The 140,225-nt window shown below is 52.3% G+C and overlaps 4 protein-coding genes across 8 annotated transcripts; 2 read left to right on the top strand and 2 right to left on the bottom strand.

Annotated features, from left to right (window-relative positions):
- Positions 1-3,757: 3,757 nt before the first annotated feature.
- SKIC8 (SKI8 subunit of superkiller complex) lies at positions 3,758-22,510 on the top strand. 3 transcript variants are annotated; one of them, XM_075535300.1, is made up of 11 exons: positions 3,758-3,862; positions 7,795-7,845; positions 8,811-8,838; positions 11,863-11,968; positions 12,467-12,639; positions 14,425-14,573; positions 14,748-14,841; positions 17,453-17,546; positions 18,965-19,057; positions 20,013-20,091; positions 21,986-22,510. In XM_075535300.1, the coding sequence occupies exons 2-11, from the start codon at positions 7,834-7,836 to the stop codon at positions 22,073-22,075; spliced, it is 918 nt and encodes a 305-aa protein (XP_075391415.1). In that variant the 5' UTR covers positions 3,758-3,862; positions 7,795-7,833; the 3' UTR covers positions 22,076-22,510. The 3 variants fall into 3 exon arrangements, with proteins under 3 accessions (XP_075391415.1, XP_075391416.1, XP_075391417.1); XM_075535301.1 differs by lacking the exon at positions 3,758-3,862 and adding an exon at positions 3,942-4,212; XM_075535302.1 differs by lacking the exon at positions 3,758-3,862 and adding an exon at positions 7,338-7,436.
- Positions 22,511-22,954: 444 nt separating this feature from the next.
- On the bottom strand, positions 22,955-36,122 carry DNAJA4 (DnaJ heat shock protein family (Hsp40) member A4). The gene is made up of 8 exons (XM_075535281.1): positions 35,846-36,122; positions 35,405-35,543; positions 29,137-29,317; positions 27,291-27,395; positions 26,288-26,515; positions 25,533-25,763; positions 24,779-24,879; positions 22,955-24,689 (listed from the first exon to the last, which is right to left on the bottom strand). The coding sequence occupies exons 1-8, from the start codon at positions 35,923-35,925 to the stop codon at positions 24,474-24,476; spliced, it is 1,281 nt and encodes a 426-aa protein (XP_075391396.1). The 5' UTR covers positions 35,926-36,122; the 3' UTR covers positions 22,955-24,473.
- Positions 36,123-60,445: 24,323 nt separating this feature from the next.
- ACSBG1 (acyl-CoA synthetase bubblegum family member 1) lies at positions 60,446-115,420 on the top strand. 2 transcript variants are annotated; one of them, XM_075535277.1, is made up of 15 exons: positions 79,800-79,849; positions 82,968-83,066; positions 83,566-83,666; positions 96,479-96,699; positions 97,088-97,176; positions 97,503-97,623; positions 100,721-100,801; positions 100,891-101,040; positions 101,320-101,496; positions 102,430-102,611; positions 103,506-103,736; positions 105,137-105,354; positions 112,551-112,690; positions 113,199-113,445; positions 114,865-115,420. In XM_075535277.1, exons 1-15 carry the CDS (start codon positions 79,800-79,802, stop codon positions 114,948-114,950), a joined length of 2,193 nt encoding a protein of 730 aa, XP_075391392.1. In that variant the 3' UTR covers positions 114,951-115,420. The 2 variants fall into 2 exon arrangements, with proteins under 2 accessions (XP_075391391.1, XP_075391392.1); XM_075535276.1 differs by lacking the exons at positions 79,800-79,849; positions 82,968-83,066 and adding an exon at positions 60,446-60,622.
- Positions 115,421-115,654: 234 nt separating this feature from the next.
- Positions 115,655-134,152, bottom strand: IDH3A (isocitrate dehydrogenase (NAD(+)) 3 catalytic subunit alpha). Of its 2 annotated transcripts, none has more exons than XM_075535279.1 (11): positions 134,070-134,152; positions 128,843-128,905; positions 126,613-126,696; positions 124,724-124,838; positions 123,629-123,816; positions 123,083-123,216; positions 122,103-122,205; positions 121,919-121,983; positions 120,129-120,213; positions 118,227-118,379; positions 115,655-117,003 (listed from the first exon to the last, which is right to left on the bottom strand). In XM_075535279.1, the coding sequence occupies exons 1-11, from the start codon at positions 134,094-134,096 to the stop codon at positions 116,920-116,922; spliced, it is 1,101 nt and encodes a 366-aa protein (XP_075391394.1). In that variant the 5' UTR covers positions 134,097-134,152; the 3' UTR covers positions 115,655-116,919. The 2 variants fall into 2 exon arrangements, with proteins under 2 accessions (XP_075391394.1, XP_075391395.1); XM_075535280.1 differs by having other exon boundaries at positions 128,867-128,905; positions 134,070-134,124.
- Positions 134,153-140,225: the final 6,073 nt, after the last annotated feature.

The following is a 140,225-nucleotide window of genomic DNA, read 5'->3' as shown; positions in this document are numbered from 1 at the left end:
CGGGTAGTCAAGATGCAGGATCTTAAAGCCCCCCCAGTCCCCACCCCCCACCCAGGGCAAGTGCAGACCATGGCATCCCTCCTTCCTCTGCAGACAAGAGGACTCTTCCTGCATGACACCCTGTGCCCATGCTTCACATGTTTTCTAGGAAGTCAACCAAGGCAGGCTCTCTTCTCAAGGAGGTAGTGAGCTCCCTGTCCCCGGAGGTATATAAGTAGGGGGGCCTCATGACTCCATGTTGCTACTGTGTAGAGCAGCAGTTCTCAACCTGTGGGTTGAGACCCCTTTGGGGGGGTCAAACGACCCTTTCACAGGGGCTGCCTAATACATCCTGCTTATCAGATATTTACATTATGATTCACAACAGTAGCAAAATTAGATATGCAGTAGCAAGAAAAATAACCTTATGGTTGAGGGTCACCACAGCATGAGGAACTGTATTAAAGGGTTTGGGGGAAGGCCGAGGACCCTGGTGTAGAGGGAGGAGACAGGTGTCATATAGGACTGTACGGCTCCTTGTCCTTCTGAACTGTTCCGAGTGGAGAGGCAGGGTCTAGGGGTGAGGCTGGGAATGCTATGCCCTTGCATTGCTCTGCCTGCCTAGCCTCTCTGAATCCAAACGGCCCTGGACTGTTGGAAAGAGCACGCACGAGAAAGGGCTCTCTCCCTGGGGGATGCTGCCTTCCAGGGGAACCTTCTCAGACTTGCCTCATTGGCAAGACTTTGTAGGGCAGGCTGTACACCAGTGCTGATGCATCAGCAGCTTAGATTTTACTTGATTCTATTCTGAATTCTTTTCACCCGTTCCTGGCCTGCAAGGCCATGACTCTGAGAGATATTGAAACACGATGATATTACATTCGGCGAGTCTTTGCAGATTTGCTTGACAACAGAGACTGGGTATTGACGAGAAGAATCACATCTTCATTTTCCCTAACCTCTAACTGAAATGTCATACTTTATTTAATGGTGAATGTAGGCAACAAACCCAGATTATTAGCAGTTCCTGTGTTGGAGGGCGGGAGATGGTAGTGCCATGGTTACAAAGGATCAAGTGCTACCTGAAACGTGGGCAGTTGAAATCCAAAGGAGAAAGCCGTGCAGTCTCCTTCTGTAAAGATTATAGCTTTGGAAATCCCAGGGGGCAGTTCTGTCAGGCTGCTATGAATCAGCATTAACATGACGGCAACAGGTTTCGGTGACTGTCACCAGCTGCTAACATTGTTGTTAGGTATCACCAAGACAGTCCCAACTCATAGCAGCTCTCTGTACCAACCTGGTGAAACACTGCCCGGCCCCGTGCCATCCTCACAAGCCTTGCTATGCTTGAACGGAAGTTATTAGACCTGCTATAAGAGAATAAAGCAGCACATGTATTATTATAACATATGTCTTTTGATAACTGTATTTTGTTACGGTCATTTTAAAAAACTTAATCTTATGGGTTTTGTTTTCATGAACTCAGAAACCTTACAAGATCATTTCATAGACTTCATCAGCTGCACAGAAAAGGCCAAATAGCTTATTTAAGGTCCCAGTGTTCAGGCCATGCCAATGGCCCACTGGTTTGGTGCTCTGGGCACAGGGGGGGAAGCAAGTACAGCCGTTTGAATGTGTGATGCAGAGTGCCCAAATGGTAGAATTACAGAATGGGAAAGTCTGTGTTGTCGCTAGCTATGACATTTACTCACTGAGTTATCTAGAAAACCTTATAATCCATCGTGTTTTCCTAGTCTGGCTTTTCAGAAACAGATGGCCAGACCTTTCTTCCTAGTCTGTCTTAGTCTAGAAATGCCACTGACCCTGCTGGTCATCAGCGCAACACACAGGCAGCGCCCCATGAGAAGGCACCTGTTGCTCACCAAAAGGTCAGCATCTGAATCCACCCAGGGGCATGAGGAAGAAAGGCCTGGCGAGTGAGAAGCAGATGACGTCCTAATCTACTGTGAAACATGTGGGGTCTCCATGAGTTGGAATCAACTCAGCTGTCACAGAGTTTAAAAGCAACATTTCAATCACCAATGTCAAATGGTTATTATACAAGAAACCCTCAAAAATACTTAAACAATTTTAATATTCAAAAGCTAAAAGGTAAGCTTAAGATGGCCAATAGCCCTGGCTTGGGAGAGTTCACATCATAACCAGTTTATTTCCCAAATGCCAAGAAGCTGAGAAACGTCAACAAAAACTCATTGCTAAGAGCCATTGTTTGGGGGAACTAATAATGAGGGGTCCCTTCTGCACTTTAGAGGCCTGGGCATGGCAGGTGAGAGTTTGCTTCCTTGGCTGTGTGGAACACACCTGAATATCAACATCCACTCAGCACTTTGGCCGCTGCAGGGGAAAACTGACTCCAGTGTGAAGATGAGCTCTCTGGCTTGGGATCAAACTTGTACACTCAGTGGCAAAAGCATTTGCGTCAAATACACCCAGAAGGTGGTCACGGGGCACCTTGACTTTAGGAGGCTCCCCTCCCCAGGAGAATTTTGACAATTCAGTGTCAGTTTTGAAAATTCAGAGTAAAGTTTGAAACGGTTGACTTCGACCCAAACTTTGTATACCAAGGCATACAGGGGATCTACTAGGCCCATGAATGGTTTCTGTAGAAGGAGGTGTTGCTGAAGAAAATCCAGAGACAGAGATCTGGGAGTCTATACAGCATATTCTGAAGCATGACGCATCCTAAGATGCTCCCCTCCACCCTCGAGTTATGTATGTTCTGAGTCCTTAGGTGGTCCAAACAGTTAATGAACTCCTTGATAGAGAGGTTGCAGGTTCAAATCTTCCCCGGGGTGCCTTCGGAGAAAGTCCGGGTGATTTTCTTCCCGCATTTCGGGAAACACTGGTCTAAGTTTTCTGAGGTCATCAAAGAACTGGAGATGGTGCTGCCCAACTAGCCCCTGGCCAACTAGCCCCTGTAAAGCCCAATTAGCCCCTGGAGAAAAGCCCCTTCGAGGACACGGAGGGAGGCCCTTCTTTACCATCACCTCCTTCCACGGCAGGGTTTTGAACTTCAAATCGGTTTTAGACGGCAGAGTCTCATCTTTGCTGAACGGACTGGGTTACCCTCAGCTGCCCCTGAGACATTCTGCTTCCCCTAACTTCTCCCTCGTGCCCTGTGAGAGGCTGGGCCAGTGACCCAGAGACCCGAGTCGACTCCCTTCAACCTCACTGTTTTAAAACGCTGCTAAAATCCTCAAACCCACTGCCATCGAGTCGATGCCCAGTCAATACTGGTCACGACGTACTAACTTGATAACCCCACCCCAGCCCCGCACTAATGAATGGCTCGTGATCTACAGCTTGCACGAAAGCTGCATGGGCCCGATTTTCTCATTCTGCTTCCTTGGCGGCAGTATAATCCTAGAAGTTACGTCGTTTAGTCCACTCGCAGAGTACAGAAGGAGAAGCGGAAGCACGTGGGCCGAAACCTGTGGTTGCTGGAAAGGAGCCCCGGAGGCGGCGCGGGCTGGGCGTGGGTGCGAAGCGGCCCTGCGGGAGAAAGCGCCCAGGAAGTCGAGGAAGTACAGGGTCGCCACGGGTTGGAATGATCTGGCCGCGAGCAGGCGGATGGCTGCTAGAACCCAGAACTCGGAGCTCCCCGAGTCGGGTTACAACTCAGGTTCCCGGCGACCGCCCCGCCTCCGAGGGGTTGGACGGGAAAGGGGCGTGGCCTCCCACTGTCCCCGCCCCCGCCTCCGGGGGTTGGACGGGAACGGGGCGTGGCCTCCAGTTGTCCCCGCCCCGCCTCCGCCGCGTCGGCAGGGGGCGCTGCGGCGTACGCCCCGCCCCGTCGTTAGCTCATCGCCACGCGTCGGGTCGCGCGGAGCCGGGCTGCGGCGTGTGGAGGGGCGGTTCCGCGGTGAGTGGTCCCGACGGCCGTTGGCGACGGCCCCCGGTGGGGTCGCCGAAAGCGGCATCTGGAGGGAGGGGGAGCCTGAGGCTGCCTCTAAGCAGGTTCGGCCAGCAGTGCCCCAGGCCGCGGCGCCCGAACGTAGCTTCCGGGACCCCCGTCACACTGGCCGCCCCTCGCTGGGCGGAGCCCGATGGGGGCGGGGAGGCCTGGCGTTGGCCCCCGCCGGCATCCCGGGCGTGTTTTGTGCGGACCCGACCTGAAGGCCGGCTCTTCGTGGGACAGGTCGCGCTTCCGTAAATGCAGTCCTGTCTTAACTTTTCCGCAATGGGTCGTGCTCCCTCCCCGTCACTGAACAGGTACAAACAGAGCCTAGGTGCCCTTGACTGCAGGTGCCCTGTGTACTGGGGGTACTTGAGTAAAGGCATGTCTTGGAAGCGCTCGGAACGTAGGGGTAAAGAGGGCCGGCCGGCCGGCCGCCTCTTCATGAGAATTGGGTCTCTAACTCCGCCTCAGACCGCCTTCCATAGCAGACCATGCAAAATAGAGCCCTTAGTAATGTTTGTTATCAGTTTAAGCTATAGACACTATGTGATGGAGGTACACATTGCTTCAATACAGTATTTCTTACATTGTATCAATACTGGTATGTGATGGAGCTACACATTGCTTCAATACAGTATTTCTTACATTGTATCAATACTGGCCGCAAATGGTTTTGTAAAACCTTTTCCGCGTTGAAGTGCACCATCGCTACACTAATTACATGTTACCACATCCATCATCCCCGAGTGGAAGCCATTTGTGATTCTTCTTTTCCCATATTCACGACTTTATTCTTTTAAGAAGTTACTGGTACAGGTTCACCAGTACTAATGGCCACACGATCGTACTTAAAACCCTTGATATTTTAACAAAATCAGTGGCTATAAAAAAAACACTCGAAGGCACAAAAGCAGTAGCGCCTGCATGTGCTTGTAGAATGGGCGGATGAATCCGAGTGCCCGACGTGTCACCATAACTGGATAAGGACAGGTCTGCGCAGAGCGCATTAGCAAGTTCAGAAAGTCGAAGTGTAGGGTTTTACCTCTGTAGGTATATTGATAGTGTAAGTGGAACTGATGAAACGTGTGTTCCTTGTTATAACTAATCACAGGAAGATTAAGAATAATCAAATCTGAAACGTTGCACAAAAAAATGATAAGCCGTCATTTTGGTGTCATTTGGCTGATAGTGCCACCTAGCCACCATCCCACACCACTTACTCTAAAACTTGTGTCCACCTTCGAGTATCAGACTAACCTAAGTGGCAGTGTTGTGTTTATTTTTTCTTTTTTTTCCCACCCACCACCCTCCCTCCTCACTTCCCTTTCCCTTCCCTCTCCTGCACACCCTCAGCCCTGGCCTAATCTTTTTCTCTGTTGTGAAAGACATTTTAATTTATTTTTTCTTTAATCATAATGGTGCCATAAAATATCTTATCTATATGAGATTGACTAACTGGCGGGCATGATCTCTTCCAATTTTGCCCATGTCATGAAGTGTTTGACAGACACCTCATTTTTTTTTAAGGGATGTGTAACTCATACCAGAGTTTCTTTATCCATTCCTCTGCAGACTGGGTGCTTGCTCTTCTAGAACTAGCTGTGGTAAACATGGGTGTGCCTGTCTGTGTTCTAACTTTATGTCTTCAGTGATGTCCCCAGTAGAGAGGGAGGAAGGGATTCGAATGTGTTGGCATTTGCATTTGTTTAAAGCAGGGGTCCTCAAACTGGCCGCCGAGGACATTTATCCGGCCTGCTGGGTGTTTTTGCCCCGTTTGGTTTTTCACTTCAAAATAAGATGTGCAGTGTGCATAGGAATTTGTTCATAGTTTTTTTTTTTAAACTATAGTCCGGCCCTCCAATGGGTCTGAGGGACAGTGAACTGGCCCCCTGTTTAAAGAGTTTGAGGAGCCCTGCTTTAAAGAAACACCTTACTGCCTTCAGTGGACGTTTTCTTAAGCTCTCAGCCACACTTTCCTTGCCCAGAAGTATCGGTGATCAGAATGCCCACAGGATGATGGTAGGGTCCGTGAGTGCCTAACGCAGGACCTGACACATAGTCCATGATCAGATATGAATTCGTTATTGATAGATTCACCCCGTGGTTTGGGGGAGACGGAATTTTTGGGAAGCTTTTTCTCTGCTGCTAAGTAAGGACGAAGTACAGCCAGGATGCCCTTAGAAACGAGGGTGACAAGACTTCATCTCACATGCTTTGCTCATGTTACCAGGAAGAACCAGTCCCTAGGGACAGACATCATGCTTCAGAAAGGAGAGGGTCAGAGAACCATTGGAAGTCCCTCCGTGAGAGGGATTGACGGGGCGGCAACGATGGGCTCAAACATGGCAAAGATTGTAAGAGTGGTGCCGGACTGGGCAGTGTTTGTTTGTCCTGTTGCACAAAGGGGTGCTGTGGAAAGGGTTGCTATGAGTTGGAACTGACGCAAGGCCCAGAGTAGCAGGGCCATGCCCTGGTGGTGCTGTGGGGTAAGCATCAGACTGCCAATCTCCAGGTCAGTTGTTCAAACTCACCAGCCATCCTGAGGGAGAAAGATGAGGCTTTTTGCTCCCATAATGATTGACACTCTCGGAACCCCAATATAGTTACTATGAGTCAGAATCCATTCCACGGCAGTGGGTTTGTTGATCTGTTGGTTTGTTTTGGGTGCTTCACAGGACAGAGAGTTGGTGTTCCGCAGACAGATTGCATCCTTTGCTTCAGCAGAACTGACTTGAGCTCCTTACTGTCCTCCCTACACTGGGTCGGACACAGTTCTTGGTTCACAAATGAATCAAACGTTAACAACCTATTGAGATCTTCATAGAAGCCCAGAAGTAGTTATTTCCCCCATCCATTATTCTTGGAAGAACTTTATAAGAACCTTCTTGGGTTTGCAAATTTAAAGCAAGTATCTTGAACCTGGGAGGGGGCTTCAAAAGTTTGTGGGAAAATGCCATGATCTTTCAATTCCATTGATTAGCATTGTGACCTCACCAGTGGAAATTCACTTATATTTTCTTTTTTTTCACTTACATTTTCATATCTGGAGCTACTGTGTCTACTCTTTGTAAATTACAGTAGCTGGATGAGATTGGCTAGAGCTTTTTATCTAATGAGTTAATAAAGAAGCTCATGGGCTCCTCGGCACAGATGGGGTGAAATTGCTTTTCACTGTTCTTGACTTCCTTTGTAATCCTATGTATTCCGTGTCTTTAAAAACATTCTGATAAAGATGTATGGGCTTAACAAGGCTTCTAAAGGGGTCCCTAGCACACACACAAAATATTAGGGACCCTGTAGCTTGAGAAAGTAAACCGATTCTTAAAGTAAGTTGGGTCTTTGGGAACTGATGCCTTTTGTGAGAGATGATGTTCCCCTGGTGTTGTTGTGAGTCATGCATCCACTGGGCTTTCTTCCTGCTCCAGCGGAGAAAGGTGAGGCTTTCTACTCCCCTGAAGATTGACAGCCTCAGAGAGTCAAAGAGGCGTTTCTACCCTGTCCTAGAGGGTCACTCTGAGATAGACTCGACTCCTTGACAGTAAGTCTTTGGATGTGTACTTGTTGGGTTTTGAATAATAATATTTAAAATTAACAGGACCTGTGGATTTATCTCTGAAGAGCTGCAAAGGATAGAGAGTGGCCCTACATAGTCTGACTTGGGGAGAAGAAACATGGGCGGGGGAGGTGTGGTTGAGTTCCCGGGGTTCATGGGAACAAAAAGAACATGCCACCCTGGTAGGGGTTGTGAAGGGGGGCGCTCTGACTGAAACATAGGAATGTGTTGGAGCAACTCTATAACCAAGAGTTACCATGTTTTCTTGGTCAAGGGGACCCTCCTGTAGAGCCCTTTGTCCTGATGATACCCCCATATTGAAACGCTGGTGTTGTTTCCACAGAACTGTCTGGCCTTTAGCTCTTCAGCCTTGGTTAAGGAAATGACCAATCAGGTAAGGGAGCAGGCTCCCCGCGAGCTCCCCTCGAGCTGGGATTGATGGCACGCAGCAGCAGCAGCAGCAGTAGGGTTCTTTGATCTGTGACTCGACTGCAGTTTGGAGCTCTGGGGGCGGAGTGGTTACACGTTGGGTTGCTGACCACAAGGTCAGCAGTGTGAACTCAGCAGCTGCTCCTTGGGAGAAGGATGAGGCTCTCCACTCCCATAGAGTTGGAGCCTTGGAAACCCACAGGTGCAGTTCTACTCTGTGCTACAGGGTCGCTCGGAGTCGGACTTGGCTCCACGGCATGAGTTTGTTTTTGTGTACCACAATTTATAGAGGAATTGAGATAATTTGTTTACGAAATAGTAATAAATTATTACGGGTTCGTGAGGGAGTGGTAGGGGAGGGGAAAATGAGCTGATACCAAGGGCTCAAGTAGAAATAAAATGTTTTGAGAATGATATCAATAAATATACAAATGTGCTTGACACAATGGATGTGTGTATGGGTTGTGGTAAGAGTTGTATAAGCCCCCAATAAAATGATTTAAAATAAATTAAAAATAAAAATAATAATTTGTTTAAAAACGAACAGATGAGAAAAGAAAATAGTACAGGAGAAATAGAACAGGTTTGGGCTTCATGGCCTTATACAGCTGTGAAAATTACCCTGTAAACGACTTTGAGCTTCCTGGTGGTCAGAGCAGAAAAAGAAAGCAGAATGAACATGGGGGGCGGGGGGGGGGGCGGTCAGACAGCGGCATAGCAGGGACCAGGGAGGAAGTACTTCAGCTTCTTCAAGCAATGGCTGGTTTCTGATATCAGTCTCTTACTCTTGGTTGAGCAGGAGTCTCGGAGCTCCCGGGAGGAGCTGGGGAAGTAGTTTATACTGTAGTGACTAAATCTCTGGGGTGGCGGTGGGGTGGGAATACTTGAACTCTAACCATGGTTTAATGTGGCTTCTCTTCTTTATTTCAGTACAGCATTCTCTTCAAACAGGAACAAGGTAAGCAGCCTGCTTACTGTAGTGATTCCACCAGGGAAAACTGGGTTGCTCGTGGTTCCTTAAAAGCTATCTTGCTGCCTGCCACAGGCCCACAGCTCCTCAGTAAGTATTAAGTGTACATAATTGACAAAGGGACTGAGCGAAGCATCCACCAAGGGACCCACTCAAAGAGAGGACCGAAAATTGAACAACTAACTGAAAAGTCAGGTGACAGGCCGGGAGCAGTCCACGGCTGAGGAAAGCTGCCCGGCGGAGGAAAAACTCTCACTCTGATCTTCCCTGGGGCAAAGAGGAGTTGCCTCGAGCCTCAGAGCTCATGTGAGGAGGGGCCCTGGGCGTGAACCTGAACTCTCCCTGCCTGGGGACCTAGGGGATGATGGGGTCTTTTCCTCACAACAATTGCAAGGTCTCCGGCCTATGTGGGGGAGGGCACGGGCGCTGTGTGACAGCAGTAGTGACAAGTGGAGCAGGAAGCAGCCCAGAGTTCAGCCTGGGAACCCTATCGCCCATGACGCTTCCGATCTGAAAAGGAACAGGTTAGTGCGTAGACTATACATGCCTGGCTTGTTTCTTCACCTGGATGAGTTAGGTAAAGCTTAGAGGCGTCTGGAATACCTCAGAGATCTCTCTCCATAACCATGTTGGTAGACTAAAAGCTAAGCCAAACACGTTCTTCCAAGTGAGCTAGTGTAAGTAGCTAATAGGCATAGCAGTCAACTAGCATGTGTAGCTAAAACCGTCCAGATAGCCACCTCAGGTCACCATCGTGACCAGGTGGGCTGGTCATGGAAGCCATGGATGTGTGTGTAACTCGGGGCTGTGGAAGTTCTGTTTCCATGCCATCGAGTTGACCTGACTCCCGGCCACCCTATAGGACAGTGTAGAATGGCCCCCCTGTGGTCTCGTAGGCTATAATCTATGGGAGCTGATTGCTATGTCATTGCTTCTGAGGAGTGGCCAGTGGGTTTGAACGCCAACCTTTAGGTTAGTGGTGGAGTGTTTAACTATTGCATCACCTGGGCTCCATGTTGCTGATGTGGATGCTTTGGGTGCCTTTCTAGTCAGATTTGGAAAAGTGGCCCTGGGGCATTGCTTCCCCACCTGAAGAAAGCCACCCCGTGCACTGGCCACCTGTGTGTGCCCATGCCAGGTCTGCAGGCCCACCAGAGATGGAGCGTGCAGAATCAGGTAATAGAGGGATTGGGTGTGAGTCCTAGCACTTCCCTGTTCTAGCTTTATGGCTTTGGGTGAACTGTCTAAGCATTGAGTTCCTTGTCTGTAAAAAGGACTGATATTAATGGTACCCACTCTACAGGGTGGTTGTGATTGAGATAAAGGTTTATAAAAAGACTGATATACTACTGACTATGAAGGAGGTAACCCCCCAAAACAGAATTGCGCTGAGTGGAGCAGAACTATCATAGTATGCGTTTTTCACTCGGGCGAGCATCAAGCAACTCGCTCTAAGTGAGCGCACCCAGTGACATCGCCTAGGAAGGTTCTCTCTGGTCACAGTGAATTTTTTCCTAAAAACAGCATTGCTCAAACTTTTTTGTGATGGCCGATTTAAGAAAACAGCGTGTAGCTGTGAGATTTTGTTTCCTGCTTGGGGGGGGGGGGGGGGAATGCCGCAGAAACTGTTAAGAATTTAAACACAGCTGACAGGAACAGTGCTATGGGGAAAACTCAAATATATGAGGGGTTTTTCTCATTTCAAAAGTGAAATGTTCATTGATGGGAAGCCTTGTTCTGGACATCTGTCAACTTTCCCAGCGGACAAAAAGGTCCACTTGTAGTGCATTTGGAGTTCGTTCCACTAGATCAGACTGTTAAGCTTTCTATTTAAAGGTTTTAAAAAGTTTGTGTAACATTGTGTGACAGAAAAGGCCAGACTTGTGGCAGATGGACTGATTTTACCATTATGACAGTGCACCTGCTCGCACAGCCATCTCAGTGCTCCAGTTTTGGGCAAAATACAGCATGCCTCTCTTGCCCATGCACCTAACTCACTTGACCTTGCTCCGTTTGACTTCTTTTTGTTTCTTCAAGTAAAGAGGGACATGAAAGGACAGCAATTTCACGATGTAGAAGAGGTAAAGAAAATGAGCCGTCCAAACAGATGAGTTTGAAAAATGTTCCCAAGAACGGATTCACAGATTTGACAAATGTATTAAGTGTAATGGAGAGTACTTTGAAAGGTGATAGGTTGTTTTGTAAAAAACGTTCAATACATAGCATTTAAAAAATGCCATGTTTTTGGGTGCTCCCCCTGGTACTCATTAAACAGAATAGGTTTGTGGTAGAAAGCACCTCGTGCCATATTGGCCGCATATTGTTGGGTCTGCAGCTGACCAGTCGGAGTCCTAGTGGTGTAGTGGGTTTGCAAGTTAGCTGCTCTGTGGGAGAAAGATGACACAGCCTCAGAAAGGCACGGGGACTTTTATGTGGTCTTTTGGGTCCCTGTTAGGCAGGATTGACGTAGTGGCAGCAAGTTTGAGTTGACCTACCTACTGGTTCCAAAGGTCTTGAAGAGAAATCTTGTATCAAGTGTAAGTCTTTTTGCAGCGGGCCAGGGGTGTCTTGTGGGTGGCGCTTATTTCTGTCAAGGGAAAGCAGTGGTGCGTTCTAAGCTGCTGTGCCTTGGGGAGGCCTGCAAACAGGAAAAACATGGAACACAAAGGCGGAAGGTTTGAATTCCAGTACCGCTCTCGTGGGTGGCGCTTATTTCTGTCGAGGGAAAGCAGTGGTGCGTTCTAAGCTGCTGTGCATTGGGGAGGCCTGCAAACAGGAAAAACATGGAACACGAAGGCGGAAGGTTTGAATTCCAGTACCGCCTCCCCGCTTGGTACACATGGTTTGGGCTTGGGGCTGTCTTCAGAACCTCCCGTTTTCATGTGTACCCTGACAAATCCACTGCAAACTATGGGGAAATGTTTTGTCAAATGGATACAAGTGGGTGTTAACCTTAGACTTGTTGGAACCGGCTTCATGCAGACTTTTAACATGAAACCCTTCCCATTCTAGCCCATGATGATGCCATCTGGTCAGTTGCCTGGGGGACCAACAGGAAAGAAAATTCAGAGACGGTGGTCACAGGCTCCCTGGATGACCTGGTGAAGGTCTGGAAATGGTGAGTGACCTCTCCCCCAAACGAACTCCAAACCCACTGCTACTGAGTCGTTTCCAACTCAGAGCAACCCTCTAAGCAAAGTGGAACTGCCCCTGTGGGTGTCTGAGCCTGTAAATCGTCATGGGAGTGACAAACCTCATCTTCTCTCTGGCGGAGCACCTGATAGGTTCATGGAACCCTTCACCCCACCAGAGCTCTGCCGCAAAATGCAGACACTCCAAATCCCCTTGTGCCTCTGGGCCCCCAAGTTGCAATCAGAAAGGCATCACCTTTTTTCCAGGCAGGACAGCAGTGATGGTGTGGCAGTGCATAACTGCAGCCTATCCATATGAAAGTCCCAAAGGTCAACCCTGCCTCTGCGCACGGTGCTCTCTGGCGCTCCCCCTCCTCTGATGCTGCATGTCACAGAGTGGTGGCCATTGGGCTCAGGGGGCAGATGCTAGGCCCGTACAGTGTTTTGGGTGTGAAGCCATCCCTTTGTTCTGTTCCCCATTGAAGGCATGAGGAGAAGCTGGACCTGCAATGGAGTCTGGAGGGACATCAGCTGGGGGTGGTGTCCGTGGACATCAGCAACACCCTGCCCATTGCCGCATCCAGTTCTCTAGACGCGCACATTCGACTCTGGGACTTGGAAAATGGCAAACAGATAAAGTCTATAGACGCGGGACCTGGTAAGAGTGCTACTCATCGGGGAGATCGTTTGTTATCCCTTGGGGGAGTCACGTAGACTTTTTCTTCTTTTACCTCTGTGAGGGGCCATAGAGGCCCGGGCCTCACACAGGACCTTTAGAGGCATTGGGTAGCATGCTGATCAAACACTACAACCAACTGCGTGCCAGCTGACGTCCACAAAGCCCGAGGACGGCCTTCCCCCAGTGTTGCTGCCAAGTGAATCTTGATAGTGCACTGGCGAGCCAAGTTTCCTGAGCCTTTGGGGTTTCAGAATTGCCGGTTTGGGATTGTAGGCCTGTATGTGCATGGGCCGGAACTGCTCGCCTGTGCTCCAAATTGATGGTGGCCACTTTTGTGATAGGTGTCTAGTGAGCACCGCTCGGGTGTCCACAGGTCTCTGTCGTGGGAACCTCGGGGATTAGCGGGCCTGTTTTAAGGTGACTGATATCAAACTGTTTAAACAAAATAAATCATTGATACCTGAGTTGTTTTCTTTTAAAGTACCACAAAGGTGGCCTGCTCTTACTCACCAGCCATGTAACCATCCCCTGAAGTGATGAAAATAGATTCTATCAGTGGACTGGGTTAATGTGGGACAAACCGTGTGACACTGGAGGATTTCTGTAACCTATCAGGTCACTGACAAGGTCACTGGCAATGAGTTTGGGTCTAAACAGACAGCCACGGTCCATCAGCAGTACTAAACTGTAGTGCTGTACTGGGCTATTACACAACAGACAGTAACTTAGGCACAGACCACAAGCTGACATTGCTAATGGCAACGGCAGAGCAGCTGCGTGTGCTTGTGGAGACCCTTCCATGAGGGTCTGCAGTGCATAGTAACACTTGGATATAACTCTTGGCATTGACTGAGTTATGTAGTATAAATTAAAAACTAATTACTTCGCCTTTTCAAAAACAAGGTCCCTTACTAATCCTCATTCCCTATTTGTGATAGTTTATCTAATTGTTTTCTAGTATAGCCTCATTTTATTGAGATAAAATTTCACCTCTGATTTCACTATAAAATTCACCCATTTCAAGTAAGTCAGTGAATCTTTGTAGAGCTATACATTGGTGCCTCTCACTGCAACTCAGATTTTAACCTCCCAAAACCCTAAAAGCTCCTTCATACCCTTTAATCAAGCCTTCCCTCCACTGGCAGCCTCAGGCAGCAGCCAGTGCTGCCCTGTAGTTTTCCATATAAATGAAACCCTGCATTGTGTCTACATTCTTTCTTTAGCCTGTTTTGGAGGTTGGTCCTCAAACGATCAGTGCCAGTAGCATTGCTGTGCATTGTATTACAAGAACCTCCTGTCCTCTGCTTTATTCATTCGCCATTGAGGGACATGTGAGGGGAGAACATGGCCTGCCTGTAAGCTTTCACACACAGGGCTTTGCATGGACGTGCGGTGTCGTTTCTCTGGGGAGACCCGAGGAGTGGAGTTGCTGGGCCATGTGGGGTTGGTGTGTGTGTGTGTGTGTGTGTGTGTGTGTGTACACGTACGTGTACTGAAAGAAACTACCAAGTGTGTGTGTATGTGTACTGAAAGAAACCGCCAGGCGGTTTCCATTCCCATCAGCAACGGCTAGACGCTCCAGCCTCTCGGCTTCCTCCCTGATACTTGATCTTGTGCACCGATTTCTGTCAGAATATAAGATGCCCTTCGGCTGAATTGGTAAAGTTGTCTTTAAAATTGCTATTTTTAAATTGTCAAATCTTTTTTTTTTTATTGTCAAATCTTTTCTCACTGTATTTTTTTTCCTTCTTTTTTCCTGCTCAGTGGATGCCTGGACTCTGGCCTTTTCTCCCGATTCCCAGTACCTGGCCACAGGAACTCACGTAGGGAAAGTGAACATCTTTGGCATGGAAAGTGGGAAAAAGGAATATTCTTTGGACACAAGAGGAAAATTCATCCTTAGTATTGCCTATGTAAGGAGATCCTGGTCTTGCTCTCTGATCTTTGGTTGCCTCTCCCAAGCGGTTTTGGGTTGGAAGCCAGCCGTATACAGCCGGGGCCAGCAGATGTGCCTGTTTGGTGGGCACAGGCACCTGGCTTGGCATCACGGCGTCTCAGAGGGGCCCCTTCTCCATGTTCTCTGCTAGAGTCCTGATGGGAAGTACCTGGCCAGTGGAGCCATAGACGGCATCATCAACATTTTCGACATAGCCACCGGGAAACTTCTGCATACACTGGAAGGTACCGCTCACCCTTGGTTGTCTGTACACTGATCACCTGGTCCCAGAGGCAGAATGGCAGTTTCATGAGAAGTGCCGTTAAATGGCAAACGAGCATCAGATGTGTAAGATGGCGTCCCTCTCAGTGGGACAGGCCTTGACTCCTGACTCTTGTCACTCACTGTAGCTGTAACCCGGACGCTTGCTTGTTGTTCCAGGGTAATTGGAAAACAAACGGTGCCCACCCCCAGCCCCCATCCACGGGCCTGCTGATCCGAGCACCACACGAATGTCTTCACCTCCTTCCAGTATCTTTTGTGCTCATCCTCTGTTGTCCCAGGTGGGACTGTGTTCATGCTGCATAACCTAGGCTTTGACTGGCCTCTCTCAATTTGGCGAGTCTCGGCGCATTCACCTGAAGCTGGGGGAGGCAAATATTTTTGTACAGACCAAGCTAAGAATGACTTTGGCATATTTTAGGATTTAAGCACACACACAAGACAACAATATGAAGTGAAGACTGTATGTGGCCTGCAAAGCCTAAGATCGCTACTTTCTGGCCTTTTACAGAAGAGGCTTCCTAACCCCCATTCTAAGGTACTTCTTGTTAGGTGCTGCCAAGTTGGTGCCTACTCATGGCAGCCCCAAACAAAACACTGCTAAGTCCTGTGCTGCCGCTGCCGCATTCCTAATTATGGTTACCTAATAACCATCTAAATGTACATTGCTTGGCCGGCTCTGCCATATTGGACTCCTGCTTTCTGCTTCATTTTTGCCAATTGATATAGGCATCCCACCATTGTATCCACCCGACTCTTTTCCTCAGATTAAAAAACAGCAGCAGCACCTTACAGGACAGAGTAGAACTCCCCTGTGGGTTGTTTCTCAGGCTGTAACTAAGAGTAGAAAGCCTCCTCTTTCTCCTGCGAGCGGCTGGTGGCTTTGAGCTGCTGGCCTTGCTGATAGGAGCCCAGTGCAGACCCACTCCTCCTACTCCACCAAGGCATCTCTTCCTAGGGTCAGCTCATAGAAATGCAGTCATTGGACTTGGTAGCGTGAAGCACTGCCCAGGGTAGTAATGATTGTCATCAGACCCCTTAGCATCCTGGGGCACAGGCCATGTGGCTGTGGAAGCCAGACGCAGGTTCCTTGTAAATCGGGCCCTGTCATTAGGAACAACTTCCTCTGTGACTTTGTCCTCAGATTCTGAGGTTGGACGTCTCTGGTTTTCTTTCCCATGAGGGTCCTTGTGTTTGGGTGTGTCTTTTGCCCAGATGTCGCCCAGGCCTCTGTCTACCTGTCTCTGAAATGTGGGGCCCACACAAATGAAGTAAAACAATTTTTATCCACTTGATAACCTGTATCTTAAGTCGTTGTACCCTGAGCAGCACGGGCGGTTGGGGACTAGAACATGTTGATCTAACACGTCTAAATGTCCACAGGGGAAACTAGCCCCCACATGTGATGCTGTGCCTGTCATTATCAAAGACTGAAGAGATGCAGTACACACTGTGTTGGCGAGGGGCTGAGGACAGTACTGGCATGCTGGTGGGCGGTTGAGAACTTGGTACAGCAGCTTCAGAACAATCTGGCTCAGCCTAATCCGGTGAAAAGTGAAGCTCCGCTTTGGCCCCCGCATTCTGCTGCTAAGAAAATATCCTATCAGTAGTCACACGTTCGTGAAGTTGGTCATTGTTGGCGTCGCAATAGCAATGGGTTAGCAGTGACTGCCAGGTACACCCATACCATAAAAAGCGGGGGCCTGCTAACACTGACGTGGAGAGGGAGGAGTGTCACAGGAGGCGTAGATTGGGTAGAGGAGAAACTTTGTATCAGAACCTAAGACAAATCCCAGAAGGCCCCGCACGAATCCAGACAACATACGAGCTTGTATAAGTGAACGTCCATAGATGGAACTCTGCCGACCATCTCAGTCGCCCCCACCCTGCTCCCCATGCTCCCGCCATCACTGAACTCCCTTACGCTTTTAATAGTTTCCTCTCAAGCCCACCACACTGGCCACTAGTTTAGTCTTACCCTCTTGTGGGTTTCTTTAAGATAAATTTCTTTTAATCTTTCCAGTTTCTCCTTGCAAGTATAGTTTTTATTTATATAGGAAAAACTATGTAGGGATTTGTATGTATGCAAAGCCCGTGGCTGGGAGGATCCATAGGAGCCGGGAGCCCCCGGCGGCCCGGGTAGAGCACGCCGGAGTGAGCAGGCTGTGGCCACCTCCAGCGGCCTTGGGTGATTTGTGTTCTCTCCACTGGCTGCATGGCCTCCTCATTGTAGCCTCTACTCGACACTAGGTGATTTGGGAGGGAAAACAGCGTCCTGAAGCAATGTGTGTTTCCATGTTTGGTCTCGATTCGTAGCTGAGGAGTTGGTGAATTTCAGCAAAGTGAGCTAAGGCCCCGCTGGTCAGAAAGGAGAACTCAGGAGACATGGCTCCCCGGGCAAGGGCCACAGGCAGCCTCTGGGTATTTCCAGAACAGTGGCAGGAGGGGCCCAGTGAGGATCTGCCCCTTTCTGGCGGAAGCACCTTGTGACTCAGGATGTTCAGGGGCTCCAGGCTGATGGGAGGCCGAGAGGCAATGGCGATCCGCCAGCTGATGGGCCTTTGTGCATTGCAGGCCACGCCATGCCCATTCGCTCGTTGACCTTCTCCCCGGATTCTCAGCTCCTTGTCACCGCCTCAGACGATGGCTACATCAAGATCTATGATGTGTAAGTGGCCTTGTCCTGATGAGCACGGATGCCCACTGGGTCCCTGACTGTTAGGGAGCTGGTCATCATAGCAGGCACCCTCCTCTCACTCTTGTGCCTCCCACCCAGCGCCCTGGCGCTGAGTCTAGACTCTAGACCACCTAGACTGGGCCGCCCTGGAGGAGGCTTGCACAGCTTGCCTGGCGATTCCAGGGCCTTGCTCCTCTGTCTCCGGCATCCTGCCTCTTGAGAGGCTGGCTGCTGTTTGCTTCTTGTGGGGAAGTGTCGCACGGGTGAGGACACGAGCCTTGGGGTGTGGCTGGCCTAGGGTACCAGGAGAAGGGGGGGCAGGACCACTCCAGGCGGCCCTCCTGCACTCCAGATGTAACCACAGTCTCACGGCAGGCCTCACTCACTGTGTCGGCTTGTTACTTCACGGCAGGGGCAGCAGTGAGCTGACCATTCACTGTCCCTGTGCCCTCTCATTAGACACTGCGAGGGTCCTCTTCTTGTGGTTTGTCCTTGTCATCCTGGTCCCCATGCGCTCTACTGTGCTGGGCAAGTGTCCGGAACCCTGCTGGGTGCCGCTGCTCCTGTCCGTTCCCAAAGAAGGACGCGCACATCGCCCTTCCACCGTGGGCCTCATTGTGGCCGTGCCCTTTGCGGAGGCAGGGGGTGGTTTCCTGGGGACAGGCCCGGGAGTAGTAACACCGCTCCTTTAGCCTGCTGCCGACAGCTTTGGAGTGACAGTTTCCAGACAGACCTGGCAGTGGAGCTGCGGTGTTTGGAGGAGCATGTAGTAGCAGAATAGCAGTTCCCGAAGCAGCCTGCGCTCACACGTTGATTCTCACACCTTGAAGGAGGGTGAACATGGAGCAGTGCCCCTTTTACTGCTGCGAACCCCAGCTGAGGTGGATGTGCTTTGTACCTCTCCCTCATGTCCCACCGTATTCCGCTGCCCTGAGGGAGGGCCCCTTTCCTGGTGTCTCTGCTATTCCCAGGGTACAGCTGCTGAGTTCAACATGACACTCACCAGACAGGTCCCTCATCACAGGCAACTTGATTTTTTAAGCTAGTTGAGGACTGTAGTGATTGGGCCAGTCCTATACTTGGTTAGCTTAAAATGGGCTATGAAAGAAACTGGGGTTTGAAGTGAGGGCCTGTGGACACTTTCTGTGGACCTGAGGCCGGCAGACACCGGAGGTGGTGGTGTAGGCCGGGACCAGAGCCTGCCACTGCCCCTCGGTGGTCTCTCCCCCTGCTGACTCTCAGTTCCCTCGCCTTAAGCCACCAGTACTGATTTTGAGCTTTTAAGCTCTGCTGCTGCTTGTGGGTCCTTACTCCCATTGAATGGGTAGAGTTAGCAATGGGCCTTCTGCTTTTGTGACTGCATCCCCCCCAAATTAACCTTTGTCTTGTGTGGACTATTCCCATTGCAGACAACATGCCAATTTAGCTGGCACGCTGAGTGGGCACGCATCCTGGGTGCTGAACGTGGCGTTCTGTCCTGATGACACGCACTTTGTTTCCAGGTACTTGTGATTCCTTGTCGCTCCTCAAATGCCAGCCAGCTGGGGTGGGTCGTCGGTACCGATTGCCTTGACATTTGAAGACTAGGTGACCCTTTTCCTCGCAGGTCTCCTTGGTTTTCTGTAGTGTTTTAGTTTGCTTGAAATTGTGAAATCAAGTAGAGTCCAGGTCTTTGTCTTCAGCTTGGACAAAGGTGGATTCTATTGAACGATGAACCTCCTAGCTTTGCCTTATCAAGCTAGGGCTTCTGCCTGTGGTTTACTTTGAGGCAGTGGTTCTCAGCCTTCCTGATGCCACGCTGACCCTTTCATACAGTTCCTCATGTTAGTGACCCCAACCATAAAAATATTTTTGTTGCTACTTAACTGTAAGCTTACTACTGTTGTGAACCATAATGTAAATATCTGATATGCAGGATGAACTAGGCAACCTGTGAAAGGGTCATTCAGCTCCCCAAAGGGGTCTCGGCCCACAGGTTGAGAACCGCTGCTTTAAGGAGCCCCTGTGTTACCTCAGTCTGTTTCTAAATGTGCTTTTAAATTCCAGTATTAGATGGGTGGGGCTTCAAAGCATGTGCCGGTCAGATAGCGAGCCTTGCCATGTGACTTCCAGAAGCCTCCTCAAAGCTTCTGTTGGGAACCATAGAAGGCCCACCTCATGTAGAAAGAGGCAGATGTGCCTGGGTCTCAACAATGGCCGCTTCATAGATAAGCCCAGCCCATCACTCTCCCCTGAGAAGGCAAAGCCACCTAGTGGTGGCAGCACCCTGGTCACCTCCGGGGAGCCTGGGTGGCGACTTAAGCATGTTGCATGTTGACCTGGAGTGAAGAGGGAGGGTGGGGCTCTCCGCCGATAGGCGGGGCCAAGTTGAGTGAGACAGTATGCAATTTTGGTCAGATTCCTTCCCGTGTACATCAAAAATGGCCTTCTAATCCTCATGTTCCCTCTTCTAAACAGTTCCTCTGACAAAAGTGTGAAAGTTTGGGATGTTGGCACGAGGACTTGCATCCACACCTTCTTTGATCACCAGGATCAGGTATGGCTTAGCATTTGAATCCCTCTGGCTTTGGATCGCTGGGATCACCCACCATAAGGGCCCGGAGCTCTTTCCTCAGCCTTGCTGCTCACTTGTCAAGGCTGGCACACTCCTGGGGCTTGCGAGTGCCCGGTTTTCTGGGCTGCTGTCTGCACGCAGAGCGGCAGATGCTGCCGGCCTAAGGTCCCTGTGCCCAGAGCCTGCTGATCCATGTCTGCCTTGGGAAATTTGGCCGCCGGTGCCTGTAGCTGGAGCTGTTAAGGCCCTCCCTGCTGGCAGCTGCATTGTCCACTGTCATCCATTCGATTCCAACTCAGTGACCCTATAGGACAGAGTCGAATTGTTCTGTGGTTTCCAGACTATATGTATTTTGGGGGGCGGATGGGAAACACTGAATCTTTATGGGAACCAAGAGCTTCATCTTTCTCCCTGTGGTTGCACAGCTCCTTTTCATAGCCTGGAAGTGTGACAGTCCTTAAAGTGTTGGGCTTTCTGCTGTTGAAGACTTGCTAAAAGTTTTTAGATCAGGAAAAGAGAAGCTTTTCTGACAGGAGTCTTTGCCAACGCCAACGTGACTGACTTACGAAATGGTTGGGTGTCTTAGTGCTTCTGTCTGTGACGTGCAAGTGAATCCCCCCTGGAGTGAAGTCGGAGTCCTCCTGAGAGGCTGCATTTTTAGTAAGCTGCAGGTGAGGCCAGTGCTGGTCCCAGCACTGAGATTTGAGTTTTGTGGTGAGCTGGAATATTAAACACTGCCCATGGTGGGATCAAGTGGGTGGTCCATAGATCGTTTCTTAGGATGAGCCTCTCTGGAAAGCATCTCAAAGTTAAGGTATTAATGCATTTTTACACGTGACCCTCAACTGTGGATGAGCATGAAACAGCTAGAATAGAAATCACAATGCTGACACAGTGTGAAGAATGTGACATGATTAACAATGTCACTGATCATTAGGTTTGGAAACTGGGATGGGCTGTGTATATTTATACACACACGCAGTATCTCCCTGGTGAAATTTCAACGAGGAAGCAGGTTTGGCTCTGATGATGCACCATGCAGCGGATAAAATCAGCACTCCATGTCAGGCTGCCCAGCTTCCTAGTGCTGTCGGGCCCCACTGGGTTCCAATAACCAAGTGAGAATTACAGACAGCGAGCGGGAATGCGAGGAGGTCACTGAGGATCAGTTAGCAACTGTCCCTGTCCTCAGTGACCTCAGGGCAGCTGAGTGGGGCCTTCTCTTCCTGGAAATAAAAAGGCAAGCACACACTGGTCCCTTGTGTGTTCCACCTGCATGCTGTTAGCCCACCCCATGGATTAGTGAAAGTGACATTTGCTTAGGGGTTGTAGATTGAGTTGATTCCACTCCACAGCAACCCTACCACTGCAGATCTCCACGGACTGCTTCATTTTTCTCCCCAGGAGCAGATGGTGGGTTTGAACAGCCAGCCTTGCGATTGGCAGTCAGACAACTAACCTACAGTGTCTCCAGAGTTCCTGAAGGGAAGGGACTCAAATGCACTGGTACTGCCATCGAGTCATTCCAGGCTCATAGCCACCCCGTACCGGTTTCCGAGGCAGGCTGTGCATCTGCCCAGGAGCTGACAGACTCCCTTTCTCTCCGAGCTGTGGGTGGGTTTGAACTACCGCCCCTGTGGTCTACGGTTCAGTTCATAGCCCACTGCACCCCCAGGGCTCCTAGGGGAAGGGAGGGGAAGGGGGTGATAAACAGCAATAATGGACAACTCCTGACTGAAGACAGAGCCCTCTCTTCCTGATTCTGCAAGGGCTGGGACACCCTCCTCTTAGACAGGATTTCTAGATTCAGCAGCATGCACATGTGAGCATCCTTTCTCAGTCACTCAGTCACACGTTTTGTTCCTCTTATTTACAGGTCTGGGGAGTAAAGTACAATGGAAATGGTTCAAAAATTGTGTCAGTTGGGGATGACCAGGAAATTCACATCTATGATTGTCCAGTTTAGACGGCAGTCTTCCGGCCACTGCTGCACCGAGAACGCAGATCGACCACGTGACATTCCTTACCGTTTCGGGCTTGTGTACAAGGAGTACCTGTTGTAGCAAATGCTTAAATTTTGTAGATAAAATACAGACCTTTCCGTGTTCACACCTCAGCGTACTTTCTTAATGCAAACCCCTGGGTGTGGAACATGCTTTTCATGAACCTGCGCTGGGGAAACCGAGACTCGGCATCAACGTCAGAGTGAACTGTCTTCCTTGGAGGAGGAGGAGAGCCAACCACTGACAGGCTACCTGGGAATGCAGCAGCCAGCTCCCGGGAGCTGAGACCCAGAAATTCTAGCCCCTCTCAGTATTTGAGCCTGAGCATTTGGGAGGGAATGTTCTGTGGTCCTCTACCTTTCTCTTACAGCCTGTATTAAAACACCCCCTGGCACATCCTTCGATTTGCCCTGTTCATCTCCACGTTGTCTTGCTCACTGGGTGATGCTGGAGGGTGGCGGGCTGCCCTGTAGGCTCTGGACTGTGCCTGGTAGCCACTGAGCCCCGCCCTGTTATCTCAGAGTCTGCACTGCCGTTTTCCCCGAGTCCTCTGCCACAGGCTGGCTCCTCGCTGAATGCAAAGTCTAGGGAGCTAACATTCCCCCACAAACAACGCTGCCTTTCCTCTGTGTGGAAAGGCCCTCCGCCCTTGGGCATGCAGTCAGGTGCTTTCCGTAGTGGACTTGCTCTACTTTTTCCTCATGGCCTGAGACGTGCACTCACTTACATCCCCAACCATGACGTCCCTGGAGGTGGGAACGCCGCCATTGCTTCCGTAGGAGTGGAGGCAAGCTGACTCTGCAACTCTGAGTTCTCCAAAAAGAAAGGCACAGCCATTCGTGTCTCATACCAGCTGTTTTATTTCTGAAGTGACAAATGACAGGTGGATGAAATTCTGAGCAACACCCTCCCCATTCGTGTACAGAAGGAAGGAAGGAGCTGTGTCCTTTTGCTCAGGTACCAAACGGTAGTGCTGTAGCAAGGATTCATTTGAGGGTCACCGCACAGAATGACACCTGGAGTTGTGGTCCTTTGGTACTTAGGTGTGTCTACATCCAAAGAATGGGGTTTGATGTTCATCCTGACCAGTGGTCAGAGCAGGAGGTGTTTCCATCCTTTGTCAGCAGCTGGAGCTACTAGCTGGCAATGTTCCGTTGGAACCGGGTCCATCCAGCTGGCTCCCTCTACCTGCCATCAGTCTGGTCTGGCCTTTGACCTTCCTGGCTCAGGTCCCTGCTCTAAGTCAAACGCTTTAGCCAAATTAGGGTCGACCTGACAGGTGGTCTCTGCTTTCACTCAGCAGGCTAGACGGTAGCAGGTGACCTTCATGGGGAGGTGGGAAAGGAGAATAATGACTTGTGGTTGAGGGAAAACCTAGACTCAAGCGGGAGTCCACCTGCCACGACAAATCGCCAACGAGGTGGCAGACAGTGCGTGCGTCCGAGACGCTCGTTCCAGTGGCATTCTGTCACTTCTCTACAACTCATGGCAGGAAGCCCTTTGAAGTATGGCTGTGCAACAGGGAGAGGAACACCGCAACACGCTGCCCTTCAGCCCTCAGATCACGCAGGCTCACTGGCCAGGCGGGGCTGAGCCACCAGTACGGCCCATGGCTTCTCACACTTAAGCTACAGGGGGCATGGGTCTAGTTTTGCTTTACAAGCAAGCACTTTGGTGGGAGAGCACTGCAAAACTTAACAACAGAAAGTGACAATGGACAGTATGGGGCGGGGGGCTGTCACAGGCAAAACCGTTTCCTCTGCACGTCCTGTGAAACACTGGTCCTCACCACAAGGGAAATGATCAGAAACCCCGCCTGTTCCAGCCACTTAGGGACTAGGACAGTGGGGACTGAGGTGGCCCTGCTGCCCCGGGAACAGGTGAGCCACAGGTGTGCTTTTGTCCTTCAGGATGCGCCAGGCATCTAGATTCAGACATGTAGCAAGCCCTGAGAGTATCCTCTGTAACACTGCCCGGCAGGGGGACCTACGCCCAGGGGGTGGCGGGGTGCCTCTCCAGGGAGGGGAGTGGGGCACTTGGGCTGGGCTTTCCTGGCAGACGGGAATTCTGCAAAGCTACTAGGAGCACTAAGTGTCGGTTCGGCCCCAGACACCTGGGAAGAACATCCTGAAAGTGGAAATGAACAGATTGCATATGCAGACTAGAGATGATTGACACTTAAACATTTAAATATAAATTAAGCTATAACTTAAGTCACAACCAGAAGGGAAACCAGAAAGACACTCAGCAGGTGAGAGTGCTGAACACATACACAGGACACCCCACACACGAGGCCATGTTCATTGTGCCAACTTTACATTCATCATGTGCACGGCCGGCGGGCTGCCAGCGCCGCGCCCATCAGGCCGTCTGGCACTGCACTCCGGCCCGGGGCCCGTCATCGTCCTCCTCGTAGGCCTCCCTGTGCTGGCGCCAGCTCTGCTCGCTGGGACTGAACTCCTTGAGCTCCACCTGATCCATGTCGTCGGTGACCCTCACTTTCTGCCGCGGAGGGAGCAAGGCCTCCAGCTGCGGGAGCTTGTCTGCAGGGAGCCACTGTTTCTCGGGGAAGAGCACCTGCAGAGGCGGCCGCAAGAAGGAGCGTGGTTGGACCCCCAGGAAGGCCTTGCGCGGGCGGTCCCGGGGGAGGAGCGCAGCACACTTACTAAGAACTGTATGATCAGGGTCCCCCTTTCCAGGGGAGCTTTGTAGATGGGCATCCCTTCGTTGCGCACACATTTCAGGTCCCCGTGCTTGATCACCTCACCTGGTGAAGGAAAAGGCTTGGTTCTGCATCAGGTACAAAACAGGAAGACGGTGACCTGGAGCTGGGGGAGTCAGTCCCCCCCTTGGGAAGATCCCCCATGAGAACTGGGCAAAGGGCAGTATAACTCAGCACCTGAATGGAGAGCGGGTGAGGGTCACCTGTCAGGTGAGGGGCTCGGGGGGAGGGCTAGAGGCGAAGCTCCAGCAGTGGAGGCGGCGGCCTGCTGAGCACGTAGGCCCTGCGAGGGGCTGCAGACCAGGGCAGGTCCTGTGGGAGCCTCCAGGGATACACTGACGGGCAATGTCTCCCCCCACCTCCTGGAAAATTCTGTGCTAAAAAATTTCTCATATATGATTGGCAACTCAAAGACTGGATGAACATATGAATGAACTGGTACAGAGCACCACCCACATCATGGGAAACATGAACGGTTAAAAACTCAAGTTAGCAGACCCAGTTGAAGTTTTAGATGTCCCAGGAATCTCGAGCTTCTTCATGCCTCAAAGGTAAAGTATCAAGAAACCTAACAAACATTGGCGAGGATTAAATTGAGAATAAAAACACCTAGCCGCAATAGGTTAGGCCGTGGACAGCTAACTTGCCAGTGCAGTCCAGCCAAACAGGCACCGTGGGAGCGCGCCCCGCAACCTCACCTGACTTGGAGGTGATAACCAGGGTGCGATCGTCCAGGGTGTTAATGGTCTTCTTGAAGCCGCACAGGGCCTCCGAGAGCTGGATCTTCATTTTCATGATCAAATCGTGGCCTTGTCTCTGAAAGACACCGTGATCCTTCTGATCAAGCACGATGATGACATCGCCAGGCTCCAGCTCGGGCTCCTGATCGCCTTCTCCATGGAACAGTATCTTCTGCCCGTCCTTCATACCTGCGGAACGTCATCCTTTCTGATTAGCCGGGTCTCCTAAAAGCCAGGCTTGCCGTAAAGCTTTTGAAGAAGAAACACTGAGTCCTGTGGGGTCTTGCGTCAGCAAGCCTCCGACCCTGATGGGGGGAGGTGGGGAAGGGAGCGGTGGCTGGGGATATGGCTGACTGGCAGGGCAAGCGCTGACCATGTGGAGAAGGGAACTCAGCTACGGCGATGTCCGGCGGGCACTGCAATGGGCAGTGGGCAATGAAAGCCACATTAGGAAGGTCCCAAAAGGCACTGCAGGAATGGCTGCCCGGGAAGGGCAGCAGACGGCAGTTCTGGAGGCTGAGGGTCAGGTTACGGAGCACTAGAGGCCTGAACAAGGGGCGGCTTTTAGCCTCTACGAGGGGACATGGGCAGGAACCTGAGGCCAGGCAGGTCAACGGCAGGTGACTGGGGCGTGGGGACTCGATGGCCCACTTTACTGCCGTGTCGTGTCGATGAGGGTTTTCACGCAGAGCGAGCCCTGCGCAGAGCCTCACCTTTTTCCACGTGCACCTCGATTAGCTTCTTCTCTCGGACCACCTTGGCCCCACTGCAGCCCTCGCAGCGGTCCCTGGGGTTGATGCGCTCGCCCTGGCCCTTGCACTCGATGCACACGGTCTGGATCTGCTGCACCAGGCCCGGCCCGATCTGCTGGATGTGGATCTGCATGCCTCGCCCCTTGCACAGCGGGCACTTCTCCGCCGAGCCCTTCTTCCCCCCGACACCTGCGGGGGCAACAGGCAGAACACACTCACCCCTGGAAGTGGCCCTGCTGGGCAGCACAGCAGGCGGGCCCTGGCGTGAGCTCCGACTGTGCAGCAGAAAGCAGTCAGGACGCGCCTAGGTTCTAGGCGCCTCTGGGCAGATGTTCACATGGACACTGGGCATTCTCGCCTGTGGCTGCGCCAAGCCAAATTCATGATCCTCTCATTCATGATCCTCTCTTCCCTTGTTCCCACTGCAAGCGTGACAAAGACCCAGGAGCAGAGGTGGCTGAGACGGGCAGGCAGGGGGGACACAGCTCTAGCGACAGAGCCGGCTGCACAGTCCAAGCAACTCTGTGAGGCAATGTGGACATTTTGTTTCTTGAAAAAAAAAATCCCATTTTAAAAACTAGCAATTGATTTCCATCGGAGGTCAGCAAGCTGGCGTTGTGGATAAGTCTGAGTGGACACAGCAAACTGGCCCAGGCTGCTTGTGTGCAAATTTGGGTTCATGACCAGTTACCGTATGGCCTGTAAAGCCTAAATAGTTTACAGAATACAAATTGGCACCCACTGACTTAGGGGCATTCTCTTGGTTTTTAAACGATTAAGGTAATTGTGCAACATCTATGTTTAAATGTATAACCCAACACAAACATCCCTTCAGGCAGATCTGACTCAAGCCTTCCGCTTGGTCTTCATACATGAAAAGAGATAATTTTTCCCTTAATTAGAACCAGCCTTGTTTGGAGAGCTAAAGGATCAGAATTGTGAGATTCTTTTAAAATTCATTTACCTTCACATTTCTCACAAATTACATTTTTCTGGAGGGCCAATTTCTTTGTGACTCCATTATATAAATCTTCAAGAGTTACAGACAACTGATGTACAACATTCTTGCCTTATCAAGAAAAAAAACACACACAGTTAGTCATAGAGCATCAACAATACCCGGGCCCTCCGTACCACCCTCCTCCCGATGATGCTCGGCCCCACAAGTCTCTGCCGACTGGAAGCTACGCCGTCCGTTTATTCCCCACTCTCAGTCTAAGGGAAGCGGTGCTTCTATTCTGCCTGCCAGGACAAGAACGAATATTCTCTCTAAGCGGGGAGGCAGTGATTCAATCATTTATAGCTGTCAACAGCCTGTATTTTCAGAGACTGAGTCGGGACAGGGAGCCCGCCAGTTGAGAAACCCTACGGCAACACACGGTTCCCCAGATGGGCTCCGTCAGTCCATCCGTCCCGTGAGCGGGGCCTTGCCTCAGAAACCCAGTGCTCTCAGCCTTGTCTTCGGCCGCTTCCTTGGGCACATTGCTCTTTACCTTCTGGGAAAACATGGGCCTTTTGGCATTTGTGACTGAGTGAGAATCCTTTCATCTGCCGCCTGACTCTGTGTACCTGAAGCAAGGACAGTGGGGGCATTTTGCCCTGGGCTGTGCCTGCTGGGTCAGGACTGAGGCACCAGGCCCCTCACTGTGGCCACAGGACTTTCAATCAGCAAGGCAAGCTGACCTTGTGTGCTGGCTGGCTGCTGAGACAATTTCATTAAGGGTGTGAAGCTGCTCGTCTCCAGGGAGGGAGCAGGGCAGGCGATGCACGAGAGCTTCCTCCCCTCCCCACGGTCAAGTAGACCACGAGGCCGCAGACCCAGGCCATGGGCTTGTTCCTAATAAACACTTGGACACTGTGTTCAGAGTTGAGGCGTACAGTTTCTAAAGCCCAAGGTCAATGATAATGTGGCAACGAGTGTGGTCTCATTGATTCCGGATCACACGTCTGGACTCCAAGGCAGAGCCCATTTGTTCTGATGTCATCCAGAGCGGTAAGCAGCTTGATCACCTCATGATCAGGTCCAAGGGGAGTCTCAACTGCACGGGGTGTGGGCTGATGGAAACCAGCCAGGGGTGACTGCTCACATGTGGCAGGAGGGAAGAGGGAAAATATCTGCTCAGACAGCCACCCCAGAACTCAACATCGGAGTGGCTGGGGAATAAGCTTCTTCCCTGGGAAGCTCCTGTCCCCATAGAGCTCTCAAGAGGCAGGTAGTGGGTCACTCTACAAAGATTCACAACATGAGGAAGTTTGTGACCTAAAAACCTGAGCAGGCTGGGAAAATAAGACCGAGTGACTATGGCAGGGGGCCTAGTGGCGCTTGGGGGTGCCTGAAGGCCCCGCTCAGGTGGAGGGAAAGGAGCCCAGCGGGGGGTGGTGGGGGTCGGAAAAGGCCAGGGCTTTCTTGGCTGCTGTCTTTACAGACACAGACTGCCAGGCCTTCTCCAGCAGTCGACCTTTCAGTTAGTCGCTGGGCACAAACCGTGTGGGCCACCCAGAGGCCTGATACCATTCCAATCCCTTAGGTGCCTGGCCACAACAGTAGCGAAAAAGAGGACAAATTGAACTTGACCTTCGTCTTCCCTACCCACCACTCCATCCACACCTGCATGGGTGGGAGGGTGTCAGGCACTGGCTGAATATGCAGCGAGCCAAGGTAGCCAGGAGACCAGAGAACAAAGGACAACTGGACAAGAGTGATCCTAACATGTGGCAGGGGTGCCCTTCAAAGCCTGGCCCGCCCCGTCCCAGCAACACCCACGGGCTTTGGAAACACGGAAGGAACCTGCTTACGGTTGAGCATTTACCTCTTCTCTCTCTAGCCATTCGCCCTCCACCGCCAAAGAACATGTCGAAGATGTCCATGGGTGACGAGAAGTTGGGGCTGCCAGAGCCACCTTCCTTAATCGCCTGCTCCCCGCCCTGGTCATAAATGTCCCTTTTCTTTGGGTCTGACAGCACTTCGTATGCCTGGGAGATGAGTTTAAACTTGAAGAGGAGAGAAGAGAGAGGCGGTTTGAGTTGGTGGAGCAAAAGCAAGCCCACGGCACGGCTGGGGCACAGTCACAGGGAACCTGGTCTTGAGTCTTGACCGGGCCCTTCTGATCCCAGGCACACTGGGAGTGGAGTGGAACTACCCCTGAGGGACTGGTGACGGGCACGTGGCAGCGACGACGGAGCAGCGGGACAAGGAAGAGTCTCTAGAGACTGGCTGCGGTGGGAAGAAGGATGCACCAACAGGTGCAGGCCTTCATCGATAGCCTCAGAAGGCCCAGGCAGGGCCCTGGGGGCTACCCCTGGTGATCCCACATGGGGCCTAGCTTCTTCCAACAGCAATTCAACGGCAAACATCTTATGGGCACCAAAGTGTCAGACACCGTACATAAACCCGGACTCCCATCCCAGCCCCACACTGTGGTCTTCTTATCTGACCACACACCAAAGCTACATTGCCTCCTGCCCTCGCAGCTCAGTGGCAACAAAACCTGTCGCCTCTATCATCAAATGCCTTAGTCCCCTAATACCCTATAGCTTCTGGGTGGCCTTCCTGCGAAAAATCCAATCATAAGAAAACCTGAATCGAGGGGCATTTGGCACAGGGGCCCAGACTCCCCAAAAAATCGTATTAGAGGTCAAATTCTGAGCTATGGATGACAGTGAAAGTCCCCAATGAAATCCCCGGGACAACTGACCAGGGCTGTGAACAGTCTTACCCTTAGACAGCGTGCACTGGAAGGTGACTACAGACAGTTTGTTAACAATGTAACATATTTCATTTTTGACCTACTTTTAATTGGCACTAATTTCTATTCTGCTTTCACTTAGACTGAGGTTTTCCTGTTTTATCTTGTTGCTGTTGGGGCTTTTTGTTGGATTCTCTGTATATGAAATCCAGGTTAGGTAAATTCATAGAGATGCAACTAGATGAATAGTTCCTTGGGGTTATGGCCTTGAGAGGGAAAGAAGAGCTAATAATAACGGTTACAAAAATGAAAAAATGTTCAAAACTGATTGTGGTGGTGATGACACAACTATTAATACATTTAAACCACTGGGTTGCATGGTAGGTGAATTATGCCAATAAAACTGTTTAAAATTATTTTTAAATGCCAGTGTCATGAAAGACAAGAGGAAAGGAGGCCAACAAGTACACTAAGTGCAACGTATGAGTCTGGGTCGGATCTTACACTGGCAAGGGAAAAAAGTTTAAGCAGACACTAAGTTGCATGTTTCTCAATGTCAAAATTCTTGAATATGATAACTGTATTTTGGCGTTGTAGATTAAATTGTGCGCGCACCCCACCCACAACAAAATGTGTCTAGTTGGCCAGTCCATGATTCTGAGTATCATATGAGGTACTTCAAGAAATGCATGGAAAATGGTCTTAAAATAAAATGGACTATTTCCACAAACTTTCAGAAACATCCTGTTGTGGTGACTCTCCATTTTGTGCTCGGATGCAATGAGCCTGCATGTTGTAAATCCTCATCTCTACAATGCTAATGGGACAAGATGCAAACGCCAGGCCGCGGCTAGATTCTGGGTGAAGTCAAGCTTTGGGGGATAGAAGAGAGGAGGTGGGAGCTGACGGAGTGTCCTTAGGACCCGGCTCCCTGTGCTGAGAGGCAACTAGATCCAAAGCTGATGCCAAGACACAAGGAGATCTCCCAGGACCCTGGGCTCACTGACGAAGAGAAAAAGCCTTCTCTCGGCCTTCCAGCCTGCGGAAGCGCGGGGAGTGCTTTCGTTTGTTAACGTCTACTTCTGTGGTAGCAGCGCCGGGGAGCAGAGACATATGGCCATGCACAAGGACATGCTTGTTCCTGAAGGGCCGCCTGTGACAGGAGGGAGGGCTGAAAGATTAAGGTGTAAGCAACTTGCTCTCAAAAGCTTTAGCCAACAGGAAGAATAGAAATGAATAAAACAGTCCTCCCTCTGCTAGCACATACCTGAAAGTGGATGACAAGGAAGATTAGCACGGCCCTTGCACATGATGACACCCAAATTCCTGAAGTGTCCCATATTTTGGGGTGGGTAACGGGGAGCCAACGACAACGAGTACAGGGCAGAAGAAACGTCCCAGAATTGATTGTGGTGACGGCTGTGTAACTCTTAGGAAGGTGACTGAACAATTGAAATGTATGAGATGTGAATTATATGTCAATAGAACTTAAAAAAGAAAGAAATGGATAAAGAAAATACAGCAACACACTTGCTACTGGTGAATCATCTTTTCTATAGGCACAGACGTTTTAAAAATAAAATCAAGACACCAAAAGACTCCAATCTTCCCTTTTCACAGCTAGCACACCTGCCCTGGCAAGGCCACCTGGTTCAGGAGCACCGCAGTGGCCTGCCTCCTCACTGGTCTCCCAGTTCCTACCCCACCCCGGCTTTCCGTGCTCTCCACCCAACGACCAAGCCCCCAACTCCCCAAGGCGCTCCTCTCATTCAGAGTCCAACCAGGCCTTATTCTCATCAACAAACCAACCTGACACCTGGCCTCGTCTCCTACACGTCTCCTCCTCAATGCTGTTGCTCAGCCCCCAGCATGCACTGCGGTCTGCACTGCTTCCCCATCACTTCTTTCAGGCCTTTGCTCCCTTCTCGGGGAAGCTTCCCTCTGGATCTTGTTTTAAAGTTGCAACCCCACTCCCAGAAATTCCCTCTCATTTACCCTGCTTTCCTTCTCTCCCCATGCCCAACCCCATCTTGGGGGCAAGATTTCCTCAGCTTTGCCCATGGCTGGACGCCCATGTACAGTGAAGGTGGTAGGTATATCTGTGTCCTATGACTGGGGATACCCAATGAAGAAGGGAGGCTCGGGACTTTCCCTGCAGGACAGTTGATATAGAAATACCCTAGCATGGCTCCATGAATCCTACAGAGGGCCATGAAGAAATGACAAACACGGAGACAACCGACAGAGATGGGTTTCCTCTGACTCTACAGGCCTCTGAGCTGAGAGGTAGCTAACAAGGCAGCTAGGGCTTTTGAAATGCTAATTCTCACATAATTTCTGCAAAGTATCATCCACTACGACTACCCCCACCCCACTCTCCATTCCGCAATTGGAAATTGTAGGCGTCCAAGTCCCAGAATGGAAGATCAGAAAGGTCAGGGTGCCCCCGAAAATTTCCCAAGCCTTGTTTGTAGGCCTGGGGTTAGGTATATCCGCTTCCTGAAACACTCACCAAATACCCCCATACTAACAAGGTACATGAGCTTACAGGAATTCAGTAATCACAGATGGAAAGGATAGAGTGATTTTCGTAGGACTGGACGCATTCAATCAGAGGCCAGATCTAGCACCACAGAGAGGCTCTGAGTTAACGCGTGGGGTCTAGCCCACCTCTAGGGTCCCAGCATCCCAAGGCCTACCCCAGTCCTTCTTTGCCTGCTTCTCACTCTTGGCTGCGGAGAGCAGCAGACGGGCCCACGTTTCTAACGGTGCGAATATGCCACAGACCCTCAGTGGATTATCATGCAGCTGAGGAGAGAGTGTCTGAAGATCACGGGAAAGGCCTTGTGAGGAAAGAGTAAGTGGAGGGGGAAAGTCTGGCTTCCAGCAGGCGGGGGCCATCCGACAAGCAGGGCAGTGACAAAGGGGAGGCTGAAAGGCTCTGCAGTGCCACCCTCTCCTTTGTGATGGATTTATGGGAAAATCCAACACCTCAAACTAAATGTTCAGTGAACCTGACCAAAAGGCCAGGCTCACTTCAAAAGCTGGGTAGGGTAATGGCCAAGAATGTATCCCATGCTCTTGGAAGGGTCTGTGTTGCTGACCTGCCAGCCCTGCGTCTTAGCGAAAACCCACTGCACACCAGGACAGGCTCCACACGGAGCGTCCGGTGACAAACACGGGCTACTCGATGCTTAGCAACAGGGGACAACAGGGCAGAAAACAAAGACTGACACCCAACGGCCTTCTCAGTTGTCCTGGGACAAGAGGGAGAGGGCTAGCTTAATCTATTTTTGAAGCGACATTAATAATACAGTGACAAACGTAGGAGGGAGAAAAATAAGCTTAAGAGGGAAGGAAAAAACAAGTTCTACTGGTGACAGATAAAAGTGGGCAAGAACAATACTCCGGACCCACACAAGACAGAAAAAAGCCAGCACAGGGTCCCGGCACATAGGAGGGCCAGGACAGGAGCTATCCGGTGAAGAATGAATGCGCTCTCTCCGGAGAACCGCAAAAAATGTCTCTAAATTGTCCTCCCAGTCTCCTCATTCCCTTTGACTTCCAATTCCAATTCCCACAGGTCTCCCAATTCCCGCTTCCTGCACCTGAACAACTTCCCTTCCAAACTGTGCCTACTGCAGGCCTCTCTCTGGGCTCCGCCACACAGGGGCTCTCAAAGCTCATCCCTCTCGGGACATCTCCAGCCATGCTTTCAGCCAAAGCACACTTTACCTCTACGCCCGGGCCTGCCCAACACTACCAGCAAGACCGAGGGGACGGCACAACCGCATGAGGACTAGGGCAGTCGGTCAGTCTACGAAGACACCTTCCCTGAGAATTCAACTAAAGCGTGGGGAGGAGCTAGCTTTCCGGGCGGAGGCACATCACAAAACCTCCACAAGCTGCAGGGGACCTGTGGGACCTCGTGTGCCACCCGGCATCTCACCTATGTGATACAAATTCACAGCCGGTTTCTAAGTGCATAAGAAGCCACCTGCCCAGACAGGTAGGGCGAAGGCCACACAACGTGGCTGCACAGGTCAGACCCACGTGCGGGGACAAAAGCCTCGTCAGCCCAGTCCAGAGCCACCGAGCCAGAAACTTACTCCCTGTAAATGCTGTGAGTTTGACCTGAAACCAGGATCAGGAGGCTCGCCCAGGCGCTGCCTTCAGCCCAGCTGCTGGGAGGCGGAATGAGAAGCCCAGACAGGCTCACCTTAAAGGAGAGTCTGAGTGCCAAACTACAATGAGCTCTGGGAGCGTGCCTGTGAGTCACCTTGTAGAGAGCTGGTAACTTTAAGAGCTACAGTAAGCCACCTAAATATAGATGAGAAAATGGTCTCACAGGAAAGCATTTCAAACTTGTGACAGCCGGATTCAGCACAGGAGGCTAAATATAAATATTCTACCATCCATCGCTGCCACCCAGCCAACCTTCCTTAGCAGCCGTCTCCAGCTCGGAACAACCAACACAGACAGGTATTTTGAGACTAGCGGGTCTAAACGCTAGTCTGGTGATGGGTCTGTGGCTTCGAAGGCAGTGCAGACGCCATTGCATTAGCAGCAACAACAGAGCCACCTTCCCAACCCACATGACACAGCCAAAGTTTTCCGAGAAAAAGGCTAGAAGTGAAGGGTGATAAGTGGCTCGTGAGCATCCTTGTCCCTCTAACAAGCAAACAGAGATTTTATTTAGGTCACTATTCAAAGCATTTTCTGCCCATTATAGGCACTTAAGGCCAATCAGGGGCCTTTAATCACAGAAAATCTAAAACATATAAGAGGATGTGCCCAGGTGTAGACCTTCTTCCCATCACTGTTTAAAAAGATGGGGAGGGGTGCTTCTCCAATGTCGGACCACCTTTATCAAGCACCGGAGAGGCCCACAAAATGAACAGCCCTTCTGAAAGGGGGGTGGGTGGGGTGGCAGGCTCGTCATTAAAAGAAACTCGTTCCTGGGGTTATGCATCCGGATGGAATATCGACATAAAAGTGATGCCCTCCCAGTAGCTCCCTGCAAAAGTACAACTTGGGGGGGGGGGGTGCCTCCAGCCTGGGTTTCCCTGTTTGCTGGCTGCCGCTCCCATAGGAACACCTGCAAACCGTGCGGGGCGGGGTTCCCACGGTTCGGGCGCCTGGCAGCAAGCCCTAAGGCTCCATCAGCACTTGCGGAGTGGATGGAGCAATGAATGAGCCCCGCGGGGGCTCCCGGGGGGCCCAGGTCCCGACGTTCCCCCACCGCCCACCCAGAGCCGGGCCCCAAGCCTTGCCAAAGACCACGCCACCCGGGCCCGCCGCCCCCACCCCGCTGCGGGCACCCCGGTGCCAGGCGCCCGCCCCGCCGCCTCCGATGACCCGCTGCCCCCGTCCGGCCCGGCCCGGCCCGCACCTTCTCGCCTTCATCCGGGTTCTTGTCCGGGTGGAACTTGAGCGCCAGCTTGCGATAGGCCTTCTTGATCTCCTCGGCGGAGGCGCTGGGCTTCACCCCCAGGATGTCATAGTACTGGGTCTCCTTCACCATCTTGTCCCTGCCGGCGGGCGGGCGGGGCGAGGCCGGTGAGCGCGCCCCGCCGCCCGTGTGCTCCTGGGCTCGCGCCCGCCCGTCCGCGCGTCCGTGCGTCCGTCAGTCCGTCCGCCTTCCGCGCCGGTGCGCCGCCCTCGAGCCGCCGGCCGCTCCGCGGCGGGTTTTATTCGGCGCCGGCGGAAGGTTCCGCTTGGAGACAGTGACGCCACAAAGGGCCGGCACCTTCGCCGCGGTTCCGGCGCGCTCGCGTTCGCGTCCGCCCGGCGCCCCCCGGCCGCGGCCCCCGGCGCCGTCGGGCCCGCTTACCTGGTGTCCTCGGGCGCCTGCTCTTCCGGCCGCCCCTCCGACTCCCCGGAACTCCAGTTCTGACTGCCGCCCCGCGCCATGCCGGGGGCCTTCGGAGGCGGCTTCGGCGCCGAGGGCGCCCTCCGACGTCCGTCCCGCCGCCCCTGGGCCGCGCCCTTGCCCTGCCGAGTGTCCGTCGGGCCCGCCGGCTCGAGGGTCGGGCCGCCCGCCGAGCTGCGCGGGCTGGAACCCTGCGCGGAGGCGCTGGACTGCGCGCCGGGCGGCCTGCGGTCCCCACCCGGCCTCTCCCCGTGGGTGTGGCCGCCCTCTGTGCCGTCACAGCCCGGCTGCGCGCCCGGCGCTGCCTCGGACGGTTGCCTTCTGGAGGCCTTTGGAGTGGGCAGGGGTCCTTTGCCCCGGCGGGCGCCTGTGCCCGCAGGACGGATGGGCGACGGCTGCCGTCGGGGCATCTTCAAGGCTGGGTAGACCGGAGACCTCCGAAGAATGGACTTCTGCTGGCGCGGGGTGTGGACGGTGGCCTCTCCACTGCCCGCCACTGGGAACCCCTGAAGCCCCCCAGATGATCCCCTGAAGCCCCCCACATGTCAGCAGTGACGTCCCTCAGAGGTGCGTAGTGACGCCCCTCGCGTGTAAGCGGCCGTGCCTTGCAGGCCTGCAGCAGTGGGCAGTGCCCCTGCGTCCCCGCTGGTGACACACCGCCCAGGCTGGGCCAGACCCCACGGCCCCCGTTGTGCACCTCGCGGGAGTGGCCGCACCCACGGCGCTGGCTGGACGTTAGCACCAGCCCGGGGTGCCCAGGTCACTGCCCTGTCCCAGGCAGTGCCCGGGCAGCGGTGATCCCGGCAGGCCGCGGGAGAGCGGACCACGAAAGCAGAACCAGGCACCGTCAGAGAATGAGGCTCAGCCTCCGCTTCTTGTCAGCGAGTAGCCACTGCCCATCGCTCCACGTGGCCTTGTTTCTGGGTCTGCTGCAGGCGTCACCTCCGTTAGATGCTTAATGGGGGTGAGAAAGAACGTTCAGTATCAGAGCTGCTCCTGTTCTTGGAAACTTCAGTGTGTGTCCCCCTCCCCCACCTCTGCTTCATGTTCTTGTAGGGCAGAGGAAGAAATCAGGGCTGGCGGTCAGAAATTTGGGATTTTCTACCAGAGCTGAGGAGCCCTGGAGGTGTAGTGGTTACAGGTTGGGCTGCTAACCTCAAAGTCAGCAGTTCAAAACCACCCCCTGCTCCACTGTGGAAACGTTAGGCTTTCTACTCCTGTGGAGAGTTACAGTCTCCAAAACCCACAAGGCCAGGTCCAAGATGACCTACAGGATCACTATGATTCAGAAACACCAGATGGTAGGACTGTTGTTTTTTTAAGGACCCCAGCTTGTCAACCATCAGGGGCTTTTTAATCTGTGTTATAGGACACCACCATTGTCACCAGCCTGCCTGCCTGCCTGCCCTGAAGAGCTCTGAGCAGGATTAAGTGGGATCACTATTAAGGCTCTTAACGTAGTAGATATGAAACCCTGCTGGTCATTGGAATCCCCTGGGGAGCTTTTAAAAATGCTGGGTCCAAACTATAGTCTCTAGGGGTAGATCCAAGGAATTGGTTTTATTTAATTTTTTGTTTTTAAAGCTCCCTGGCGAATCCAATAAGCAGCACCAAACTGGCTTAAAAGTTGGACTGAAACGTCAGTGGTTCACACCCGCAAGCTACTCCTGGGGTGGGAGTGAGGAGGAGGCAGCGTCCCTGAAGAGTTGCAGCTGTGCAAATGCCCTGGGGCAGTTCTACTCTGTCCTAGAGGGGCGCGAGGAGTGGGAAGCGACTCCCCAGCTGGGGGTTTGGGTTGGTTCCAGTGGTCAGCCAAAGCGAGAGCCACAGCCCAGCAGCACACAACTGGCACGGTTCATACTCATCGCCAGTGACAGCGGGAGGAGCAGTTTATGGTCCAGCACTGGCACGTCTGTGTGACCATGGACAGGTGATGTAACCTTTCTGAGCCTCCATTTCCCCAGCCTCTTAATAGGGATAGTGCAGACAGCACCGGCTTCATAGCACTGATATGAAGATTAAATGAGAGAGTGCTTATTAAGCATCTGGCAGTGTCAATATGTTGAAGTGCTCGCTCGCGCTCGCTCGCTCTCTCTCTCTCTCTCTCCCCCCTCCCCCCTAAGCTAAAGAAACCATTGATAATCTAGTACAATGTTTTCCCAGAATCAAATAGGATTTGCGGCTTCTTTCACACATATTTATCAGTTGTGTGTTTATTTTCATGGTGACTTTTATGACACAACACTGGTCTTCCAGCTGCAGTAAGCCACACAGTTTCCTTTCACAGATCAGTCTGAGACGGCACAGGCGGACAAGGAGGCCTCTGCTCTCCGGTACTGCTATCGCAGAAATGGGCGGTCTAGCAACCCAATGTCTTTCCTCGCAGTTGAAAGAGCCAGACGCCCAAATTCAGAGTGCCAACCCCAGGGAAGCCCCTCTCTGCGGGCTCTGGGGGAAGGGCCTGGTCTTTTCACCTTCTGCGTCTGGGTTTTTTGAACATTTACATGGGACCTCGACCCCATCTTACCCCTCTCTGCTTGTAGCTCGAATTTAACTTCTTATATCTCATAAAGGAGTGACTCAGAATCCACCCTACACTAATCCCACCTCATAAAGGCAACCCAGTGGGGGGGTGGGGGGGGAGGTTATGGCTGCAGGCATAGAGAGGAGGGTTTGCAATCCTTTGCAGGAGGATGCAGCTCCACCATAACAAAGGGTAACGCAAAGTGGATGGCATTTCCAGGGCTGAAATTTGGGAAACACTGGCTCGATTGTACACCACCTCTTACTAATGAGGAGATGTTCCTTGTCAGGTGCAGTCAAATCGGTTCTGACTCAGTGACTGGACAACAAAATGGAACACTGCCCAGTCTCACAATTGTCCTTGTGTTTGAGCCCATTGAGGAGACTCTTAACGAGGGCACTGCCTCCACCTGCCAATGCCAGACTCCCTTCGTGCCGCTAGGTGTCTGGAAGTAGCTTTGGCACCAGGCACAGCTTCTGTGGCATCTCAGGAAGAGGAAAAGCTGTATCTGGTTGGAGGAAGGACCGCAGACCAGGCACTGGGGATTCCCTTGAGCAGAGGTGGGAGGGAGGGAGCCACGTGGAGGGCAGCAGAGTGGAAGCAGCGAGCAGACCGATAGCCAGGATGGATGGGAGTCCCTGAATCGGGCGAAGCACGGGCCCTGGGGCTTCCGCTGGCGGACCTGGAAGTCCCTGGAGGCCTTCGAGCAGGAGCCACATTCGGAGGATTAAATAACCAGTAGCAGAATCAGAGGCTGGGAGCGTCTGGACTCCTGGCGGAGGACTGGAGTGGGCATGCAGGCTTGAGAGAGCCTCCGAAGAGCCAGCACCTACCGGGGCTTGACAGGCTGGCCCAGAGCGTGCATGCAGAGGAAAGCAGCCGCCCTGAGGAATGAGAAACTCGAGGGGAGGAATGGAGACCATGGAGGGCCAGAGGTGACACGGCAGAAGGGCCAGCAGAGGGACGGGGCATGGAGGAGCTCCTGTTTCAGGGGAGGTCTGGGAGATGGGTCGGGCTCAGAGCCACCCTAAGGTCAGAGGAGGGTTCGAAAGCTGTGATCTCGAGACCTCATCTTTCGCCCCTAGAGTAGCTGGTGGGTTCAAACCACTGACCTTTTGGCTAGCAGCCAAGTGCTTCACCACTGTGCCACCATGGCTCTTTTTCAGAGGATCGGATCTTTGCTGAGCCCCGGCTATAGCACGTGTCACTTTAGGCCATTATTTCAGCATTGGGAGGGACTTCTGCTTGAGAGGTCCCGCCTTTCCTTGATGGGCTGACTCTGGGGAATTGACCTCTCTGTCAGCCTGCTTTGTCCAAGGAGGTGAGAAGCAAACCTCTCCCTCACCGAGTCTGTGTCAGGATTAACAGAGACAAGGCGCGTCAAGTGCTCAGCATTGGCCTGGCAGAAGGCAGGGCATTTGTTGATCCCATCAGGACAGACACCTAGTGGGATCACCCGTGTACCAGGCTCTGCACTGGGCACCAGCAATGCCTGTTTGGATGAAGGTCGTACCTGGCCTGAGGGGCTTTCAGGCTAGTCATGCCAAACCTCCCATGACCATTCTGTCCCCCGACTCCAGCCTTGGGGAGTTCTAAGAACCCGCCTTGAAATAACTCGTTGTCGCCACCTGGCTTTTCCAGGCACTCCAGCGCTCAGCAATGTTTCTGTGCCTTTGGGCCTGGTCTCCCCGAGGCCACCGCATCCCAGAACTCCTCCCTCACCTGGAACTGATGGCACCAAGAATAAAGTAGGTGTTTACTTTTGTAGCACCCACCCCGTGGATCATTCCACACCCCCCAGGGGAACATTGCTATAGACTATCAAAGCATGTGTAGACAGTCCTTAGGATAGCATTTGACACCACATTAAATAAGTATTGGCCGATGTCATTTGATGCAAGAAAAACTCCATACATCATACATGTGTCACAGAAGTATCACATATGGGACTACAGAAAAGCCAAGTACAATGGAAGACTGACAGTTCTCCTCCCCAGGACAATCAGACTATGACATTGACCTTCACGATGCCCCGAGTGTCTGGTTAATACTACACTTAGTTAATGATTTCTTCAGATCTTTCCACAGCTTGGCCATTCTATCTCAGCATTAGTGGCCCATGTTAAATATGCTTCCTGGAAATTTGAAGAACTTCCAGACCAGGAGAGGGACATCAAGTTCAACCTCAGTTGCTTGGGCTCAGACTAACAATGTGTCCCATTATTAGTCTTTCTTCCTCTACATTACTAATGGTCGTGGCCATTCCTCACACAAGTCTCCCAGGTCCAACCTCTGCCCTCAAGACAAGTCCTCAGTACCCTCCTCTTGAAGTCCGCTCCAATCGCTGTCCTTCCATCCCAGCTGCATATTCGGCAGCCAGATTGGGAAACTTCCAGAAGCTCCACTCAAGACACAACCCTATTCTAAATCCTTTGATGGGTCCCTGAATAGAAGAACCGAATCCCAGCCCTTCTGGCATTTTCCATGCTGCTTGCTTGACTTGGCTGCAGGGCCTGCGCACACCCTCACTTATACTGCGTGGTGGAGGCTGAGAGAACAGACCCGGAGACAGAGACACTGCAGCTCTGTTAGCAGTGGTGGTGAGGTAACAACAGAGAAGTGCATCTTAATCAGTAACCTTGAAGTGTTCTGAGAATGGACACAATCTTTGGGGAAATAATATTGATAAGCAGGCTCCAACCTCACTGATAGCGAGGTGATTCTGCCTCAGAGCGACCCCACAGGACAGTAGAATTGCCCCCAGTGAACCCAAGGCTGAAGATTTCCAAGGCTGTAAATCGTTACAGATGAAAAATGCCCCCTGAGGAGTGGCAAGTGGGTTTGAACTGTTGGCCTTGATGAGCAGACTGGACAGAAGCTTAAGATGCGAAAGGCAGGGCATTCAACGTGCTGGTTAAATGGCCTGACATGAGACACAAGCAACTAGCTCATGCTCTAGGGCAGGGTATGGAAGAAGAGAAAAGCGGAGAGAGATGGGAGCTGCCAGGAGAAACTTGGACAAGATGGGGTTGTCAGCCCTTCTGTCTGCCACCTCCCCTTGCATTCTCTCCAGCACCGTTTGCTAAACTCACACCTATTTTTGAGGGGTGGAGGGTGAGGAGAAGGAGCCCTGACCCCATAGAGAGTCCCAGCCTGTGAAACCCCGTGGGGCAGTTCTACTCTGGCCACCAGGGCTGCTATGAGTTTGGTTTGGGTTTGAAGTGTGAGTGGAGGGCTCTCGGAGGCAGTGACCATGGAAGGGCCTAGAAACTCGGGGAAGAACCTTGGGGTCCTACAAAGCCACCAACTTTGGGGAATTTGAGCCAATTTATCTCCACGAACAGCTAGTCCCATTTACTATTTACTAGAAGGGTTATGGAGTCCTGGGTTGTGGGGAGTTCAGATTTGGCTGCTGTCTGGAAGGTCAGTGATTCAAACCCATCAGCCGCTCCGAGGGAGAAAAGGTGAGGCTGGCTGCTCTTGTAAAGATTTGCCACCGTGTAAACCCGTGCGAGCACTTCTACTCTGTCCTATGCGGTTGCTGTGAGTCAGGATCCACTCGGTGGCAAGGGTTATAACTATATTTGCAAAAATATACACTGCCCCCACCCCACCCCAGACACCCTTCCTGAGAGAATCCCAGAAGAAAGATCCTTTAAAAATGCTCACCAGATGGGGAGTCATCTTTCTGGTTAGCTGGATATAAAATGCTCAACAAAGAAATGGAAGAGCCGATGACCACAGTGATAGGAGTTCAAATTCACTATTATTCAAGGAAATGCAAGTTCAACAGCAACTTTTGCCAATAAGGGCCAAGGAGAAGTTTCTGCATAGCAGAGAGCGTGCCCCCCAAATGTTCACCAGCCGGAGGCCCCAAAGCATGGGAGCGGGGACCCCCTCCACCCCTTTGAAAGAACAAATAATCCCCTTTTCTACCCTGAAGCACCAGGAGTCAAAACTCAGAAGTAGGTCATCTGCAAGAGACCTTTGTAGCTGGAAAGGAAGCCTGTTTTTTTTAATGTTCATAGTCTGTGATTAAAGTATAAATCACCCAGTAAAATGCATAGAACTGAAGAGAGTTGCCCAAGGCATCTTCCTCCTGCGTGTGCCCATGTAGCCACCACCCATCAAGATTTAGAATCTCTCCCTCTGCCCCCCCACCCCCCGACTTGTCATGATTCTCAATTCCTTCCCCGCAGATGGATCTCACCTGTTTTCCACTGAATGGGTCCATACAGCATGTATTCCTTCGGTGTGCCTACTTTGCCTCACAATGTGTGTGACTTACTCATACCCTCGCTTGTACTGGATGGGGAGTGTTCTACTTTTGTCTCTTGCTTTTGGATGTACACTGGCATTGAATACAGCTGCTTGTCCAGGTCTTTGTGAGCATATGCATTCAGTTCTCAAGGCTAAGTCCCTGGGACCAGACACTGCGTTGTGCAATAGGTGTGCATGTCACTTTATTAAACCTGTTTTCGTCAAGTCAGTTCCAACTCAGGGCACAGCCTTGTGCATTGGGGCAGAACTCTGCACTGTAGGGGGTTTCCCACCTCTGGTTTCGGAAGCCCATTGCCAGACTTCTCTTCCAAAGTGCCTCTGTCTGAACTCCGAGCACCCACCTTTCAGGTACCAGCCCAACGCTTAAGTATTTGCACCCCCAGTTCTTTAGAAGCTGCTAGACAATTAGCCCAAATGGTCATATGATGCTCTACACCCCACACTTCCAATTGTTCTAAATCCTTAGTAACCTAGATGTTATCAGACACATTTTAGCAATGTCTAGTGACTGTAGAAGTATGTCAGGGGGTTAACATTTCCCTGAGAACCAGCAGCAATGGGGAGCATTCCCCATGGGTCCTTTCCAAGGTTGACCAGCAGTGTGTGGGAACGGGGTCGACTTTCCTTAACTGCTGCACCACCGGGGCTCTGGCCACCCCCTCAACAATGTTGTCAGCTGCTGTGAGCCGCCCAACGCACGGTGACCCCAGGCTGCGCAGAAAGAAACGCTGCCTGGTGGAGACAGCCCCGTGCTAGGCTGGGATCAGATGGTGGGGGGTCTGCAGGGGGTTCTTTGGCTGCCCTTGGAAGTCGGTTGTGGCGTGTCTCCTGCAGCAGTCATATGCTCAGCGAGAAACCTGAGACTCGGGTTCGATAACTCGTCCAAGTGCACACACTACTCAGATGGGAACCCGGCCTGAACGCTAACTCAGGGCTCGCACCGTCCCCGCGCTCCTCCCACTCCACCACACACCTGCCTCTGCCAAGGTCAAATAACTGGGCGGTGAGTAATGCAACCAGATCCTGGCAGGACAACTCCAGAAGGAAACAGGAAACGGCCAGTTCCAAGGGGCTCGCAGGGTCATTCTGTTTTTCGTGAGATATCAGATTAGCATCCTGAAGGTTTTTTGTTTTGTTTTTTGCAGAAATCCTGTAATCCACACACCAGACCAGCTCCTGCTGAGTCAGCTCTGACTCAGGCCCCAGTAGAATTGTGTTCCACAGGGCTCGCATGCCATGCCTACGCGCTTCCTCCCCCTGCTTCAAGTTTCCACAGGAACATTTAGTGAACGTGATCCTGAGGGGTCCTTCCCCATGATCAGAGATTGGTGCATGGCCCCTGAGATGCTTACCTAATCTGTTGAGTGACTGCTCATGATTTGATCCTGATAGTTCTCCCCCCAAGTTTTATTACCGCATAATTCACTTACCATAAACCTCAGTGATTTAAATATGTTCAAAGGGTTGTGCCATCATCCGCATAATCGTTTTTGGAATATTTTCTTCGTTCCTGTACCCATCATTAGTAGTGCGCCCCCCCCCCCAACCAAATGCCAAAATCCTCCCCTGCGTAACCCAAAAGAACTATTCATCTCTAGTTCTTCAAAGAGCGTACCATAATTCTTATGAAACCCAGGATGAGTGTGATAGGTTTATTGTACCAACCTGGCCAATAGGAACATGTGGGATTCATCAGGTTGCAGTTTGATTGGAGGGCAAAGAGATAAATGGCTCTGCACGGCTCCCCCGCCCCCACCCCCCTGCTCTCTGGTGATGAGAACGGGCTGGGTATGCTGCTGCTTTAGCTAGTCCTCTGCCTCAGCCTGTGAACTCCACCACCTGTGGGCCAAGCCAGCCTGTGGATCCTATTGCTAGAGCTTGAGGCTCCTTTGAGACTGGCCTCACCATGACGCTGGTGTGTACAACACTTAAGCTTGAGCCTGGTGGATCCTGTCACCTTACATTGCTTGCATTCGATATCTCACCTGGCCCTGCTTCACTAAGTTCTGGAGCTACTGACTGTTGGTGACCTACCCTGCTGTTTGCTGCCTGTGGGCAGACTCTGCCTGCCTTGTCCGAGGGAGGACTCTGCTGTCTGCTTCCTTGACCTTGGACCCAGCAGCCCACACGAATTGAAGGACTTTCAGTATATTAACTCTTCCACGGAAATGAGTTGAACTGAGCCCTCTATACTACTGTATGGACTAATTAGTTGTTATATTCCTTTTTGCTGTATAAACCTATATATTTTTTCCTGGTTTTGTTCTCAAGCTTCCTAATGCTGTGATGCTTTAATACAGTTCCTCATGTTGTGGTGACCCCCAACCATAACATTATTTTTGTTGCTACTTCATGACTGTAGTTTTACTACTGTTATGAGTTGGGCAACCCCTGTGAAAGGGTTGTTGAACCCCCAAAGGGGTCACGACCCACAGGTTGAGAATCACTGCTCTAGAGAACATTGCCTAACACAATGGGTAAATCTATAGAGAAATAACTAGATTAAGGGTTCCCGGGGTACATGAAGGTATAGGGGAAATACTCTTGAGTACAAGAAGTAAAAAATGTTCAGAGACTGCAGTCGTGACTATATACAGCTTGATGTGACTGATGTATCCAATGATACGATGTGTCCTGATAAAATGGTGTGGAGGTTAAAAAAAAAAGCATAATTCTTACATTTTTTATTAGTTTAAGCTCAATGACTAAAGATTTCAGGGAATATTTTTGGTTTAAGATTTAAAGATCATCCCAGGGCAATAGTTTCAGGAGTTCAGCCACCCTCCATGCTGGCAGAATGCCTTGCCCATGAGAATTTGAACTTCCAGATCACAATGCTTCCATACTTAGACTTTTTGACTAAAATGTTCAGTAGCAGTAGCCGGGCACCATCCAGTTCCTTTGGTTTCATGGCAAAGGAGGCAGTTGCTCATGAAGGCAATTAACCATACATTTGATATCCTCCTCTTATCCCAACTCTCCTCCTTCCTCTGCTGCCATGGTTATACCTGAGTGACTGCTTGGAAGCTACGCAAAACCAGGAGGGGCCACAGAAGCCTCACACTTGGTATCAGGTCAACTCCAGGAATCCGTGACCCTACACCTCCAAGCCCAAGAACCAGAGACCAAGAGGTCTGGGCTTGTTAATCAGTGATCTTAGCAGGTATCCTTTTCCTTTTGCACGGAAACTCTTGAATGTTTTGCGCACTCCACTTTATTCAGGCAGGCAGCTAGCTGGCAGCAGTGACAAGGACCAGCTGTGCCAACCTACCCTAGTGCAATGTTCCCGTCCCCAGGAACCACTCTCACTCCCCTTCCTCCCGCCCAGCTAGCTACTAATTAATCATGTTCTCCATACACTTGCCCTTTCTGGTCTTAAATACCGCATTTTTACGCAACTAAAAGTGCATGCTTTGGGGCTGGTTTCTCCCCACAAACTGAGCAGGCACTCAGGAGCCTCCTTTGCCCAGTACATAAAGGTACAGCCCAGTGAACGATCCCCAGCGGCCCTTTCTCTTTCACGGTCCAGCCTCCTGGAACACCCACCACCCCCACCCCCCTGTAGCCTTCATCCCTGTGCGTGCCCCAGGGTAACCCCGATCCCGACAGGGTGACACCACAGATGAGTTTTGCTGCTGTGTGAACATCACATGAATGCAGTCATGGTATAGCGATTCTCCGGAGTCTGGCTCCTGTGGCTCAAAGTTAACTTTCGGAAGATCATCAGTGTTGAGAGCTGACAAGCATGTGTTTGTTTTCGTTGCAGTTGGTGTGAAGCCAGCACAGTTCAGCCCTCCATTCTACTCTCAATGGCCATTTGGGTGGTTTCAAGTTTGAGGTGGTGCAAAGGGTCCATGAGCTCAGCAGCTAATGGAAAGGTTGGCAGTTCAATCCCAGGCGGAGCTGCCTTGGAACAAAGGCCTGGTAACCCACCACCAAAAGAAATCAATCACTGTAAAGCTCCTGGAAAAGGAGTTCAGTTCTCTCTGGCACACGTGGGGTTGCCATAAGCCAGGGCCAACGTGTGTGTGTGTGTGTGTGTGTGTGTGTGTGTGTTTGCAGTGCTGCTTGAACACCTCCATGGGGCACATATGTTCGCATTTCCTTGAGAAGTGGGAGCTGGTGGTTGAGGGTGGCCCTTCACTGGCCCTCCTTATGCAACCCCTACCCCACCCCCACCCCACCACTATAGCACGCTTCCCTCTCCCCCACTGTCTGTGGAGAATTTCGCTTGGTGTTTTGGGAATCTCCCAGGGCCCCCCTATTGCCCAGGAGGCCCTCCGGCTTCCCTCTTGGGAAAGGGCAGGCGGCACAAACCTGCCACCGCCTGTAGCCTCCGGGACTGGCCTGGACACAGCTGCTGACAAGTGTCTGCCTCTGAGGCTTTCAGGTAAGTCCCTTTGTAGTTAAAACCAGACCCTGCAGCGGAGGCAGCTGGGAGCCTCCTGGCTGCTCCTTAGTGCTCACCTGCTCATCCTACCTGCACTGGTTCTAACTCAAGAAGGCAGCAGGAGGGACCCCAGTGACCCAGAAACGCCACCCAGGGTAGCCATTGCGTCTTTCTCAGGCCACTGTCTCCTGATGGCCTCGCATGGGGCCCGACCCTAGAAGGTGCTCAATGAAGACCTGGGGATTGAATCCCACTTTCTAAAGTACCATGGAGCACTGGTGGCGAAGTGGGTTAAGCTTTGGCGTCTCGGAGAGAAAGATGAGGCTTCCCACTCCTGTGAAGACAGCGTCTCAGAAACCCTTTAGAGCAGCAGTTCTCAACCTGGGCCGTGACGCCTTTGGGGGCCAAAGACCCTTTCACAGGGGTCGCCTAAGACCATTGGAAAACACACATTTCCCATGGTCTGAGGACTTGAGACACGGCTCCTCTATCCATCTCCAGGCAGCTCCGCCCACATGCAGACACGCCCACATACGAGTACCCGGTGTGAAGACTGTTACCTGTGCTACACCGTGCTTCGAGACAACATTTCATTTATTTGTCATTAGAAATAAATATTTCACAATCTAGAATGACATTGTTTTTGTGATTCATCACTAGGCTTTAATTATGTTCAGTTTGTAACAATGAAAATACATCCTGCATATCAGATATTTACATGGCGATTCATTACAGGAGCAAAATGACAGTGATGAAGTAGCAATGAAAATAATTTTATGGTCGGGGTCCTTCACAACAAGAGGAACTACTGTATGAACGGGTCGCGGCATTAAGAAGGCTGAGAGCCACTGCTACAGAGGGTCTCTGTGAGCCTATGGCTGTGGGTTTGGTTTGGTTTCTAAAACAGCACTTAGTGCTGCTTAAAGCCCCAGCGTCCCATCTCATGCTCAGGCTGGAACTTGGCGTCCGCTGCCTTTTGCTGCTGTCACAAGGGGCCACACTGAACACCTTCAAAGGACAGACGTCGTCTTAACCGCTCGAGGTCAGTGGGTCTCGGGCTAAACCAAGGTCTCAGCGGAGCAGGGCCTTCCGGAGGCTGGGAGGGTGGAGAGACATCCCGTTGCCTTACCTTTCCCAGCTTTGGGAAGCTCTTGCCTCCCTTGGCTTGTGACCACCTCCCCCACGCGCAAAGCCAGCGGCATGGGGTCATCAAATCACTCTCAGCTTCTGCTGTCCCGCCACGCCTCCCTCTCACCCTCCTGCCCTGTTTGCGATGACCACACAGGGTCCACCCAGGTAGTCTGGGATCATTGCCCCATCTACCTGCGGACTCCCTTTTACCGTGTAAGTTAACAGAGTCACAGATTGGGCATTTGGGGAGGTGGGCGTCTGTGGGGGAGCCTTTTTACCTGCGTTCAGGACCCTATGAAATGGCATTTTCCTCCAATACTGGGCCCCTTCTCACCCTGGGCCTGGGCCACGTCTCCACCTCCTGTGCTGTGCTGCGGGAATCTCCCCGCCTCCGAAAAGAACTCCTTCTTCAGAGCCCCACTGGACATTCCTGAGTGCCCAGGTGCGCGAGGTCTCCCCTTGGCATGCAGTTGAGAGTGACTTCTCCCTGACCCCCCTACATGAGAGAGGGCTCACCCAGTCCCCTTAATGAATGCCCTCCTTCTGAACCCCCAGATGATAGTGGCCCTCTCAGGCCCCCCCCCCAGATGAGAGAGACCTCCCCTCCTGAGCCCCACATGCCATCACAGGTACTCATCTATGTTTGGACCCATAGTGACCCCAGATCCCAGATCAGAACTGTCCCAGTGGACACTCTAGGCCATAATCAATATGGGAACAGCTCTCGCTGAAGAACTGCTGACGGTTTGAACCGCCAGCCTTGGGTGAGCAGCCAAGCACTTAATTGCTGGGGCCCTTCCCATCCAGAATGGAGCTGCTGAAGTGGATGATTGGATTCCTGTTGGGGCAAAGAAGAAGAATAGTACTTGATGGTCTTGGGTAAGTTTATAGAACAGAGGGGCTTGTTCATTCAACTGTAACCATGCTCCACAGGGTTCCTGGTCAGAGAGCGGGGTGAGTACCACCACCTCCACGGCCTCCAGGACCACACCAGCCACAACCACCACACGTCCACGGCCTCCAGGACCACACCAGCCACAACCACCACCTCCACCAGCACCACCTCTACCTTCACCTCCACTACCACCACCACCACCACCCCCTTCACCTCCACTACCACCACCACCAGCACCACCTCTACCTTCACCTCCACTACCACCACTACCACCACCACCACCACCCCCTTCACCTCCACTACCACCACCACCAGCACCACCTCTACCTTCACCTCCACTACCACCAGCACCACCAGCACCTCACACCACCACCATTACCACCTTAACCTCTACACCACCACACACCACCTCCTGACTCCCCAGGGTCCACATGGGCTCCACCCACTGTCATCTCAGACTGGTAGCCCCCACTGTCAGCACCCGAGGGCCACAGAGTCCTTGGAGGCCTGGCCCCCAGCCCGGGGAGGCGGGGGTGGGGGGGTGGGGAGGCCTGGATGGGAAGTAAGCTCCTCCCCGGTTCCTAGCGCTGTCTGCTGCTGGCTTGTTAGGCGATCCCAGGCCTAGCCCAGCCTGCTCCGAGTCTCTCCATTCCTACTATGGGGGTGTAATGCTGCCTCCCACAGGTCCATCCCAAGGCCTGGAACCCTTGGGCGAGGATGCCAGTCTCAGCTTGGACTTGTCAGAACCCGTGTCTCCTCCCTGCCTGTCCGCCCTTGTTTTGGAAGACCAGCACCGCACCCCCATTCAACCAGGAAGCAGCCACCCCACCCATTGGTGTGAACCTGTCTGAGCACTTCATTCCTCACCTGGACACCAAAGGGTGGGGAGGGACCCAAGAGGGCCCCAGCCTGGCTCAGCCCGGCTGACTAACGAGCTAAGTGCTTTCTTCTCACTAAGCAGGGCCCAGGAGCGGAAGCGATCGCATCCTCCATGCTTGGGTGTTCCGTCCCCCACTTCCCCCATTCTAGTGAGCAGAGCTGACCTGCCTCAGCCTGCTTTGCCCCGTCTCCTGGCTACCCGGGCTACTTGCCAGGCATGCTGGGACCTTGGCCTGGTTTCCCATAGCTCCCCATTGCCAGCCTCCTCCCCGGGGAAGGCCACAGGCAGATAGATGTTGGACAGGTGCCCAGACTCACAGTGGACACGGTCTTACCAACAGTGGGGGTTGTTGCTAGAGGAAGGGACTCCCGGGGAGGGACTTTGTGTCCCATCCCTTGGTCCTTGTGTAATGTCACAGCCCTTTCTCTTGCTTTACCTGCTCTGGGCTCCCGTGTCCTCAGCAGTCAGAGGTCGGAGATGCGCGGCCCGGGAGGGTTCACTGGGCCGCTTTTTTTTTTCTTTCTTTGTAAGTCTTACTACGAATTGGGCAAAGGCTTATAGAAGCAATCCACATTCCATTCCACAGCTCATACAAATTTTGTTTCCTGTCCTGAAATCCCATCTTGTCCTGCTTCCCCCTGTGCTTCCTGTTTCCATTCCTCCTCTCGGAGCCCTTTGAACTTTGACCTTGGGATCAAAATGCTGCCCTTTTTTTTTTCCATCCTCGGTGGTTGATTATTCCAAGATGTCTTCTTCTCCCTAGTGCGATTGCTCCCTTTATAGAACTGTCTATTGTTGGACTGAAAATGGAGCGGGGGGAGGGGGGAGTTTAGTTCCAGACCTGAAGGGTGAAGAGGGGCCAGAATCTTGGGGGTCCATTCTGTCTCTATCTGACCACTGAGTTTGTCGATTTCCTGGTTTTGAGTTCTATTGTACATTTATTTCCCACTCTGGCCAGCACCTTCCAAGGCGGTCCCGTTCAGAGCGGCCAACAGTGGGAGTTGGGTAGCATCTAGTTCTTTTGGTCTCGGGCCACGGAAACTGCCTTTCACCCATTCTACAGGGAACCGGATTATTAAAGCCTCCTTGGCCCTGCTTCACTGCAACCCTGAGAGGCAGACACGAATGGATATGTTATTTTTCAGATGAGGAAACTCGGATTCTGGTGAAACTAGGTGAAGGTTCAGCTCGTGCTCCTAACCCAGCCTCAGTTCACCCCACCCTCTGAGACTTTGGGGACAGATAGCCCAAGGGAGGTGCAGCCTGCATCCAGCATTCTCACTCCCAAGACTGTGACTCTCACAAGAGCCCTGGGGAAAGTGACCCAGCTCTGCTGCTTCTCTGGATGCTGTGCCTCGGTCCAGTCTTATCCCAGCTTGCTCAGGCAACAGAAATAGCAACCACAGCAAAAACTGTGAGCACGCATGGCCTGTACTAGGCTTGCCAGGGATTTAGCTCAGAAGAGAACCGTGCCCCCCAGGGTTTTCCATGGCCCATCTTGACAAAGCAGGCTGTCTGGCCTTTCTTCTGAGGCACCTCTGGGTGGATTCAAGTTCAGTTGGGTTAACTCTTGGCCCCACCCAGGGAATGAATGCATTCGTCAGCTCCCACCACTTCACCAGAAACCGCGCCTCTCTTACATCATGCATGGCATCCATCAGGGTAGGCCCGGGCCTGCTTGGAAGGCCATTCTGCTAGAGGAAAAAGGGAGGAACCCGCACTGGGTCTCCTTCCCACCCCTGTGTCTCCATAGGAGGGACGAGGCCCGGCGGGCACCCTCCCTCCCCCAGTCAGTTGCCAATCCTGTCTTGTGTCACATATGTTTTGCTGTTGTCTTTTAGGCCGAAGCTGGTTTCAGTTAGCGTCTCAGTCCCTGGCAAGCAGACGGAGTGCTCCTTTGACAGAGGAGGAAGCAGAGTCTCTGGGGGGTGCGGTGACTTGACCACGGTGCTCAATCTCCATCCCTTACTGGTCAGATCCAGGAGCCTGGCCCTATTAGCTCCCCCGGGGGGAGGGCAAAGGAGGTCCGTGCTGGAGACGGTAGGAGGGCCTCTGGTTTCCTTCCTTCCTTCCCCACTAATGCTCACCTCCAAAGGACCCCGTCGTGGTGCCTCCTGCCCCCTGTCCACTCCCAGCCGTGTCCTCCAGGCCCCCATCTTCTCTCTGCTCACAGGACAGCGCTACGATGGCTGCCAAAATCTCTGAGCACCTGAGACCCCAGGACAGGAATTTGTACCCCAGACATCTCTGGGTTCTATTTAAGTTGGAGGAAACTCAGCTCTGATCCTAGGATTCAAATCCCACCTGGTCAGTAGCAAATGGACCCACACCCTCAGGGACACAGACAGCTGGTCTTGCAGTGGGTCTTGGGGACCCCATGTCCAGAATATGTTGGCATGGCTGACACATTCTGCTGGTGGGGTGGGGGAGACCAAGAAAGGATGTTTCTAGGTGAGGAGGTAATCAGGTAGTTCTTGGGAAACCTTAGCTGACAGAAGCCCCTGCGGCCAGCAGGGGTCAGCAGAGGCCCGTGGAAAGGGCCTGTGAACCATCAACCTCCCAAGCTCTGGATGAAAAAGTTACAAGCAATTATCCCTAAGTAGGACAAGTACATGGTCGTCAAGAAGAGTCCAGAACAGCTGATGCTGAAATGCACACACATGTCTTCTGTGTTCGTCCGAGCAGACTAGAGAAACAAATCCAGAGACATACATATGTGTGTACGAGAGAATTTTATATCAAAGAGTCATTGTATATTGAGGAAACATCCCAGCCCAGTCCAGATCAAGTCCATAAGTCTGATATTAGCCCACATGCCTGATACTAACCCATAAAGTCCTCTACAGACTCACACAGCACATGCAATGATGCCAAATGCAGGAAGATCACAGGCCGGTAGGTGGAAAGTCTTGTGGATCCAAGGGCAGTGGACGCATCTCCAGGACTTGGACTGCTATCAGCGTGGCTCCATGTGGCTTGTCAACAGGAAGATGAAGCCGAGAGTGTGTCCTGCCCCCAGGGAGGAAGAGAGGAAGTTCCCAGAAGCCTCATGAGAAGGCCACACCCACAAGGAGGTATCACAGGCTGGGACCTGATGGACAGGATAGACTCCACCCCTTCACTCTATTATCAAGTTGATCCCAGATTATCTAACTACCAGATCCCCCTGTCCACATCCAGTTGTTAGCTGCTGTGGCCACTTTGAGGTCACAAGCGTATTGAAATTTACAGAACAGCAAGGAGGCGTGTGATCGGAGATGGGAGCGTGAAGGTCTGAGGCCACAGAGCTGGTAGAGGTCGGTGACTCTGGGCTTAGTTGGCTGCTAACCGAAAGGTTAGTAGTTCGAGCCCACCAGCTGCTCCAAGGGAGATCCATGTGGCAATTTGTATCTGTGAAGACTGGCAGTCTTGGGACAGTTCTATTCCGGAGGACAGTCCCACCCGGTCCCCTAGGGTCACTGTGAGTCAGAATTGACTCCAGGGCAACCCGTTTGGTTTGGCTTTGGTAACAACTTCGGTTTTTATTCAGAGAGGCGGTGCCTTTGGAAGGTTCTGGAAGAAGAGTGATGTGTTCTCAGACCTTGATGGTTACAGGCCCTTCACGGCCTTATCCCTGCATAGGAAGTCCGGGACCCCACCTCTGTTCAGGGAACTCACGGGCCTCCGGGATAGGAAGACGCGGTGTCCCACTGAAGGAGGGTAGGGCTCCACTGGCAGCACCCACTGCCTATGGCGGCCCATCCCTGTCCCCGCCCGCCTCAAGCACTCATCCACCTCCCCGCACTCGGTCTTCCTCACATCCTGTTCCCATCCACCTCTTTTCTCCCGCCATATCTCCACCCACACGTTTGCAACAATGTTTCCTAAGTAAGCAGTTTGTTTGTTTTTTGGTCACAGTGTGGACCAGGGGAGGGAACATGGTCCCCAGGGCACCGATGGACCAAAAGAGGTTGAGAAATACGCAGAAAGACTGGCAAAGGAGGTCGAGAAATATGCGGAAAGACTGGCGGTGACCCCAAGATCCAGCAGTGGCACAGGGACCACCCCCTGGCTGCCAGGCATCCTTTGATGGTCTCAGTCACAGATCACCAGCAGCCCCAGGAAACAATGATCACTACCTCTCCTGCGCATAACTCGGGCGCAGAGAGGTGGGGTCCCTAGCCCGAGGTCACAGCTCTCAGCAGAAGGGGCAGGAGTGGAATTGAGGTGTGTGATGCTCCTAAGCTAGTCCCTGTCTCAGCTACAGGCTGCTTGGGGGGCGGGGGAGGCAGAGGGTGTTTCCACTGCTTCTGGAGAACGTGTCCATTAGCCAACGTCTACCTTGTCCATCTGCTATGGCCCTGGAGACACCTTATTCCCAACCATCAGTCCCTCTTTAGCCCACCCTGTCCCCGAAGCAACCGGAGCCCAGGAGTGCAGAGAAGCAAGTTTGGGAAGTGATGCATGTTGTTATTGGGTGCAGCTGACTCAGTGCTGACGCATAGCAACCCCATGTAACAGAGCACAGGTGCCCCATCAGGTCTCGTGGGCTGCCGTCTTTACACAAACATAGGCAGGCTAGCTCCTACAGAGTCATTAGGAAGGTTCGAACTGCCAGCCTTTTGGTTAGTAGCCAAGCACTGAATTCGTGCTTCGCAGGGCAGAGAGAAACTTCCCTTGTCAACAAACAAGGGGTGGGCAGGCGGGGGACACGACGCAAAACTGCAACTTTATTTTCTGTAACTCTGTGAAATCACGCCTTGGACAGCACTGGGCCCAGATGGCAGCCTATTTCATGTGTCCCAGTTGGAGGGATCTGGGTATGCGCCGGGCTGTGATCCTCTAGGCCAGCAGTTGGAAACCATCAGCCGCTCCATGGAAGAAAACCAGGGCTTTCCACTCCACACAGTTACAGTCGCAGAAGCTCAGCAGGAAGTTCTCCCCTGGCCTTCAGGGTCCCTGGGAGTCAGCATGGACTCCCTAGCAGGGAGTTTGGGTTTGGGAGGCCGCCCCGGGCCAACAGTGCAGCCGAGGCGAACCCTGGGAGCGTGATCGGGAACAACCGAAGATGGAAACTCCTAGTGACCATCAGCAACCACAATAGAAGGCCAGGGCGACCCCATGGAAGGCAGCGTCGGGCTGGGCTCCACCAGGTTTTCACCAAAGGATCTTTTTTCAGAAGTCGATCACCAGGTCTTGTGTCCGAGACGTCGGCAGGCGGACTCAAACTGCCGGCTTTCTGTTAGCACCCAAGCAACTCCATCGTGGGCACTGCTTGGAGACCAAACCCCACCAAACCCACTGCTGCCCAGTCAGCTCCGATTCATAGCAGCCCCACAGGACAGGGGAGACCGGCCCCTTGTGCACTTCTGAGGTTGCCGGTGTTTACAAGAGCAGAATGCCTCCGTTTTCTCCCAGATTCCAATTGCTTACCTTGGAATTAGCAGCCCCAGTGGGAACCCACAGAGCCCCTGGGGCTCCTCACGCAGGGATGAGACTGGCTTAATGCATCCCAGCCCAGGGCTCCGGTGCACTGCTGTGGCAAGTCACCGGGCAGCTCTCAATGCAGCCGTGCGTGTGGCACGTTCTCCACTGGGCACGGTCAAGCGTAAGGAGCAAGGCACGAGACTGGGTTATCGTTTGCTTGTCTCCAGGATATTTCTAGAAGAATGCAAAAGAAACTTTGCGCAGGCATGCCTCTGGGAGTGGCGGTGGTGGGTGTAGGAAGACCATGCACCGAGAAGTCCTTTGTGCTTTTCACGTGGGGCTCCCGTGGAGCCAGGGTACAGTTCTCGCGGCTGGGTGGGAATCACCCCAGTTCGAGTCCCAGCCATGCAATTCCTGTGCAGCTGCCTTGTCCGTCTGTGGAGGCTTGCTGTGTGTTGCTACAATGCAGAACAGGAAGAAAGGCCTGGTGGTCTGTTTCTCCAAATCACCAAGGTCCTATCTGCAACCAACCACGGCCCGGTGCCAGGCCAAACAGTGTTTCAGTCCACTGTGCATGCGGTTGCCAGGTCTCGGGGTCCAACTCAACAGCCCCCTAACAAGCAGAAACTGCATCAACTGAGGGGCAGTTGAAGAGTTCAGTGAAGGCACAGTTAGAGAGGTGAGGGATAAGGACGGGGGCGCTAGGGGGCTGGGGGTGGCAAAGCACCAGCAGGAGTCAGACAGCCCTGGTTGAAGGAGGAAAGGTCTTGCCCTCTGTTGGAGCCTCTGGAATGTCAGCTGCCAGAAGGACAAGGACACAACTGTTGCCAAAATGCAGCAGCTGGGGAGGAGGGAGAGAAGAGGGAGGAGGGAGAGGGGGAGGGAGAAGATCCCAGCTCTCTTCCTGCCCATCCTCTGTTCTCCAGCCCGTAGGGGACCCCCATTGTCCTAACTCAGCCAGAGCCCTGAGACCCAGGAAGTGGGTGATGCTCACCCTGGCAGCCGCTCCAGCACAGATGGCCAGATGGGGAAGGTGCAGAAAGAACGTGGAAGTACACTGAGAATAAGCAACCCAGGCTTCTATTTGCCATCCAGAATTTGGTCCGCTCTTACTGGTCTGGCAGAGACAGGTAGACCTCCCCAGACTCTGGCCCCATCAGCCCCCTTCAGGTCTGGGACTGAGCTCACTCACCCCCGCCACTCCATTTTCAGCCCAACAACAGGCAGGTCTATAAAGTCAAGTTCACTGCCGTCACCTTGAATCCCACTCTCAGCAACCCTAGCAGCAGAGTAGAGCTGCCCCTGTAGATTTCCAAGGTCGTAAATCTTATTTTATGGGTGGCGGTGGATTTAATACATCTATTATATTCCATATTTCAATCACGTCAAGTAGAATTGTACAATTGCTAACACAGTTTCCAAACATTCTTTTTGTACATGGACTCCTTGACATCGTCTCCCTTTTACCCCAACACCACTGTACCCCCCGACCCCTGACCCCCTTATTCTACCTGCTGTCCCTATAGCTTCATCAATCCTGGGATCTCCTATACCGAAAAAGGGAAAGTGCACAACACAGCTTCAAGCCCCTCTGAGATACACTTGACTGTGAACAACAAAACAATACAAACCAAAAATAGAGAAAATTTGGGAAACCAGAGCCGGTCCAGCCCATGGCTGTCCATCTTCATGGGACTAGAAAGCCTCATCTTTCTCCCAAGGGTGGCGAGTGGGTTTGAATCGCCAACCTTGAGGTCAACAGCTCAATGGATAACCCACTACACAACCAGGGCTTCTTAGATGGATCTGGAGGATGAACAATCACATCAGGGTGGACCCAATCGTTAGAACTATGAGCCACAGGTGATCTGAAAAGCAGTTTTTGCCCAGGGGGAAGCCCGGGAGGCAAGAAAGGATGGGAAAGAAGGAATCCACAAACAAAATGCGGAACATGGGGCAGAGGCGGACTGGTGCCGTCACATCCGGGGACTGCCATTCATGTCCCCAAGCCAGAATGTGTGTGGATTGTCCAACAGAAACCAATCTGCTCTAGAAGTCTTCACCCAAACCACCTTAAAACACAGCTGAGAAAAAGCAAGATGATGTGAGGGGGCTTCACAAAGTTCATGGGAAAATTCCATTTACCTTGTGCTAGTCTGGGTAGACTAGAGAAACAAATCCAGAGACACTCATATGTGTGTGAGAGAGAATTTTATATCAAAGAGCAATTGTACATTGAGAAAACATCCCAGCCCAGTCCACATCAAGTCCATGAGTCTGCTATTACCCCATATGCTGATACTAGTCCATAAATTCCTCTCTAGACTCACGCAACCATGCAATGATGCGGAATGCAAGAAAATCACAGGCCGGTGGGTGCAAAGTCTTGTGGATCCAGTGGCAGCGGAAGCATATCAACACTGGCAGGGGGTTCCACATGACTCCTTGTGGCTCCTCAGGGCTCTGGATCCATCAGCAAAGCTCCATGTGACTCGCCAGCAGGAAGACAAAGCAGAGCGTTTGAGTGTATCCGACCTCCAGTGAGCTATTTATCTCTGTGGCGCCTCCAATGGAGGTCATCAGCTGCGATCTGATTGACAAGCTAGATTCTACCCCTTCACAAGTTGACAGGAGATTATGTAACTGTGACCTATCTCTTCATTCTATTTCTTCACAAACTTTTGAGAGCCTCCCCCAAGTAACCCCCATATGAACCAGACAGGTATTTTCAACTTCTGGCAGTCACCGTAAAAGAAATAAGAAGAAACAGGCAGGAGGAACACATTTTAATAATAATTTCTTATTCACTGGAAAATCTATGAAATGCTATAAAACATCACCTCAGGGCAGCTCAATGACAGCACATTCCAGGCTTCTGTTAAGATGAGGGTGCTTCTGTCTTGTCCTCGGGTGGGGCCAGTCCTCCACTTGGTGATTGGCAGTTCCCATCAGCCTCTGTTGCCAGGCTTCCAACTCCCCTTTCTCTGTGTGCGGACCGTGAAGCCCCCCATCCATGCTCACCTGGGTCTGCTTTCTGGAGGCTGGGGGACCAGCCACTGGCCTCCCTGGAGGAGGTGGGGCTTCCAGGCCCCCCACCCCGACCCCAGCTCCCCGGAGCCATCTCTGCTCTGTGGTCACATCAAGCTGGACACTTGAGGGACACACTTTCCTGGGCCCACTGGGAGGCCCCCTCTGGTCTCCACTGCCTCAAATCAATACACTAATCTAAATCTAGCCCCTTGCACAAGCTTCACACCCCTCCAAGTCCCTCCTGGCTCCCCCTTGAGCTCTCATGCCCTTGCCAGCTCCCAGCATCCACAATAATCTGAAAGGGGAGACTACCGGAAGTGGGGAATGGTGGGGGGTGGGATTTGTTCTGTCACACACACACACCTTTCCAACCAGCTCCAGGCTTCCCTCTTAACAAAGGCTTTTGAACTTGAAAATTTAAAAACTCAAGAATTCAGCATTTTCCCTTTCAGGTCCTTTTCTCATGGGCCGGGGGGTGCACCAATTCAGCACTCACAGTGACGTCTCACTGGGCACAGCCAATCAGCCCCTGGCCATAGCTCTCCCCATCCCGGTCTCATGTCCAGCTGGAACTGGTGGCTGTCTTGGCCGGCTGCCAAGCCAGCACTCAGGAGCCAAACAGTTACAGTGAGGGCCAGAAAGAGGCAGGGGCCTTGTCCAAGGTCACAGAAAAGGGTGTAGGGCAGTGGTTTTCAACCTTCCTGATGCCAGGCATGACCCTTTAATACAGTTCTTCATGTTGCGGTGACCCCTAACCATAGCATCATTTTCATTGCGATTGCATAACTGTAAGTTTGCTACTGCTATGAATCATTATGTACCTGTCTGATATGCAGGATGTATCAGCCGACCCCTGTGAAAGGGTTGTCCACCCCCAAAGGGGTCTCGAGAATCCCTGGCATAGGGGCTTCTCCAGGTCTCTTGTCTGATGTTGTTTCAACAGCAGTGGGGAGGCAGAGACCAGGGGCGTAGCCATGCCTGGAATTCGTTGGAGGCACAGCCCTGCCCTGTCTCAGCCACTTGCTTCCCCACACTTAGGACAGCATGACTGTGTTCCCATTGAGCCCACTCCCCTTTTTGAGGGGCCTACCCGAGACCTCCTCACTAGAGCCTCCTTGTCTAGTCTAGAGGGGAGATTTCTGGTGCTCAGGAAAAGCCCCTTGCTTTCCCTGCCCTACCCAGATCTCCCACATCTGGTGGTGGGTGCGTCAAATCCCACCCTGAACACCCTTCCCTCCTGCAGCTGAACAGCCCCATCTGTGCTTACGTGGGCCCAGGATGACCGTGTGCCAGAGCCCTAAACCAAATGTCGATGAGTCGGTTCCGACTTCGGTGGGGCAGCCCCTGTGGATCAGTGTGCTCACCAGGACTGCCCAGGCCAAGAGCTGGGGGAGCAAACCCCCCCCCCACCTGCCTCCCAAGGTCTCAGAGTGACCGGGGTCCCGCTGTGGATACCACCAGGGAACCTCCCAAGGCCTGAGTCCTTCCTCTCTTTCTCTGGCTTGATTTGGTGTGAATGCTCCCTGGGCGTTGAGATCAACCTCATCCCTGAGTGATAGTACCCCACCTTGGCTCTCCAGCCTCCAGGTCAGGGCTTGAGGGAGTTGGTGGCTGGGGGTGGGCCGAACAGGTGGTACTCTGGAGCTGTTCCGGAGACAAGGTAAGGGGCAGTCTGGTTAGCGTGATTTGTGCTGAGCGTCCCTGGCCTCTGAAGTGCCCTTTCCAGTCTCGGGGAGGTTGTCCAGGGGCTGTTAGCCAGGGGCCTGGGAGAAGAGGAGGGGATTTGCATAAAAAAGAACCCTGGCTTCATTGAAATTCTACTCATCTTGAGAGCAGCCAAACCATGCAAGAAAAGGAAGGTTTGCATTCTGAGCTCCTTCACCACGGAGGAGGAGTGTTTTGAGCTTCTAAATATAGAGAGGAAACAGGCCTCTTTGGACTACTCCAGTCGCCGCCTCCATCCCCACCCCGCCCCCCACCCGGCCTCTGCCCGCCCCCACGGTCCACTCAAGGCCAACCTCTTGGCTCCAGGCAAGAGAAGGAGCTCTCTGCGGTGGATGCCCCCGGCAGATGCCACAAAGTTCTGGATCTAGACGCAGCACCATCCCCAGGGACCCCAGCATGCCGGACAGCAGAGAGGCCCCACAGGAGAGTGGGCCAGACACAAGCGTGAGGGCCACCCGAGAAAATGTAGGGAGCAGGTAAGCCGGTAGTCAGGTCTTCTGTCCATGAGCCTGGGGGCTAAGTCTGGGTCTGGGCAAACCTGGGTGAGCTGTGTGAACCCCGACAAGCTGCGTCCTCTCGGGGCTCGGTTTCTCCGCCTGGGAAAGGAAGGGCAGGGTCCTGGTGACCTCTGAGAAGGAGGACACACTGGACTGGGACCTTGATGTTGGGAGCCACTTCTTACTGTAGAGGGGAAGGTGGGAAGCATCTCACCCAGGAAAGAATTGGGGGCCACACCTTGGTGGAGGAAGGATTTTTCTGTCAATAAGGATTTACCCTGTCTCCTCAATGGGGTGTTTGGCAATGGGTTCAAGCACGGGCCAGCCAGAAACCCCAGCGCCAGCTGGCCACCCTGCACTAACCAGTCCCTTTCTCGCTGAGCTGCAGCCTCCCCCGCCCCACTCCCGTCTGTCCCGTAGGGTGGGCTTGAAGTGTGCCCGAAGCCCCTCTACCGTGGGTGTTCTGCTGACCCAGGGCTCGGGGACCAGCGGCCGTTGAGCTGACTCTGACTCTTGGTAGTCCCGTGCCCGCTCTCATGCGCACCAGTAGGCCTGTGCCCCGCAGGGTCTCCAGTGGCGGCTCTTTGGGAAGCGGATCGCCAGACTTTTCTTCCAAGGCACCACGGGGTAGACTTGACTCTCCCACCTTTGGGTAACTCCCAGGGAGTCCTGCAATTCAGAGGAAGTGGATTTGTCACGGCCTGTCTCCCCAAAGGCCAGAAGCTCTGAGGGTGTAGTGTTCTTTCAGTGCGCTGCTGTTTGAAACCACAAGCCGCTCCCCAGGAGAAAGATGGCCTTTCTAGACTCAGAAACCCACAGGGGCAGCTCTACCCTGTCCCATAGGGTCACCCTGAGCCGCATCGACTCGATGGCAGTGAGTTTGGAGTTTAGCTTTGATCCATCCAAGGAGGAAGGAATTTTGATGGTGTCACAGTTGTGTCGGGCTGTTAACCACAAGGTCTGCAGTTCAAAATTCCCAGCCACCACCCCTTGGGGGGAAAGAGGAGGCTTTCTACTCATCTATTGTAAAGAGTCACAGCCTCATAAACTCACAGGGGCAGGTCTACCCTGTCCCACAGGGTGATCTCCGACAGGATGCTGTGAGTCAGCATGCGCTTGATGGCAGGGAGTTTGGACTGCTTTGTCTTGCCAAGGAGTTGGGGCTCCTGAGTAGATGGAGACCCCACCAGAGGTCAGATGCAAATGACCCCGCCAGACATCTGTGACCCAGGCCCAGGAGGGACACAGAGGCAGGGGAGGCAGGCAAGAGAGGGGGCTTAGGTGACAGTTGGAGGGCAGAGGGACAGCAGTGGTAATGGAAGAAAGATTTGAAGCAAGATGGGAAAATCGGGGATGGGATGCAGAGTGTGTGGTGGGGGTGGGGGTCAAGGGGTGGTGGGACGGGGGTTGGCGCCCCTGTGGTAATGGGGCAAGATGGCACTGTTTGAGCTGGGGAGGGTCTGGCCTGGCTGCTCTGAGATGAGTCATGGAGCGGTGAGGGAGTCCGTGCTGGTTCATCTCAAAGAATTGCTCCAACTCCAGCCCTGGGTCCCCGAGACACTGCCCACTAAACCGCAAGTGGATCTGGCCTCTCAGAAACGGACTCCTCACCTGCATGGTCCCCTTCCCTGGACAGGCACTTAAAGGCAGAGCCCATGAGCAGTCAAGAACCCCCTAGCCAGGCTGGAGTGCCTTCTGCATCTACCCCGGGGCCTGGCTATTCCACCAGCTCCCCTCTCCGCCTCCCTGGGGACCAAGGGCTTGGGGAGCAGGAGGCAAAGACACTGCCACCCCTATGACATTCACTTGTATTTCTCAACAGGCTGTTTGGGGCCTCAAGGTCCTCTCCCCCATGAGTGAGCAGGACCCCACGAAGGGACCTAGGGGGAGCTCAGAGCCCCCAAGTGTTTTCTGAAGCCCATAGTGGGCAGCGAGGCCTTCCAGTTCTATGACATTTTTTACTGAGTGACTTTGGGCAAGTTGTTTAGCCTCTCTGAGCCTTCGTGTCGCTCCCTGCACAAATGTAAGTGTAATCATGCCAGACCCTTGCTGACCTGGCAGAATCGTTGGTAGATGCTCTCTGCTCACGTGTCTGAGCAGCTACCCGTCACGGGCAAAGGCACCTGGTACAGCAACTCTGGGGCACTCTGCTCACACAGCTGCAGCTGGGAGGCCTTGGGGCCCAGGCCAGCGCTGTTCCTGACGGACTCCGTGACCCTGGGCGAGTCGGTCAGCCTTCGCAAGCCTCAGCTTCCCCAGCTGTCAGGTGCGGTGGCTGTGGTTTCCTGCTAGTGAGCTGTCTCCAGGTCACGACGAGTGGCCTCAGATTTAACAGGCCCAAATTTGTCAGGTCTTCGCCGTCTCCACAGCTGAGTGCTTGAGCCCATCGCTGTACCTGGTGCGCCAAACTGTCTCACCAAGGCTCTTCCGTGCCCTCGCTGGCCCTCGATCCCCCAAACACCGCTCCTTCCCTTAGCAACGCATCCCTGCACCGCTGTGTTCAAGACATGCGCGTCGGACAACCCACGGGGTTTTCGTGGGCTGATTTGGGGCCAGTGGATCACCAGGCCTTTCTTCCTAGTCTGTCTTCGTCTGTCTGTCATGAGTATTTGAAATGCTGATGGAGTAGCTTCCCGCAGGATGCTGGACAACTAACTACCTGACAGGTGGGTGGTGGATCTGACAAGTGGGGGTGGGGGTGGGGGTGATGAGACCTGGTCCACTTGCCTTGCTGAGGGGCGGTGAGGAGAGAACTCTGGACTCTTGGCTAGACATTGTTCTAAAGTCAGAGGCAGCGGTTACGATGAGGCCCACTCTGCTTCTCTGCCCTCCAGCTCCAACAGTGTTGAGCTCCATCTCTGTCAACACCCTCCCCCCCCGCCCCCCGCCTCACCCCCACCCCATGGCCTTGGAGCCCTGGAGGCTGTCTCTGGGGGAGGGGAGACCTGTGCAGCTCTGCAGCCTGCAAAGGCCTTTTCTTCAACTCCGGCTCAGGGCTGCAGAGGCGGAAGGCCGGAAAGGCTGAGCGAGGGCGGGGGGTTTGCGCCCAGCCTGGCCCACATGAATCCCCTTTTGTGCCACCCAGCTGTGGGGCTGGAGCCAATGGTATGGGCAGGAAAGGGGCCAGGCTAGTGTCCGAGGGTCCGAGTTGGCCCCAGCTTGACACTGGTCGTGCAGCTGGAGTCGGGGGCTCTTTGAGGCCATGGCTGTAGACCACCCCTGCACCTGGGCCAGGACCCTCTGTTCAGTGAACACACCAGTCTCCCTGAGGCTAAAGACCCCCTGCTGGAGAGAGGGCCTCACAGGAGCAGGAGAACGGGCTGGTCACCCTGGCATGAAGGTTGTGCGTGCCCAGGACGGTGGCAGGGAAAGGTGTGCTTGTAGCGGGGTGTCTGGTGCCCACCAGACTGGCCACATTGGCGCCTGAATAGTCTGGTGTGGCCAGACTAAGGGGGCAGAGCTGGGAAGTGCAGGGCCAGGGCAGGCAGAGGATCCCCTGAAGGCTGGACTGGGCACGAGGAACCTGGCCATGCGGAGTCCTGGCTGGGCTAGGGACGGGCTGCAGGAAGGAGGCCAGGTGATGGGGGCCTCACCCAGGGAAGAGGGTGCGTCCCTAGAGCGAGTACCTGGACTCCAGCACGGCCTACCCTAGGACTGAGTGCCCAGAGGGCGACCCTCAGAGCCAGGGAGACAAGGCTCTGCCAGCTCCGGGGGCAGGGCCTTCTCTCTGACAAGCCCAAGAGGAGCAGTCACGATGCTTGCTGCCGAAGGATGGGGGCAGTAGCGGCTCAGTGGTAGAATTCTCGCCAGTTCAGTTCCCAGTCAGCGCATCTCGCGCGCGGCCACGTCCACTCTTGCTGTGGTGTGGAGCAGGCCTTAAAGGGGAGGGTGGAGTACCACTTCGATTTCCCCAGGTGGGAAATAGCTCGGTCCTTGGCTTGGGGCGGAAAGAATTCACGCCGAGGCTCGAGGCTCGCTAGCAAGGCCATTCCTTGGTCAGAGGGCATTCATCGTCCCTTATTCTTTTAACTGAAACACTTTTTAAAGGGAGATAAAAGGGTAGTACATTTTAACCTAATTATATCGACCATAATCGACTTTACAATGCCCTCTGTCTGATAACGAAGCTATTCGCCCCGCTCAGCTTTGCTCAGAGGCTTAATCCACGCGTGGACCCTGCAAATGGACTGGGGGCTTCCGCTGTCATCCCCAGCCTTCTGCAACCCCAGGTGTTCACAGCGAAAGCGTGGATACCATTTCCCACTCGACATGATTTATTGTTCACTCTGTGTGGACTGTGCTGGAGAACAGGATCCATCTCTGAAGGAGCTGACATGCTCGCTGCGAAGACAGACATTAAGAAAGAATTGCTCCGTGACTTGTTAGGCTGCTATCATGATAGGTGCCAGAAAGTGATGTGATTATATGAAGGGAATACAGCAGAGACCTGACCCAGTCCTGGGGGCCGGGGAAGGCTTCACTGGGGGAGCAACACAACCTCATGTGGTGGTGACCCCCCCAACCATAACATTATTTTCATTGCTACTTCATAACCGTAATTTTGCTACTGCTATGAATCGGGCGACCCTAGTGAAAGGGTTGTTTGACCCCCAAGGGGTCGTGACCCACAGGTTGAGAATCGCTGCCTTAAAGTGAGAGGGAGTTTGTGGCCTTCCTGCAGCCAGAAGGCCAATGGGCACAGGGCAGAGTGTTTGGGAATGCATCAGAGAAGCCACACGATGACAAGATGCTGGGCCCCAGGTTAAAAAGCAGGGTGCCTCTGGGAAGCTTGGGGCCCTGGGACTGACTCGTCCTGGTCCCACACACCCATCTCATTACAGACCTGGGAGCCTTCCAGGGTGGGCCTGGGTCCTTGCGAGGGCTGGCTGCGTTTCAGCCGGGGGAGGCAGAGCCAGAGCTCGCCTGGAATCCAGACCAGGGGCCTGGAATGGACTCACTCTACTCCAACCTTCTCCATCACAGCAACCACGTAGATAGCATCAGCTGCTCGGACTGGAATACCACCAGCAGTGGGGAACTCCCTCCCCTCTCTTCAGCTCTGCAAAAGATGGGGTTCCATCTGGGGACGTTGTGCTGGGAGAAAGGCCTGTCTCATCACGTGTCTCATGAACACCCCTAGGTCTTGACTCTGCCCCTTCCTCTCCAGAGTGTGTGTGATGAGCACATGAACTCGGGGCTGGGGGGGGGGTCCCCTGAGAACTGTAAAGGACCAGCCGTGAGAAGGCCACCAGAGGCTAGCTCACACTCTGGCCCAGGAAGGTTTGGAGTCAATATTTTCATCTGCACAAATGAATAGGCTGTTTGTAACTGGAGCGCATTTTCCACACAGGGACCCATCCTGACATTAAGCGTGTAATTGGATGACTTTTGACAATTGAAGACCCTCACTCAATCAGCAAAGCGATAGAAACACACAGCATTTCTAGTGCTCCGGCACGCTCCTCTGAACCCCCTTCTAGCCTCACTCCGCCCCACCCTCACGTGCAATCTGGAATCCTGCACTAAGTGCCTTTGGGCACCTGGCTCCTTATGCTTTTGGGATCGACCGTGTTGGTAAGCGGTTCAGTGTCTGGTTCTTTTGCGTTGTCGAGCAGAATGCCATTGTTTGGCGGCAACACAATTTGTTCACCCCTTCTCCTGTTGATGCATTTGGATTCTTTCCAGTTTGGGGCTTTTGTGAATAGAATGACTAAGAACGTCCTTGTATAAGACTTGTGTGTGTGTGTGTGTGTGTGTGTGTGTGTGTGTGAACACACATGCATTCATGTTTTAGGCCTAGAATTGCTGGGCCTTAGAATAGGCTTTCCAGTCTCAGAAACCCACAGAGGGTCCCTCTGAGTCAGCACTGGCTCATGGCAGTGAGGCTGAGGGTTTTATCTCCCCCCCGCACCCCCGGAATGAGTATATCAGGTAGGATAAAGGTATGCTGGGAGAAATGACCAGAAGCTTTCCAAAGAACCCCCTCGGACCATCGCTGAGGGATGTGAATTGCCTTGTACCCCTTCACATTCCCATTAGCCGTTTCTGTCACACCACACCGTTGCCAGTGCCGGGGACCCTCATGCTGACCATTGCAGTGGGTGAATAGCGGTAGCTCATGGTGGTTCTAATTTCAATTTTTCTGATGATCTGAGGTGACAAGAAGCTTTTCCGTGTGCTCTCTAGTCATTTCCACATCTTCTGTGAAGTGCCTGTGCAAACCCCCGGTGGTAGAGTGGATACTCATTGGGCTGCAATCGCATGGTCTGCAGTTCGAAACCACCAAAAGCTCCTCAGGAGAAAGACCAGGCTTTCTACTCCTGTAAGCAGCCACGGTCTTGGAGACTCACAGGGGTTGGCTGTAACCCAGCACCGACTTGATGGCAGAGGCTTCTTTTGGAAAGAGCCCGTTTTATAACTGGCTGCTGGGTCCTTTTTGCCTGGATTTATAAGAATTCATCTTCTTTCGGTATCTTTGGATAAACATTTTTTTTAACTTGATGAAGACCAACTTAGCAATTTTTTTCTTTTATGGTTTCTATTGAGTCTTCTCTAAGACATCACTACCCTTTCCAAATGTGTGCCTAAGATTTGAGCACTTCTTCTTGTGCTTATTGGTCATTTACAACACATGTGTATGCATATATCTTTGGGAAATGACTACGTAGATTCCCACCCACCCATACACATACCCACTTTTGTAAAAAAAAAAAATGTCGGGGGGGGGTGAGTAGGAGATCACTTGTCTCTTTTTCTGAATGATAACAGTTATTTGTATACATGTTCCTTCTTGGACAGACGTGGTCTGCAAACATTGTCTCCTGTTTTGTGCGTCGTTGTCTTTTCACTGCTTTGGTTGTTGTTATTTTAAAAGCAAATCTTCATTCTATCTCCACTGCTCTCCATGTCAATAACTCATCAGTCTGATGGTGGCGTCGTGTTGCCTAATACAGAATGTAGAGCTCAAAATAGTTTACTTAATCTTTTAAAAAATAAGGGAATGGAACGCTTTAGTAAATAAAAATATCAAGATGTGCAGCTATTGTTTCTCAACATATACTCCCTCTAGGTTGACAGCAATTACGGTGGTGTTTCAATCCTTCTGACCCTTCTCAGCAGGGTTCTGTACGCTTCCATGTACACCACCTCAAAGCCGCAGTTGCGCATCCTGGAGGCGCCAACAGTCATGTTCTTCTTAAATGTCATTTGAAGTTAGAGGGCTAAAGAGGCCCTATCACAGTAGTAGGGAGGACTGGGTAAGGCTTCCCAGTGAAACTCTCACAGGGTGCCCTTTGCTGCCCTGGAAGAGTAAGTGTGGGAGAAAAATTCCGTGGCACCACTTCCTGGTATTTTTATTATCAGTGCAGTTTTCCGTTTTCTGCTTCATAACATAAGCCTTCTTCATAACAGAGTCCCATGGTGCTCCGGTGGCCTTGGAGAAAACCAATCAATATGCCTCCTTCGGGATCTCAATGAACAGTTGGCACAACCTTCTGCGTCAACCTCTCTCTGCATGAAGTTGAGCGAGAACAGTAGCTCCCTTCAGAAGCCACTCTCTGGATTGGGCCTTTTATTTTATTTCAATTAAATCCTTTCCCTGGGAGCACTTACATATCTTATCACAAGCCACACAATCAGCCATGGTGTCAAGCACCTTTGTACATATGCTGCCATCATCATTTTCAAAACATTTTCTTTCTACTTGAGCCCTGGATATCAGCTCCTCATTTCCGCAGCCCTCCCTCATGAACCCTTGATAAGTTATAGATTAGTGTTTTCATATCTTACATCATCCTCTGTCACCCTTCACCCACTTTTCTGTTGTTCGTCCCCCTGGGAGGTGGTTATATGTTGATCCTTGTGATCCATTCCCCCTTTCTCCCCCAACACTCCCCTAATCCTCCTGGTATCTCTATTCTGATTGTTGGCCCTGCACGGTTTATCTATCCTGGATTTCCTGTGTTTTGGGTTCTTATCTGTAGCAGTGTGCATGTTCTTATCTAATCTGATTTGTAGGGTAGAATTGGGTCATGATAGTGGGGGCGGGGAGGGGAGGGGGCGGGAAAGCATTATGGAACTAGAGGAAAGTTGTGTGTTTTATCAGTGCTATACTGCACCCTGGATGACTCATCTCTTCCTTGTGGTTATTCTGTGAGGGGATGTCCAATTATCTACAGATGAGCTTTGGGTCTCCACTCCACAGCCCCCCTCCCACCCCAATTCACATTGGGTATGATTTTGTTCTGGGCCGTAGATGCCTGATACCTGATCCCATCAACACTTAATGATCACACAGGCTGATGTGCTTCTTCCATGTGGACTTTGTTGCTTCACAGCTAGATGACCGCTTGTTTATCATCAAGCCTTTAAGACCTCAGATGCTATATCTTTTGATAACCGGACACCATCCGCTTCTTCATATTTGCTTATGCACCTATTTTGTCTTCAGCAATCGTGTCGGGAAGGTGACCATCACAGGATGCCGGATTATTAGAACAAAGTGTTCTTGTATTGAGGGAGTACTTGAGTTGAGGCTCAATGTCCATCTGCAACCATAATTCTTAACATATAGAAAAAAGTACATAGATCTATTCCCCTCTTGTTACATATATATTTACATATGTACTTCCCTATATTTAGACCTGTATAAATATCATTTGCCTCCTGGTTCTTTCTTCTATTTCCTTTTATTTTCCTCTTGACCCACCATCATGTTCGGCCTTCATTTGGGTTTAGTAATTCCTTGCTGCTACATTGCCCTTGACTAAGCCCCACTAGACATCCTACACTCTTCTCTCCATTGATTTAAGTTCACTTGTTGTTCCCTTGTCCCTGGGTTGGTTCCCCCCACCCCTTCTTCCTCCCAACTCCCCTTCTCCCATATCCCGCCCCCCCCCCCCATTCGGTCCTGTTCTTACTGTCTCCGAATTGTTTATGCCACCTATCTTATCTAGATAGACATGCAGAGACATTAATAATTGCAAAAAACAAGTAAAACAACACAGGAAGTAAAAGCCAACAAAACAATAACAACAACAAAAAGAAAGCCACTGACAAAAATGGAAAATCCTATAAATAGTCCAAAAATCTGTTTGTTGGCCTTTACAAGTGTTTTCCAGTTGAGTCTGATGGGGTGCCACACTCTGTCTCCAAAGTCTATTTTTTGGTATTCCCCAGGGATTTGATCACTTTGCTCCCCTCGCTGCTCTGTTGCATGTCCTTAGAGTTTCACCCCAGTGTGATGCGGTCAGATTGGGCACAGCTCCCGCACTGTGTCCGCAGTGTTGACCCCTGTAGCGCTGTGGTTTAGTGAGGGACGTTGTGTCTCGTGGTGGGGCCAGACCTATGGTCCTCTGTGCATGGTCTGCTCTAAGCAGGAATATTGCCCTTGGGGCTTGGTGGGCGAGGATGTGCTCCCCTCCCTCTCCATCCCTCTGTTTCTCCTGTGTGCTCTTGCCAAGCCGCAGCCTCAGTGTTGTCTCCTCAAGTGCATTCTTCTGCACTTGATAGTGCCCTTTGACACCCAAAGGTGTGAGCTCTGATGCACCCAATTCAACTACTTTTCCTTTTGCCCTTGTACCTTTGTCATATTTTAAAAAATCATTTTATCGGGGGCTTATACAACTCTTATCACAACCAGTGCTACATCCATTGTGTCAAGCACATCTGTACATTCATTACCCTCATCATTCTCAAAACATTTGCCCTCCACGTAAGCCCCTGGCACCAGCCTTTGTCATATTTTTAAAGGCTTTGCTTAACTCAAAGTCACAAGAACTTCTTTTTTGCCTGTGGTGTGAGGGAGGGATCAGAATCCATTCTACTGCAGGTGGATGTTCAGTTGTGCCTGAAAATGTGTTGAAAAGATTATTCTCTCCTCATCGAGGTGTCTTGGCCCTCTTACTGGAAGTCCTTGCTCTCCGTCCTCATGCCAGCACTGTGTCTTCTGGGTGCCTGTGGCTGTGTGGTCAGTTTTGATATCAGGAAGTGAGAGACCTCTATATTTGCTGACTTTGTTCTTTTTTCAAGAGAGCTTGGACTATTCTGAATTCCTCAAATTTCCATATGAATTATTGGGTCAGCTTATCAATTTCTACAAAACAGCCAACTTGGATTTGAATGGAGAGTGTGTTGAATTTGTAAATCAACTTAGGGTGCTGCCATCTTAAAAATATGGAGTATTCTGATCTGTGAACATGAAATGTCTTGTCATCTATTGGTCCTCTTTAACATCTTTCATAATGTTCTGTTTTGTTCAAGTTTAAAATCTCTCTGTTCTATGGATTGGATCATGCCTGTCTGTCAGTCTTCGAGTTCACTAACAATGTAAAATTGAGTTTGGTTACCTTTTTGTGGGGGAAGCCAGCCCCCCACAACTAATCATGGGTTCGGTAAGCGCAATTGTATGGTTAAGATACATAAAGATCATAATAAAGTCATAAAGAAATTGGAGAGATGGGAGAGAGTCAAATAAAGAAGCCAGACACATTTCATGGCAGCACACTCACCTCCTGGATCGCCATGATCTCAACAGCCAGGTCTGCACACAGCATGGACAGAGAAGACAGGAGAGAGCTATTTATTGCTAACCAAGGCTTATAAATGTTTGGGGAGTGGTTATAGGTAACTACACACGTCATAGGAAGGGGCTGTACAATAGGCATACTTATCACAGGAAGGGGATGAGCTAGGTGTATACACATTATAGGAAGAGGAGGGACTAGGGGTACACATGTGACAAGAAGGACGGACTCTAGACTCAATATGGCAGCCTAATCTTGGTCAACCTTGGGTGGGCTTGACCTCCCTGGGCTCTCCTTCAGGAAAACAATCTACTACTATCCTGATCGTAAGTGAGTGGGCCCTACTTATGGTGGGACGGACTATACAGTCTGATTGCTCTAGATGGCTGATAGTCCTTAGGAAGAATAACCTCTGACCTACTTTCGTTGACCTCCAAGTGTATAGTCATTCACCAAGTGTAGCAAGCAGCTAGGTTTGGCATATATTTGGGGGAGACAACTTGGGAGAAATCTTTCTGTATCCCACACTTTTTCTCTGCTCTCACACCCATCTGATGAATTGTTTTATTTTAGAAATTATACTGCTTGATGGTTTCCATTTTTCTCCTAAGCTTCTTCCTGTGCACTCGTTGTAGCTAGTATTTCCTTTAAATTCTTAGACAGATGTTTGATGGCTGCTTTAAAAGCCTGCCATGCTTTTGCAAACATCTGTGTCATCTCAGGGCTGCTTCCCACTGATTGCTTTTGCCACAGTCTTCTGACTTGTCAATTGCTCCTACCAAAGCCTATGTGGAATAACGCCAGGGCTCTCACAGAACCTCATCCAGGCTCAACAGTGCGGATGTTGATTGAGAACATGAAATCTGGAGGTAGATTGCCTGGCTTTTAATCCCAGCTAGTTCTATGCCTGGCTGTATAATTTACAGCCAATGTCTGCATCTCTCAGTGCTTCCATTTCTTTATCTACAAAAGGGAGACTGTAATTTAGCATGATCTCATAGCATTGTTGAGATAATGAAACCATTTAACAATAGCTGGCACAGACGAAGCTCACCCACTGCCATCCAGTCAAATCCAACTGATCACAACCCTAGCGGAGAGAGTAGAACTGCTCCCAAGGGGTTTCCAAGGCTGTAACGCAGGGGTGCTCACTCTTTCAGCATGCAAGCTACTTATAAAATGATCAAGTCAAAACAATCTACCAACGACAAAAATGCAAAACATATGTATTAAATGTATTCATAAATGCATCGAGAATGCTTTATATGAACAACGTATGTTTATGTACCTTGCATAACCACATGAGCCCATATTGCACAACATGACACAATGAACAAACGACATACATTTTTGTCATGACCTGAGTTGACTTTGACGACTTGCACTGAATGGAATGAGCCAGGGACGCATAGTCCGGACAGTAGCTGCTGACAGCCAGCCTCAAGCACACTTCCAAATGATCATTGGTTACAGTGGAATGGGACTTAATGATCTTTCTGTGGGAAAAGACTGACTCACAGAAATAAATAAGTAGAGCCCAATCATGCAGCCAAGGAGGTAGCACATGTCCCTCTGCGAGTAAGTTCCAGAACTGCTCATGCGCTCTGGACTGCAGCTGAATGTCGGCTTGTAGTGTCAGAATCTCCCATTCCGTATGAAAGTGATACGTTTTTGTCTTCCTACTTGGTCCAGCTCCCCCACTCATTTTAATACCCTTTCTTATGTTTAAGAGAGAAAAACCAAGGTCTAAAAATTGGCGATAACTTAGCTTGTCAGTTTTGCTGCACTTAGCGCAGTTGTGTGCGCATGCGTTTGACACCTAAGATTGCATCTGATTGGGTGTTTATCGTTTAAGTGATGGGATTGATGATAGACTCACGTCTATTTTTTTAATGCCATGTGATCTACCCACACTACATTTGCGATCAACTAGCAGATCGCGAGCAATGTATTGAGCGGACCTGCTGTAAAGCTTTACCGAAGCACACTGCCTCATCTTTCTCCCAGGGGCTAGCTGGGGGATTTCGGCTACTGAACTTTCCGTTAGCAACTAACACTGAAATCCATTGTACCACCAGGGTTCCTGGTCCATCCCAAGTCCTTAGTTCTCATGTTTAAAAACATCAAGAGTCCAACTTCCTTCCCGCTCTTTGCCCCCCACCGCAAGACATCTTGCTTGCTGTGTTGCCAGGTACCTCTCCTAGGTAGATCCTGTACATCTCTGTCTCTCTTCCTCCCACATCCTCATCTGACTACGAGCCCCTCCACAGCCCACAGGAAGTGCTGAGCTATGGTAGCTTTTAGCTACTACTATTATGTTTCCTGTCTCTGCCCCTTCCTCTTCCAGGTCTGGCAGCCAGGGCACACCCAACCTTGTCAACGCACTCCTGCCTGGTGCAGCAGAATTACAGCCAGGCAGATAGAGAGATGATCCTCCAGATATAAAACATGAGAAGATGTTTCATCTCTGGGGAAACTGAGTACCAGAGAGGGACAGGGACTCACCTAATGTTCCAGAGCCAAGGCAGAGCCTGGACTGGATGCCGGATATCCCGATGCTAAGGAAACTTTGTCTTGGGTGTGACCAGGCTGCCAAACAACTCCGTCCTGGGCTTTGCAGTGGGACTTGGAGACCGACATGCTTCTTTCCCACAACAGCAGGCTGTGTGATTTGACTTCGAAGGGCTGGGCACTCTGGATGCTGCCAATTGGGTGAGAAGTGAACTGACTACTGGGCTCTCCCCACCCACCTTGCAGCCAAAGGCACACCTTTTATCAAACAAACGCCTGCTGGGGACTTGGGCTAAGGACTTTAGTGACCGGAATCCAGAATGCCTACCTTACATGTATTCCTTCTGATGGCCGTTGGTGTGTGCATGGTGGGGTGGGTGTGGGTGGGTGTGCGTGATGTATCTTAGACAACCTCTGCCCAGCCCTCCCCCTCTCTGAGAGACCATGGGTCCCTAGTAGATATGCCTCAGCTTCTACTTTGGCTAAAGGCCCTACTCCCATGAGCTGGGGGCCCCAGTCCAGAAGGGTCCATCTGCAGTACTTTAGCTAGCTGCTCTCTGAGCTAGTCACACCCCTTCCTTTATTTTCTGGGGCATCTTCTGCCCGCTGCCTCACATAGCTATAGGAACCTTGGTGGTGTAGTGGTTACTCATGGGACTATGAGCCGCCAAGTTAGCAGTTCAAAACCACCAGCCGCTCTGAGGGAGGAAGATGGGGCTTTCTGCTCCCGTAGACAGTTTTGGCCACAGAAGCTCACAGGGGCAGGTCTGCCCTGTCCTATAAGGTCGCCATGAGTTGACATGGGCTCGATGGCAGTGAGTTTTTCTTTTTTGCCTCACATACCTAGCACCTCCCCTCCCCCACCTCTCCTCTTTCTTCTCTGGAATCTTCCCTGTTGAGGCCCTGCAAAGACTGGGCTCCCCCTTCGCTCCCTCCTCCCCACCTGTGGGCAGGAATCCACAGCCACCTCACACCCACGCACACTTGGCTTCCACATCTGCAGACTCACAGAAAACAGCTGGAAAAACAAAAAGGGAAAGAGGCAAAGACAGAGTAGGGGGAAGATCTGAGGTTGGAAAGGATTGTTGGAAGCAGAGAATGACAGGGACAGCTGAATCCTCAAAGCAAAGGCAGAAGAAAGAGTAGGAGACCCAGGAGGGCACAGTCAGGAGTTAGGAGACTGTTAGTCTGGGTGGACGAGAGAAACAAATTTATAGACACTCGTGTATGTATAAGGAAGAGCTGTATATAAAGAGTAATTGTATATTAAGAAAACATCCCAGCCCAGTCCACATCGAGTCCAAAAGTCCAATATTAGCCCATATGTCCGATACCAACCCATAAAGTCCTCTTCAGACCCATGCAAAACATTCAATGATGTCAAATTGAGGAAGATCAAAGGCCAGTGGGTGGAAGTCTTGTGGATCCAGTGGTGGTGGAAGCATCGCAGTGCTGGCAGAGGTCTCCAAGTGGCTCCTCCAGCTCCAGACCTCTGGCTGCATCAGTGTAGCTCCATGTGGCTTGTCAGCAGGAAGAAGCAGAGTCCGTCTCCCACCTCCAGGGAGGAAGACAGGAGTTCCCAGAATCCTCAGGAGAAGGTCATGCCCACATAGAGTCCTCATTGGCTATGACCTGATTGACAAGCTAGACCCCACCCCTTTGCAAGTTGACAGGAAATTATGTAACTGCGTCAAAGACCAAAAGAGAGCATAAGGGAAAGAGACCACACTGAGAGGAGACCTGAGGGAGGTCTCTGAGATAGGGAAGGTCCCCGAGTTTTGCCTGAGTATTTAGTCTCCAGTCAATGGGGCTAGAATCATCAAACCGTCACCTCTTGCCAATTTTCTGTCTGTAACTTTGCTGCTCCTCCTTCTTGTCTTTCATCAGGTGGTCCCCCAGGGACCTTGATACAGCTCTATCTATTGGCCATCCACATCTTACGCCCACCACGCCGAGGCCGCATCCACACCGCAGGCCTTAGGCAAAGTCTGCCACTGACAACCCAAAGCCCAAGACCATGACTGTGGACTTGATTCTGACTCAGTGAGTGTGATAGGAAAGAGATAAAGGTCATGCCTAGCTCTGAGGAAATGGACTGGATGGCTATTTCTATTTCCTGGTAGACAATGATACTGGAACAAAAGTAATAGCCTGCCTATGAAAGCTAAGTGTCCCAGCAAGGCACCCACACAACTGCCAGGATGAACCATGGGAGCCTCAGTGTCTCCCCGATGTCTTACAGAAGAGGTCAGTCCCAAACAAGAAAAAGGCAAGCCAGTTGTGAGTTTTGCAAGGGGATAGATAGCAAGGCAGAGTGTACTTTTCCCAATCCCTACCGAGCCTGCAATGAGCCCAGGCCCGGTTACAACTGTTCAGACATATTTTCTTATGAAACTGTGCGCCCAGAGTGGTCATGGGCTTGCCCAGAGTGGTTGAAAGAGCTGGGTATGGGATTCTGTTATTTCTTTCAATGCGGATCTTTTTTCCACCCAAGTCTCCCCAAGTTATCTCAGTTCTAACTCCAATCGTGAACATTCACTACTCTCGTCCTCATCAGAAGAGTCTGGCAGCGAGGTGTGATTTAAGACAAAGCAAACCATACTGCCATTGAGTCAATGCTGACGCATCTGGACCCTCTAGTGGGTTTCTGAGGCTATAACTGTTTATGGGCGTAGAAAGGCCGGTCTTTCTCCATCGCAGCCCAACATGAAACCACTACACCAGGAAGCTCCCGGTTCCTCTCTGGGATTCACTAGGCCGGGGTTAAGATAGTGTGCCTGGGAGGAGGCTCAGCGTTTCCAGCCTCTTGTCTCACTCAAAAGAAAGCGTTCAGACAAGGAACTCAATTCAGACGAGAGTCAAAGAAAACAACATTTGGACAGAAAGAGTGGTGTTTTGGAAGCGGGTACTTGGGTAAAGAAGTCCAAAAGGCCCTGGTAAAACACAGAACCAGATCTTATCCTATTAATGGTGGACCTCCTACCATAAACTGGCTTTTTATTTTGCACAGCGGGGGGGACGGGGTGGGGTTCTTCTGCTATTGGCTGATCCTCTGTGGTACACCTCCTCCTTTCAGGTATGTGCACTCCAGACTCCGTGCTGTGCCCTTGTCTCAGACCCAAAATGCAAGAGTCTGTGCAGTGATTGTGGGATTAGTGTGACTATCTTGTCTTTCTCCCCCCGGCCTTCACGCTCTCTGGTCTCTTCCATTGAAACAGGTTCAGTCTTCCCTGTGCGTAGAGAGAGGTGCAAGAAATAGGCCTCCACCCCCCCCCCCTTGGTTACAATTTCTGCCAGCTTCTTGCCATCACCACCTCTTCGCCCTCTGCCTCCACCTACCTGGCAGCAGCACGGGCTTCTGAAGCCCTGCCCAGTTGCCAGTTGCCACAGCGATTCCGTGTGTATCCGTGTAGACGAGCACTCCACGTGGCTTTCAAACAAGCGAACTCGAGGCAACAGATTGCCAGACCTCTCGTCCAAAGCCTCTGGGTGTTCTCGAACCTTTAGCAGCAACTAGGACCCGGGCGCAGAAGGACATGGCTGACAGGCGAGGCTCAGTGCCTTCATGATGAGCAAGGCTCTAACAGGAACGTCCCGGCAGCAGAGTGGGCTGTGCTCGCCGCTGCAACCATGAGGTTCCCACCCACAGCTGCTATCCGGGAGCAAGATGAGCTGCCTACTCACATCAAGATTGAAAATAGCGGACCCTATACCCCTACTTCCTCCCACCTCCCACCAAAGGCGCAGTTCTACTCTGGCCCATCCTGTTACTGTGAGTCGGAGCTGACCCGATGGCAGTGGGCTTGAACTCTCGTGGATCACAAAAATGCCCTGAGTGGGCGCCTGTGGCAAGCAGAAGTTTTCTCCCCACGGTGGCAGAGTCTGCCAGTTCTGGGGAAGGCTTTCGGTCTACAGCGGAAGAGCCTCGTCTCTCCTGAGCGCCTGCTCCGGGGCGCTCTTCATGTGTCAGGGGAGTCAGTCCCTGACAAATCATCACAGGCCCGGCAGGTGCAGGTGTACAGTGAAGAAGATTGCAGTACAGTCACAGAGAATAATAGAGAGAGAAGAAAGAGTAAAATAAAAGAGACGGACAGTTCATGGTAGCATGCTCACCTCAGCCCTGCTTGGTGGTCCATGTGAAGATGGGCGAGAGAGGAACAGCAGAAGAGAGGATGTGGGGGCAGTGGGGAGGGAAGAGAGCAATTTATTGCTAACCAAGGCTTATATATCTTTAGGGCGTGCATGCCCCCTGATTATAGGTAAAGACATACGTCACAGGAAGGGAAGGGGCTGTACCATAGGCAACCCGAGCAATAGGAGGGGGATAGACAATGGGCACAGGCGTAACAGGAAGGGGATGAGCTAGGGGTGTGCACAAGCTAGGAAGGGGAGGGACTAGGGGTACACAAGTGACAAGAAGGGCGGACCCTAGATTCATGATGGCAGCTTAACCTTGAGTGGGCCTGACCTCCCTGGGCTCCCCTTCAGGCAAACAATCTACTGCTATCTTTATCAGAAGGGCGTGGGCCCTACTTATTGTCTGATTGCTCTAGATGGCTGACAACCCTTAGGGAGAATAACCTCTGTTTACTTTCAATGACTGCCAAGTGTACAGTCATTTACCATGTGTAGCAAGCAGCTAGGTTTGGCATATATTTGGGGGAGACAGCTTGGGAGAAATCTTTCTGTATCTCAGAGTTTAACGAGCCAAATAAGGGGTAGGCCTGGTGTGCGAGGTGTCCTGGCTTCCACCCAACTTGCTCGCTGTCAGGCACTGAGTCCAAAGCATTGGCGCCTCCACGACCTTACCCAACAAATGGGGCTACGAAGGAAACCCATTGGTAGATGGCCCTATTGTGAGGTTCGAGGAGACCACACCTGGCTCAGAAGACCTGAGGTGTTTAGCCAAGTGTAAAGGACAGAACTGGGGGCCCAGGGCTGGCTCCCATGTGGAGGGCCCAGGGGTGGGAGGAAGGACTCCAGGGATGGCAGCCAACCTGTCCAACCCGCACAAGCAAGTCACTCTCCTGCCTCCTGTCCCTCTTATGTAAGAGTCAGGCAGGTGAGTAGCTAGGGCCTGTGCCATGTGGGTCAGAGGTACCTGGGCCACACCTCAGTGGCAGCCCTAGGGCGGCAGCTGGGGCGGGTCCTCACCCACGCCCAGCCCCTGTGTCTCATCACTTGGAAACCAGGATACCTGCACTGACTGCTTCCCACACGCACAATGCTTTAGCTGTGGGAGCAAGGGGATACTGAGTCCCGTGCCTGGCCTGCTGCAAGAAGGAAGACGGGAAAGACTCAGAGCTCATAGACAACTCCTCTGCCGTGAGTGCTCCCCGGGGGTCCGGGGGCTGAGAATAAGGTGGGGAGAGAAGTCAGGCAGTGCCTGCCAAGTGAGGAGAGGAGAGGGACATGGGGTCCACATGTAGGGTGATGGTGAGGCCAGCACTGGTACTGCTGCTTCTGGGGGACACACACACCCCTGTCTCACACACACACACACACACACACACACACACACACACACACACACACACTGTGCACAGGGACTAGCCAGTGTCTCCAGGACCTAGAGTTTGATGGAGGTGCTGCTTTGGTCCTCGGCTGAGGTTTGGGGGACTGGGAGAATTTCTTCATTGAGCACGCTTCTCCAGCACCCTGGGAGAAGGGCTGCCTTTTGTCTGTGCCTGCAGCAGGGACGGGTGAGCACCAGACCCCGTGATGGAGCAGGGAGGGAGTCATGGCCACACAGCTTTGCCAAGCAGCAGCCCTGGGGCTGGGGCCTTTATGCTCACCTTGGGGGAGCCATGGCAGAGGGCCACCTCCTTTGCATGTAGGTTGTTCTCCATACCAGACTGGGTTGAGGAAGCAGTAGACGGCTGGCAAGTGTCCAGCCCAGGGAGCATGAGTCACTCCCAGGAAGGTGGGGGGGGGACTATAGTCGCCCCCCCCATCCAGTCTCGGTTGGGGCTGTGGCCCCCTGACTCATGCTGTGTCTCTGTTGCAGGGCACTCTGGTGCTGTTGTGCCTCTTGGGGCAATGCAGCTGTCCTGGGGGACGGTGGGACAGCACTTCTGAGTTCTCCTGGGTGACCGCCTGGGGCCCAGCCATCCACAGGTACCATGCCAGAGGCAACGCTGCTCAGGTCTGCCAGCTCCATCCTGAGGACCGTGTAAGGCACCAGGACCCCACCCACCTCCCAACCCCAACTCCCAGGGACAGCACCAGGGCTTGGCACCAAACTCAATTCTAGACCTGAGTGTGGGTTTTTTCATCTCACTTGTAGCCCCCTTCCTAATCTCCCCTTCTTCCCATTCCCTGAAGGACTCGTGAGAAAGAAAACAAAAACAACATTAAGCTCACTGCCCTGGAGTCATGCCGACTCACGGTGCCCCTGCAGGGCAGGGAAGAACTGTTCCTGTGGATTTCTGAGACTGTAACTCTTTCCAGGAGTAGAAAGCCTCATCTCTCTTCCAAGGGGCAGATGGTGGTTTCAAACTGCTGACCTTGAGGTTCGAAGCCCAATGTGTAACCTTTATGCCAGCAGGGCTCCTCAAAAAGCCATGAAAGCCACCAGGAATGGTGATGATGGCTGATTCTATACTAAGCTGCGAAATCATCTCACCCCCACAGTAAACAGCCCTAAGATGCAAGCAGAAAGCAGAGGCTCAGAGAAGTAGAACGACCTGCTCAAGGTCACGCAGCTGGCAGGCAAACTCTGGTGAACCTCAGTGCTTTGTTGTTTCAAAAAACCATTAGCTGAATACCAGCCGCAGTGGCCTGGCGGCTGAGGGTGGACGGAGAAGAAAGGGTGACACAAGTAAATAGGAGATTGTCCTCTGTTTTCTAGGGGCTCACGGGCTAGATGCAGGCATCCCTTGACATGTACTTACGTAGAAAATCTGAGAGGGGTTAGGTCCAAGTAACCTTGATTGGGATCCAGTGCCTCCGGAACACTCAGAGAGAGAGAGGGGGCAGAGGTGAGTCAGGCATGGCCGCTGCTCTCAAGGAGCTACACAAGCTTGATGTCAGAGGGCCACCAGGGGAGAGGGGGGTGTCAGGAGAAATCCAGGAGGGCTTCCTGGAGGGGCTCCATTTTCAAACTGATTCCCATCAGCTTCTCTGGCCAGATAGTGTTGCAGAAGGAGGACCGAGCAGGTGAGGAAAGAGGGAGTGTGCAGACCCCCTAGATTCCTCCCCGCCCCCACCTCACGCACAGATGAGTGTTGCTCCCCTTGCTCCCAGGATGCTACAGGTGCTGAGAGTGTGAGTGAGATGCTCGCCCGCACCAGGTGAGTGGCCACCTCTTCAGCAGCCTCTGCCTTCTGAGAGTCAGACAGGGGCATGTCCCCACCCTTACTGTCATTCTGTGCTGTCAGGTGTCTTACCCCTCTGGGACCAGAGCCAGCCTCTGGAATACTGGATCCCGGGAGAGTGTCGTTGTCTAGCGATAGGGACAACACAGTCTTCATCTCCGCCAGGCCCGCCGTCGTCATGGTGGCAGCAGCAGCACCTCACCTGTGGACAGAGAGTAGTGTCTCCCACCCCAACCAGCAACACTCAGGTGCTTTCTAGGAAGAAAGCCACCTCCTGTTTGCACCTCCAGGTCTACCCAGCTTGGTGACCTCATTTCTAAGTACCCGCCTCTGAGAAGGGGCATGGTAGGAGGGGAGTGAAGTGCACCATGCTGACGGTGGCAAGAAGTGGCGCTGAGTGTGCAGGAGAGGGTTAGAAAATGCTGGGGACCGCTCCCGGAGACAATGCCAGAAGGAAGCTCTGGAGGGCAGCCATGCCGGGCAGGGGCCGGCGCCTCAGCTGTGACCCACCTGAGTCTGTTGTTAGCAGGCGGCGCCCTGAGAGAGCAAGGGTTTCGGGTATTTGCTTCCGATGGGGAAGTGGGGCATCATCCCCTTAGCCTGCTGTGGGCGAGTGAGTTTCAACTCACAAAGACCCCATGGGATGGAGCAGCACTGCACAGCCCCACCCCCATCATCCTCACCACATCTTCTTCCCAAGAAGTGAGTCCCGGCTGGCGCACACCACCAGCCTGTCCATTAGCAGCCACGCGCTTAACCGCTGAGCCACCAGGCCTCCTTGGCACCCCTTTAGACAGGGACTAAATCTCAAAGGCTCCGGCATAGCGTATTCAGTCAGCTGAGTTTCAGCCCAGCTGAGGCACAAGACACCCAGGGTGGAAGGAGCCCAGCAGGGGACGCGCTCTGGGGGTGGGTGAGGCAGGCATCCCTGTCACCCTGACGACTGGCCTCCGGCTCACTGAAAGGAGGAAGGGCAGGGGAGGGGAGCTGGACAAGCAATCTGAGACTTATACTCTCGCCGCCAGGTATGAGACACCCCAAAAAGGTCCCCAGTGAGGGAGCTGGAGCTTCAAACAGCACCTTCCTCTGGAGCAGGCGGCTCTCACCACAGCGTGTGCGCTGCACACCGGCTTCCTCAGGTGGCCGTGGGGCTTGGTGGAGCCGGTTGAAACCCAGAACCAGTTCACAGGTGTTTTCTTAGGTGGAGTGGGGAAGGCTGCCTGCACCTTTTGATGGTGAGGATTTAAAAGCAGACCTGTTTGGGAGGAAGCAGTTAAGCTTGTGGGAGATTACAGTCAATGGCCGCCTCCCCTCGGCTAATTTGGGGGTGCCTGGCCAGCTGGTGATTTCAGGTGGAATGAGGGGTCTGCACTCTGGGTTTGTGCCAAGGGGGGGGCCACCTTCTCCCAGTGCACCGGCTGAGAAGGAGCTGGACCCAGGCCCAGAAAGACATGCTTCCACCCCTTTGCAGTGGGGTTCCCTCTGACATCCCCCGCCCGTGAGTGAGCCCCTGAGCATGTGTGTGTGTGTGTTTGTGTGTGTGTGTGTCCCTCAGCTGCCCAGTAATTACTGCCTGAACCTACAGGCTCATTCAGTAGCTTCACAGACTCCTTTGTCCCAGGCGGAAACAGCTTCCTGCAACCACCCCACCCCACGCTAGTAATGACAGTCACCAAGGACCCCACGTCACCAGGACAAGGGCCAAGGTCTGCAGGGGCCTCAGTGCCCCTCCATCTGGCACAACAGGCCTCGCCCCTGAAACACGCTTTGTCATCTCCCAGTCCTTCTGTCTGTCCGGCAGCTTCCCAGGAGCAGGTCACCATGGCAACAGGAGGCCTGCTCTTGCCCTCTGCTCACTGCGTCCTGAGAAAGGGGCCAGCTCAGACTCACACTGATCCCCCTGCCCCCTGTCTCCCCAACCCCCCTCCTTGCATAACCTCCTGATGTGTTTTTTTGCTTTAAAACCAATCTCAGGTTCTTAAGCAGACTGGCACCACAGGGGCCTGCATGTGTGCGTAAACTTAGCTTGAACCCGCAATACCAAAAAGGACTAAAGCTGAACCTGAGAAGCAGGTAACTGGCTGGCCAGCGTGGACCTCCTGGAGCTTCTAAGCTCCTCCTGGGCTTCCAAGCATAGCCATTGCCAATGTCTGAGGGCTGGTGGGGATGGGGGTCAGGGTGGAGGCGATCTTCTCAGCCCTGGGAACCTACATTCGACGCAGTGCTCAGAGCCCTCCAAGGTCTGAGCCCAACCCCTTCCTCATCCAGGTGGAGATAGTGAGCCCCAGAGAGAGGCATGGACTTGTCCAAATGATAGCAGAGCACAGCTTGATTTTCGTACTGACGCCCCTGTGCAGGGACTCCAAGATCCTGCCCGAGAACATTCAGGGGAGGCTGGGGGTGTGGGGGAGCTAGTAGTAACTCAGCAGGGAGCCAAGGGGCTGCCCCTAACCTTAGCTCCTTAGCTCCAGCTGAGACACCCCTGGAAGGGTGCCTCTGGAGCCTGCAGTGTCAGGCGGGGACTGAGATACATGCCTGGTTCTAAGAGATGCTGTCTCCCTCCCCCCACTAGCTCGCTGACTGATGGACAGACGCTTCACAAAGAGTCCCTACACCATGCTCTTGAGAACTGGGCCCCAGAGAAGGCAAAGGACGCCTCGTTGGATGGTCCAGGTGAGTCTGCGGCGAGGGTGCTGGGGTGGGGTGGGCAGGCCCGGGGAGTTTGGCAGAGCCTGGCATGATGGCAAACAGGAGTTCTGGTGACTCAGGGGTTCATGTGTGGAGACACTAAGCAAAAGGTCAGCAGTTTGAAACCACCACCTGCTCATCTCGAGAAGGTTGGCGCTTTCTACTCCTATAAAGAGTTACAGTCTCAGAAAGTCACCGGGGGCAGATCTGTCCTGCCCTATAGAGTCACTATGGGTAGGAATCTGCTCCTTGACAGTGAGTTTGGTTTGGAGTTTGGGTATGGAGGGGTGACTACCAGGGACAGGGGAGGCATGAGGCTACACATCCAGGCAGAAGGAAGCTGATGGCCAACAGGTGTGGACTGTGGGGAAGGGGAAGTGACAGTCCACTGATTTCCAAACCCCCAGGGACTCCATTCCGGCTGCCTCCACTTCCAGCGCCATCAGAGCCGGGCAGAATGAAAGCGGTTGTTAGGTGCAGTAGAGCAGGCTGGGAGTCCTAGCAACCCCATAGAACAGAACCAAATACCACCACCACTAACAACCGCCCCCTCACATCCTGTATCCCTCTCAACCATTCCTGTGTTTGAGCCCGTTGTCGCAGCCCTGTGCAATCCATTTTGTCGAGGCCCTGCCAATCTTTCAAGGACCCTCTACTGTACTCCTGGTGGTGCAGTGGTTATGGGTTGGGCTTCGATCCTCATGGTCGGCAGTTCAAAACCACCAGCCGCTCCACAGGCGAAAGACTGGGCTTTCTACTCCCTTAAACAGTGACAGTCTTGGAAACCCACGTGAGTCGATGCTATGAGTCAGCCTTGACTGGATGGCAGCGAGGTCACTTGGGTTCTCTCCCTTACCGATCACGATGTCCTTCCACAAACACTGCTCCTTCCTGATAGCATGTCCAAAGCACAGGAGAGGAAGTCCCCTCCGCCATCCTTGCTTCTAGGGAGTGTCCCAGCTGCACGTCTCCCCACACAGCTTGGTTGACTCTTCTGGCCAGCATGGGACTGTTCATCTTCTCCAAGTCCATAATTCAAAGGCACCATGTCTTCAGCCTTCTCTATTCAATGTCCAACCTTCCCACACCTGATAAAAGGGAGGGGGGGACCTTTTGTTTTTCAAGAAGGTGGGGCTCAAACCTCACCCAGGGCCTGGCTGCGGAAGGTCTAGAGCAAGTCCTGATAAACATTGGCTTGGAGAACTTGGATGCTAGGGTGAGGCGGAGGCTGGTGGCATTTGTTTTTCGAGGGTTACAAAGGTTCTCAACCTTCCAGAATGACCATGACCTTCAGGTAATTGGTAATTGTATCTTAAAGGAGCAGAGTTAGCATTTACAGGCATGATGATGGCCTTAAGAATGCAGCTTCTGTTCCATTTTATTAGCTGCACAACAATAGTGTAGCAGCAAAGGAAGTGGGAGGGGAAGCGAACAAAGAAAGAAGGAATGAAAGGTGCTGGGCGCCCAGAGGGTCACTGACACCCACCCTCACCCCCCACCCCACCCCTGCTGTTCTTAGACCTGTGCTTTGTTGCCATCTGGCCTCTGGTCTATGTCAACTCTCACCCGTGGCATGGGTGTGTTTGAGGAACAGTGTAGACCCTGGGTGTGTTTGAGGAACAGTGTAGACCCGAGTCCTGTGATTTGAGTGTGCCCGCCTCTCCTCCTCCCTGCGCAGGGTGATGGGTTTGGGACAGAGGCTCTCCTGGGGCGGTGAGCGGTGAATCATAAGGTCAGAGGTTTGAACTCAGCAGCGGCTCTGAGGGAGAGAGAGGAAGCTGTGGGATCTCGGAAACCCACAGGCGCAGTGCTACCCTGTCCTATAGGAGTCAGCATGGTCTCGATGGCCGTGAACCTGGTTTGGGTTCTCATGGCTTCGGGAAGACAATCTGCTCAACCCGTGACTTAAAGGTTGGCAGCTTGAGCCCACCCAAAGGCACCGTGGAAGGCCTGGTGAACTGCCCCTGTAAAGATCGCAGCCCAGGGACTCCTAGGGAGCTGGTCACCTCATGAGGACCCCTCTGTCATATGGGGAGTCGTCATGGGTCGGAACCGGTTTGATGGCAAGGTGTGTGGTTTGGGGACTGGGGGCAGTCGGTGGGGAGGCAGGCGTTGGAGACAGCCGGGGCTTCTTGAACTGGACACAATGGTGAGGCCAAGGTCAGGGGTCAGCAGGAGAAGACCCTTGTCCTTTGCTCTGAGTTTTCTTTGTCCCACATCCTCAGGGCCCAGCGTGGAGAGAGGGGTGTCTGAGAGTGAGACGCTGGGCAAAGGTCACTGTGCTCGTTTCCAGTCACGCCACTGAGGCATGAAGAGTCCTCCCAGGCTCCGTGTTCCTGGTCCCTGGGCCACCTGGCTCCTTGGAGGCTGTTTCAGTCTGCTTACCCAGCTTTCTTCCCACGGCCCTCCGACACTGTCCTGCTCTGGCTGGGAAGTGGCCTGAGGGGTGAGGGGGTGCTTTCTATGAACATCTTTCTCAAGTCTCTTCTCAGAGCCACTGGAAGTAGGACAAGGAGAGGGCCTGCCAGCTTCTGAGGGGAAATGTTACCAGGGAGGCTCAGGCAGCCAGCCTCGCCCTGCCGTGCCCTCCTGGGCTAGCCCACTGCTCACTCGGACTCGGTTTCCTCAGAGGTTAAAACCCCAGCAGCCCCAGAAGGCTCAGGCACAGTGGAGCGCAGGGGCAGAGAAGCTGAGCATGGGTGGGCGCTGGGGAGGAGGGGGAGCACCGTGCCATCTGCTCGGCTGCCTGCCTGCCGTCTGGGGGACGCTCGGAATGGGCAGGTTGGGAGGAGCCTCCGGCGGGTTCCAGCGGTTCACATGCTTGACTGCTGAACGAAGAGGTGGACAACCGGAGTCTGCCCGGAGGTGCCTCACAAGAAAGACTTGGTGATCCACTTCCAAAGAAACTATCCACGGAGCACGGTTCCACTCTGAGAGGCATGGGAGTGGCCGTGGTCAGAGCCAAGGTGCAGGCCGCTTCAACTGAGGTCAAACAAGTCCAGCTGAGAACAAAAGAGAGAGCCCCATCCCAGGGGGCCAGAGTCAGGCCCTGAGTATACCAGGGCAGTGGGGCACTGGGTCTGACAGAGGGGCAGGAATGAGCAGGCATGTATGCGGAAGGAGTCACGGCCGCCACTGTCCTGTTTATCAGGGCTTTAGGTAGCTGGGTCGGGCAGCCAGGCTGATGTGAACTAGAGCCCCGGGGGACAGTGGGGGACCCTCCTGTGTCCCTCCTGTGTGGGGGGAGGGGCTTCAGGGCCTGCTGGGGTGAGCTCTTTTTCTTCCTTTCAACTTTTTATGGTGAGCTCAGTCAAGATTTTCAGAGCAGACCCTATCTCTATGTTCCAGGATTCACACACGTTTTGTTCCAACTGGTCCCTGACAGTCCCTTCGCAGCCCCATCCCTCAGTCCCCTTTCTCCTGTGTTTCCCGTTCCCATGCTTCCTTCTCCCCTCACCTCTGAACTTCGTCCTTGGATACATGCTGTCCCTGGACCTTAACTTGTGGTTATTCTAACATGGGGTGAGCTCCGTTCCAGATGTCAAAGGGAAATAAGGGCCATCATCTTGATCTTGGTCTTGGTCTCTATCTGACCAGTCAGCCCGGGTCTTTCCAGGCTTTGAGTTGTTCCACACATTTCTCTCATTCTATCCAGGGCCTTCTAATGTGCTCCCTCTCAAAGCAGTTGGCAGTGGCGGCGTGGCACCATCTAGTTCTTCTGGTCCCCATAAATGTCCCATACATTCTTTCTAGCCCTCAAAGAGCTCCAGTCTGGGGGCTGACAGGCCCCTGGTCGGGGGGCCACAGCAAGCTTGTCCTAGAAAGGAAGCTACTACTGGGGATGAAGGTTGAAAAGCACCTCATTGGGCCCCAGTACTTTAAGGCCTCTTTAGACCTAGGTCCAGTGATCTGCCTTCAGGGATAAGGAGGAAAGGACTGTGTTGGAGGAGCGAAAGGAGCCTCCTCAAGACACTGCTGCCATCTGGCACCCAGAGGAAGTGTCCTTGAGGGGCTCCAGCTGCAGCCCAGAGCATTGTCAAACCCTGGACACCCACGAGCCTCCTGCAGTCCACACTCTGCCTAACTCCTTCGCATGTGGCCCCCAGTGGCCCTTGGGAAGAAGAAAACTTTCTCGGATGGCGCTGCCGTGAGATCCAGGTTCGGCACAGACTGAGAGTCCACTGTGTGCCAGGCCTTGAGCTGGACCTTGGAACCTGCTATCTCGTCAACTCCCCCGCAGGCTCAGCAGCTGTGGGCTCTGAGCTGCCCCTTCACAAAGCCCTCGAGCAGGGGAAGGTTGTAGGACTACAAGTGGGGTTAGTGCCCCTGCTCCACCACGGCTCCCCCCTGGAAAAGCAGCCGAAGCTTTGAGCTCAGCCTGTGCTAGGCTCTGTACAAAGGGCTGCCGTCTTTGCCCAGCAGCCTTGTGGGCCCACACATCTATCTTTCCCACGGGCTACCGGCAACTCAACTCTGGGAGGCTGAGTGATGGTGTGAATCACACATCCCAAAGAGGGGGCATCCCTCCGTGGCCACGCTGCCCTCGGGGGGACCTGGACAGCACTGTGCACAGTACAGCTTCCTCTGGACCTGGCTCTGAGGCTAGACCAGCCCCTGCCTCACTCCCACCCAACTGCCGGGTGAGCAGCCCTTGGGATGTTCTTGGGGTTTTGTCTCTAGGAATCTGGGTTCACCCCGGGGCCTTTGGAGGCTGTGGGCCTCCTTTTTCCAGCTCCCTGAAGTTAGAGAGTCTACAAGTTCTGGTCTTCAGGCTAGGCACTGAGCTGCCCAAGTGGCTTGTCTCCGAGGGGCAGCTCCCAGCCGCCTTCCCAGCCAGGCCACAGAGCTGCCATTCTGACGGGCACACAAAAGCAGCCTTATGTCCGGTGTGGAGACCCAGCTTTTGCCTGCCCTCCTTAGGCTGAGCAGGAACCCCAGCTGGAGATGGGCAGGGCAGCGTCATGACTGCAAGGAGGTGGGGGTGGCATCCAGGGGGTGCAGCTCACAGAAGTGTTGCCCAGGGCCTGCCCCCTGCCCCAACTTGGCCTGGATCATGCCCACAGCCACCCAAAGCTCTCGGCTCCAGGTTGGGGGACTAAGGCACTGCACCCAGCTGGGCTTCCAGCCTGGGGAGGTCAAGGCCTTTGCTGGGCTTCCTCTGTTCCTCACTCCCCATCCTTCCCAAATGTTCCAAGGACATGGGTGGTGTGCAGATGGCAGCTGGGAAGCTGGAAAAGACACCGACATTATTACTCTGTTCTTGGGAGCTCACGGCCTCTGGTGGGGACATGGGGTGACCTGCTGCCTCTACAGCCTCCTAGGGAGGGGCCTCGGAGGAAGTCAGCGAAGGCCAGAGGTAGAGAAAGGCAGTGCAAGTGGTTCGGAACAGCCTGATCCTGACCTTCTGTCATGCCCTGAGGCCCCTGTAGTCTCCTCCTCCAATATGTGCTCCAAAGTGGCCCAGAGAGCCTCAAGCTGAGGGTCCCTGTGCGGCGAGAGGGCCCCCCAGGAGCATTCTTGGGGAGAGTGCTGTTTCAGACCTGAGGGCAGCGGGCGCGCGGCCTCTCCCTCTGGACAGCGCACCTCACCATCTAAGCAATACGTTTCATTCTGAAGGCCCGTTCCCACGGACTGCAGCACACGCCGCAGGCCTCTCTGCCGTCCCCTGCCCCCTTCTCTTACTTCATCGTTCTCCCTCCCGGCTAATTCAGACGCCTTTATCCCAGAGTCCAGCGAACACAGCTCCCAGGCTGCCTGGCCATCTCCAGCATAATGGGGAGATTGAGAAGACCCAGGTCAGGGTCAGGGTGAATCGGGTGGCAATGTGAGGGGGAAGGCTGGAGGGCAGAGAGGCGGCAGAAGGTACACGGAGGCCTTGGGAAATACCATCCCCTTGGCACCCAGCTGGCAGGCTTGCTGTCCTGGTAAGCAGCGTAGCTGCGTCTGTCCGAGTGGGACAAAGGGCTCTGTGCTGCAGGTCGCAGCTAGTTGTCTCCTGGCTTTGCCAAGGGGTCCTGGCTGTGTCCTTGCTGTGAGTACAGCAGCCACCTTGGGCATGGGAACGAGGTGATGGGGCATTAATCAGTATCTAATGGGCCCTGGTAGTGTTGTAGTTATCTGTTGGGCTGCTAATCTTAAAGTCAGCAGTTCGAAACCACCAGCTTCTCTGTGGGAGAAAGTCTGGGCTTTCCAGCTCCATAAAGAACGGCCGTCCTCTAGTGTAGGGTCGCTGTGCGTCAGGTGGACTTGAGGACAGGGAGGTGGGAGAAACTCAACCAGGGCTTCTAACTGGAAGGTCAGTGGTACAAGCCCACCAACCGAACCTTGGGAGAGAGACAAGGCTGTCTGCTCCTGTCAGACTGGCCCAGGGAGCAGTTCTACTCTGTCCTAGGGGGTGGTGATGCCTGGAATCGACCCGATGGCAATGGACAGTGGGCTGTCAGAGGGACTGATAGCCCATCCTGACTTCTGAAGTCTCCTATCATTCTAAGGAGCCTTGGTGACATAATCATTTAAGTATTAGATGTAATGGAAAGATCGGGATTCGGACCCACCAGTGGCCTCTCAGGAGACCCAGGCTGGCTGACAGGCTAGGAAACAGCAGGCAGCTGTTCTGCTCTGTTACACAAGGCCCCTTTGTGACATCGAAGCTAACAGCCCCTCACAGCCATGCCAGTGCCTACCCTTCAGGGGCAGGCTGAGAGCTGACCACAGCAGACCTGGGCCCACCCCACTCCCTCCTCCTGCTTGGTCTGAGGGGCAGAGGGCCAGAGACTCAAGCACTGTTCCCTTCCACCCCTAATCCCCATTCCCCCAAACAGACCATGGACTGTTGAGCCTACAGCCCATTCACTCACTGACCAACAGCACCCCTAGCCAGCAGGCATTGCCTGTTCTGGCTTCCAGGTCGCGTCCCAAAGCTGCCCCCTAATTTGCTGTGATCTTGGCCCCCACTGTGACTCGGTTTCCTCATTTGTAAAAGGACGCACTCCCTTGGACATACTATGTGTGAGAATTCCCTGCCCCCGCTTCTCCAGGGCGCCCTATTTGGCTGAGGCCCCAGCCAAAACCCGTAGGGGCCGGAGGCATCGCTTGTGCAATTTCACTTACGTTGACAAGCACTGATTGATGGCAAGCTTGAAGTCTGCACGAGAAGTCCCATGTCTAGTCAGACAGGAGAGAACGCTTCGGGGAGGGGCGGGGCTTGCGGGGGGGAAAACCAATGGGCTAGTCCGAGTCATGGTGGCTTCTTCAAGGTACTCTTATCTCTTGTGCCCGGACATTTGATACGCGCCTCACGTTGGCCTCTTGTTACTCCAGGGTCCACTGTGAACATTGTCACACAATGCAATGTCCTTTCACTCCCGTTTGATGTATCGGGTGGGTGCTTTTGCATGCAGTAACAAAGCCTTTGCCGTTCCAATCGCTGTGACATGGACAGATGGCTGACTTTGGTGATAGGCGCCAGAGTGTACATCCAAAACCACGGGCCTGTTCTTTCTTCTTCAGTCACTTTATTGGGGGCTCGTGCAACTCTTATCACAATCCATACATGCATCCATTGTGTCGAGCACATGCGTACGTTTGTTGCCCTCATCATCCTCAAAACATTTGCTTTCTACTTGAGCCCTTGGCATCAGCTCCTCATTTCCCCCTTCCTCCCTGCCCCCCTTCCTTCATGAACCCTTGATAATTTATAAATTATTATTTTGTCATATCTTATACTGTCCGACGTCTCCCTTCACCCACTTTTCTGTTGTTCATCCCCCAGGGAGGAGGTCATATGTAGATCCTTGTGATCGGTTCCCCCTTTTTACCCCACCTTCCCTTCACCCTCTTGGCATTTCCACTCTCACCACTGGTCCTGAGGGATTCATCTATCCTGGATTCCCTGTGTTTCCAGTTCCTATCTGTGCCACTGTACCTCCTCTGGTCTAGCCAGATTTGTAAGGTAGAATTGGGATCATGATAGTGGGGCGCAGGGGGGCTGGAGAGGAAGCATTCAAGAACTAGAGGAAAGTTGTATGTTTCATCGGTGCTACACTGCACCCTGACTGGCTCATCTCCTCCCCGCTACCCTTCCATAAGGGGATGTCCAGTTGCCTACAGATGGGTTTTGGGTTCCACTTTGCATGCCCCCTCAGTCACAATGATATGGTGTTTTTGTTCTTTGATGCATGATACCTGATCCCTTCAACACCTCGTGATCACACAGGCTGGTATGCTTCTTCCTTGGGGACTTTATTGCTTCTGAGCTAGATGGCCGCTTGTTTACCGTCAAGCCTTTAAGACCCCAGACACTATCTCTTGATAGCCGGGTGCCATCAGCTTTCTTCATCACATTTGCTTATGCACCCACTTTGTCTTCAGCAATCGTGTTGGGAAGGTGAGCATCACAGAAGGCCAGTTTAATAGAACAAAGTGTTCTTGCCTTGAGGGAGTGCTTGAACCATAGTCCTTTTCTAGCTCTTTTCATTACCTTTACAGAAACGCCCTGGTGGTAGAGTGTTACATGATGGACTGCTAACGGCAAGGTCAGCAGTTTGAAACCACCAGCTGCTCCATGGGAGAAAGATGGGGCTTTCTATTCCCGTTAAGCACTGCAGTCTTGGAAACCTACAGGGGCAGTTCTACCCTGCCCTATTGGTTGGCTATGAGTCAGCATCGCCTTGATGGCAGGCAGTGAGTGAAACACAGTGCCCTCTAAGTAATGCCTCTCCCTTTTCCTCGTCTCGTCCATTTCCGAGCTGCCTCTCGTTCGCTGACGTGAGTTGAAGCCAACTCATGGCAAGCCCCACGTGCTACAAGAACAGAACCTCTGTGTGAGGTGTTCAGGGCAGGACCTTGCAGCAGCAGAGCAGAGCTCCAGATTCATCTTCCAAGTGTCTCTGGGTGGGTTAACGGGCAGTCTTTCAGCGGGTTAACTCTCAAAACTCATGGCCCTCAAGTCGATGCTGACTCATCGCGAGACGGTAGGACAAGATAGGGCTGCCCCTGTGCGCTTCTGAGACTGCGACTTATGGCAGTAAAAAGCTTGGTCTTTCCCCCTTGCTGGGGCGAGTGATTTCGATCTGCCGACCTTGCTGTTAGCAGTCCAACTCATAACCGCAATGCCGCCAGGGCTCCTTGTCAGCTAGTTGGGAATACCTAATCATTGATGTCACCCGGGACCCAGCTAACAAATACCGGTCTCGATTCGCTTGCCTATTCAATCCATACTTGATGTGAATGGCTGGGTTGAAATCTGAGGCCCAGCTTTCTCACAATAAATTCAACCAGTCCCCTACTGAGATGTCTGCGTTGCTTCCAATGACTTCCCTCATGGAAACCAAGCTGCAGAAAGAGCCCCCCCTGCTCTCTCCATAACTGCCTCTTGAGTGTTTCCCTCGGGTTCTGGCCTAACTCTCTGTGGGTGAGGACTCGCTCAGAGGGCCAGCCCCTTGAAGGCCCTGTGATGTGTCTACCGCTGCATGTCCCTAGGGAAGTGGTTCTAGTCAAGCTTTCACCGGGGACACGCACCATCCTGGCCAGCTGCTGTCATGGTTTGGCTACTTCTTTTCTGCATCTGGTTCTTCCATGTGAGAAGAAGCCCCGGTAGACAGAGAACTAGGCTGGAAGGCCCGTTCAGATCCCCCCGGGAGATGGGGATCAGGAAAATGGTCAGTGGGAAAGACTAAGAGATGAATGGGCCTTCGGGACTCCCCAGGAGCTCTGATAGCACAGTGGGCTAACTGTGGGGCTGTGGATGCCAAGGTCAGTGATTCCGACCTCCCAGCCATTCATGGGCAAAAGTTGAGGCCTCTGCTCCAGGAAAGACCTTTGGACTCAGAAGGCCGGAGTCAGAATTGACTTGATGGAAGTGAGTGAGCCAAAGGTGAGAGGTGGAGACGGATTCAGTTGTGCTAGAAACTTCATCCGCACCCTGCTGGCCCCCAGGTGTATCGAATCAATGCTTGATAAAAAGATATCGATGCTAATGTGGCTTTCAGAAGCTTTAGCAACAGATCACAAGACTTACCTCTGGTCTTTTTAGCAACCTGGTGAGCAGGTTGGTGAGAAGGCAAAGCCCTTCTGGTATCTGGTGCCAGGACATGCCCACAGGACCACGTTTCCTGACCCATGAACCAGCAGGAATATGGCCCGAGAAGGAGAAGAGAAAAAAAAACCCCACCAGTTACTGAGAGTGGCTAGAAGCCAGGCCCTGAGCAGGCCACACTGGTATTTCCCCAAAACGGGTGAGGTCAGCCTTCTGAGAAATAGTTGATCTACCAGCCAACTGCCCCATCTCCAGTGGACAGTTGTTTTAGAAATTTATAGAGCTGGTCAAATACCACCATAGTCAAGTGTTAGAATGGCTCCATCACTCCGAAAAGACTCGCAAAGCTGTTTGCAGGTATGTCCCCTCCCCTTCTCATCTCCAGCCCCCCACTCCACTGCCATCAAATCAATCCCAGCGCACAGTGACCCTGCAGGACAGGCCAGAGCTGCTCCACAGGGTTTCCAAGACTACATTTTATGAGGGCAGACGGCCCCTTTTTCTCCTGAGCTCACAGTTAGCTGTCAAAGCCTAACCAACAGCGTCACCGAGCGCCTTGCTCTTCGAGCCCACTCAGCACTAACCCGCCTTCTGTTTGGCTCCCCTTTCTGCTCATGTCCTGTCAATGGCATCTTACAAACCGCAGCCTTTTGTCTCGGACTCCTTTCACTGGACAGGTTGTGGAGGCTCCTGCTTGTTGGAGCCTATCAGCAGTACTCCATCCCTGCGGATAGCGGAGTCATCGTCGTCATCCTGTGACTGTCCCCTAACCACATGGCACTTCCTTCACGACGCATGTCGCCGTTGGCGGGCAGTCGGGCTGTTTCCACCACTTTTCAGTTATTACGAATAATGCTGATGTGAGCATTTGCATACACGTCTTTAAGTGGACATTTTCTTTTCTCTTGGGTATTGACCTAGAAGTGGGATTGCTGAGGCTTTGAAAACGGAGCCTCATTGGCCCAGTGGGGGTTAAGTGTGTGCCTGCTCACCGCCAGGTCAGAAGTACAAACCCACGAACCTCTTCCTGTCAAGATTCAGCGTCTTAGAAACTCTACAGAGCAGTTTAGTTTAGTTTGGTTTTTTGATGGTCAATTGATGTTTTAACTTTTTAAGACCTTAACACCCAGTTTTCCAACGTGGCTGTGTCTTTTCCCAGTCCCACCAGCCATGTTTGAGGGTTCTAATCTCTCCAGAACCTCCAAGGTTAAGCTGGGTAGGATGGGAAAGCGAGGGGAGAGTGACCTGCCCGCGGTCACACAGCAGTAAAAGACAGACTTGAATTTAAACCCAGGTTTCCCCACCTCCACAGTCTGCCTAGTTTGCCTTTGTCTGCTGGGTGCACGGACTCTGAGCAAAATCCAGGGCATGAAGAGCGTGACTTTGAGTCTCCCAGGGCTTAGGGGTCCCTGAGGGATGACTGAAAGGGTCTCTCAGCCCTGGGTTCACATCTGACCTGTCTCCCAAGTACGAGGAGCTCCACAGCAGCTGGCCGCAGGGACCTCAGTCCTGGGAGGCAGTGAGCAGCGTAGCCTTGGTCTCTGCTGACACTGAAGGTCTAAGGCGGTGCCCTGTCCTCCCCTCCTGCATTCCCGCGGGGCCTGGCCTCACAGGACGCTTTATTATTGCGAGTTGTCTATTAGGGGGCCCATCTCACAGCCCCCGCCCATGAAACCCCTGGGTTTCCACAGGAGGCAGAGCACCCCCCACCCCACCCACTCCACCCCCACCATCCTCAGGGTCACAGCCACCTAAGAGGTCCCAGGAGAAGAAAAGACCACTGAGTTCACCTGCAGGCCAGGTCGGTCCCACAAAGCAGAAGCAGACCCGGGGCCTCTACCCAGCTTGGGTGCAGCCACCAGGGGTCTGTGCAGCCCCAGCCATCCCAGCCAGCCACCCTGCAGTCCATGGGTCAGCTCGAAGAATGGCCACCCTGGCCCCAAAGAAAGGAGATTCCAGGTACCAAAGGGCCTGGAACACCCACCCAGGCTTCCTTCACGAGCCATTAGGAGAACTTGGAAATGGAAGGGTGTGTTTGTTGAGTTCTGGTTGTATATCCAGGTTCGCCCTACACACCGTTTCTCTCCATCCTCATTAACCCCTCAACTTTACTCCAGATCCAGGAGACTTGGAGGTTAGCGGCTTGCCCAAACTCGCACCTCCTCATAAGTCTGTGTCCCCGCTACCCAACACACCCCTAGGAAGCCTCCTCGTCCTCAGAGGCTGGTTGGGGTCCCCAGACAGAGCTTCAAGGGCGAGCTATGGTGTCAGGTGTGCCTGCGTTGATCTGCCGCCTCCTTACTGTGTGATGCTGGGGCGAAGCCCTCCACACGCGGGTTCCTGGCACTCAGCAGGGACGAGCAAACACCACTTCCTGTGGCCTGCATCAGGGAAGCGTGGAGAGCCTGCAGGCTCCATGAGATCCGAGAGTCCTGCTCTGCGGCAGCCTCCCTCCCAGTCGCAGCAGCACAGCCCAGCTGGATGAAGTTCAGGACTAGGTCTGGGACCTCAGGGCCTCGGCCTCCCTCTCCTCTTCCTGGCTGCATCCCACACCTGCCCATCATCCACGCCATGCCCAACATCCTCGTCCCGGCACCCTCCCAGCCGGTCCCAGCAGCTGGCTCCCCTGCCAGCCCCCAGGGCTCAGTGCCCAGGGCTTTAGTGACACCAGCCAGGCTGGGAGCTCTGCCCAGGGAAGGCCCAGGGTGCCCTGGGGACACTCAGACTGGCCGGAACCAAGCCTGGTCTCCTCTCCCCGCAGAGGAGACGCTGTGGACGAGCCGGGCCGATGGACGTGTCCGCCTGCGCATCGACTCCGGCTGCCCGCAGCCTCCCTTCACGGTGCACCAGATGTTCTACCAGGCCCTGGACAAGTACGGCAAGCTCAGCGCCCTGGGCTTCAAGCACCAGGGCAAGTGGGAACGCATCTCCTACTTACAGTACTACCTGCTCTCCCGCAAAGCTGCCAAGAGCTTCCTGAAGGTGAGGAGGCCTCTGAAGGCCAAGGTACCGCCTATCCCCTCCCTTGGCCCCTGGCCTGCTTTCCAGCTGGGGCCATCAGGTGCCCCTCACCTAACCCCACCCAACAAGGCCCTTTGCAATCACAACACCTGTGAAAACCACGCCCCTTTGCCAAGGGTTCATTGGCATCTCCAAGTGGGGCTGGAGGCCTCTCCTGCTGGACAGAGGGGCTGGGCTCCCCGGGGAAGCCTTGAGTGGGGCAGCAAGGGCTGTTGAGGGTTCTCTGACTGGCCTGACCCTGGAAAGGTGACCCCCAAGAGGATACAGGTGGGGGGGACATGATGGTGTGGGGGGGGCAGAGACCCCTTCCCTGCCCAGCTGACCTGTCCTGTGTACCTTTGGCCTGGAGCTCGGCCTGGAGCGGGCCCACGGTGTGGCCATCCTCGCCTTCAACTCTCCAGAGTGGTTCTACTCGGCCGTGGGCACAGTGTTTGCGGGGTGAGTGGCTGGGGTGGGGCGAGGTCTACAGTGGGTGGGAGGTGGGCAGAATGGAGAGGGTGGTGCTATCTCTTATGTAGAGCCTGGGTATGTGTCCACCTCTGGGGACCCGCAGATCTCTCACCTCCCCCCCCCCCCCCGCCAGGCCACCCACTTCCTCTCCCCTGCCATCTCTCCTCCAAGCCTTCCCCTAGAAGGGCCTGGGGCCTCCTCTCTGCGTGGAGACAGCTGGGAGCGCCCTGGCCGCCTTGGCCAGGGCACTCCCTGCAGGCTCACTGGGGTGGGAAGCCCCTCTGCAGCCACCCAGACACAAACCCTCCCCGCAGTGGCATCGTCACAGGCATCTACACGACCAGCACCCCGGAGGCCTGCCAGTTCATCGCCCAAGACTGCCGCGCCAATGTCATTGTTGTTGACACACAGAAGCAGCTGGAAAAAATCCTGAAGGTTTGAGGGACAGAGGGCGGAGGAACAGAGGCTGGGCACCCCCGTGGACCACCCTGTCTCCAGCTTACATCTCCACCCAGGATGTCCCCTCACCCTCACCAGCCTCCCACCCCACACAACACAGAGAACAAGGCAGGTCAGGTCACAGGTCAGGAAATTGACTTGGCCTAGGTCACACATGAAGTTAGTGACCCCGAATGGGGTCAGGGCTCCTGGGCAGTTTGCTACCTCCAGTGACTGTCCATTCAGGGTAGGGCCTCTCCTGGGGTGAGGGGCCCGTCGGGTCCTCTTGATGAATTGATTCCCTCCACGTTACAAAATATCCTGGCTTACCCTTGACCACAGCTCTAGTTCCAGATCTGCTCAGTCTGAAATATAAGCCCTGTGGTTTTGTTATGATTAATGTCTACACAGCATATATTCATATAGCCTGTACTTGGAACTCGGGAGCCCTGGTGGTGTGGTGGTTACGGGCTGGGCTGCGATCCGCCACGTTGGCAGTTCGAAACCACCAGCCTGCCTCAAGACAAACACGGGGCTTTCTACTCCCGCCAACAGTTACAGTCTAGGAAAGCCACAGGCCAAAAGCAGCTTCCGAAGCTGTGGTGAAGGGAAATGCCTCGCATGGCTCCTCTCGCCGTCATCTTTGCGACTCCCACCAAATGACTGCGTGGGAGCTTGTAAACGAGGTGCAGATGGTTTTACTAGGGGATTGGTCCTTTTTGCCATTGCACTAGGTGTAAGAGTGAGCCAGGAACAGGAGGCCCAGGGCCATAAAGACACAAGAGCCACCAGTGGGATTTGTGCAAGATTCCTGCCTGAAGCGTCTTCTTTTTCTTGAGTTGTGATCCATATGGAAGGCTGCACCCTTTGCTCTTCATCAATAAGTGCTTCACTTCCTCTTCCGGCCAGCCACCACCAATCGTGATGGCCCACTCCTCTTCAGATGACCCATCCTCTCAGATTATTGGCTCAGCATTCAGGCTGAATAAATACGGTGAAATGATACAACCCTGCCACGCACTTCCTGATTTTAAACCATGGGGTGTCCTCTTGTGACTCCTTCTTGATCCATGTACAGGTGCCACAGGAACACAGTAAAGTGTTCTGGAATTCCCACTCTCCACACGGTTAAATGCATGTGCAGAGTCAATAAAACGCAAGTGCACATCTTTCGGGCATTCTCCGCTGTCAACTAAGGTCCACCTGATGTCAGCAGTGGCTCCCTCATTCTATGTCCTCTTCTGAATCCAGCTTGAATCTCTGGCAATTCCCTGTCCACGTGCTGCCACAACTGTTTCTAACTTCTATCCAGCCCAGTTTTACTAGTAATAATACTGTTGGAGAATGTCTGCATCGTGTTGGGTCACCTTTCTTTGGAACGGGCACATCTGGATCTCTTCGAGCCAGGTAGCTAGCGGTCTTGGCGTTGACCAGTGGTGTTGTCAGCACTGCATCTGTTCTTTTATCATTTCACTTGGCGTTCCTGGAGCCTTTTTGGTCCCTGATGGCTTCAGTGCAGCTCCGACTTCTTCCTTTAACACCGTCCGTTGTTGGTCACGTGCTATCTCTTGGAACGGCGGAATGCCGACCCGTTCTTTTGTCAACACAGTGACTGTGTTTCTTCCTTCTTTTGATACTTCCTGAATCCTTCACTATTTTCCTCATGGAATCCTCTGATAGTTCAAACAGAGGCTTGAATTTTTCTTCAGAGTGTGTTCTTCCCGTTTGGTTTTCTGGCTCTAGGTGTTTGCATGTTTCATTGTAAGGTTTGGCTTCGTCTTCTCAAGCTGCCTTTTTAAATGTTCTGTGCCAGCTCTTTGCCTGCATCATGTCTTCCTCTGCTGTAGAGGCTCTCTGGTCAAAGCAAGTTTCAGGGTCTCTTCTGACACCCACCGTGATCTTTTCTGCACCTCTTGCTTTCTTCATGTGATGCTCGTGATGTCATCACACAATCCACCTGGTCTTGAGTCAGTGCTTAATGCCTCAAAACTGTTCTTCACCTGAATTCAGGTGGGATAGACTCCAGGGGGTGTGTGGCTCTCATGGACTTGTCTCCATTTTCTTCAGTTTCCACCTGAAACGTACATATGAGCAATTGATGGTTTGTTCCACAGTAAGTCCGTGGTCTTGTTTTGGCTTATGATTTTGAGCTTCTCTGTTGTCTCTTCCCACAGATGTAGCCAACTTGGTTCCTGTGCATTCTAAAATCACCTCATGTAATTTTTAAAAAACATTTTATTAGGGGCTCATACAACTCTTATCACAGTCCATACATATACATACATCAATTGTATAAAGCACATCCATACATTCAACCTGATGTAATTTTTGTGTGTGTGTGTGTGTAATTATGTCACCATGATCTATAGTTGGATGCTTTCCATATTTAGGGAAAATTTTCCCCTTTCCCACCTTATTTTCTTTTTTGAAAGATTACAGCTGCTTTGAATGTTTATATCTGATTCTAAAGTCAAAAATATAAAGCAGGATACATCAAACCAAGCTAATTCTATCCCTTGAATCTCAGCCCATTCCTTTCTCTGCCTATTTGATTTGTTTTTAGTTTAACATCCCAGGGTCCCTTTCTGTAAGCAGAAGTTCACACACACACACACACACACACACACACACACACACATACATCCATAGACAAAGGGCTTCAAAAAGTTCTTGGAAGAATTCATTGCATTTTTCCAGGAACTTTTTGAAGCCTCTGTGTATTCACATTTTGTCCATTACTTACACCAAGACCATAGATCTCTGTCCTCCCCCAACTTCCTCCTGTTCCTGCGTGTGCAGACATTCCCTTTGTGGGGCTGTTTGGAGTTTGCTCAGCCAGCGTCCCGGCTGCTTGGAGGTTTCCCTTTAGTAAGAGTCATGCCCAGCCTCCTGCCTGTCCCCATCTTTTCCTGAGGGGAAAACTCCGGGAGAGGGGGCCAGTTGACCGGTTGGATCTAAAGGTCAAAGACGGGGTCCCAGCAACCTGTCCCACTACGGGCCAGCCAGGCCAGCTAATACCTGGAGATGATGGGGGTCTTCTCAGGATGTCACGCTTTCCTTGTAGCAAGCTCATTTATTTGTTGCATCAATCCAGATCTGGAAACAGCTGCCACACCTGAAGGCCGTGGTGATCTACCGGGAACCTCTGCCGGAAAAGATGGACAATGTGTTCACGGTGCGAGTCGTAGGGCCTTGGGCATCGGTGGGGTCTGTCTAGGCACCCGTGGCTGACTCAGAATGCCCATTCTCCCCACCCGGCTGCAGATGGAGGAGTTCATGGAGCTGGGGAACGAGGTGTCAGAGGCAGCCTTGGATGCCATCATCAGTGCCCAGCAGCCCAACCAGTGTTGCGCCCTGGTCTACACGTCCGGCACTACTGGGACCCCCAAGGGTGTGATGCTGAGTCAGGACAATGTAGGACAGATGTCCTTGGCAGTGGGGCTGTAGTGGTTGGATCTTAGACAAAAGCTGTGCCCTGACAGTCATTGGGGAAGTCTCTTCTGGCCCCTTGGCAGAGAGAACTGGGTCAACAGAACAGCCTGCCATCTGTGGTCCAGACTGAGTGAGGGGCCAGGGAGGCGGGGGGTCCTGTCCTCAGGGGTTTTCAGGGCCTGGGAGGGTACCCACTGTGAAAAAGTAGTCCCAAGCCCCAAAGCCCAAGACCTTTCTGGGGCATACCTGCCTGTCCTTCAGATCACGTGGACAGCCCGCTACGGCAGCCAGGCTGGCGACATCCAGCCAGCGGAAATCCAACAGGAAGTGGTGGTCAGCTACCTGCCCCTCAGCCACATCGCCGCCCAGATCTATGACTTGTGGACTGGCATCCAGTGGGGAGCCCAGGTCTGCTTTGCTGAGCCTGACGCCCTGAAGGTGAGCTTGTTTCTCTGCCAGTGTGAGTGGTCAAGTAGGTGTGCAAGGGCATAGCCAAGTGTGGACAGGTGTTTGTTGGCCTGGCGTATGCATCTGTGAGGGTGCCACCCCAGGGCACTCACCAGGCAGAGTTCTCTCCGTGGCAATTAGCATGGCCTGAGTCCAGTAAGCACAAGCAAGCAGGACACAGGACTGCCTGCAGGCAGGAGAAGCCACGTGAGAGGGGTCCAGTGGTCCAGAACCCCATCCTCCTACATTCAGGATGCCGGCTCAGTCTCTGCAGCCAGGCTCCTATAGCAAAATCCGTTTGACATCCTTTTTAACAGGGAGAACTTTCCCAGAAACGCTACAGTGGTTCTCAACCTTCCTAATGCCACAACCCTTTAATATAATTCCTCATGTTGCGGTGACCCCCGGCCCCCCAACCACAAAATTATTTTTGTTGTTACTTCATAACTGTAATTTTGCTACTGTTATGAATCGGGCAACCCCTGTGAAAGGGTCCTTCAACCCCCAAAGGGGTCTCCACCCCCAGGTTGAGAACCGCTGCCCTTAGCAGACTCCCTGGCATCTCATTGGCCAAGTGGTGTTGCCTACCACTCCGAAACCTATCGCTGTGGTGGGTGATAGGGAGTCCCCGCCCCCTGGGCTAGGGGAGGACTGAGATTCTTTGGAAATATCTGACCATCTTGACACCTGGATGACAGCAAAGAAGGGTGACAGGGAGGCTGATGGGGGGAGGAGGTGTGTTGGGGAGAGTGGCAGAGCTGCCAACAGTCTGTGCTACAAGTGAAGTGAGACGTATGGACCCCTGTTTGAAGGGCGCTGCGTAGGTATGCCTATGAGGAGTGTGCCTGACTGACTGGAGAGAGGGTTTCCTGGGCCCCCACTGGATTGAACCAGCAGGCCTGCCCTCTTGCTGCCTGTCACCAGGGGAGCCTGATAAACACCCTGCGGGAAGTGGAGCCCACATCCCACATGGGAGTGCCTCGGGTGTGGGAGAAGATCATGGAGCGAATCCAGGAGGTGATAGCTCAGTCAGGCTTCATTCGGCGCAAGATGCTGCTATGGGCCATGTCGGTGACCTTGGAGCAGAACCTCAGCTGTCCGGACAGGTACAGAGGCCAGGGAGCAGGAGGGCCCGGTGCCCAGCTCAGGATCAGACAGGTCAGGTGTGTCCTGGCCCCATCGATGTGTCCTTTCTGCTGGACTCCTGTGTGCAGAGGCTTTGGGAGAGGCCCCACTCTTTTCAAGGGCCCCGCTGGGGAGAGTCTACCCACCTTTGGGGTCTGTCTGGGATGGCTGAAAGAGCTCCTCTGGGAAGCAATCTGTTACCCTGGGAGTGGCCCCTGCCCCATCTCCTGCCCACAGTGGGGACTAGATAAGGATCACTGTGGTGGGACCACCGGTCCCAGGACCAGGAACCACTGTCTTCTCTCTGCCCACACCCTTTCACCCTTTGATTGCTTTTAGAATCCCCACTGGAGGATTGGTCTACTAGGAGGGGGGTGACAATGGAGCTTAGGGTCCACTTAGAACTATCATTCCTTACCAGTATGTTTGTGAGATGGTCTCACACTTCATGAGACACAAACACACACACGCACACACTTGTCTGCACCCCCCGCAGCTTCATTGGCACAGACCTGAGAAGTGAGCATGCACGAACAATGCACTCATGGACTTGGACACGAGTTTGCACACATGTGTCTCGTATGCATGTACATTTTCCGTCTCTGCACGTGTGTGTATGTGTACAAATCTGCTAACATCTGTGTTGCTGCCTGGATGGAGCTGAATCTGTTCTAGTACCTTTTAAGGCACATCGGGAGGTGGCCGTGTGAGCATGGGCACCCACATTTGCATTCATGCATGTTTGTGGGCGGGGCCAATATTGGAAATATTAACAGCGTTGGCAAGTAGAGTGGCCATGCCAGTGAATCCCCAGCCTTTTAATGTGCAAGTGTGTGTGTCTGTTCCCTTGTGGACCATGCCCCCTCTCTCATCAGCGACCTGAAGCCTTTCACCACCCGCCTGGCAGATTACCTGGTGCTAGGAAAGATCCGCCAGGCCCTTGGCTTTGCCAGGTGTCAGAAGAGCTTCTACGGGGCGGCCCCCATGACCACAGAGACACAGCACTTCTTCCTGGGCCTCAACATCCGTATGTATGCTGGCTACGGGCTCAGTGAGACCTCAGGACCCCACTTCATGTCCAGCCATGACAACTACCGGCTCTACAGGTGAGGCTAGGGGCGGCCGGCACATATGCATGCGTACAAATCCTTGAGTCCTTAAAGATGGCCATTGGGGCCCAGCTGTCTGGATGTCCCAGGACTGTTGGCTCTTTCTGTATTAACTGTGCCCCAGAGATCCAGCCACTGGGCTACGGGTCCCCATCCCCATTCGTGCTTCTCAGAGCCCCAGTTTCCTCTTCAGTAGAGTGGGAACAGGGGTGGCCTCCTTGTTCCTGTGATGAAGGAATTTCCCCTCCTTCCACAGAGCCCCAGTGTGGTAGTGGGGGCATGTGTGGGGCTGCTAACCACAAGGTCAGCAGTCCAGATCCATCAGCCATTCCTTGAGAGAAAGACGAGGCTCTCTGCTCCAATAAGGATTCACAGTGTCACAAACCCACAGGGGCGATGAAACATACAACTTTCCTCTAGTTCCAAAATACCCCCCCCCACCCCTCACTATCATAATCCCAATTCTACTTTACAAATCTGGCTGGACCAGAGGATGTACACTGGTACAGATCGGAACTGGAAACGCAGGGAATCCAGGACGGATGATCCCTTTGGGACCAGTGGTGAGAGTGGAGATACTGGAAGGGTGAAGGGAGGGTGGAGTAGAAAGGGGGAACCAATTACAGGGATCTACATATAACCTTCCTCCCTGGGGGACAGACAACAGAAAAGTGGGTGAAGGGAGACGTTGGACAGTGTAAGATATGACAAAATAATTTATAAATTATCAAGGGTTCATGAGGGAGGGGGGAAAATGAGGAGCGGATACCAGGGGCTTACATGGAGAGCAAATGTTTCGAGAATGATGAGGGTAACGAATGTACAAATGTGCTTTAGACAATGGATGGATGTATGGATTGTGATAAGAGTTGTATGAGCCCCCAATAAAATGATTTTTAAAACCCCCAAAAACCACAGGGGCCATTCTGCTCTGTCCTATAGGGTCGCTGTGAGTCAGGACCCACTCATTGACAGTTGAGTTTGGTTTGGCTTGCTTTCCACTCCCTCCAGTGGGGTGGCATGTGTTAGGTGTCCTGGGACAGCTGATGGCCCAGGCTCTAGTTGGGGTTGGGTAGGGGGACACAGCCAGCTTCCTAGTGGGCAGTCAGCTGTGGAGGGTAATCTGTAGGGTAGTTAAGCTATCTTATGCATACCTCTCCTGTCGGCTGGCGGGCATAGTCCTGAGGTCCCTGCCATCGGAATCCATTCCTTACATCCGTCCGTCACAAGCTTTTATGTACCCCGCCTTTCAGTTCTAAGACCCCTGTTAAAACAGAAAGCCCCGAGAAGGGAAACTTCAGATCCCTCAGGAAAGAGGGAGAGGTTGCCCCTTCCCTGCCCCACTCCCAGGGGGATCTGGCCCCCTCTCTGACTACACCTCCCGCCCTGTGGCCCAGCTCAGGCAAGTTGGTGCCAGGCTGCCGGGCGAAGCTGGTGAATGAGGACGTGGAGGGCACAGGCGAGATCTGCCTGTGGGGCCGCACCATCTTCATGGGCTACCTGAACATGGAGGACAAGACGAGCGAGGCCATCGACGCCGAGGGCTGGCTCCACACCGGCGACTCCGGCCGCCTGGACACCGACGGCTTCCTCTACATCACCGGGCGTCTCAAAGGTGAGCTCCCCCACTGACTGGCCGGGGGTTCCAGGCTACAACTCAAAAGCCCCCTGCCAAGTATTGAACCCTTCCCAAGCACCTTTGCTGGCTCCACTCGACTCCCCCCACCCTGGTGGCTGACCTTGCTACCGGCAAGGTCAGCGGTTCGAAACCACCAGCCACTCTGCGGGCAAAAGACTGGGCTCCCTATACCTGTGAAGAGTTACGGTCTCATAACTCACAGGGGCCTTGCTACCTAGCCCTAGAGGGTAGCGATGAGTGAGAATCGACCCCTTGGCAGTGATTGGGACCCTGGTGGCTCAGCGAGTTAAGCGTTGCGCTGTTACCCATGAGTCAGCGGTTTGAACCCACCAGCCGTTGCAGGACACAGATGAGGCTGGCTGCTCTTATAAAGACACCCATAGGAGGGAGGGCGCCTCTGAGTCAGAATCCACTGGACTCGATGAGCCTGGGAAGAAAAGACACCCACCTGGTGAGGCAGGGATTCTTCCTCCCCAGATTTGTTGATGAGGACCCCAGGGAGGCTGAGCTCCTTGTCCAAGGTCACCCAGCCAGGTTCCAGTGGAGCTGGGATTAGGTCCCCCAGAAAAACAAGGCAGGTTTTCTGTTGGAGTGAAAGCATCAATACAATGTTTTGGATTTTGCTTTATAGGCCAAGAGTCTGTGATGGGGAGTACAACACAAATTGGATCTACAACAACAAACCCTAATAATAAAATCTGGTGGAGGGAAGGTGGGATGGAAAGGGGGAAGCGGTTACAAGGAGCTGCGTATGACTTCCTCGCTAGGGGACGGACAACAGAAAAGTGGGCGAAGGGAAACGTTGGACAGTGTAAGATAGGACAAAATAATTTATAACTTATCAAGCGTTCTTGAGGGAGGAGGGAATGGGGAGGGAGGGGGAAAATGAGGAGCTGATACCAAGGGCTCAAGTAGACAGCAAATGTTTTGAGAATGATGATGGCAACCAATGCATAAATGTGCTTGACACAGTGGATGGATGGATGGATTGTGATACGAGTTGTGCGAGCCCCGGATAAAATGATTACATTAAAATAATAGTAACACAATGTGAGATTCAAAATAAGTGCCCCCCCCCCTGCGGAGACAGAACTTGGCTCTCCCTGGGGGGCTGAGGACTCCTCCCTGGAAGGGTGCCGTGTTTGCCTTGCCCGCGTGGGTGTCATTTCCGCAGCAACCAGATGGGAAAGCCCCGCTGCTCTCCACGCGGGAAACGAATGCTTACTGCATGTGCGCGACAGAGCGGGATTCGAACCGAGGGCGCTAGGGCCACACCTCAGTGTTTGGGAAGTCGTACTGCCCCTGGCGGTCAGCCAGCGGCATGTGGTCGCTAGCTGTGATGGAGAAACCCCCTCTGCCAGCTCTCCCAGGGATCCGCACCCCTGCACAGAGGGGAGGGTGCTCTGCCTCCCATTCTGCACCCCGCTCCAGAGTGGCCTTCCTGGAAAAAATTCCCGGGTGAGAGGCTTGGTTGTCCTTGGTCGTTTCCGCTCCATCGGCTGTTCGAGTCCGCTCGTGCGTACCGTGTGGCTTCATCTCACCAAGGGTTTCCCTTGTTTACATGGCCTCTCCAGCACCCGCGATAATCATCTTGTACAGATTTGTCTTTCCTGATGCCTGTGTCCAAAGTAAACGCTGCTTGACCAATACTTGTGGCAGGATCGTTGTTAACAAGTGTTGTTTGGCGCCGTATTCTTGGTCAACACCACAGTTCAAACATAGCGATTCTAGCCTTCCCTTTTCCCGGTGCAGCTGTGGAAAGAGGTGGCGCGCCCGTGGCAGTTTATCTGTGTGCACATGCAGCTGATGCGCTCTCTCTTGAAAAGACCTGTTTCCCTTCCTGTCCTTCAACCCTTTCCACAAGTAACTGTGTGATGGGGTCTGTGTGTTTAACGTCTGTTTGATATTTCTCTCCTTGTACTAAATGCCCAGCACTCCAATCCTGTAGCTCTGTCATAAACCAGAAAACCAAACTGACTTCCGGCAAGTGCATGCCGACTCAGCAGCTTTCAGGGACCGGGTAGAACTGCCCTTGTGGGTTTCTGGACCGTGGTCTGTCCGGGGGTAGGAAGGCCCGGCTCTTTCCTCGTTGTTTCGAAGTGCTGACCGGTTCCTCGAACTTCTGTGATAGGGCTGGAATCTGGTTATGGAAGATCCTCGTCTTCTATGGGCCTTGGGTATTTTTGACCATTCGCATTCCATATGAATTTTAGTATTACAGTCAGCAAAACACACACCCAGAAACTTCAGGGTTTTTATTCCATTGAAGCTATAGATCGATTTGGTGAGAGCATACATCTTTTAATATTGAGTCCTCTAGGAGTATTTCTTTATTAAGTGTTTACTTTTTCTTAGTGATGTTTTGTAATTTTCAGCGTGAGGATTTTGCACCTAGGTATTTTACACTTGAGGCTATTGTAAAGACTGATAATTTGTTATTTCATTTTGGTTTTATGTGTTAGTTGCTGGTGCATAGAAATGTTTTGGTTTTTGGGGGGGGGATATTGACCTTGTAGCATCCCTGGTAGTACAGTGGCTGTGTGTTGGGTTGCGATCCACAAGGTCAGCAGTTCGAAACCACCAACTACTCCTGGGGAGGATGGGGCTTTCTATTTCTGTAAAGAGTTACAGTCTCGGAAACCCAAAGGGGAATTTCTAACCTGTCCTCTAGGGTCACCAGGGGTCGGAATGGACTTGATGACAGTTTGTTACATAATCATGTCACCTGCAAGTGATGACAGTTTTCTTTCTTCCTAGCTGCATGATTTTCCTAGCACTGCCATAAATAATTGCCACAACACGTAGCTTAAAAGGACACAAATGATGTATTATTTCCACATTCTGGAGGTGAGCAGTCTGAAGCCAAGGTGTCAAAGAATCTTGTCTGGCCTCTTCCTGGTTTCAAGTGATTGCTGCCAACCCGTAGTGTTCCTTGGTTGTTCGTGTGCCCCTCCCATTTCAGCCACTAACTTGATATCTTCCCTTTGGGTGTTTACCTATGTGTATATCTGTAAATCTCTCTTTCCTTAATATATTTCGGACAGTTCTCTGTCAATGTACTGTGGTCACCATGATTGAATATCTTTGTAAAAATCTTGTTTGCATGTGATATTATGATATTGTTCTGTGGGGCCACCTCTCTGTGGAATGGATACAAAGATAGATCTTGTCCAGCCAGTTAGCCAAGTAGCTGTCTTCCAAATATCCTGGCACAGACAAGTGAGTGCTTCCAGGGCTTTACCAGCGTGTTGAAACCGTTCAGTCAGTAGTCTGTCCACTCGTGGAGCCTTGTGACTTGCCAGTTCCTGCAGTGGGTCTTGGGCGCCTTCCTCCGATACCACCTGTTCTTGATCGTATGCTGTCTCGTGGAACGGGTGGAAGTCGACTAGTTCTTTGTGACACAGTGACTGCGGGACACCCTGGCTGATATCAGATGAAATATTGGCTGGAAGAAAGGACACTAGAAAAAGGTTTACTTGTGTTTCATTGACGATGCAAAGGCATTCAACTGCGTGGACCAAAACGAACTGCATGACATTGAGAGGTATGGTGTACCTCAGAGTTGCAGCATGTCATCGTACGTACTCAGTCGTGTGTTAGCAAATCACCTGAGAAGCCGGACTAGATGAAGAAGGAAAGGGCATCGAGACTGGAGGAAGGTTTATTAAACGCTCTGAAATAGACGGATGACACAGCCTTGCTTGTTGAAAACACCCGAAGCACTCGTTGATGAAAATCAAGCACTTTAGCCTTCTGTAGGGATCGCAAGTCAACGTAAAGCAAAGCGTCACAACCAGACCAATAGGTGACATCGTGATCAATGCAGAAAAGTTGGAATTTGTCAAGGATTTCATTTTGCTTGGATCCACACTCAGTGCTCATGGGCTGCAGCAGTCCAAGGTTCCAACAGTGCGCTGCACCGAGTAAATGTCCTGCACAACAACGTGTTGAAGATCAAGGATGTCACTTTTTTTTAAAAAGCAATTGTTACGTTGGGGGGAGGGGCGGCTCTTACAAATCCATCATTCAATAGTATCAAGCACATTTGTACTCATGTTGCCATCAACATTTCAAAAACAATTTCTTTCCACTTGAGCCCTTGGTATCAATCAGCTCCTCTTTTTTTTTTCCCCTCAAGGATGTCATGTTGAAGGACTAAAATTTACCTGACCCAAGCCATGGTATTTTCTATCGCTTCACATCTACGTGAAAGCTGAACCGTGCGTCAGGAAGACACAGAAGACTCAGTGCATGGCATTAGGGGCTTGGCGAAGGAGATCGAAAGCACCCTGGGCTGCCAGAAGAATAAACAAATCTGCCTGTGAAGAAGCAGAGGCAGAGCGCTCCCTAGAAGGGAACATGGTGAGATTTGATCTCACAGCCTTTGGACATGCTATCCCGAGAGGCCGGTCCCTAAAACACAGACTTTCTGCTTGGTAAAATAGAAGGGCATCCAGAAGAGAGGAAAACCCTCGCCAGGTGGACTGACACAGTGGCTGTAACAATAGGCTCGACACACCGAGTGTGAGGCTGTCACAGGGTCGGGAAGTGATGTGTTCGATGTACACAGCTGCTATGAGTAAGCGCTGGCTCGACAGCACCCAGCAGCAGCAATGCAGTGTTGGGGAGAACCATGGCGAGGCTGCCTGTTCCTGGCCAGATTGACAGCCTCGGTCCCCCGGCGGAGGCATTCTGGAATGGATGGCAGCGGGTTTGGTTTTGGTGTCTGATGGGAATCTAGTAACCTCATCATAAATTCATTATATTTGCCAAGACCCAAGTCTCAAATAATTTCACATTAATAGATACCAGAGGGTAGGACTTCGATATATCTTTGGGGGCGGGTAGATACAATTCAACCCTCACAACTTTCTAATTTTCCTCTTGTAATTGCACTAGTTGGGCCCTGTAGAACAATGATGGATGGGTTGGTGAGAGGGTCACCCTTGTTTTGTTCCTGATCCCTCAGGGGCGACAGCTTTTTTTTTTTTTTTTAACATTTTATTAGGTGCTCATACAACTCTTATCTCAATCCACACATATACATACATCAATTGTATAAAGCACATCCGTTCATTCTTTGCCCTAATCACTCTCAAAGCATTTGCTCTCCACTTAAGCACTCTGCATCAGGTCCTCTTTTTTTTTTCCCCTCCCTCCCTGCTCTCCCCTCCCTCCTGAGGCCTTGATAATTTATAGATTGTTATTTTGTCATATCTTGCCCTGGGGCGAGAGCTTTTCAGTATTTAACTATTAAGTGTATCGGCAGGGATTTTTGTTGTTGTCGGTATTCTAGATCAGATGAACAACGTTCCTTTCCAGAGATGGTTCAGCACGAGTGGGTGTTCTTCTATCAGTAGTGAAAGATACTGGCGAGAAATAGGAGCGAGGGAAATAGTAAAAGAGAGACTGTAAGGATAAATTCCACACGTCAGTAGCAGGATTAGGTCTTTTCACATTTCCAGCCCCACCCCCCTTCCCTCCGCTCCATGCCTGCTGCCTTCGCTACGTCTTGATCACCTTAACTCTTAACACAGTTCCCCTCTGGCCAGCTTGTCACCTTACTCAATAAAGTTTGTTAAAATTTTGACCCCAAACCGTTCCATTGTTCCCACTGCCTACATCCTGCTTCCCACGCAGGAGGCCTCTGTGATCAGCCCTCCTTCCTGTCCAGTCTTTGCTCATTTGATTACCTGCAGTTAAAGACCGACGCGCTTCTATGTCATGTTGCACCTCTGTTTATCGAACCCCTATTCCGGCTTAACAGTCACCTGGGTCCGGGTGCACCCCTCCATCACACTATCTGACTACACTGGGATCTCTCTGCAGCCAGGCTCTCTCTTGCTCTATTCTGTCCCTTATGTCCTGCACAGGACCTATACACAGAATGTGACCAACTAATCTCGGTTTAATTATATAGAATCAAGGCAATCTATCTACCATCAGTCAAGATGCATCTATTAAATGCTAACTTGACATATCATAGAGTCCCGGTCGTGTAGTGTGTACATGTTGGACTGTAATCCACAAGATCTGCAGTTCGAAACCACTAGCCATTCTGCAGGAGAAAGACAAGGCTTTCTACTCCCATAAAGGATTACAGTCTCAGGAACCTACAGGGGGCAGCTCGACCCTGTCCTATGGGATCACTATGAGTCGGAACTGATTTGAAGGCAGTGAGGTGCGTTCTTGTTGCTGTTGGTATCACCATATGGGGCCCTGGCGGCACAGTGGGTTTAACATTGGGATGCTAACTGCCAGGTCAGCAGTTCAAATCCCCAGCTACACTGCAGGAGAAAGGTGAGGCTGTCTGCTTTTGTAAAGATGTACAGTCTTCGAAACCCTAGAGAGAAGCTCTGCTCTACTCGACAGTCGTAAAGAGTGGTACTCAGTGGCAGTAAGGTGTTTAAATATTTTTATGACCATATAATAAGCCATCGTTCAGAAAACAGGGCACTGAATTGAGCATCTAGCACTGGCCTTGTACATGATAGACACGCCGTGAATATTTGGTGGGCAGGTGGCTGCTCTAAAAGCAGAGAAGGGACTGTCAACGTGGACTGGGAGAGCTGGAGAAGGCTACCTTGCGGAGGCAATTGAGCTGGTCCTTGAGGACAGAGAGACAAAAGGGGGAGGGTATTCCAGTGGGTGGGTGGAAGCGGGGTAGGGGGGGAGTCCAGGAACAGAACTGGACCGCTTGGATGACTTCTTAGCAGGTACTCTTGGGCAAGTCACTTACCACATCCCTGTTGCCTCTGTTTTCTCATCTGTTAAAACGAGACACGTGCTGCTGCTTATTGGGCAGAGTGGCCCAACCACCAAGTGTCAAGCCCCAGCAAGGTGGCCAGCTTGTAGGCTTGGGGGAAGCAAGCCTAGGGCCTCAGAGGGCGGGGCAGGAGGGCTGGCAGAAGGGAGTCACGGATGTCTGGAAGGGCAGGCACTGAACAGGCAGAGAAGTGGGACTCCGAGGTGACCATGTGTCTTCTGGAGACCACCACTGTCCCCCAGCAGGGGCTCAGTTATACATTTTGGCTCCTGGTGAGGGAGGGACATTGCTGGGCCCCCAGCAGTGCTTCTGCTGCCCTGGCCTCCCCAGGCTGGGACCTAGGGGTAAATCTGTGCCGGGGACCTAGGGGTAAACCTGTGCCGGGGCCCTGGCCTTTTCTCCCCAGAATTAATCATCACAGCTGGTGGGGAGAACGTGCCCCCGGTGCCCATCGAGGAGGCGGTGAAGATGGAGCTGCCCATCATCAGCAACGCCATGCTCATCGGGGACCAGCAGAAGTTCCTGTCCATGCTGCTCACCTTGAAGGTGTGTCAGAGGGGGGGCGGGGGAGGGAGCTTTGGCCCAGGAGGTGCAGCCCTGGGATGGTCTGGGGGTCAGGCAGAAGCCACATTCAGCCCGAACTACGCCTGAATCCAATGACCCAGTGTGGAGTAACTGCCAATGGTGGTGCTGGCACTAAGCAGGGCCATGGCACATGGAAATTCCTTCTGTCCTCAGGGCTGCATTGAATGTCCTGCTGATGACCCTTCACATGTGACCCATGGGTCCCAGTAACAAAGGACGGCTCCCTCGTTCCCCAGGCCAGTCATGGTCCACCAGGGAGGCACGACTCTAACCTTTCACAAATGGCAACCTCACTGACCGGAACCTTCTAATTCTCCGAACTTTGCCCTTTCCACCACACCAGGGGGCTCATTAGTCAGCACAGCATCACCCCTCCTGTGAGGACCGGCTCTTTGAAAGACAGCTCAGTGATTCACATCCTTGACCTCAGCTGTAAGACCTCGGTCCTGACGGATCTCTGCTTTTCCAGTGCACTCTGGACCCAGACACTTCTGATCCAACCGATAATCTGAGCGAACAGGCTGTGGAGTTCTGCCAGCGAGTGGGCAGCAGAGCCACCACCGTGTCTGAGATTGTGGGCAAGAAGGACGAGGCCGTGTACCAGGCCATCGAAGCAGGGATCCAGAGGATCAACCAGAAGGCACCGGCCCGCCCCTACCATGTCCAGAAGTGGGCCATTCTCGAAAGGGACTTCTCCATCTCAGGGGGAGAGTTCGGTAGGTGTTTTTTGGTTTCGTTTCGTTTCACTCTATCCAGGGCTCAGAGTGTCTGTTCTGCTTGGTGGTTCCAAGGACCGGAACGACGGGAGTGTCTGGGAGGTGCCCATTACAAGCAGCTGAGTGGAAGGCCGTGGTGAGGTCAGCACGTGTGCACACCCAAGCCCTTCCTGTGGGAGGCGATCACTCCCTCTGTGCACGGGCTTGGCAGGTCTGGCTTGTTGAGTATACCAAGTAGGTGCTAGGACTTAAGATACTCAACAGTTGATTTCACCTTGGCCATGAAACTATGTCCCCCTGAAATCACATGGGAACATGAAGGCCCTGCTCCAGGAGTCATGGGAGTCATGTGGCTCTGGCTCTGGAGACCATTCTGACCTGGAGGGCCAGCTCATGTGATAGGAAAGGAAGATGAAGCCTCTTTGGACTGTGGTACCCAGAACCAGCACTGGCCTCCAGAGGCTTTTGTTGCAGCTTCAAGTGGAAGGCTAAGTTGCTCTTGTCATTAATATTTATGGTACCGGTGGCAATGACGTCTTAGTGAGGCTCCCCCATGCCATCAGGGCTGGACCAGACTTAACTCTCTGCAGTTGGCTGGTGCTGACAAATTGAACGCAAGGCCAATGTGTTAGATGTTCTATTTTACATAAATGGTTTTGCACCTCCCCTCACACAGCCAGGAGAGAGGCACAAAGCTACCCAGGATCTCCTATGAGAGTACTCTCACTCTTGCTCAGAGTAGGCAGGAAGATGCTTTGTGCATTGGTTTGTGTATGGCTGTTCTACAAATCCCCCTTCAAAACTTAGCAGTTTAAAACAAACTTAAAAAAAAAAAGTGTCTGTGGGTCAAGAATGCAGGAGCAGCCTAGCAGACCCTCATGACTAGAGGTCATGAGGCTACAGAAGATGCCATCTGAGATGGGAGTAGTCCTGGCTCATGGAGGTTGGAGGGCCTCGATTCCTTGCTGGAAAATGGCTGGAGTTGTCAGTGGGGCTTCCAGAGGCTGTCTATGTGTGTGACTTGCTCTAAGATCCAAGACAAAAACTGCAATCTTTTACAACCTTTTCCCAGTGGTGTAGTGGTTACATGTTGGGCTGCTAACCACAAGGTGAGCAGTTCGAAACCACCAGCCCCTCCAAGGGAGATAGATGAGGCTTTCAACTCCCATAAAGAGTTACACAGTCTCATCATCCTACCTTGCCCTATAGGTCATCACTTCTTCTCTGGGTCACTCTGGTACATGGGAGGGGACATGCAGGGCGGGCACCAGCGCAGCGTAGATGTCACTACGGGCATCTGGGCGATTGGCTACGTTTGTGTGGCTTCGCTCCCAAGTTGCAGGACTCACTTGGTCTGCATCACAGCCCACCCGTCAGGTCCCCGAGCCCACCCGACTCCCGGCTTCCTTGCTTCCATAGGCCCCACGATGAAGCTGAGGCGGCTCATCGTTCTGGAGAAGTACAAAGACATCATCAGCTCCTTCTACCAACCGCAGAACAAGTAACCGGGGCTGCGCTTGCCGTTGGTGAAGAGAGGATGGGCCGCGGGAGCTTTTCCAGACTCCAGGTCCTCTTCAGTCCAGGCCCGGGCATTTCGGGCTCAAGTTCCGTCTCCAGTGACGGAGGCTCCTGCTCGGCCATTTGCCACGCCTTGTGCCAATAGCTGAAAATGCTGAAAGCCACCCTCCTGTGTGGATACCTAGTGTTGATTTTAAGGATTGCTTTTCGTTCCGATGACAATCAGCCCTCCCTCCAGAACTGATCATTTTCGGCCTTAGTTGCAGGTAGATTTTTAACCCGCGGCCTGTTCAGAGCGGGCTGTGTGAGGGGGTGGCGGCTTTGTTTCTCCTGTGTGAGGCAGAGGGTGGGCAGTCCTGACTCACCTAACGGCCCCACCTCCCTGACACAGCCAACCCCATCAATCCACTATCCTCAGCCTCAAACTCAACTCACGCAATGCTTAATAAACCGCTGCTGTCTACTTGATCGTACTTAATGAGGGATGCAAGCCCTACACTGAGCAGGCGGGACCCTGGTAAAGGGTGTTAATGGAACCGAGGTGGGTGCAGGCGAGCGAGGGTCACTGAAGCACTTCAGGAAAAGCCCCACCTGCCACCTCCCACCTAGAACACCTCCAGCAGCCCCTGGGGGCAGCAGGCTGGGCCAAGACCAATCCAAACAGGAAACAGGCAGAGTGGCGTCCATGTGATCGGTTTGGGAATTCTTTATTTGGAAGAGCACAGCCCAATAAAGCAGAGCAAGCACAATACACGTCTGTTTGCCAGACTGGTTGCAAGGCTGTTAAGAAACAGTGAGTGGTGGGCTTGCAAGGTTACAAGGGGAGGGTTGCACGGGTTACCTTTGGTAGGTGGTGGGAGGCTGAAGAGTAGTAACGCTGTGTCTGAAGCTTCATAAAAATTATGCTAAGAGATTCAGCATGGGAGGGGGTGGAAGGTGCCTGAAGGTCCAAAGCTGAGGCCAAGTCCCTGTTGGCCTGATTATGTGAAATCCACTCCCGGAGAGTCTGCCCTTGGTTCCCCCACATCATCTTTCACTCCTGGTGTGGAGGCAGAGAGCGGGAGGGGTTGGTGCATTGGGGAAGGTGAAGTTTAACAGTGGCAAGAATGTTAAATAGTCAGCACCCCAAGTTCCTCAACTACAGCCAAGATCGAGGCTTGGGTCCTGTAGCAGTGCTGCCCCAGTGCCAATGGCCGGTGAGCAGGCATTCTCTGTTCCAGACTCACCTAACAGGAGGTAGGTCCACCCCATGGCCCAAGCCAGGATTTTTCACAGTGGTACAAAGATCAGTCAATCTCAAGATAACAAAACAATTGAACACACCTGCGACATGTGTGTTTGGGCCTAACAGACTTCCTCAATTTTATTTAACAAAAATTACATCTCTCATGATAGATTTCTTGGATCTGAAGTCTTTATTCATACAGTAAAGGACCAATCTTCCTGTTTCATATCACTAGGAAAAAGACCATCATGTTTGTTTGTGAGGTGAACTTTCCCAACGAGTTTCTCCTGTGTCCGTTTCTGATTGTAGAAGAATATCATCTTGTGCTATGTCAGTATCCTGTTTTATTTCCAATATATTTTTCATAAAGCAAAAAACAAAAGCCCACATCTTTCCTGTAAAAAGTTAGATAGATGTTTTCTCTTATTAATTTAGTATCATATTTACAGCTTTAACTTAAGTGTAACATGGTTATCAATGGCAGGTGGTACCTCCCCTTAGAGTTTGCAGAATTAAAATTTACCAGGTAGACATGTAATAAATAAAAACAGCACTTGGAAAAAGTCCTTTGAAAGCAGGCCTTAGGGGGTCGATCACCTGCGCCTCTTACACAGGTGTGTCGTTGAGAGGCCAGATCCAAACACGCACTTTGTTGAGAACCGAGCAAACCGAAGGCGTGTCCGCTGCGGTGTCGGCTGGAGTGACTGGGGCAAACGCCGGTGGCAGGAGGGCTAATCCAAGTCTTTGACCCGGAGGCAGATCTCTTCTGTGAAGTCGGAGCACTTTGAATTGCCTCCCAGGTCTTTGGTTAAGCTCTGCGAAAGGGGGAAAGGAAAGACCACAATGTAGACACGCAGACACCCAACTGAGGGCAGGCTTACTGGAGACGCTGTGCAGCCCACGGGCTCATTCTCGTCTTTCCTCTCAAGCGAGGCTCCACCCAATGCCACCAGGGCACCGACCGGGCCCACAGGAAGAGACTGCACAGAATCGGGGGTGCCACTGCACAGGGAAGCTTCCAGAACACGTCCCTCTGGACGGCCACCAGACCCCACGGAAAGAAAGACATGAACAACCAAACTCACTGGCGGCGAGTTGCAGCCGACTCAGCGACCCTACAGGGCAGGGCAGACCTGCCCCGAGAGCTGCAGACGGAGAAAGTCCTTGGGAGGCTGGGGAACAGATGCCGAGGAAATGCTTAAATCACTAACTCTCACAGCCCCCTTTCTAGGAAAGCGTGCCCCCCAACCCCCCCGCATCTCCTCTGAGCTCGCAGATGCGGTCCCACCGTGGCACCCTGCGCCGCTCTAGGGGCTGCTGGGATCTAGAGCGCGCCAGCCCTAACGCAGCTTCAGAACCAAACGCGGTCTCATGCCACCAGCGTAACCCCGCAGGCTGTTAAAAACCAGTTTGACATGGTTTGTATTTTAGGCGTAAAAAAGAAATTTCCAATGACAGAACTTAAAAAAAAACAACTCAGTGACAAAGGTCCGCCTCCAAGGCCCTAATACCACAACCACCCAGTGGACAAGCCGCCCGCCCCCAGCTGAAGGGGAGCCGGTTGGGCAACAGCCAGACTGTTGGCGAACCCCAACTGTGCTATGTAGAGGCCTTGAGCAACCCCTTAATCCCCTCATCTGCATGAGCTGTGATGACTGGTGGGCTCACCTTGATAGTAGACTGTATGGAGCCAGCACCTCCTCACGGGCACCCGGCAGGTGGGGATGGAGCTGCCTCGTATTTATTTTCCCCTCAGAGTGGCTGGTAAACTCAAACCACAGACCTTGTGGTTAGCAGCCCGATAGGGAACCCTTAGTGCCACCAGGGCCCCTTAGATTAGGAAGTGATAAGAAAACCCAGACTGGCTCCTAAGCCATGAAACAGTAGGATGTGCCCCTCAGAAAGTGCACACCCCGGAGCTCAAGAAACCTGCGCGGCACCGAATTATCAATCGCTGTCCTCTGGAGCACTGTGACCTTCACCCAGCTGTGGAGGCATGGAAGAATCTCGTTTTGCCCAGCGCAAGACCTACGGGTACCTTTCCATCTTTAATTGTGGCAAAGCATGCAGCTTCGATCTTTGCCGCTTGGTCAAAAAGGCCCATGTGACGCAGCATCATCACGGCGCTGAGTAGGAGGGCAGTGGGGTTGGCCATGTCCTTGCCAGCGATGTCCGGGGCGGTTCCATGAACCTATGGAATAGGGAGAGTCACAGAAGTGGGCAAGGGCCCCAAACCAACATCCTTCTCCCGGCAAAGGTGGGGCTTCCCCACCTTTCACCAGCAGGACACGGCGACCAAACAGCTACTGTGTGTGTGTTAGCTGCTATGTGTACTTCTCCATCACAGATCTTAGAAATACTCCATTTTCCATTCAAAATTATTATTTTGAGCTTATTTCTTAGTAAAATATTGAACCAACATTTTTTTCCCAAGCAATTTTGGGGAATGTATCTTGGTTTTAAAGACATTTATTCAGTATCACAATCAGACTGTTACCTTTAGCAATCAACAGCAGGAATACAAAACAAGAAAACTACATGAATACCCTTGGTTGGACTGATTTACACTTTTCACAGAACCGAAATTAAAATAACCGGTTATCAATTAGTCATAAATACAGTCCTCGAGTTCTTCTGCCCTGACACATGAATATTGTCTGCAATAGATCGTCTTTGTAGCAGCTAGACCCTGCTGTGCTTGGCTGAGTTCACAAGTCAACCTGTCGCTCCCTGTCACTTCTCACTTCTCTGGCCCTCCTCTCCTACGAAGCTTTGTTCCCCACTAGTCATTAAAATCTCCACTGCGGCCACTGCTCGAACCACTGTCGCCACCTTGGTTTCGTGGCTTATGAAGCATTGCCCTCCACCACCATTAAGGGTCAGAGCTTCTGCCTCCTAAGTTTCCTCCCTTCATTGGTCCAAAATCGGAAGGCTGTTGTTATTGCCAAAAATCACTGTAGTTTCCACTACCTCCAAATTGCTTCCATCATTACCAAATCCATTGTGACTATCTGCACTGCCACCATACCCACCACCACAGCCATCACGTCCACTCCAGTTTCTGCCCTGACCAAAGTGGTCATTGCCACCAAAGCCACCTCCTCGGCCACCACTCAAGTTTCCAGCTGCGTCTGGACTTCTTTGGCTGGAAGAGGTCCTGGCCCATTTCCGGCTCCGACAGGGCTTCGCTCACTTCACCATCTGGTGTTTCTGAACAACAGTCTTAGCTACAGAGTCATGGTCACCAAGACTCACAACAGCAAAGCCCCGCTTCTTGCCGCTGCCAGGATCCCTTCACCACTACCTTTGACCACCTGTCCCCGTACTGCTCAATGTACTCTCGTAGACGGCGCTCCTCGGTGTCTTCTTCAACGCCACCCATACAGAGCACCTCTTCCCCAGCTACATGGGCACCTGGTCTCTGGGGGGCTTCTCGGGAGACAGCCCTCCTCGTGCCTACAACTCTTCCAGCCACTGTGTGTGCCCAGGCCTCCACGGCTGCGCCCACCTGCTCCCAGCAGGGACTAGGGACGGAGGAAGGGACAAAGCCCAAGCCTCCGGAGCACCTGGTGTTTGGTGTCCCATGGCCACGCCATCCGTGGGCATCCCCCGCTGCTCAAAAGGGCTCGAGGGGGACTCTCGTCTGCCATCGCCCAACTCCACCCTGCGGCGAAGAGTGTCGCGGCTTTCTAGGAGACTGACTTAGAAATGACGGCAGGGGACCCTAGCAGGCAAGCTGCATGCACTGTTAGCGTAGAGGGATATGGAGTAAGTATTTGGGAGGAATGAACAAGCCAAACTTGGATGAAAATCAGGAAGCATCCTTTACTTCTGACAGTGTGAGTAACTCAAATGTTACAAGATCTGCAGACACCCACCCCCCTCCCGCCAACCCTCCTGCTGCTCAGGCCCGTCCTCCTTCAGGGGCCCGGGGCCTTACCGACTCGAAGATCGCGACTCCATTGGCGCCAATGTTGCCGCTTGGCGTCACTCCAAGTCCTCCGATCAACCCTGCACACAGGTCGCTAGGGGCAGGAAAACACTTCAGAATGTATTTTGGAAAAAAAACCCTACAGATCTTACCTAGTCACCGACAGAGTGGTTTAGAAACACCATTCTTCATGGAATGGAACCAGGGGGCCTTGGAGAAATGTCTGATTCTGGGACTGGAGCTAGCAAGGGGCAGGCTGAGCCTCGCACAAGACCAGGCTACCCCGGTCAACTGGGACAGCTCGAACACCCGGAAAACGAACAGTGATGGATCCCCCCTGAATATAAGGAAAAGCTTTTCCATATAGAACAGTGTTGACAGATACATGGAAGAGAAACGATCCAGTTAGAGGCCAGCATTTAGCCAACATGTCTGTCACTGTGTGCACGCACACCTGACAATGTCACGCGTGTCGCATTCCATTCACGAGAAACAGGTCACTAGCTGGAGCCATGCTCAAGGAGAGGGCTCCATAGCTCTCCCACTAGGAGATTCATAAACATATATTTCTAAACCATGTGTTTGTCCATGCTTTGAACAAGAAGCAGAATACCAGAATTCTTTTTTTGCCCCTATGCTTTTTTAATTTAAATCATTTTATTGGGGGCTCGTAAAACTCTTTATCGCAATCTATACATACACCCATTGTGTCGAGCACACATTTGTACATTTGTTGCCATCATCATTCTCAAAACATTTGCTTTCTGCTTGAGCCCTTGATATCAGCTCTTCATTTTTCCCCTCCCTCCTTGCTCCCCTCTCCCTCATCATGAACCCTTGATAATTTACACATTATTATTTTTATCAAAATTCTTTATAGCATTCTGGCAGTTTTTCTGAAAGCCTAAAATTGTCCCCTCTCGGCCTTCCCCCTCCCAAGTTAAAAAAAATAGTTAAGATCATTCACCTATATAAAAGATTGCAGTTCATCAATAAAACAGCTCAACTCATGATTACAGAGCAATAGCCAGGAGCTGAATTGACAGCAAAAGAGAAGGAACCCCACCCAGCAGTGAGTCATTGATACCTCTGCCTGTCTTACTAGAATTCAAGGAGCTCTGCTGGCAGGCAGAGGTTAGGAGGGGCTGTTAACTACAAGGTCAGCAGTTTGAAACTACCCACAGCTCTGTGGGAGAAAGATGAGGCAATCTATTCTCATCACACCTTACCGCCTCAGAACCCCAAAAGGGCAGCAAACTTTTGAGAAGAGTCAATCCTGTCCCCCTCACAGCAATTTAAAAATTGTTCGAGTCATAAGCATATTTTTACAAACAAATGAAACCACCTTGATCTAAATAACATCTTTAAAATTTTTCAGGTTTACTTCAAAGCCACATGCAAGTACCAAAAGAACCATCGTTTACAGACCCTTGCTCTGGGGCCGCCGCAAGTCGGACTCAATTCGATGGCAATAAGTGATTTGGAGATTTCAATGTCTATCTTACAGCAAATGCTGTGTTTGATTAATTAAGTCATGATTTCATCTAGTGTTTGTTAAAGATTCATCACCACACCAAACCCATGGCCAGCGAATGAATTCTGGCTCACAGCGAGCAGCCTAACAGGACAGAGCAGAACCCGAGGGATGGCAGGGCGGGGAATGTTCATGGAAATGCCTCATCTTTCTCCTGTGCAGGGGCTGCTGGGTGGAGATCACAGACCTTTCGGTCAGGGGCCACCTGTGCAACCTGATCAACAATCATGGGGCCAGCAGAGCCAGAAAGCCTAGCCAGACTCACCTAAGGATGTCTCCGTACAAGTTTGGCATAACGAGAACATCAAACTGGGATGGGTCTTGCACCATCTACAAAGAAGGCATTCGAACGGTTAGTGTCCGCAAGGTGCACACCACGCACATACACGCATACACATGCAGACATGTTGCACACCACGGAATGGAGACAAACATGGGTATCTACTTACATTCAAGCATACTGTATCGAGGTACATCTCATTAAATTTGATATCTTTACAGTTTTCTGCAACTTCCCTGCATTTTTGCAGAAAAAGTCCATCTGACATTCGCCTGTATTTAATCAAATAAACATGGTTAAGAGCAAAGACATGCCGGGGAGGGAGAGGTGGGGGTTACGAAGGATCAAGTCAAAGAAGTACAACTGAGCCAGGACACCGAAGCTCCAGAAGGCAGAGGTCGAATGGCAAATTCAGTAAAGCTACTTTTAGAGCAAGTTGATGGAATACAAGTGAAAATATCCTGGAAGTGAAAAAGAGAGAAGTCGGCGAATACGCTCACAATGGAGAAGACTGCCTTTCCAGTGGTGCCAGCGGGAGGGAAGACAGACCCTGACGGAGAGGACCCTGCACTGGCTCTGCAGTCCCCACTCCATGGCTCTCATGCTCGTCTCTGCTTAGCTCAAGAAAATGTCCCTTACGCATTCCGCGGTGCCTTTAACAGATGGGGGCAAGGAGCATTTAAACTGCTAGAGCGGTGTGGCGGGTCCTCGTATTCGCCCTGTGAGCACCCTTCGCACCCACTCTTTTAAGCCTCTGCGGAGGTGGCAGTTACAGCAACACCCACTAAGCTACTTCTAAAACACCAACGAGCCTGCTCTTTGACTCTCGGGGCCTTGTTTAACTGGGCACAGCATCTGGAGAATCCAGAACCTCTGGCTTCCTTTCCCACTAACCCTCAGGCCCTCTACGGAAGTGCAAGACGTGGATTCCTGTGTGGGCCCTCCCCACGCTCCCCGTCACGGACACAGCGCATCAGCGAGGCCGGAGAGAAGGGAAGCAAACGCTTCACCCTCCCCCAACGGGTTAGAAATGACTGTGGAGGAAGGTTAGGAACCAACCAGCAAGGAGCGCCCTGTCACTGAGTGTGCACCCCCCACCCCAGCCTCACAAAATAAAAGGCCAGAGGGCTGCGCCCCACAGGGACTCACATGATGTTGGCTTTGTGCACGGCGGTGACGTTGCTCCGGTGGTTGTTCCGGGCGTATTCGAAGGCAAACTCAGCAATGCGCTTGCTTGCCTGCTCAGTGATTAGCTTGATGCTCTGCACAACTCCGTCGACAATCTGCAAGAGGGCAAATGCAAGAGGGCAAATGCCACCTCACTGGAACAGCGCTCAGCAGCCGGCTGTGGGCGCATGGTGCCGTCCGTGGCTAGAGCCAGGCAGAGCACCCCATTAAATGTCCGCACCAAACCCCCACCACACAGGCCGGGAAAAAGGAGATGCAGTGACGGTCGCTTGCCGAAGAGCACCATCTGGGAATGTTGGGGTTCAGGACTCAAATACGGGGCCCAGCCCCCCTTCCTGGGCTCTCAGCCCCATGCCCAACTACTCATGGGACCTCAAGCATCCACTTGAGCTTGCCAGGCCAAACCAGCACCAACGCAAACTCCCACAAGCCAGGAACTTGACCCTCTGCCCCAAGGTCAGCGGAGGCACACCAACTACGCATGAGCACGTTGCCAACGTCACTTACAATGTGCTCGATGCCACTGTATTCTCCTTCTGTGTTCTCGCGGATGGTGACGATATTGACGTCAGTGTACGGGGTTTTGTAGCCTTCGATTGAGACGCACGGTCGGACGTTGGCATAAAGGTCAAATGTCTTGCGCAGCAACAGATTCATAGATGGGTGACCAGCTGCTATCGGGGTCTTCAACGGACCTGTAACAAGGAACACTTGGATGACAAGACTAGGACGCTCTGTGGGCCAGCACCCGGGCTGCCTGGTAAAGGCCGTCTGCCTCTACCTCGAATCTCGCCTTCGGAGTCGAAGGAAGAAGGACATTTCCCCGCTGAAGTTTGCTGAGCATCCACTGCACGCCACAGTGATCTCAGGCACCAAGCTCGGGTATCTCTGAGCCTTCACCACCACCCTATTATAGCGGGACCCCCACAAGGCTGCCTGATTGGCAGGATGCAATCTGACCCCTGTTCCATCACCCGCTCAGAGTCTAGCTTTACCGAACTTTTATTATCATTAAAAACAAACACACCGGCGAGCAAACGCTTTGAGAATGGTGAGGGCAACGAATGTACAAGGGTGCTTTACACAATCCATGTCTGAATGGATTGTGATAAGCATTGTATGAGGCCCTAATAAAATGTTTTTAAAAAATAAAAATAAATAAAACACACACACACACACACACAGAACAAGAATAAGAGATTTGGCCCAAGTCTCTGAGCCACTAAGTGGCAGAGGTCAGAATCAAAGCAAGAGCGGTCTCGGTTCAGCATGTGAATCTCTTGCAGGCAAGCCGTCTGCATCTTGACCTTGAAGAGGTAGCAATTTGAATCATTGTTAAAGGCTTATAATTAAGGAAGAGATCAATCTAGTCAAGGACATCTGTGCGCTGTCATCTGGTGTAACACTTCAATGTCTTTACTGGGGGGAGGAACGTCACAAAATGAGACACAGGGCTTCCCACGAGCATGAAGACACCGCTTCGTCGTGAGCCGGCTTTACTCTGGCAGGTGGTCGAAGCAGTGGAGTTTAAGGCCCACACTTTCACACCACAAGACCCGCGGCAGAGAGGAGCAGTAACCATCTCATCCACTCCAGCGGTACCTTTTAAGCCCATCTTGTTCTTATCCATGGACTCTTTGGCTTCTGGGGGGATCATCCACTTGCCTCCAGGTCCTTGGATGGCGGTGACATTCCGCTCCTCCCACTGAATAGGCGCCTAGGGACCACACCACAGAGCAGTGAGCAGCTGTACACCACTATCGGAACACAACTAGGAAGCACGTGTGCGCTCGGAGGCCAGGACGTTCCTGGCGCACGAGAAGAGGCGTTCTCCAGTATGGACAAGGGGGTTTGCAATGGCGCCCTTGCCATGCCATCCACCCCGGCTGCCACCTTGCCCACTTATTTTATTTCCACGAGGCCGCTTTAGGGTGGCTATAAGTAGAATCAGAGCAGAGGACTGACCGGTGCCACGGCAGGGAGGAGCCTTAAAGGCAGCAGGCTAAGTAAAAGGAACCGCGAAAGACCATATTGTACGACTCTCCAGCACAGGCGGAGAGAGGACTGATGGATCCCGGGGATAAAGTAAGGAGACCAGGTACACAATGGGTGTGCCCTTGGCTGTGAACTGGAAAGGCTGATGGTACAAGCTCCCCAGAAAAGCCCTGGTGATCTACTCCTGTAGAGAGTCAAAGTCAACCAAACCCATTCCCGGGAGTGGATTCCAACTCAGAGCAACCCTCTGGGGGACAAGGAGGACTGCTCGGGGGGGTGGCCAGGCTGCACCCTTCCCTGGCGCAGCTGAGCGGCTGGTGAGTTCCACCAGCCACCTGGCACTTTAACCACTGTGCCACCAGTGTTGCTTTCTGAAACCTGTCCTGTGGGGTCACCTCGATGGCACAGACACAGGGCCACTGAGAGGGGAGAAGTAGAAGGGAAGGGCCGGTCCCCAATGAACGAGGGGGGGGGGTGTGGGTTCCTTTAGGGAAGGGGAGAGTGGTCTAAAATTAGATTGTGGTGGTCTCTCAACTCTGAAAACAAAAAAATAAAAAGGAACTGAATAAAAAAACCCAACGAACTGCACACCTTGTATGGCACGTGCACTCTATCTCAGTACAGCTAGGACCAACAATAACAAGCACAGAGTCTAACTTAGGAAGGTAAAGCCTGGGGTCTTCCTCCTGTGTGTCCACGCACGTCCGGAAGCCAGCACACTGACTGAGGACGCTCTCGGCACCGGGACACGGACTAAGACGCGGTCCAAGACACAACTCGGAACAGATTCGTCTTCCATTCCCTTGAGGAATGTTACTTGAGGAGCCTCAGCCTCTGCGGGGGAGCTCTGGTTACAGACTCGGACAGCGAAAGAGAACACTGTCCCAAGTCCACTGACTTACACCTGCCGCCGCCACTAGCACAGCCACGGATTTAACCCTGTGCGGCATCTCACCGGCAGCGACGCCTATAGCAGCGACAATGGATCCCGGCAAGCCAAGTCCAAATTCTGTATTTATTCCAAAACCCCTGGCTGTCCTAAAAGCTAAGCTGTTGAAGTAAGTATATCCCATCCTGAGGAGAATAATAATACTTCATTGGAGATTCAACAACAAAATTTCAGTACTGTTCCAAATTGCCCCTTTTGGTTTTTTTGAAATACCACTTCCACTCTCCTGTCAATTGAGCCCGATTTAGAGACTCAGAACCGAGGCCGGGCTCAAGATCCACAAACCCAGTGGCACTCCTCTGGTGCCTAAGCTGAAGGCTCTGCCTTCGATGACATCATGGCCTGTGGCAATGGTCAGCATCAGCGCATTTTCCGTTAGAGTTACTATCTTTGAAGATCAATCACAGGCATTGGCAGCTTTAGAGAAGCATTTACAACTCCTCTGAGAATCCACAGACTCCAAGTAGCTAAGAAAGCCTTTCCTACAGATGGTTTTGATTATTGTGGATTATAACCCCCAGCCCTCCCCCGGGGAAACCGCACGCACCTTGGCAGCGTCAAAGATCTTCATAACAGCAGCTGAGATCTCCGGGCCAATGCCATCGCCTGGGATTAAAGTCACTGTCTGAACCTGAGCACAAGAGACCGCCAGAGGAGACAGTTAAGAACTGATTTGGGGAGTTTTCAAGAAGAGTCAACACTGATTGAGAAATCCACTGCTGGATATCCCCTAAGACCCAAAAACTCTTTAGAGCATCCAAGTGGAGGGAAGAAACCATGAACAGCAAATTCCCCCGTTGGCCACTCACTCCCCGAGTTAGGAGCTTTCACAAAGGGCTCTGAGAACCCTCATTAGGGAAAGCAAATGAAAATAAACTACCAGGTTGACTACCCAATTGATTTCATTTCTGATGAGCTACAAAGAGACGGTTTATTTCATTCAAGTCTATAAACGGGAAGGCAGCTCAGTATTTGAGGCATGATCTCTCGCTGCTATCCGGAGGCTTTCCCGTGCAGGCGAGCGCTGTCCTGAGCCACTGGGTTAGCGTCTTCACTCTTCTGAAGGTCTGTCGGCCCACGTGGAGAAAAGCTAATGACCCCCCGGCAGGGTCTAACATGCACTTGTAACTGACATCAAGGTTTTATTCCAATGGCTCAAACAAAATGCAGCCAGCATTTCAAACACAGAAACAAAACCAAACAAATCCCTTCAGAGGGTTTTAGTGAAGGTAAAATCCAGGGAGTGCAATACAAACGGATGGGGAGTCCCTGCCCCATGGCTTACAAGGCTCTCAAAAGGAGGTGTCTTGCTTGTAAAGCAGCCTCGCCTGACATTCTGGGAGCAGCACGCTTCCCGAGCACTAGGTGGCGCCCGAAGGCGGCACCAAGCCCCGTGTCTCGCTCCGTCTGGGAATGAGGCATGGACTACGTGGGGGCTTCCGCCCACCTTTGGTGGGTGGCCCAGACAGTGGTCCCAGGTTCTACGCATTCCCATCTGCCGGGGCACCTTCTTTTTGTCAAGTCGTTCCCTCCGGTGTCTCGGGACCAGGGGTCGGCCAAATGGAGCTTGCGAAGCAAAGTGAAGTTGAAAACGAACACAAAGCTATCGCGGTCTTTCTGAAAGGATATGATTCAGATAAGGGAGATTTCATTGGTCTGTAAAGTATATTTATGGCTCTGGAACGATTTTTAAATTGCTGTGAAGAACAGGATTGGCACTTCCGTCTCAAAAGTTTGGCGACCCTTACTCTGGGTGGGCCTTTGCCGTCCAGTGAACACTGGGCAGGTGGATTGGAAATAATATCTTCTCTATTTCTTCAACTAGAACCCATTTTACCAGCCGACTATCTTTTTTTTTTGAAAACGGGATAATAGCAGAGGGCAATGAACATCTCACTGGCTTTGCAGCCCGTGTTTGAAGTGCTAGCTCCACACTCTTTGAGCCAAAGAACCCTTGGGCTCTTCCTGTTCTCCTGACATGTAATCAATCACCAATGCCATCAGGCCACCAGGACAATCAGCTTTCCTTCCACAAGCCAGGAAGCAAATGGGGCACAAAGGAAAAGACCCGGTGGGCCTTACAAATTACTCATAGCATCAGATGTCAAACGGAGTGCAGGAATCAGGAAATCCACATCCGGGTCCTTGAATAGGGGGTACAAATAAAAATGCATGGCAAGCCGCTGACCACAGCCTCAGAACACGCTACACGTGTGGCGCCAGCATGACAGCACAGGCGGTGCTGGGGCTTCTAAAAGCAGCAGATTTCAGAAGGAATGGACGATACACTGACGTGGTCCACACAGGCCACGCTGGGCAGAGAGCACTCTCGGGCTCAGAGATGTTGAAGGGACTCCTAATTGGCAACCAATCTACTGATTTTAGGGCTCACAAATGAAAATGCAAAGCAAGTTCGAAGCTTCTCAACAAGTCCTTTTTTTTTTTTTCTTGATTCGCACTGCTTTTCCAACTGGACCCAAATGAAACTGTGAAATAAAGTAACAGGCTCAGGGGTGTCCCGTTTCTATTTTTAACAAGGCTTCTTCAAGATAGTAATGTGACAGGCAGACATCGCCAGCTGTAATAGAATTCTCTTAAAGGTACAAGTAACCTAAGAGATTTACTAATGTGAATACACCCTGTAAGTAGATCCAATTTTCTCTAGCATGGAGATAATGCTCTATAGCAGCATTATCATATAAATAATCTCATACAAATAGAACATCTTTCTTGAGAAACTTCTAAAAGGAATAAAATAAAGATGTAGATATACTCACGCCACCAGAAAACCCTCTGGTCACCTGTTTTGGGTTGTGGAGTGCCCCCAGCAGCCGAGAGACCTACGTTAATAGCAACAGAGAAACGTCACGCACAGCACAAGGCCACAGTAGTAAACAGTAAGACCGGAGCATGTCTGATGGCTAACAACGCGGTGAACTTTACTTCCGGAGCTCCCCGGGAACCCTTTCCTCGTGTGGCCAGCTAGCTCAGATGTGAAAACCTACGTATGCCCTTGACCTCTGCTCTGCGGATCGAAAGTACTAGGCAGTTTCGGTCACTTTCATGAATCACAAACCAAGCGCAGTGCCCTACAGTCTATCCCGGATTCTGACTCAGTGAGCCGTAGGGCAGAGTAGAACGGCTCCCTCAAGCGGCTGAAGCTGTGAATCTTTCATGGGAGTGGACAGCCTCATCTTTCTCCGGCAGAGCAGCTAGTGGGTTCAAACTGCTGACCCTGCCGTCAGCAGCCCACCTGTAGCCCACTGCTCCCCCAGGGCTCCCGCAGGGGAATGAAAGGTTCGGAGGGTGAAATGAAGCTGGGCCGTGTTAGAGCTCACTCGCTGGGTTTTTCACACACTGGTGGGAGGTGTTGTACGCCAGCCTTCTGGACCCCTGGGGGCCAGCAGGGGACTGAAGACTGTCACTCACTTTAGAACCAGGAAGACCCAGAGCCCAAAAACTCTCCAGGTTGGGACACTGGACCCAGAAAGTGAGGATCAGCCGACTTACTCATACATTCGTCCTTGGTGACTGGCGAATGGCACCCAGAATCCAGGGCTCCTAGCTCCGAGCCCAACTACCTGCAAACTCTGGCCAACTCCCAGCGAGCCTGCACCCCAGGGCGAGGAGAACTGCCCCAGAGGGTTCTGGGTTGGGATCCTCACGGGGCAGATCACCAGGCCCTCTCCCACACTTCACCAATGATGAGAGCGCCTTGTCTACCTACACACTGCACCCTGCAAAGGCATCGTCCCTTATCTATTTAATGACATCTGACACCCATGCCATACACCGAATAGGGTTTTTAAGAAACGATGTATTTCCTCTGCTGGTAAACAGGGGGTTGTTATTGTTAATTAATGTGCTGGTAGGAGGAGAAAGATATAGAACTAATCACCTAGTAACTCCACCACTCTAAAATGTCCCTACCCACCCACCCCCACTTAACCCTATATTACCCAGTCAACACTCACTGCCATCGAGCTGATGCCTACCCATAGTGACTGTAAGGCAGGGTAGAACTGCCTCTGGGATTCCCAGACTTAGTCTTTACGGGAGAAGAAAGCGAAAGCCTTGTCTTTTTCTAAGCGGCTAGTGGATTCGAACTGCTGACCTTGCAGTTAGCAGCTCAATGCCTAACTACTCTGCCACTGGGGCTCCTCCTAGGGTAACATAAACTTTAAAGGGGAACTTCATTCTGAGACCTGGTGGGGAGTCCTATTACATAATAAACAGCTGCAATCACAGAGATTGAGTACATGGATCAAAGCACTTTTTGACATACACCTTAGAAGGTGCCAATATTTTAGGCAAGGTCCCATCCTCAACAAGACCCAGTAAAGGATATAAAAAAGCGCATCTTTGCTTCTGTATCTAGCAGACAAAAGTAGCCAAGCAGGTATGGATCAACTGCAACCTCCATTCTGTGGCACCCACAAAGACATGTCGCTGCACTGAAAAGGAAAGGGCCAGCCCCCAAAGGATACTCTATGCCAAAGCCATTGCCTGAATTCAAGGACAGGACCATCCACCAGTAGACTCCCCGACTCATAGGGACCCCTTGTAGGTTTCCGAGACTGTAACTGTTTATGGGAGTAGAAAGCCAAGTCTTTCTCCTAAGGAGCTGCTGGTGGGTTCAAACTGCCAACCATGCAGATCACAGCCCCACTCGGAACCACTACACCCCCAGGGCTCCTTCCACCAGTAAATGGGAGGTCTTCTGGAGGCTGCCCCGTGGCCAGCACTGCTACACAATTGGGCATGGATTCTTCTAACCACCCTGCCCGAGGGATCAGACACCCACACAGAACAGGTGCATATCCTCGAGACATTCGACCGGACCACAAAAATGGATTTAAAATGTAAACTCACGTGCGTGGGGACTTTTATTTGGTTTGCGGCTAGACTGGATCTCCAGGGTCTGGCTCTAGCAGGTGCTCAGTAAGTATGTGCTGAGGGACCCGAGGCCAGCCTCAGTCCCTCAACCAGCATGTCCATCCCACGAGGAAAGCCCAGCAAAGTGCTTTAGTACAAGGGGGCTTTTAGAAAATCCATGGATAAAGGAAATGAACAGATCATGGAATTTCCCCCACAAGCTTTTTGAAAGCCACCCTCCCCACCCCGTACTTGCAGTGATTTCCCCCATGTTGTCACCTCCCCTTCCATCTTTGGAAAGGTGGGACGGTGAGCTGGGATGAACTGGATGGGCAGGGAACTTGAGTCGGGTTTATAACTAAGTTCTTAGAATGATCCAGAACGTTAAATAAAGTAAGATTTAAGAAAAGACTATCTTCTATCGTCTACTGTGTAAGAGCCAGGAAAATCTTCCGCAACACGTGTGCGTGTGTGTGAAACATGGTCTGGGCTGCGTTGAGTCCACAGCAGACCCTCCGTAAAACAGGAGGTACCACCCTGTCCTGCGTCATCCTCTCAACCATTACGCTGGGGCGTATCGTGGCAGCCACGGCGTCACCCATCTTGTCAGGAGCCTTCCTCTTTTTCACTGTCCCTCCATTTTACCCAGCACGGTGTCCTTCTCCAACGACTGGTCTCTCCAGATAAACAGGCCCAACGTGCGTGAGGCAACGTGCGTGAGGTGAAGTCGCACGTCCGTGCTTCTAGGGGGCAGCCTGGCTGTGCTTCCTCCAAAGCCCATCTGCTCGTTCTCTGGCCAGCACCGCCATTCAGATGCATACATTCTTCCTTCACGTGCTCCATGCCCGACTCTCACATGCACAGGAGGTGAAGGAGAAGACTGTGTGGCTGGGGCTCCCCGTGTCCCAGACAAAACCTTTAAGAGGACCCCAGCTGAGCGACGGCTCTGACAGAAACAGCACCCAACCCAGCCCCGCTCTGGCCCAGCTTGAGGCACCTCTGCGCCAACCCCTGAAGAGAAACTGGCTCAGAGGTCAAATGACTCTCCCAAAGGTCACACAGGGAGTCTGGTGTCAGGGAACCTCCACTACTCAACACTTCCTGCATGTGGGACTAAGACAGTGCTGCTTGTGTTTCTCATTCTAAACACTTCACGTGCTTACCAAAGATAACTCGGGAGTCACGTACAACATTCTTTCATCTAAGTTCTTAGAATGATCCAGAACGTTAAATAAAATAAGATTTAAGAAAAGACTATCTTCTATCGTCTACTGTGTAAGAGCCAGGAAAATCTTCCGCAACACGGGTGCGTGTGTGTGAAACATGGTCTGGGGATGAAAGAATGTTGTTTTGGGCAAATGACATAGATTTGCTTTACTTTAAGCAAACCTGACATAACTTACCACCACACCATGCCAAGTCTGAAGAGGGCAGCACTTCAGAACCCAGTTACTGAGGTCCAGTTATTAAGATCCAATGGTTTGCTGGATAACCGGAAGATACATGTATTGCTAGTTAGAGACGCTTCCGCTTTCTGTGTGCCTTCAGCATGTCCTAGGGGCCTTCATGTACACTACTGAATCCTCAGGCACTTCTGTGAGGCAAGAAGACCTATCCCTGCCTTACTGGCAATCTTCTGACTATTTCTCATGAACAAGGCTTATCTGGTAGTAAGATCCAGGTGGGAGCTGAGACTTAACACTGACTGCCATAGCTAAGGTTATGTGTCAGCTTGGATGTGGCCTGAATGATTCTCAGTAGTTGGGCAGTTACATAATGATATAATTTGGCAATTATGTGTAACGATGTAGTTATCCCCCTTTTAGTGGTCCTTCATTTCCATGTAATACTGATTTTCACATTAATGACCTGGTCTTGGGAACCTGTGCTGATCCATAGATAAACATATTGAAGTCTCAGACATGGTAACTAATCTATGCAGGGCCACGCAGCCAAATCAGTGTCTCTCCTAAGATTGCTAAGTGGATTCCTCACACTGCTGAATTCGGTATAGAGATCTTTTCACTAAATAACAATGCACCCCTGGCCCTCTTTTTAAACTCAAACCAAGAAGAAAAAACAATGCCACCCTTTTTTTAAAGATGCTTATGGTAGATTACCGAGGGGGGGGTGTCATTCATTAAAGGCAACAGGAGACTGAGGCTTGCTTGGTGCCCATAGTTTTGGCATGACCTTGGTCACAAAGCAGGCCAAATGGAACTGAGAACTGGGAATCAGAACACCCAATGGGACCCATCAGGTCTCTTTCCAGTTCCAGCAGCAACAACAACCTGTATGACCTTGAGCAAGTTATGCCTGGAGGCACAGGTTTCCTTCCAGAAGGTGGCTGGAAACTGCTAGGAAGCCCTACCCTTTCCAGCTCAGGCATCCCCGTAGTCAAGGCTAACTGAAGTTCAGCTCACAGGTCTTCCGCCAATGAAAGGCAAAGGCTGCCAGTCTGTCTCCCTGGGGACCTCCTGCTCTGAGTTTGGAGGTAATTCCAAGGTGTAAGTGTCCTGTGTCCCTTAAAGGGAAACAGCCACGGGAGCACCGGTGGTCGGACTGGGAGCCATCCCAGCAAACGGAATTAAAAAATAAAATAAAATCGGCCTAGGGCTTCCCTCAGCTGGGAAACCCCCAGTGCCACAGCCCGTGCCCGCGGCTGCAGAGGGTAGCGGCCGAGAGCCGAGCCGCCGCCGGAGCGAAGGCCTGGGCCGCGCGGGGACGAGGGCCTCGTGGGGCGATCGGCGCCGCGGCAGCCACCGCCTTGGAAGTGGCGGGGTGGCGCGGCCCGGCCCGGCCTTTCCTACGACCTTCCAGGGCTCGGCGCCAGGCCTGGGCCCCGGCTCGGCGGAATGCGGGTGGCGGCGTCGGAGTCTCGGGGGGAGCCGCCGGCACCCACGCCTTGACCTTGACGCCGTCCCTGCCCGTCCCTGTCCCGCCGCAGAGCTGCCCGCACCCGGCGCGCGCGCGGGCCCCGGCGCCAGGCGCACTGGCAGCCCGACGGGCACCCAGACGGCGCCCTGCCAGGCGCGCGCCCGCCTCGCCCTGCACGCGCTCCGATCGCCAGCTGCCCCGGGGCCCGCGCGCCGCCAACTGCCTGCCACCGCCGGCCTGCCGAGAGCTCACCTTGGAGATCCACGCGGGCCCGGCCATCGCGTCCCCTCCTCTCCGCGGCGACAGTGGCGACCCGAGTGCGCAGCTGCGGAGCTCGCGCCAGGTCCCGCCCTAGCCCCGCCCCCCGACAGCCCCGCCCCTGGATACGCGGCTCCCTCTATGACCAATCGCGGAGCTCGCCTCGCGGTGACGCGCGAGTCGAGGGCGGGGCTCTGGCCCGGAAGGGGTCTGGCGGGGTTGTCCAGGAAGTCGCCTCCCGGTCCTCCACGGTCATTCATTGAGTCCCTAATAAGCGAGGCCGTTTTCTCCGGTGCCTCCCTGGTGGCGACCACGCTTCCGGTCTGGGGAGCGCCTCGCACGGAGTTTCCTGTCCGGTGGAGGGAGACAGGGAGTGTATTCGTCCCACAATGATGTGTCTTTTCGAGGTAGCATTTAGATTTCACAAAATACATTCTCTAAGTGTGCAGTTGGGCGATTTTAAGTCTAGAACTGCCCAACCATCACCACATCCAGCTTTAGCACATTGCCAACACCCCAGAAAGGTTGCTCCTGCCTAATTCCGGTCCGTGCCTGTTCCCATCCCCCATCAAAGGCAACTAGTGACCCGTTCTCTGGCATTCCTCTCTCCACTCCAACCCTGCAAAGGACTCTTCTATTCAGGGAGGAGCTGCCCGCGCACCCAGAAAAGTGAGGACTGTGGTCGAGGATCGACAGCAAAGGCTTCCATGAGAACACCACCACCTGGGTTTCTCGGGAAGCCGCTTACCCACTTGTACTATGTGCAGTTGCCTGATGAGGACCTGTACGATTTAGGAGAGGAGGGGAGGGAGACAGATCTCACCCCACGAATCCTACCACCTATTAGATTGGAACACATGTGTCCCATATAATAGTTGCCAAATGCCTGAAATCCACCATTGAGTCCATTCGATTCCTAACAACCCGGCATAGGTTTAAGATTATAAATCTTCACAGGAGCAGCCAGCCTCCTCTTTCTCCCACAGAGCAACTGGTGGGTTTGAACTGTTGGCCTTGCAGTTAGCAGCCCAACTTGTAACCCACTATGCCACCAGGACTCCTTTACAAAAATCCCTACTTCTTTTCTTCTTCTTTCCTTGATTTCAGCATGCCTCCCATTATGGAAAATGCACGGCCTACAGAAAAAAATTCAAAACAGAAAATAATTTGGTCATGAAAATGATAAGTAAACTGCAACTTAGGAGCCCTGTTGGTGGCGTAGCGGTTAAGTGTTGGGGTGCTAACCACAAGATCAGTAGTTCAAAACCACCAGCCACTCCATACAAGAAAGAAGAGGCTTGCTATACTCTTGTAAAGAGTCACAATCTCAGACACTCACAGGGCCAGTTCTACCCTGTTCTATAGAGTCATTATGAGTTGGCATCGACTCAATGGCAGTTAAGTGGGTTTTTGAATATGTGACCTTCTCAGGAAGGACTTTCTTCAACCCTGTCCTTTGGCCCTTCCCCTCCTTGGGCCTTGGCAGTCCCACTTTAAAGTGCCTCTGCCAGTGCCCTTCCCCCAGCCCCACTGCCACCTCTTCCCTCTTTCAGGCTTGACCATCTCCTTGTGCCCGGATTATTGCAACCGTAGCCCTGCCCCTTCCGGGGCTTCCTCCCCAAACTCCTCTCCTTCAGACAGCTCGGACTAAGGTCCCCAGCTCTGAAACCACCCCACTCACCCTCGCAGTCTCCCCGCACCACTGCCTTCTTTCTGTTTCATTTCCTGCCACCCCATCCAACCCCAGAGACCTGGAATGCCAGCCAAGTAGAACTACTGGCCAGCTCCCAAATGCTTCCCATGCTTATCTCTCAGAGTCTGGCTCTGCCCTTCCCTCAGACAGAATGCCCTTTGGCCATGTTCCCACCTGTTGAAACCTAGACTGGGCACAGATGTTAGTCCCTTTGGACCCGTGTGTCCCATTTCTCTCTCTCTTTTTTTTAAAAAATCATTTGATTGGGGGACTCATACAACTCTTAATCACAATCATACATGCATCCATTGTGTGAAGCACATTTGTACATTTGTTGCCATCATCGTTTTCAAAACATTTTCTTTCTACTTGAGCCCTTAGTATCAGCTTCTCATTTTCCCCCCTCCTGTCTCCTTTACTCAGAGCCATCCCCACCGCTTGCCCTGAGGCTGGGGATGGGAGAGTCTCCTGGCTGCTAGAATCTTGTCACCGCCCGGCCCCTCAGGAGCCCGAGCCTGAATGTAGCAGAGTTCCCTTGAGAGGTTGCTTCCTGGACCAAGAGCTGAAGGAGGAGAAGGCACAGGAGTGGAGAGAGAGAAGCCACTTCTCAAAGAGGCTGGAGGCGAGCTGGGCCAGACTTGGAGGATGAGGGCTGCTGATTTAACCTCTCTGTGCTGACCCCGCACATCGGGTGTTCCATTCGTAAAGGTAACTTGGCAACCACCTTTACAGAATGGCTTCACACCTGGTGTATACGCTGCTCTGGAAGACATTTTTACCATAAAACCAGATGCCCACGGCACAGCCTAGCGGTGCATCAGACACCACCTCTTTCTTACATTAAGTTGGACTGACAGTTACAAAATACAACGTACAAATAAGTGACTGATCTAGAGGGAGGAGGGGGAAAGCAAATTAATGATTCTTAGGAAGACCTCAGTGCCATCAAGTCTGTGCCCACTCATAGTGACCCTCTATAGGTGCTCGAGACTGTAAATCTTTATGGGAGCAGAGAATCTCATCCCCCCACCACCACACACACACAGCACACACAGAATGCTGGTGGGTTTAAACGGGCAACCTTGCTATTAGTAGTCCAACACTTACCCAACGGCACCAGCAGCAAAGAGGTCCATGACTGTTGTTGGGTTGCTTCTATCCTGTTGAGTTGGTTCCAACTCATGGAGACCCATGTACCACAGAGGGGTACACTGCCCGGTCCTGCGCCACCCTCACCATTGTCACCCTGCTTGAGCCCATTGCTACAGCCACTGTGTCTGTCAGTCCATCTCAAGGAAGGCCTTTTTGGCCAACTCTCGACCAAGTCTGATGTCCTTCTCTAGGGAATGGAACGTCCTGCTAACAAGGCTAACGTACAAAAGGCAAAGGAGTCTAGAAGTGTGCAAACCTCCTGTTCCCCAGCCAGTCCCTTGGAGCAAAGGAAGAAGATTAGGTACATATTCCACCGGAACTTCAGGTGTCTTTATGACTAGAGGTCATCGGTGCTTCAGATGGAGCCCTGGTGACGAGGTGGGTTACTCGTTGGGGTACTAACCTCAAGGCCAGCAGTTTGGACACACCAGCTACTCTTTGGGGGGAATGGGGTGGCTGTCTGCTCCTGGTAGGATTTACAGTCTCGGAAAACCAAAGGGCCCATTCTATCCTGTCCTAGCCGGGGCTGCGGTGCGGCAGAATTGACTTGATAGAAGTGGGCTTGGCTTTTTGTTGGTGGTGCTTGGGTTTGGGGTTGGTCATGGTTGCTAATGAAGGCGCAGCCCAGTTTCCAACCACTGGAAAGAAGTGTGTCCAAGTCTCAGAAGGAGCAACTGTTGGGCATGTAGGGAATTCCACCGAAGAAAAGCACGTCTTGTTCCCCAATGTCAGATGTGTCATCCATGGGGATCACCTGGCGGAGCAGAATCAAACTCTAAGGGAAGTCCCACGTGCAACAGGTAATGTGGCCATGAGGGGTGGCCTCCTTGTCCTTCTGTAGGGTCTTGAAGACTGGGCTTTCTACTCCTGTAAAGAGTTGCAGTCTAGGAAACTCACAGGGCAGTTCTATCCCCCTGTGGGGTCACTGTGAGTCTGCATGGACTTGATGGCAGTGAGGGAGGGAGGGAGTAGAGCAAACTTCTCCTCTGAAAATAGCTGGAAGATTCTAGAAGTGTTGTGAGGAAGGAAGCTAAGTGAGGAGGCTTCTGCAGGACTGCACTTCACCAAAGATTTCTATGAAGCATGTGCTTGCTGCCGCTGTGTGCCGTTGGAGTTCTAATGTGTCTGTTTTCAGCACTAAGGGCCAAAGCAGTTATAAGAACAACTTAGGGTACTGCAGTGCCCTCTTTTACTAGAGACGCTGTATAAAAAGCATCCGAGTTCAGGGAGGGGATTCCCAAACAGTGACGTGTAAAGTTGTTTTTGATTGAAAATATTCGGACGTTGATTTGGCTTCCCTATCTCAGAGGCAAAGCATTGCCCGTGTGCTTCACTGAGCCACATTCTGTCAGGCTGGAGCCGGGGCTTCCAGTCTCAGGGTTGGCTGCAGGTGGTCAGTCTTCTCTTCGAAGGAAGTGAAGTATCCTTTGGAGCAGAAGGTCCCGAACCAAGCAAGACTGCAGCTGTAGACCACTGTTGAATGTTGCCGTCATATTTTCAAAATTATCAACAACACTATGAAGGAAATGTGAGCGGATTCTGAAATGAATGAATTAGCCTCTTCCTGTGGGAACGACTGTCTCCTCTAGGGTTATGGCTTGAATAGTAAGCCTTCAGTGTAGCTCCCACTGCCACCAAGTCGATTTCCAACCCTCAGCTGCCCTATATGTAGGATTTCCAAGGCTATGAATCTTTACAGGGTGCAGAAAGCCTCAACTTTCTCCCTGAGAGAAGCTGGTGGGTTTGAACTGCCGAACTTGCAGTTAGCAGTGCAATGTTTTCGTGACACTCCAGGGCTCTTCTCTGTGTAAGAAGACTTTATTGATATATCCTACAGCAAGGTGACTCTTTGCTACTATATGTCAATTAGGTTACTGTGTGTTTTATTTGAAAATAGACATGTTTGTTGGTCCCTTGTAATGTCCCAGCCTGTGGAAGTAAGAGAAAAAAAATTTAGTAGAAGGTGAGAATTTTGCTGACTATGTCCTCAGTCACTGTCTCTTCATGAAGTCAGTTTAATGCTCATTTTTTCCTTTTTTCTCTCCAATGGTGTAGTTTACGGCCATCTGTAAGCAGACAAGGACTTCCATTCTGGACACCATTTTGCCTATAGTTAGGAGTAGAAAAGTATGTAGACAGAAATATTCGTTGCTGGCTACTAGAGAGGGGAGGGGAGGGAAGGGAAAGAACTTGCTTGGTAGTGGACGCATATTATTTTTGGTGAGGGCAAAGGCACTACCAAATGAAGGTGAAGTCCACACAGCTTGACTGACCAAAGGCATGGCGACACTAAGAAGGACAGAGGATAGTTAATGCTGCAGCACAGTCAAGTCTGCAAACACTGCAGTCCAAACAGAAACACGTATGCAGACACGCATGCATATGTGCCCACCAGACAGCCTGCGTGAGTGACTCACATGTAGATCTCGGTATATCTATGTGGTTAGGTGCCATCCGGCAGGTGCAACAGAGCGCACCTAGGCCCAGCCGTGTGAGAGCATCACCATCATTCCGATGGTTGAGTGCCCAGTGTTTCCACCATCAAGCAGGTAGTGGTTCTATGTCCTTCATTTCTTTGCATACGACCTGGGGCCTCAAAAGCTTGCAAGCCACCATCCCAAACCCCACAATTGGTCTCTCTTTACCTGGAGCAACAGAGGAAGAGAGTCAGAGACAGGAGGGGCTATGGCATATGTGACATGAGACCAGAAGAACTGGATGGTGCCCGGCTACCACTACTGAACATTCTGATCAAAGACTCCAAAGAAGAATCCTGATCCAAATTCAGAGCAGAATTTCAAATCCTCACGGACTCCAGACTCTCTTAAATGATTGCCCTGAGATAATCTTTCAAGTTTAAACCAAAAATATCCCCTGGAGTCAGCTTAATATCAAATAATATTTGAGTTTAAGTAGTTTTTTTAAAGTCTGCATTAAATTTTATGTTATTTTAAGAACTATCTCTGTGGGGTCAAACTGACAATAAACTATTGCCACAGAATTGATACCAACTCTTAGCAACCCTACAGGACAGGGTAGAACTGCCCCTGTACGTTTCGAAGACTGTAACTCTGTACTGTAGTAGCAAGCCCCATCTTTGTCCTGAAACTGACAAAAGCAATTCAAAAAGAAAGAAAGAAACTGAATTCATCACTCTCCCAGCAGACCTGCCATCTCTTGTATTCTCACCTCTGCAAAGGGCCCCATATCTACTTAGCTGCTTGTCCCAAGATCTAAGTACAGCTCTCAACTCTTTCATCACTCAATCAAACTAGATTCTAATCCAGGGGTCCTCAAACTACGGC

The sequence above is a fragment of the Tenrec ecaudatus genome, chromosome 17 (genome assembly GCF_050624435.1).
Source record: "Tenrec ecaudatus isolate mTenEca1 chromosome 17, mTenEca1.hap1, whole genome shotgun sequence".
In the NCBI taxonomy this organism is placed as follows: Eukaryota; Metazoa; Chordata; class Mammalia; order Afrosoricida; family Tenrecidae; genus Tenrec; species Tenrec ecaudatus.
Note: the sequence above shows the minus strand (reverse complement) of the source record. Positions and strands in the feature narration are given on the sequence as shown.

What these genes read in the sequence shown, in the direction of transcription:
- ACSBG1 (XM_075535277.1), top strand. Translation starts at nt 79,800, where the DNA reads ATGCCAGAGGCAACGCTGCTCAGGTCTGCCAGCTCCATCCTGAGGACC. An exon ending in TGATGCTGAGTCAGGACAAT is followed by an intron (nt 101,041 to 101,319) that starts GTAGGACAGATG and finishes CCTGTCCTTCAG; the next exon opens with ATCACGTGGACAGCCCGCTA. An exon ending in CATCTCAGGGGGAGAGTTCG is followed by an intron (nt 113,446 to 114,864) that starts GTAGGTGTTTTT and finishes TTGCTTCCATAG; the next exon opens with GCCCCACGATGAAGCTGAGG.
- IDH3A (XM_075535279.1), bottom strand. Translation starts at nt 134,096, where the DNA reads ATGGCCGGGCCCGCGTGGATCTCCAAG. An exon ending in CCAGAGGGTTTTCTGGTGGC is followed by an intron (nt 126,697 to 128,842) that starts GTGAGTATATCT and finishes TCTTGTGCTCAG; the next exon opens with GTTCAGACAGTGACTTTAAT. An exon ending in CCACAATTAAAGATGGAAAG is followed by an intron (nt 117,004 to 118,226) that starts GTACCCGTAGGT and finishes CCCCTTTCGCAG; the next exon opens with AGCTTAACCAAAGACCTGGG.
- SKIC8 (XM_075535300.1), top strand. An exon ending in CTGGTGAAGGTCTGGAAATG is followed by an intron (nt 11,969 to 12,466) that starts GTGAGTGACCTC and finishes TCCCCATTGAAG; the next exon opens with GCATGAGGAGAAGCTGGACC. An exon ending in ACTTCTGCATACACTGGAAG is followed by an intron (nt 14,842 to 17,452) that starts GTACCGCTCACC and finishes TGTGCATTGCAG; the next exon opens with GCCACGCCATGCCCATTCGC.
- DNAJA4 (XM_075535281.1), bottom strand. Translation starts at nt 35,925, where the DNA reads ATGGCGCGGGGCGGCAGTCAGAACTGGAGTTCCGGGGAGTCGGAGGGG. An exon ending in AATGGCTAGAGAGAGAAGAG is followed by an intron (nt 27,396 to 29,136) that starts GTAAATGCTCAA and finishes TTTCTTGATAAG; the next exon opens with GCAAGAATGTTGTACATCAG. An exon ending in AATTTGTGAGAAATGTGAAG is followed by an intron (nt 26,516 to 27,290) that starts GTAAATGAATTT and finishes TTGCCCCCGCAG; the next exon opens with GTGTCGGGGGGAAGAAGGGC.